Source organism: Chiloscyllium punctatum, chromosome 41, assembly GCF_047496795.1.
Source record: "Chiloscyllium punctatum isolate Juve2018m chromosome 41, sChiPun1.3, whole genome shotgun sequence".
In the NCBI taxonomy this organism is placed as follows: Eukaryota; Metazoa; Chordata; class Chondrichthyes; order Orectolobiformes; family Hemiscylliidae; genus Chiloscyllium; species Chiloscyllium punctatum.
In genome coordinates this window covers 39,511,074-39,655,252 of record NC_092779.1, presented here as the reverse complement: position 1 = coordinate 39,655,252, position 144,179 = coordinate 39,511,074, and the positions used below count along the sequence as shown (strand labels likewise).

General features: G+C 42.9%; 1 protein-coding gene across 11 annotated transcripts; it reads left to right on the top strand.

Annotated features, from left to right (window-relative positions):
- Nucleotides 1-57,342: 57,342 nt before the first annotated feature.
- On the top strand, nt 57,343-133,771 carry tbc1d7 (TBC1 domain family, member 7). 11 transcript variants are annotated; one of them, XM_072560749.1, is made up of 10 exons: nt 57,353-57,402; nt 68,872-68,994; nt 74,946-75,064; nt 85,540-85,620; nt 95,002-95,189; nt 96,087-96,224; nt 107,617-107,765; nt 122,890-123,019; nt 132,797-132,848; nt 133,613-133,771. In XM_072560749.1, the coding sequence occupies exons 3-9, from the start codon at nt 74,953-74,955 to the stop codon at nt 132,839-132,841; spliced, it is 843 nt and encodes a 280-aa protein (XP_072416850.1). In that variant the 5' UTR covers nt 57,353-57,402; nt 68,872-68,994; nt 74,946-74,952; the 3' UTR covers nt 132,842-132,848; nt 133,613-133,771. The 11 variants fall into 11 exon arrangements, with proteins under 11 accessions (XP_072416843.1, XP_072416850.1, XP_072416845.1 ...); XM_072560741.1 differs by lacking the exon at nt 132,797-132,848 and adding an exon at nt 68,756-68,821 and having other exon boundaries at nt 57,363-57,402; nt 68,935-68,994; XM_072560745.1 differs by lacking the exon at nt 132,797-132,848 and adding an exon at nt 68,756-68,821 and having other exon boundaries at nt 57,370-57,402; nt 68,935-68,994; nt 74,949-75,064.
- The last annotated feature ends 10,408 nt before the right edge of the window (nt 133,772-144,179 follow it).

Below are 144,179 nucleotides of genomic sequence, written 5' to 3'. Positions count from 1 at the left end.
CTATTTGATTCTTCCTGTGAAGTCTCAGCACTCTCTTCATCAGAGGTAATAGAAATGGCTTTTGTGGGAATAGATTGTTTCATCACAAAGGGGTAGATGAGCTGGTGATGCCTCAAGACACAAAGGAGAGAAGATGTTGTGACCAGTGATTGGGAGTGGTGTGTAGTAAGTGACACTGACAGCAAGGTTACTGTGTGAATTGCGGTGAAGTAAAGAGTGGTCCTTACTTGGTTGGATGGTCATGAAGTGTTCTGCAACTCCGCAGGAGTGATCACAGCCTTCTTCTAGCATGATTCTCTCCCAGTATGTGGCGAGGAGCCTAATACTTGGCACCCTTCCACTTCCAGACGATGGCTTTGCCCTGTTATAAGCTGCCTTTCTCTGTAATGGGAGGACAGTGAAAATGAGGTGCGATAGTAATGGGGCATAGTAATTTGGGGCTAGAATTGGAAATGTAGGATGATATGAGCTGGTCTAGGCCATTAATGGGGCAAGTTTTTTTAAGCTATGGTGAGAAACCTTGCTCAGCCTCATGTCGGTTAAAGCAGAGAAAAGGCCCCTTCACCCATCGAGTCGACACTGATCAAAAACACTCACCTATCTATTCTTATCCCATTTTCCCGCATTTGGTCCATAGTCTTGCAAGCCTTGGCATCACAAGTGCACATCTAGATACTGCTTAAATGTTATGAGGGTTTCTGTCTTGATCACTTATACAGGCAAGGAGTTCCAGATTTCCACAACCCTCTGGGTGAAAAGATTTTTCTTCGTATCTCCTCTAAACCTTCTGCTCTTTTCCTTAAATCTATGTCTCTGGTCTTTGATCCCTCTAACAAAGGGAAGCATTTATTCCGAATCTACATTATCTATCTAAAATTATTTCATAATTTTATATATCTCATTACTGTGACTCTGTCCGAACATACCCCCACCTTTTCCCTTTCTCCTCAGATTCTGCAGACCTGACCATGGCCTAACCCCTCTACTGACATTTTCAGACAGCCCCACACAAGCCATTCCAGGATACCACTGAGTATTGTTTGTAATTCTCTCTGAACAGCATTAGCCAACTCTGCATACTTGGCGCTATAGAACCAAATAACTGATGGTGCTCCACTCCCTGGACTGCAGTAGCACAGATCCCCAGACAAAGAACACCCACCTGGACTGTGATCAATCCCCTGGACTCATCTGGGAGACTGCCCTTGACTAATTGTGCTGGGACCCCCTGACTGACAGTTGCCCCAAAAGATTCCAGTTAGGACTATTCCCCACAGCAATGAATATATGGCTGTCTGTTTACTGTACATGTAGGGATGTGCCACATAAATTGCTGGCATATACTGGAAATAAAAGATGATGTAGCACAGTGATGTAAAGTAAGATGTATACCATCTTGTCTGAGGACTGCTGACTAGCAAACCATGCTGCCTGGTTGTGTGACTGTACCAATAAGCATGGAAAGGCAAGGCAACGATGCCTGGAACATGGAAGTCAGCACCAAGTGAGTGTACATGAGGAAAGAAAATGAGTTCATCTAAGATGCCTCAAATCCTGCTTCCCAGAAGTATTCCATTCTCTCCTCCTAGTTTCTCATTTACTGCCTCTGACATGACCTGCGTTTTCCTCAAATCGGCATTTATCTCTACCGGTTAGTTGACATGGTGCTTACATCTCCCACACTCCTGCCCTCCCATATTCCCCTCCCTCCCCAGGACAACAATAGAGTTCCACTTGTTCTCATTTTCCCTTCCTTAGTCTCCATATTTAAAGGCTCATCTTCCAAAATTTCTGCCAAATTAGACAAGGTACCACTACCAAATATATTTCCACTCCCCTCAGTGACTGTTCCATCTGCAACACACTGGATCACTCCTCCATTACTCCTAACACTTGCTCGTTCCCCATAGTGTGACACTTGCCCATTCACCACTTACTCTTCATCGACCAAGGTCCCAAATACATCTTTCAGCAAATTATTTGTACTTATTTTAATCTAGTTAAATCTAGTTTTGTTGGTCACACTGTGGTGTCCTATAAATTGACAAGACCAAATGCTGGATGACTGCTTTGTGAAACACCTCTACTCTGTCTGTAGGAATGACCTCAGCCTTCCATTTGCTACCCATTTCGATGAACTACTTTACTCTCATGCAAACATCCCTGAATGGGACTGCCACTTTTGGAATATTGCGTGCAATTCTGGTCTCCTTCCTATTGGAAGGATGATGTGAAAATTGAAAGGGTTCAGAAAAGATTTACAAGGATGTTGCCAGGGATAAAGGATTTGAACAATAGAGAGAGGTTGAATCGGCTAGGGCTGTTTTCCCTGGAGCATCAAAGGCTGAGGGGTGACCTTATAGAAGTTTATAAAATCATGAGGGGCATGGATAGGATAAACTTTTCCCGAGGGTGGGGAAGTCCAGAACTCAGGGCATAAGTTTAGGGTGAGAGGGGAAAGATATAAAAGAGACCGAGGGGGCAACTTTTACACGCAGAGGGTGGTGTGTGTATGGAATGAGCTGCCAGAGGAAGTGGTGGAGGCACTTGCAATATTGCAAATAATTGCAATATTTAAAAGGCATCTGGATGGGTATATGAATAGGAAGGGTTTGAAGGGATGGCAGGTGGGACTAGATTGGTCAGCATGGACAAGTTGAACCAAAAGGTCTGTTTCCATGGTGTATATCTCTGACTCTATGATTGTATGCGCCAGTAATCCAATCTTGATTTGGAAATTTATTACAATTTCGTCACTGTTGCTGGGTCAAAATCCTGGAATTCCCTGCTCATGAGTATTGTGGGTTTCCCTTCAGCACACAGACTGTAGCAGCTATTACTACATTCTCAAGGGTAACCAGGGACAGGCAATAAATGCTGGACAGCCATTCATACCCCACAAGTGATTTTTTTTAAAAGTATGATCACAAGCTCAAGGAACAACACCAGAAAACATGCTCCTCTTTGATGTTCTTCAGTGACTCCAGTTACTCAAGTGTGTAAATCCTGAAACCATGCTCAAGCAGCTGCAGACACTCCCTAAACACATATGTCAAATGTATGTTGAATCCTGAACTTCACAAATAGCCCAGAAATGGAAAGCACTAAGTCTCAGATATCAATCATGATCTTAAATGTTGGGCAATCTAGACCAAGAGGTCAGAATTTTAGGTTAAGTGATGGCAGATTTAAAACAGAGGAATTCCTTTTCTCAGTGTTGTGAATTTGTATAACTCACTACCCAGATTGTGGTGGATGCTGAGTCACTGAATAAATGTAAGGTGGAGACAGACTGAATTTCAGTTCGCATCAGGTTCAAGGTTGATGGGGTTTGGGTAAGAAAGTGGAGATGAGGCCGAGATGAAATCATGCATGTTTGTATTAAATTACAGAGGGGCTGAATTGCCTAGTTGTGCTCCTAAATATTTATGTTTTTATGAAACCCTTTTACAATACATTCTGCACCTTGTTTCAAGGATGATAAAGCCCTGGAAGGTATGCAAAAGAGATTTACTAGAACAATACCAGGAATGAGGGATTTTAGGTACAAGCAAAGATTAGAAAATTGGGGCTTAAGAGGTAACCTTACTGAGCTGATCAAAATTATGAATAATTTTGACAGGGTAAAAAAGGATATTTTGTTTGTACTAATTGATATGTCAGGAACTGTGGGGGGTGTGGGGGGTTCACAATTACAAAACAGTCAGTAAGAGACCTAGGAGTGAGGTGAGGCAAAACTTCTTTACAAAGAGAGTTGTTAGGGTTTGAATGTGCCGCCTGGGAGGGGCGGATTCCATAGGAGGTTTGAAAAGAGAGTTGGTGTATATTTGAATTTAGAGGGTTACAAACTTGAGTTGGAGAGTGGTGTGATGATGCTGCTCCTTCAACAAGGTTTCGTTGTCCTTGGTTTTTTCAGAGGAATCATAAAGTCATGGGTTTCAAGATATCTGGGTTTATCTACTTGAAGAAGCTGTTAAGTTTAAAAAAAACATGTACATGAAAGGGGAGCAGCCAATTGTCCCAGCTCAGCTTTTCTCTGGTTTGTTTTGGTTTAAGCAGTCTTGCCGTTTAGAGCTGCTAGTCAGTTTAAACTGGCCAAAGAAACAGTTACATGGAAGAAGGTGTTCCATGCTAAATCTCTCTCCTGTAAAAACCTGATTTTACCTTTTTGCGGGGGGATCTTTCTGGCCACAGTTGTAGACATTTCGAACATCATTCTTAATTTGGGATCATCTGTTAGGTTTTCGGATAGGTTACGTTATTCTGTATTCTGTTCTCTTTTGTTGGTGCTTCATTCAGCACACTAAATACATTCTGTTTTGTTTAAAACCAAGGGGATTTGACAGCTACATCACTCCTAGAATATCCACTGTACACCTGCTTTAAACAATTAGAAAAGTTAGGGTATGGGCTACCTTCTTGAAATGTTTTGAGGGGGTCTGGCCTGGTCCATAACAGTGGAACTAGATGGATAGCTCTTTTGGGAGCTGATGGGTCGAATGTCCTCCTTCTGTACTGTAAAATTCTATGATTGTTTAATTATGTGGGGAGTCAATTGTCGAGGGATTAGTGGAGGAGTGTAGGTGGATTAGGATTTCCAGGCCTCATGGCAGAAATTCCTCCAGAAAACTTGATGCAATTTGGAATTAACCAAACAATTGCGCATCAAAGGATGAGAAATTTCCATTTGGTTTCAGATAATCACTGATCGGCCTTTCATTTCTGATTGTAAGACTGGCTTGTTTTAAAACAAAACAATCTGACAGTGTTATTAACAACTGCTGCAAACAGTAACTGTTGCTTTTGACTGTCAGGCAATTTTCCTGTATTATTAATTGTTTTTTTAAAAAAAACAGAGTTGACAGGAATTGGGTGATATCAGGAAGTGTGGTCAGTAGAACCTACTGGTTGATACAACACTAAACATCATTAAGTTCAGAGAACCATTACATTCTTTAATGTACTTTATACACCACCAACTAGTGCCAAATATGGATAGGAACAAATTGGCAACTGAGAAATGCAACAGTTATGGTATGGTTAGAATAGGGGATTTAATGATTTTCGTAGAGACAGAAATAGTAATAATGTGAAGGGCAGAGAGGGGCAAGAATTCCTATGTGCACACAGGGAGTGTCTTCGACAGTATGTTCCTAGTCCAAAGGGAAAGAAGACATTACTAGATCCGCTTCTTGGGGAATGAGATGAGCAAAGTGGCTCAAGTGTCAAGTGGGAGAATATTTAAGAGACAATATATCATTGTAAGATGTAGGTTGGCTATGGAAAAGGACAAGAGGTAATTCAGAGTAAGACCTTTTTGTGGGAATACAACCTTCAGTGAGGTATCCAGCCCATATCAATTGAGATCAAGGATTGGCAGGCAAAGGTCACTGGAAAATTGACTGTCTTTAAAAAGGGAATTGTTTGGGTGCCATCATTGTATATTCCCATGAGAAGAAAAGGTAGGACAAACAAATCCAAAGCTCTGTGGATATCAAAAGGTTTAGAGAGTGAGACAAGATAGGAAAAGGGCTCATGTTGCAGATATCATGTAAATAATCAAATTAAGAATCAGGCTGGATATATAAAATTGACAGGGGAATTGAAAAATTCAAATAAAACATTGAAGGAGAAAGTATAAGAAACTGGCAGCAAAACAGGGAATCTACAAGACATTTACAGGTGCATAAATAACAAAGGGCTCATAAAAGTAGGAATGGGGTCAATTATAGACACAAAATGGGATTTCTGCCTGGAGACGGGGTATAGTTGAGTTACTAAATGAATGCTTTGCACTTATCATTACCAAAGAAGAAGATGCTGTCATTGTCAAAGAGGTAGTTCGGACAATTAATGTGTTTGCAATTCATTAGGAGGAGATATTAAATGACTGGATTGCACTTACAATTGACAAGCCATCACACCCAGATAATACGCATCCAAGGATACTAAAGAACATAAGGGTGGAATTTGCAGAGCACAGGTCAATGCTTTCCCATTCACCATAGAAATGGGGGTGCCATCAGAGGGTAGAAAATTAAATTGTTCTTGTTCAAACAAGAATACATGAATAAGCCCAACATCTAAAGGACAGCTAATTTAAAATTGATTATCAGAATACATCACCAAATCACCAAAATGTTGACTGTCAAAACGGAATTTCATGCTGTGAGGAGTTTAAGCAGTTGGAGAGAGACTTGCATCTCTTATTTGTGGTGAAGTCCCACAGCAGAGTTGCCAGCTGCGAGGAATACAGATAGACCCCAGATTCTTGGTCTGGTGCCAAGATAATGATTAAAGTGAAGGTCTTGCAGCAAAAGTGGGATAGGAGGGAAGATGAGGGTGTTTGACGTTTTGATGGAGATGCTAGACAGGGATTGAGGGAGCATCTAGGGTGGGAAGATCTTGGGGGAGAATTGAATGTGGGAAGTTGCATAATGGGGAGCCCCGGTCTTCTTACCCAAAACTCAAACATGATAACCTGACATCCTTCCTCAAAACCCCTGGTCTTATCGCCCTCAACCTCAACTAGGATGAGAGACAAAGACTGGGCGCCCTAAACCTCATACACCTTCTGCAAATCGAGTACATATCAGAGGTGAATATGATGCGAAGGCCACAGGAATTTCATACAACTCCACCCCCCAGCAAATCCACTGGTAGGCATCCATTAAACTGTGCTTCATAAGTAGGACAAAATTAAGAGTTGCTTGGGTAAATTAGGGTTAATTAAGAAAAGTTTTGTTAATCCAAATTATGTTTAATTACTGTGCTGGAGTAATTTGATAAGGTGGCAGAGAATGTTAATGAGAATAAAAATTGCTGGTGAAACTCAGCTAGGCTAGCAGCATCTGTGGGAAGAAAACAGAGTCAATGTTTCGAATCTCGTGACTCTTCATCAGTACTGACAGCAGCTCGGAAAAGCTATTATTTATACTGACGATGAGGTTTTGGGACAGGGAGGTGGAGAGGTGACTGGATGGTTGAGATGGAGTCCAGGGAAAGAGAAATATGAAAAGGGTACATAAATGAGGGGATTATGGATGGCAGATTAGGACAGAAAAGAAACCGAATGACCAATATTAAGAAGTGAGGGCAGCATAGAATGGGTAGCTGTGCTGAAAGCAAACCATGACAGCTAATTGGATTCAAAACTGGCTTGATGGTAGAAAGCAGAGGGTGATGGTTGAAGGTTGTTTCTTGGACTGGAGGCCTGTGAGTAGTGGTGTGCCACAGAAATTGGTGCTTTGGGACTTGCTATTTACATAAATGATCAGGATGTGAATGTGCAAGGCATGATTAGTAAATTCGCAGATGATACAAAATTAGGGAGTATCATTGATAGTGGGGAAGGTTTTCAAAAATTGCAGAGGGATCTTGATCAGATGGGAAAGTGGGCTAAGGGTTGGCAAATGCAATTCCACAGGGATAAATGTGAGGTGTTACACTTTGGAAGGTCAAACTAAGGTAGGAGTTATACAGGAAATATTAAGGTCCTGAGGAGTGTTATGGATCAGAGGGAGCGAGGAGTACAAGTACATATTTCTTTGAAAACGACGTCACAAGTAGACAAGATGTGAAGAAGGCATTTGGCCTTCATCGATTGAGGCATTGAGTATAGGAGTTGGGATGTTATGTTACAGTTGAATAAGTCATTAGTGAGGCTGCACTTGGAGTATTGTGTACAGTTTTGGTCAGCCTGTTATAGGAAAGAAATAGTTAAACTGGAAAGAGTGGACAGAAGATTTACGAGGATGTTGCCAGGACTAGTAGGCCTGAGTTACAGGGGGAGATTGGTAAGGGTAACTTTATCCCTTGGAATGTTTGAGAATTAGGGATGGCCTTATTGAGGTGTTTAAAATCATGAGGGGCATGGGTAGGATGAATGCATATGGTCTTTTTCCCAGGAATGGGGAATGGAAAACGAGAGAGCATAGGTTTTAGGTGAGAGGGGAAAGATTTAAGAAGGGCCTGAGGGGCAACTCCTTCACGCAGACAATGGTGCACATATGAAATGGGCTGCCAAAGAAAATGGTTGAAGCAGGAACAATAGCAACAGTTAAAAGAATATTTGGATAGGTACATGAATGGGAAGGGTTTAGAGGGATATGGACCAATTGTGGGCAATTGGAACTAGCTAAGTGGGCACCATGCACCAGTTTGGGCCAAAGGACCTGTTTTCATGCTGTATTATTCTATGAATCTTTGACATAGTAGGGTGGGTAAAAAAAAAGTGGAAAGATAGAATTAGGCCTGAAAGCTATTGAACTTGACGTTGAATCCCAGAGGCTGCAGGATTCACAAGCAGAAAACGAAATGCTGTTCTTCGAGTTTGCACGTAGCCAAGTTTATGAGAGAAATGTTGGCATGGGAATACGGTAGTCTGTTGAACTGGCAGGCGATGGGAAGCTCTGAGTCATTTTCATGGACAGACCTCACCTTCAGCATGAGAAACAGCTTTTCCTAGCTACTATTGGTCCTGACATAGAATCACCAGACTTGAAACTTTCTTCCCATAGATGCTGTTAGACTTGTTGAGTTTCGATTTTTGTTTCAGATCTCCAGTACCTGCAGTTCTTTGTTACATGTAGGTTAATGAGAATAATACGATTGATATGATGTACATGAAATTAAAAAAGAGTTTTGATAAAGTCTCACACAATGAGGAAAGTTAGAGCTTGTGATATAAACGTGTCTTCCTTCACAGATAAGAAATTGGCTGAGTGACAGGAAACAGATTCTAGTTGTGTATGGTTGTTTCTCAGTCTAGAAAAATGTTTGTCATGTGTTCCAGTGTCAGGACACCAGCTTTTGATAGGTCGGTGACCTAAATAAAGCAATTTCAAAATGTCCAGATGTCACAAAATCTTTAAGTATTGTAAACCATTAGAGGACGAGCATTAAATTTCAAAAGAACATGAACATCTTGGTAGAATGGGAGGATGATTGGCTTTTGATACTTAATGCACATTTGTTTTGGTGGAAAGAATAAAGGGATACAATTAAAAAAAGAAATTCTAAAGTGGTGTGGACAGAGAGACCTGGGGATTTATTCTCAAATTATTAAGGTAATGTAACGAGTTGAGAATGTATATGGGATCCTGTGCACTGTTAATTGAAGATACAGGATGAAAAAGCAAGGAAGTTATGATAAATTTCTATGAAATTCTGACTCAGCACCAACTGGAGTAATGCAACTAATTCTGGACATCACGCATTCGAAAGGATGTCAACATACCAAAAAGGATGCAGGCAAAATTTGCAAGATTGTTCTAGGGGTGAGGAATTTTAGTTATTTTAGAGATTGAAGAAGATGGGGCTATTCTCGTCGGAGAAGAGAACAATGAGAGAAGATTTAGACCTAAGAGTTTGAAACAACAGTAGGCCATTTGGCCTATCAAGTTTTCTCTGCTATTCAGTGAGATTGTGGTTGATCTAATGATCCTGAAAATCCACTTTCCTGCCATTTTCCCATAACCTTTTATTCCCTCCTTTACTGCTCTGTCTATCTCAGCCTTGAATATATAAAATGACCCAGCCACAACCGTACTCTACAGTAAAGGATTCCACAGATTTAATACCCTCTAAGGGAAGAAATTTCTCTTCATCTCGGTCTTAAATATGTGGCCCCTTATTCATTCTGGACTTTTATACGAAGGGGAAACAACCTTCCTGCACTGACCTTCTCAAGTCTCTAGGTTTCCACTTATTCTTCTTTATTCCAATGGGTACAGGCCCAATCTACTCAACTGCTCTTCATAAGGAAGGCCTGCTATGCATGGCATGAGCCTGCTTTGGAATGCCTCCAAAGCAAGTAAATCTTTCTTGCTAAGGGGGCTAAGACTATTCACAGTATTCCAGCTGTGATCTAATTAGTGCCTTGTATAGTTTAAGGTTCATCTTGGAGTGCAGTTACTAGCGGTGTTCCGCGAGGATCTGTTTTGGGACCATTGCTGCTTGTCATTTTTATAAATGACCTGGAGGAGGGGCTAGAAGGTTGGGTGAGCAAGTTTGCGGATGATACGAAAGTTGGTGGAGTTGTTGACAGTGAGGAAGGATGTGGCAGGTTACAGTGGGATATAGATAAGCTGCAGAGCTGGACAGAAAGGTGGCAAATGGATTCAATGTAGGTAAGTGTGAAGTGATTCACTTTGGTAAGAATAACAAGAAGATGGGGTACTGGGCTAATGGTCAGATACTTGGTTGAAGTAGGGTTGAAGGGGGATATAAAGCATTCGACACCTCGTGGTGCCCACCTCTTTCTAAAGACCTCAAGAGTGTTGGCAGACACGATGTGCTCCTTCTCCAGGGACCTGGACACAAATGTACTAATAGAAGAGAGGCAGGCAGTCAATAATAACCACTCCCTCCACGGCACATTGCCTGGACCTGTTAATGGACAACCTGGCCAGGCCCAGGAGCACACCCACAGGCAGACCTTCTGAATTGCCCTTCCCCCTCTGTACAGGGTGCCCAAAGATCAGGAGCATGGGGCTGAAGTGCAACCAAAAACATAAAAGAAGGCCTTTAAGAAAACTAAAAAGGAAGTGCAAACACCCACACCCTGTATATACATGGTCCACGGACTCCACAGTACCACAGAATAAACATTGGGCTGGGTGTCTGTGACCACTGCAATCTGCAGTTGCAGGGGACTACTGAGTGCAACACCGTCCACCCCAGATCTTTGAGAGAAAGAGGGAGGACTCCTGCAAAGAGAGCCCTCCACTGGGGATCCCCACCATCCAATGGCAGATGGGTACGCCAAGGTGTGTCCAGGTGATGGATAAAGGAGAAGAGGTGGATGGTGTGCAGCAGCTGTCTGTATAGGACTCACCATTTAACATCTTTTTAAAATCAAGTCCCCCTTTATTTACTACTGCACATTACCCTGGCCGTGGCCAGCCAGCTAAGAGAAAGTCCTCCATTGAGGAGATATTAATCTCCTGCTTTTTTGTCCCCTTCTTACACTATCACCAAACAACGGTAGCGCTTATTTTCCCCAGGACCCATGTCGTGTGTGTGCAGGTGTAGGACACAGTGAAAAACAACAAGTGTGTAAATCTTTATTTCTATTCCACCACTAGGAAGAAAGGAAACACCCGAGTGGCCAGTAACAAGCAGTGCCCTTTTTGGCCAAAAAAATCTGAAATTTTCCATAAATCCTATCCAAAACTTGACCTTAGTTCTTCAAAGATAACAGATCAACATTTTTGAGTCAGTGTGCTGGTCATTCCCCCTCTATTCCAGGTCTTCCAGTTCCCTGCCATTGCGCTCTGTTCTAGGTTTTCAGAATTACAATAATTTGTTGTGTTTTGTTTTGTTATGCGTTGAGAGATCAGTTGGCCTTCTGTGAATTAAAAGGTATGAATTTGAACTGGCATAAATTTCAGCCACTCAAAAGTTGGATACATATAATAGTCAACCCCGTAAAATTTAACATTAAAATGTAGTCAAAATATTAGACAATTACTCGAGTATATAGTCCTCCATCCAATAATATGGGCTCTTACTAAGTAGCCAATGCTGCTTGATCAAACTGTGCAGGGGAGGACAGGGATCAAATCAAAATAGAGTCAGAGGCAGAGACAAAACACTCCACACCGCACGGTACACACCTGTCTCTGAAAACCTTAAGGGTGTTGGTACTCAAGCACTGCTTGCTCTTTCTACAGAGACACCCGGCCTTGGACGTAGCTGTGGAAGTGGGGCAGGCAATCAGCCATAACAACCCATCCATGGCCCACTGCCTGGACCTGTTTATAGTCAGTTTGGCCAGGCCCAGGAGCAGACCCACAAGGAGGTCCTCTGACCTACCACCCACCCCCCCACCCCCACCGTCTGCACCGCGTGCCCAAAGAACAGGAGTGTGGGATTGAAATGCAACTAAAAACACAGCTGAAGGTTTTTGAGAAACTCAAGAAGGGGGTGCAAATGCCCACACTCAATATATACATGGCCCACAGACTCCACAGCACCACAGAACAAGCAGTTGGACTGGGAGTCTGTGAACCACCGCAATCTGCGGTTGTAGGGGTCATGCAACACCCTCCACCCCAGATCCACAAGAGAAAGGGGGAGGACTCCCGTTTAGAGAGCCCTCCACTGGGAATCCCCACTGCCTGGTGGCAGATGGGCATGTGTCCGGGCGGTGGATGAGGGAGATGAGGTGGATGGTGAGCAGCTGCAGTCAATACAGATCCCGCTGTGTTAGGTCAAATTGGCCTTTTTTCCTCGAATTCCAGGATACTGTTTTATATGCTGTTGCATTGTTTTGGAACTTTGGAGAAAAAAAGTCAAAACAACAGCAGTTGTAAAAGGGAGAAGAGCAGATAACGGAAGCACATGGGGAGGACATTGCAGGGGAGAGAAAGAGAGAGAGAGAGAGAGAGAACCTGCACAGTTACTGCCTTTGCTGTTTGAATTCCTGTATCGCTGGACATCGGAGTGCATCTGGGAAAATTAACAAACAGTGAAATTCACAACTGATCTTGGGGGAACTGTTGGGCGAAGTTCACAGCACGGAATCAGAGAAGTTAATTGTTGTTTTAAGTCTGTCCAAGAGAAAGGCTGTATTAATGAGTACAGTGGGTTCTTTCTTGATAATATGTTTTTGGAGATAGGCCTCTTGATTAAACTTAAAATATAAGCCATAACTATTAATTTAACCTGGGGCAGTGTTTGTAGAGGAATAAGAGGGTGTTATTTTCTGGCTCTGTAGATTGTGAAGGAGCAAAAATGGCCTTTGCAGTGATATGTACTTCTTGTCAGATGTGGGAGTTTAAAGAGAGTTTAAGAGTTACTGCGGATTATATCTGCCATATATGCTGTTGGATGCAAATCTTATCAGATCGAGTGGATCGGTTGGAGAGTCAGATAGAAGCGATGAGGAACTTGCAACAGCAACAGTATGTGATGGATGGCAGTTCTAGGAAAGGGGGAAAGTCTCAGATACAGTCACATAGATGGGTTAACTCCAGGAAGGGTAAGAGAGGTAGGCAGCTAGTGCAGGAATCTTTTGTAGATATACCCATTTCAAACAGGTATACTGTTTTGGAAAATGTAGGGGGTGATGGATTCTCAGGGGAATGTAGCATGAACAGCCAAGTCTCTGGTATTGAGACTGGCTCTAATGCAACGAGGGGTACATCAGCTTCCAAGAGATCAATTGTGTTAGGGGATTCTGTAGTCAGAGGTACAGACAGACGTTCCTGTGGCCAGCAATGAAAAACAGAATGGTGTGTTGTTTCCCCTGGTGCCAGGATCAAGGATGTCTCAGAGAGGGTGCAGAATGTTATCAGGGGGAGACGGGCCAGCAAGAGGTCATTGTCCACATTGGAACCAACGATATAGGAAGAGAAAAGGTTGAGACTCTGAAGGGAGATTACAGAGAGTTAGGCAGAAATTTAAAAAGGAGGTCCTCAAGGGTAGTAATATCTGGATTACTCCCAGTGCTACGAGCTAGTGAGGGCAGGAATAGGAGGATAGAGCAGGTGAATGCATGGCTGAGGAGCTGGTGTATGGGAGAAGGATTCACATTTTTGGATCATTGGAATCTCTTTTGGGGTAGAATTGACCTCTACAAGAAGGACGGATTGCACCTAAATTGGAAGGGGACTAATATACTGGCAGGTGGATTTGCTAGAGCTGCTTGGGAGGATTTAAACTAGTAAGGGGGGGGGTGGGACCCAGGGAGATAGTGAGGAAAGAGATTGATCTGAGACAGGTACAGCTGAGAACAGAAGTGAGTCAAACAGTCAGGGCAGGCAGGGACAAGGTGGGACTGATAAATTAAACTGCATTTATTTCAATGCAAGGGGCCTAACAGGGAAGGCAGATGAACTCAGGGCATGGTTAGGAACATGGGACTGGGATATCATAGCAATTATGGAAATATAGCTCAGGGATGGGCAGGACTGGCAGCATTTGTTCCAGGATACAAATGCTTCAGGAAGGATAGAAAGGGAGGCAAGAGAGGAGGGGGAGTGGCATTTTTGATCAGGGATAGCATTACAGCTGTGCTGAGGGAGGATATTCGCAGAAATACATCCAGGGAAGTTATTTGGGTGGAACTGAGAAATAAGAAAGGGATGATCACCTTACTGGGAATGTATTATAGACCCCCTAATAGTCAGAGGGAAATTGAGAAACAAACTTGCAAGGAGATCTCAGCTATCTGCAAGAATAATAGAGTAGTTATAGTAGGGGATTTTAACTTTCCAAACATCGACTGGGACTGCCATAGTGTTAAAGGTTTAGATGGAGAGGAATTTCTTCAGTGTGTACAAGACAATTTTCTGATTCAGTATGTGGATGTACCTACTGGAGAAGTTGCAAAACTAGACCTACTCTTGGAGAAAGTGAGGACTGCAGATGCTGGAGATCAGATGTGAAAATGTGTTGCTGGATAAGCGCAGCAGTCAGGCAGCATCCAAGGAGCAGCAGAATCGATGTTTCGGGCATGAGCCCTTCTTCAGAAATCTACCTTCTTCAGACCTACTCTTAGGAAATAAGACAGGGCAGGTGACTGAGGTGTCAGTGGGGGAGCACTTTGGGGCCAGCGACCATAATTCTATTTGTTTTAAAATAGTGATGGAAAAGGATAGACCAGATCTAAAAGTTGAAGTTCTAAATTGGAGAAAGGAAATTGGGAGGTCATGTTGCGGCTGCACAGGACATTGGTCAGGCCACTGTTGGAATATTGCGTGCAATTCTGCTCTCCTTCCTATCAGAGAGATGTTGTGAAACTTGAAAGGGTGCAGAAAAGATTTACAAGGATGTTGCAAGGGTTGGAGGATTTGAGCTACAGGGAGAGGCTGAACAGGCTGGGGCTGTTTTCCCTGGAGCGTCGGAGGCTGAGGGGTGACCTATAGAAGTTTACAAAATTATGAGGGGCATGGATAGGATAAATAGACAAAGTGTTTTCCCTGGGGTCAGGGAGTCCAGAACTAGAGGGCATAGATTTAGGGTGAGAGGGGAAAGATATAAAGGAGACCTAAGGGGCAACTTTTTCATGTAGAGGGAAGTACGTATATGGAATGAGCTGCCAGAGGTTGCGGTGGAGGCTGGTACAATTGCAACATTTAAGAGGCATTTGGTTGGGTATATGAATAGGAGGGATTTGGAGGGATATGGGATGGGTGCTGGCAGGTGGGACTAGATTGTGTTGGGACATCTGGTCGGCATGGACGGGTTGGACTGAAGGGTCTGTTTCCATGCTGTACATCTCTATGACCCTATGACTCTATGATCCTGAGGAGGACAAAACTAAAGTTCTGGGAGGTGGCTCAGGTTGTGGGACACAGGCTTCTGGGGGCGGTAAGGGATCCTGGGGCCAATGTGAAATTCCGTTGGGGCAGGGGTAAGCACAGACGGGGTCCCACCGCTCACCTGAGCATCCTACAACTGGTGCACGACATTGGGTCTGAGTACTGCCGTTTCAAGGTGTTGGATGGCAGTGCCCGTGAACTGGATGTCTCCTGCCACCCTGTGAGATAACTCCTGTCGCAGCATCCAGCCCAGGCCCCCACCACCCAGCACATCCTTGACCCTGATCACCCTTGTAGCCATGGCCTTCCCCTCCAACAACCACTTGAATGCAATTGTGGAGGTGTGGATTCCTGAGCAACAGCTCTTTGACAGTGGCAGCTACTCCTGACGAAGGGTAAATCCCCTCTTCACAGTTCTTTTCTTTGTCTTCCTGGTTTTGTATTTTTTTTTCTCTTTATTTGTTGTTCACCCAAAGATGGAAAATGAAGGGTTAAAATTAAGTTTGTACTGAGCCTTGATTTGCAAACAATATACTGCTAGATTTGCTGCAAATAGGGTGGATCATGTGGGCCAGCACAGAGGCCAGGTGAGAAGCCACCACCATGGTGAAAATTTTGTAATCCATGCCGAGGAAGGAGACCGGATGCCGGTTCTTCAGAGAACGAAGGTCCCCTTTCTTTGGCAGCAGGCGATGACTGTCCTGCGCTAAGAAAGGGGCAGCTTTCCAGCAGTAAGACACTGGCCCAAGACCTGCACATAGTTGCTCCCCAGGACGTCCCAGAACACCCTGAAGAACTCCACCATCAGCCCATCCAGCCCTGGGGATTTGCCCCTCGAGAACCGGTCATGAGTGCCAGTCAGCTCCTTTAAGATGACGGGAGCGTTGAGCCTTCTGGTGTCCTATGGGCTGAGCTGTGGCAGGTCCTCCCACAGAACTCTGCAAACTTCCTTGTTGGATGGATCCAGAGAGAACAGAGTGGTGTAAAAGGCGTGAATTTGGGCCCTGTTGCCCAACGGATCCGACATGAGGGACCCGTCATTTGCCAGCAGCACAAGGAGCTGCTGACAGGTGCCACACCGTTTTTTCAATGAAAAGGAGAAGCTGGGGTCCAGGTCCTGGAGAAGCCAGATCTGCGACCTCATGTATGCGCCCAGGGATCCAACGAGCTCCAGGTCTTGGAGCGCAGCCTTCTTCTCTTCATACATCCCCTGCAAGGCCAGGGTCGATGTCGGGCTGACCACATGCCAGGTCGAACACCTCCTTCTGGATGAGGGCATAGAAGGATCAGTTAGTAAATTTGCAGATGATACTAAGGTCGGAGCAGTTATGGATAGTAACAGGAAGACATTGTTGGTTACAGAGGGACAGATGAACTGCAGAGCTGGGCTTAGAGGTGGCAAATACAATTTAGTGTGGAAAAGTGTGAGGTGATTCACCTTGGAAGGAGCAACAGGAATAAGGTGTACTGGGCTAATGGTAAGATTCTGGGCAGTATAGATGAGCAGAGAGATCTTGGTGTCCATGTACATAGATCTCTGAAAGTTGCTCCTAGGGTTGATAGGGTTGTTAAGAAGGCTTTATGGCATGTTAGCTTTTATTGGTAGAGGGATTGCATTTCGGAGCCATGAGGTCATTTATGTCATTCAGCAGCTGTACTTGCTCACCGTATTATAGGAATGATGTGGAAGCTTTGGAAAGGGTTCACAGGAGATTTACTAGGATGGTACCCAGTATGGAGGAAAAGTCTTATGAGGAAAGGCTTGAGGTTGGACATGAGGCTGTTTTTGTTTGAGATAAGAAGGTTGAGAGGTGACTTAAGTGAGACATATAAGATAATTAGATGATCAGATAGAGTGGACAGTGAGAGCCTTTTTCCTCGCACAAGGGGACATAGCTTTAAATTGAGGAGTGATAGATATAGGACAGATGTCAGAGGTACTCAGAGAGTAGTAGGGGCATGGAACACACTGCCTGCAACAGTAGCAGACTCATCAACTTTAAGAGCGTATTAAGGTCATTAGATAGTCATATGGATGAAAATGGAATTGTGTAGGTTGAATGGGCTTCAGATTGGTTTCACAGGTCAGTGCTGAAGGGCCTGTACTGCGCTGTAATGTCCTATGTTCTCCAACTCCTTGATCCTGCATTTCCGCCTTTTCTTCAACCTTCTCATGAACTCCTGACAGAAAACACGGGCATGAGCTTTGCCCACTATACCCTGAAGGAGGGAAAGCCCTGAAAGCCCTCCCCCCACTTCCTTCTCCAGCCAGCCTGAACTAACGAAATGAGTCCCAGAACTGCTCGTCCTCCAGCAACGGATTGCTAAACTGCTGTACGTGGACCCGAGCTGGGCGGCCGCTGCATGGAAGGAGCTCCACCCACACCAGGTGACAATCTGTGCAGATCACCTGCCACATGTAGGCCACCCACGTGGAGGTGTACAGGTGGTCTGATTCTGGACGCTCTGACTCCAGGCCTCATGAAGGTGAAGGTGATGGTGATGGAGTCGGGATGGAGATTCTGCCAGACGTCCACCAGGTCGAAGGACTTGACCAAGTCCCCCAAACTCCTCCCCACACGAAACCAGACCAGGCACCGCCATGGTCCCTGTCCTCAAGGATGCAGTTAAAGCCCCCCCCCACCAAGGACAATCTACTGGCCTTTGTCAATGGAGGCAAGATGAGTGGACACTTCGCCATAGAAATGCCTTAGTCCGACCACGGGAGCGTAGATGTTCACTAAGTGAAGCACCACTGCCCCTCAGCCAAACCGTCAGGTGAAGCAAACGGCCTGGCACAGGCTCCCTGACCCCCAAGATCTCCGATTGAAAATGCAGGGCCAACAAGATAGCCACCCCGCCAGATCTGCAGGTGAGGTGGCTCATGTAGCCCCCCCTCCACCCTTGCTACTCCAAGAGCCAGGTGGTTTCATCTCCTGGGGTAGTGTGGGTTTCTTGCAGGAAGCACACTGCATACTTCCCGTCCCGAAGGACCGGGAAGGTTTAGAATCTGTGCTGTGGTTTCCTGCTGCCGTTGATGTTGAGGCTGGCTATAGTGGTCTTCATGTCAGCACTATTTTGCAACCACCACCAATAAAATTAAACTATATTCATTTGTTGGGAGGATGGAGGTTGGGGGGGGGGGGGGGGGGGGGGGGCGCAAAAATCCCTCGCCCTCAGCAGGAGAGCACTGAACAAGTTTCTGATCCATTTTCACTCTTTCACATCTAACCAGGTGCTCAGCGAGCAGCCTGGGCTGACGAGTAACACTAACTTAAAAGGAGCTCCAGCAATCAAGTGCCAGGCCAGCTTAATCTCGGCGACTGCGCATCTCCTCGACACAGTCCTGGAGTTACCCAAGCAGGATGAGGGGGAGCTCGGTGGGAGGAGCCTGGGAGTCAAAAACCTCACTAGAGATGGACTTTGCGTCATCCGCAGTGCCCACCACCAAGCCTGAACCCTCCTCTGGGCAGTCACCCTCAGTCACCAGCTCCTCCCCTGATATGAGAGTGGGGGCTGGTCTGGCACCGCCAGCTGGTCTCAAACCCCCAGCGACCTAAACCCCAGGGTCACCGGCAGGGACTTCCTAAGTGCACCCCTTCAAGGAGTGCCCCAAGGTCGGGTCATTGGGTGGCAGAGGCTTTAGGCCTCACTCCTCTCCCGAACCGGGTTGCCCAGCATCTCGGGGAAAAGATCCTCCCCCCGGGGAAGGCAAATGAAAAACTGTCTGGGAGGGAGAGGGGTGGATAAAACTAGTACAGACCGCACAACGGCCTATGTGGGGCTCTGGCTCATCCCTGGGGGCTGGTGGAAAGGTGGCAGCAGGAACCTTGCTGCACCCCTGAGGCTCCAGGAAAGTCAGGTCACGCCACAGTGCGGGAGAGACAGGAGGCACCATGGGCTCACCCCCTGGGGAGGGGCAACACAGCCGTGCTGTGGGGAAGTCCTCACCCTCCTACGGGTGGCGCTTCATCCAAGGAAAATGTAGCCTTTGTGGGCGTTTGCTCTCCCCCACCAGCCCTGGTGGCCATGGAGCCTGAGGCATCTCTCTTCATTTAACAGTGAAGCAAGTTACCTAGGTTTACAAGAGGATCTTGAGCAATAGGGCCAATGGTCCGAATAGTACTAGTTTAGATGAAATTAGATTCCCTACAGTGTGAAAACAGGCCCTTCGTGTACAGAATGAGCTGCCAGAAGATATGGTGGAGGCTGGTACAATTGCAACATTTAAGAGGCATTTGGAAGGGTATATGAATAGGAAGGGTTTGGAGGGATATGGGCCGGGTGCTTGCAGGTGGGACTAGATTGGGTTGGGATATCTGGTCGGCATGGACGGGTTGGACCAAAGGGTCTGTTTCCATGCTGTACATCTCTATGACTATGACTATGACTCTAAATGCTCTTAACGTCTACTATTGTTACAGGCAGGCCATTCTACACCTTTAGTACTCTTAGTAGAGAAACTACCCCTGATATCTGAGCTCAATCTATCACCCCTCAATTTAAAGCCACATCCCGTCGTGTTAACATTCACCATCTGAGGAAAAAGGCTCTCACTGCCCACCCTATCTAACCCTCTGATTATCTTATATGTCTCAATTAGGTCATCTCTCAACCTTCTCTCCAACAAAAACAGCCTCAGTGCCCTTAGCCTTTTCTCGTAAGACCTTCCTTCCATACCAGGCAACATCTGAGTAAATCTCCTCTGAACCCTTTCCAAAGCTTCCACATCCTTCCTATAATTTTTTTTATTAGATTTCCTACAGTGTGGAAACAGGCCCTTCGGCCAAACAAGTCCACACCGACCCTCTGAAGAGTAACCCACCTCGACCCATTTCCCTCTGACTAACGCACTAACCTATGGGTAATTTAGCATGGCCAATTCACCTGACCTGCACATCTTTGGACTGTGGGAGGAAACCGGAGCACCCGGAGGAAACTCACGCAGACACAGGGAGAATGTGCAAACTCCACACAGACAATATGGTGTCCAGAACTGTACACAGTACTCCAGGTGTGGCCTTGCCAATGTCTTGTACATCTGAAGCATGACATCGTGGCTCAGAAACTCAATCCCCCTACCAATAAACGCCAACCCACTATACGCCTTTTAACAATCTTATCAAGATGGCTGGCAGCTTTCAGGGATTTATATACCTAGACACAGAGATCTCTCTGTTCATCTACATTTCCAAGATTTTTACCATTAGCCCAGTACTCTGCATTCCTGTTACTGCTTCCAAAGTGAACTACCTCATACTTTTCCATATTAAACTTCATTTGCCACTTCTCAGCCCAGTTCTGTATCTTTATCTACAACATCCACAATGTAATCCACAACATCCTTTGGGAGTATCCACAACTCTGTCTACCTTAGTGTCATCAGCAAATTTACTAAGCCATCCTTCTATGCCCAACTCAAGATCATTTATAAAAATGATAAACAGCAGTGGCCCCAAAACAGATCCTTGCAGCACACCACTGGTAACTGAGCTCTAGTATGAACTTTTCCCATCAACCACCACCCTCTGTCTTTTCTGATCCAAACCACTAAATCACCTTCAATCCCGAAACTCCGTATTTTGTGCAATAGCCTACCATGTGGAACACTTTACTGAAGTTCATTTACACCACATCAACAGCTTTACCTTTATTCACCTGTTTTGTCACCTTCTCGAAGAACTCAATAAGGTTAGTGAGGCACAACCTCCCTTTCCCAAAACCGCGTTGACTATCCCTAATCAACTTATTCCTCTCTAGATGATTATAAACCCTATCTCTCATAACCTTTTCCAACACTTTACCCATAACCGAAGTAAGGCTCACTGGTCTATAATTACCAGGGTTGTCCCTGTTCCCCTTCTTGAACAAGGGATCAACATTTACTATCTTATAATCAACATGGTTTTGTTAAGGATAAGTCGTGCCTCACAAACCTTGTTGAGTTCTTTGAGAAGGTGGCCATTTGACTTCTGGTTCTCTTCTCTTTCGTTTTTGTGTTTTTTGATTTTCTTTTTTCCTTTGTTGATCTGTGTTCAGCTGCACAAGCAGCTACCACCACTACTGTTGCTGCTGTAGCCTTGGTCTACCTCCACTGCTGGTGTCAGGATCTTGACAAAATTTGAGTCGGCTTCCACTACTGCTGTCTGGGCCTCACTGTCACCCAGGACTGCTGCTGGTGGTGCCAAGGCCCCACCATTACCTGGGCCTGCCTTCACTGCTACTGCCTGGGCCTTATCAACACCAGGATCACCACTGTTGCCTGAAGCCCACACTGAAGAAGATTGAATGGGGTCTTCCAGCAGTCCACCATGGCAAGCCCAAGCCACGCTTATGCCAGGGTAGCTGCCTTAGGCTCAGCTGTTCCAGCCCCGGCTGCAAACCCATCCCCCCTTCATTCTAGGGATATGGAGGGAAGGATAGCAAAGTTGATTCTCAATAGGACCGAGATTAACAGGATAGTTGTTATGGGGGTCTTTAACTTCCCCAAAATTGACTGGGAAGTAGTTCAAGTAGTTTAGATGCATCAGTTTTTGTTCAATGTGTGCAGGAAGGTTTTCTGACACAGTATGTAGACAGGCCAACAAGGAGCGATGCCATATTGAAATTTGGTACTGGCGAATGAACCCGGCCAGGTGTTAGATTTGGAGGTAGGTGAGCACTTTGGCGATAGTGACCATAATTCGGTAATGCTTACAATAGAATAGGCAGGGATAGATATATACCGCAGGAAAAGAGGTGTAACTGGGGGGAAAGGCAATTATGATGCGATTAGGCAAGATTTAGGATGCACAGCACGAGGAAGGAAACTGCAGGGGTTAGACACACTGAAATGCGGAGTTTATCAAGGACCTGCAGTACCTGTTCCTTGAATAAGTATATTGGGTGGCACGGTGGCACAGTGGTTAGCACTGCTGCCTCACAGCGCCGGAGACCCGGGTTCAATTCCCGCCTCAGGCGACTGACTGTGTGGAGTTTGCATGTTCTCCCCGTGTCTGCGTGGGTTTCCTCCGGGTGCTCCGGTTTCCTCCCACAGTCACAGAGATGTGCAGGTCAGGTGAATTGGCCATGCTAAATTGCCCGTAGTGTTAGGTAAGGGGTAAATGTAGGGGTATGGGTGGGTTGCGCTTCGGCGGGTCGGTGTGGACTTGTTGGGCCGAAGGGCCTGTTTCCACACTGTAATGTAATGTAATCTAAAAACCTATCAGGCAGAGAGGAATTTTCATTTGAGAGAAGGTTGAGAGGTGACTTAATTGAGACAAAAGATAATCAGACAGTTAAATCGTGAGAGCCTTTTTTCCTTGGATGGTGAAGGATAGCACGAGGGAGCATGGCTTCAAATGAAGGGATGACAGATATAGGTCAAGTGTCAGAGGTTATTCTTTACTGAGAGGCAATGCGATCCACGCCCCAACTACTGCAACAGTTGTAGACTTGCCAACTCTATGGGCATTTAAATGGTCATTGGAAAGGCATTTGGACAAGATTAGAATAATGTTGGTTAGATGGGTGTCAGATTAGTTTCACAGGGCAGTGCAACATTGAGTGCTGAAGGGCTTGTATTGCTTTGTAATGTTCTATGTTCTATGTCTCCCTAGCAAAAGTAACTGTCTTCCTCCTCACAGTACACTGGCTGTGGCCAACCAGCTCTGAGTCAGCCCCCTGAACTGAGGAGATTCTAAATCCCATTATATTTCATTAAACCTTACAAAATACAAACAGTTGACAATAAAGTAGTGCACAAAAATCCACTATTAACTGGGGAGGGGCAGCGAGGCCAAACCCGAAACTCCATCGTTCACTCAGTTAACAGGGAAATGAGGGCAAACCTCAAATCCCACCTTCAGTCATCAAAAAGGAAACAGTAACAAACACAAACAAGATGGTCCACTCCGATGAAAAACAGTACATAGAACACAGACATCCCAGCTGTGCCTCCCACCTTCTGGCTACTCAAAGGCAACCTTGCCCTACACCCCTTCTGGTCCTTGGCCTGCTCCTAGGATCTCAGCAATCCTGACACACCTTCCAGCCACCTCTCGGACAGCTCGTTCCGCCCTTTCTTCGGGACAACAGCACTCAGGACAGCTACCCACCTTCCGTCTCTCAGGGTGACCGGCATCGGAATGGCCTACCCACCTTCCGGTTTACAGGACAGCCTAATCACCCTCCGGCTCTTGCGGTGACAGCTTTCAGGATGATGTGTGAGCCTCTCAACTCACAGTAAGGCCAGCCAGATCCAGGGACACACAATACAGTGCAGGTGATAAACCCAACAAGCAAAAATAGCAGAGTCAATTACCAGAAATGGTATACTGAATCCATTACCAGAAAGAGTCCACAACCAAAAGCAGAGTCCACTCCTGAAAGCAGAAAATGCACACCCCAGAGCATATACATAGGTGTCCATAGGAGGCCTGATTCATCCATAGAGGACCAGGCTGACTCTCAGGAATATAGTTCATTGTAAAGGAACACTTAACTCACAGGGACTTGGTCCACTCCCAAAGGCAGAGTCCACTCCAGAAGCAGCAAATGCTCACCTCCCAGCGCACACACAGAGGCCTACGCCACCTACAGAGGGCCAGACCTACCCAGAGAGGAACAGTTCATCTGGAAAGATGCAGTTGACTCACAACAGCTCAGTCCAAACACAAAAAAGTGAAAACACATGCAAAAAGGAAAGTGCAGACACTAAAAACCAGAATGCAAGGGCTAAGCCCTGCCACAAATTTGCATCGTCCTTTCTTAAAATAAACCAAAAAGAAGAGTAGCACAGAGGCTGTAACCAGCCAGTGAGACAACAGTTCCCTAATGAGAACTGAAATATACCTGGAACACACTGACTGTGAAGATCAGCCAGCTCAGGAATCAGTCCACAAACAAAAAAAAACACGATACCAGTAACAAATTGACTGTGTGGATCAGCCAGTTCAGGAATTCCCCAAAAAACTGAAACCTACAGCAGTACACACTGGCTGTGGCCAACCAGCTTGGAGTCAGCCCTCTGAACTGATGAGATTCTGAATCCCCTGTTCATATATTTTTTTAAAGTCAGTGAAATAACTGCACCAAGGCCGGTACCCAGTCACCCTTTATTTACTTGTGCACAATACCCTGGCTGTGGCCGGTTGGCTTGGAGTCAGTTCTCTGAACTGATGAGATCCTGAATCTCCTTCTTTTTTATTTTATGAAACAGTACAAAACACCAACAGTCAACAATATAAACAAAAAAAGCAGCAGTTCACAAAAACAATTATTTACAGGGGAAAGGGCAGCAAGGCCAAACCCCAAACCCCACCGTTCAGTTATCAGGGAGCTAAGAGTGAACCTCAAATCCCACCTTCCACCACAAAAAGGAAGCAGTAACACACACAGAAAGGACAGTCCAATCCAATGAAAAAATGCATTGAACACAGACCCCACCAGCAACCCACTCGTCCCTCCCACCTTCTGGCCACTCAAAAGCAGCCCACCCTGACGGCCCTTCGGCTCTCAGTCTGCCCCATGCCTCTTTGAGTTTCTCGGTTCACCCTGCCGCACCATCTGGCCTGTGGACTGCCCCGACACACCTTCTGGCCACCTTACGGACAGCCCGTCCCCTTCCCTGGGATAACGGTGGAGCCCAAAGATCTTCTGACCCTCGGCCACCCTGACAGTTCATCTGGAAAGTTGCAGTTGACTCAGAAGGGTAGAGCCCAAACACCAAACAAAAGTGAAAACACATGCAAAAAGGAAAGTGCAGACACTTAAAATCAGAGAGTGCAAGCAAGGGCTAAGCCCTGCCACAAATCTGCATAGCCCTTTCTTAAAACAAACCAAAAAAAGTAGCACACAGGCTGTAACCAGCCAGTGAAATGACAGTTCCCTAATGAGAACTGGAACACACTGACTGAACATCAGCCAGTTCAGAGATCAGTCGTCAAAAAACAAGGGATAACAGTAACAAACTGGCTGTGTGGATCAGTCAGTTTGGAAATCAGGTTCCCCCAAAAAAACTGAAACAATAGATGCAGGAGTCGCCATTCGGCCCTTCGAGCCACAGCAGCATTCATTATGATCATGGCTGATCATCCACAATCAGTATCCTGTTCCTACCTTATCCCCATAACCCTTGATTCCACTATCTTTAACATCTCTGTCAGTCTGTTTCTTGAAAGTACCCAGAGACTTGGCCTCCACTGCCTTCTGGGGCACAGCATATATCCACCACTCTGTGTCTGCGTGGGTTTCCTCCGGGTGCTCTGGTTTCCTCCCACAGTCCAAAAATGTGCGGGTTAGGTGGATTGGCCATGCTAAATTGCCCGCAGTGTAGGTGAAGGGATAAATGTAGGGGAATGGGTCTGGGTGGGTTGCGCTTCGGCAGGTTGGTGTGGACTTGTTGGGCCGAAGGGCCTGTTTCCACACTGTAAGTAATCTAATCTAATCTCTGGGTGAAGAAGTTTCTCCTCAATTCTGTTCTAAATGACCTACCCCTTATTTTTAATTTGTGTGCTCTGGTTCAGGACTCACCCATCAGCAGAAACATGCTTCCTGCCTCCAGAGTGTCCAATCCTTTTGTAATCTTATACGTCTCAATCAGATCCCCTCTCATCCTTCTAAACACAAGTGTATGCAAGCCCAGTCGCTCCAATCTTTCAACATATTCCCACCATTCCGGGAATTGACCTCATGAACCTAAGCTGCACTCCCTCAATAGCCAGAATATCCTTCCACAAATTTGGAGACTAAAACCGCACACAATACTCCAGGTGTGGTCTCACCAGGGCCCTGTATAGCTGCAGAAGACGTCTTTGCTCCTGTACTCAATTCATCTTGTTATGAAGGCCAGCATACCATTAGCTTTCTTCACTGTCTGCTGTACCTGCATGCTTGCTTTCATTGACTGATGTACAAGAACACCTAGACCTCGTTGTACTTCCCCTTTACCTAACTTGACTCCATTTAGATAGTAATCTGCCTTCCTGTTCTTGCCACCAAAGTGGACAACCACACATTTATCCACATTAAACTGCGTCTGCCATGCATCCGTCCACTCACCTAGCCTGTCCAAGTCACCCTGTATTCTCATAACATCCTCCTCACATTTCACCCTGCCACCCAGCTTTGTGTCATCAGCAAATTTGCTAATATTACGTTTAATACCTTCATCTATATCATTAATGTACATTGTAAACAGCTGCGGTCCCAGCACCAAACCTTGTGGTATTCCACTGGTCACCGCCTGCCATTCCGAAAGGGACCAGTTTATCACTACTCTTTGCTTCCTGTCAGGCAGCCAATTTTCAATCCAAGTCAGTATTTTGCCCCCAATACAATGGAACCTAATTTTGCTCACCAATCTCCTATGTGGGACTTTAAAGGCTTTCTGAAAGTCCAGGTACACTATATCCACTGGCTCTCCCTTGTCTATCTTCATAGTTATATCCTCAAAAAATTCCAGAAGATTAGTCAAGCATGATTTCCCCTTTGTAAATCCATGCTGACTCTGACCTATCCTGTTACTGTTATCCAAATGTTTTTTATTTCATCTTTTATAATTGACTCCAGCATCTTTCTCATCACTGACATCAGACTAACTGGTCTATAATTCCCAATTTTCTATCTTCCTCCTTTATTGAAAAGTTGGACAACATTAGCCCTCCTCCAATCCACAGGAACTGATCCTGAGCCTATAGAACATTCAAAAATGATTACCAATGCATCCACAATTTCTCGAGCCACTTCCTCAAGTACCCTGGGATGCAGACCATCAGGTCCCAGGGACTTATCAGCCTTCAGACCTAACAGTCTATCCAACACCATTTCCTGCCTAATATAAATGCCCTTCAGTTCATCCATTACCCTAGGTCCTTCAGCCACTATTAATCTGGGAGATTGCTTGCGTCTTCCCCAGTGAAGACAAATCCAAAGTTGCTATTCAACTCTTCTGCCATTTCCTTGTTCTCCATAATAAACTCACCCATTAATTCCCCATAAACTAACAGCAGTACACACTGGCTGTGACCAACCAAATTGGAGTCAATCTCCCAAACTGATGAAATTCTGAATCTCCTGTTTATTTTGTTTTAAAAACAAATCAGTGAAATAACTGCAGAGGCCAGTACACCATCACCAAGTCACCCTTTATTTACTTGTACACAATACACAAGTTTGTGGCTCGAAGTTAGTCCCCTGAACTGAGGAGATTCTGAATCGCCTGTTAAAATTGGATAGTCAGGTCTTCCTGATTCCACCAAGTTAAAAACCACAATCAAGGATCTTGTAGTTAGCAAGATCTATCTGGTTCTAATCACTTCAAATACTCATGACTAATGTACTTACTGCCTTTGTTACATGATTTGGAGATGCCGGTGTTGGACTGGGGTGTACAAAGTTAAAAATCACATAACACCAGTTTATAGTCCAACAGGTTTAATTGGGCCTTTGTTACATGCACTCATTTTGTCCTGATTTATTATCTGACCCACTGTAGCTGCTGTTAGGGTGCCTGAATCCTACTCCTACCAGTTTCTTCTTTCTGTTTTACTTGTTGCCTCCACCCATATGCATTGCATATCTTCTGATTAACTTCTTGCTATAGTATTTATTCCATCTCATACCAGCAGTACTACTCCACAAGCTAAAGTGATTGGTATTAGAAGAATTGTGATATTGGCAGAAAATGCAGAAATCAAAAGGACAAAATAATCTGTCAGTGAGTAAAACATTAGTGAATTGGGACAGAAAGTGTGCTAGGAAATGGGATGCAGTCAATGTCATCGGGGAACCCAACAAGGCAATATTACAGAGGAGCACAATTTCCAAGGAAAGACACTAGTAGAGAACTGGATTGTCAACACAGAAAAGAGACAATGGATCACTGCTGTCGGCAGGTGTCCAGGTATTGGAGGATGCTGAAAAGCAAGATACATTCTACTTGAGGGAGGTAACAGGCCAAATGGAGGCAAGCACCTTCCTGATTTTACAGACCCACAAAATTAATTCTGGCATTTAGGTATCATTTTTAAGTCCAAGAAAACTAATTTTGAGCAGATGAATATATTATTTCTAATGATACGCTAGGATTGAAATTAAAACTTCTTAAACCATCCTCTGTACAGTCTTGAGGACTGGAAGGTATTAAAAACAAAGTGAGAGAGCAGCTGCAGGCTACAGTTTGCTGCAGTGGTAGAGAGATCACAGAAACCCTGCACTTCCCCAATTATCATTACGCTGCTTTATTTAGTATAGCTACTTCTATCGGTTTGAATATTCTCCAGTTAGCAGATACCAAAGATAATGTAGTCCTACTAAATAAAGAAGCAGAATGCCAGGGATCACAGTTAATGACACTCCAGCCTTAGAACAAAGGAATAATGCAGAGCAATTCTTGATCTCAAGGGGAAGCTAAAAAAAAGGCACAAGAAAGACACTGAAGGCAATGTTAAAAATCACACAACACCAAGTTATAGTCCAACAGGTTTAATTGGAAGCACTAGCTTTCGGAGCGCCTCTCCTTCAGGTTGGCAACCACCTGATGAAGGAGCAGTGCTCCAAATGCTAGTGCTTTCAATTAAACCTGTTGGACTATAACCTGGTGTTGCGTGAATTTTTAACTTTGTGCACGCCAGTCCAACACCGGCATCTCCAAATCATGACTAAAGACAATGTCAACCAGCAGCACTCCAGATTCTAGTCTGCTCTTTCAGGACACAGAGAAGAAACTCACTTCTCATGTTGTTCAATAGAGACCTTAGATCATCCTGTACCTTTGGAATAAAATGGCACTTTTTGCAAAGTCTCTGGTGCACCTTTTTGGGCAAGCCATCCCTTTTGAAAATGACAACAAAGAGCTAAATGAAAACCAAAAGTGCTGGAGGTTTTTGTGTTCTGAAAGTGATTCATTGTAGTTTCAAAATATTAACTTGGCTTCTGTCTCCACAGTGCCAGCTCAGCTGACTTTCTACAGCACTTTGTTTTATTTCAGATCTCCAGCATCTACAGCACTTTGCTTTTAACAAACAGGTAATGGTGGACAACTTGTCCAATTCCAATACATTACAGCACCCACCGCAGTGAAAACCGTTGGATGAAGCAATTTCTTGTGATATAAAGCCTGGATCATTGCAGAGAAGCAGCAAACAGAGTTGATTAACTTAATCACAAATGCAAACATACAAGGCTTCAAAATTTCCCCAGCCAGTAAAGTTGTAACACTGTCTGAAATATCTGAAGGAAATAGAGTTAGAAAGGGATCTTCCATCGTCTATAAATGACTTTTCACAGTTCCAATTTTGATTCTAAGTTCTGGTGTTTTGGGCAGTATAGATGATTCACTATCTGCATTGATTTGCAATACATCTTTCTAATCACACTCAGAGAAAATCACTTTGAACTTGGCAGACAGAAAAAAAATTAAATCTTGAATGCAGCCCATTAAGTTCTCATTCAACAACACAAGCAGCTAATAAAAAGCTATCCAGAGGAATAACATAGATTTAGGCCTAAATTGGATTATGCCAAAATTTAGCATGCAGAAATTCTTAAGCTGCACAAATGAAAGCTGGAGTCTATAGTAGAGATTCATCAGAAAATTGTGGAAACCATGTGAGGGTTTGTGTTTTGCTTAACAATTACAGGACAAAACTATAGAATTTCTAAAGACACAATGCATCTTGATGAAATGCAAGGGCTCTTTTGGCAGAGGGTGACCCTAGTTCTGACCCAGGAGGCCCGGGTTAAAAGTCCTATTTATTCCAGAGGTATGGTGTAACATCTCAGGTTGACTAGGAAAATACCTATCTCAATGAAACTTTCATTTTAGTTAAAATTAAACCAACATGACCTCAAACTGATCACAGCTTAATAAGATTCGGGGCAATCTAGCAACATCAATGAGATTTGACATAAAAGCAGTTATTCATTAGTATTGTGTGACTACTATCAGGTTTTAGATGTTAATTTCTAAAAATCTTGTCCAAAAAACATGCCATCCCACTCATCTTCCGCTCATATCTTCAGACACAATTACAGATTCCATGTACCTTTAACGTTTGATGGAAGTGTATGCCTCAAGCAAAGGAGATGTGATAACAGATTAAAATATAAATTGTCATGATCAAGTAGTTAAAAAGGATTATGTAAATTAACTTGGGGGAATTGCTACTATAAGAGTGACTACTGAGCACATGTCTAAGGAGCTGCTTCATACTATCAAATCACATGAAGCTAGAGCCACAGTCTGTAGAGTTCTGCAGATAAGAATCATAAAACTGTACAGCATGGAAACAGACCCTTCGGGCCAACTCCGTGCTAACCAGATACCCTAAAGTAATTTAGTCCCATTTGCAGCATTTCAACCAAATGCCTCTAAACCCTTCCTAATGCCATACCCATCCAGAAGCCTTTTAAATGTTATAATTGTACCAGCCTCCACCACTTCCTCTGGCAGCTCATTCCATTCATGCACCATCCTTTGCATGAAAAGTTGCTCCTTAGCTCCCTTTTAAACCGTTCCCCTCATCGGAAACCTATGCTCTCTAGTTTTGGACTCTGCTACCCTGGGAAAAAACCCTTAGTGATTCACCCTGTTTATGTCCCTCTGATTTTATAAACTTCAGTAAGGTCATCTCTCAGCCTCCAACCCTCCAGGGAAAACAGCCCCAGCCTATTCAGCCTTTCCTTATAGCTCAACCGCTCCAACCCTGGTAACATCCTAGTAAAAAAATTGGAATAAATTATTGCAGATGCTGGAATCTGCACTGAAAACAACAAATGCTGCAGATCACAGTGGATCAGGCAGCATCCATGAAGAGACAGCTAGCTAACGTTGAATCTATGGCTCCAATGAGGAGTCATCTAGACTCAATGTTAACATCCTTGTAAATCTTTTGTAACCCCTTTCATGTTTCACAACATCCTTCCCACACTACAGACCAGATATTCTAAAACTGACCTACCCACTAACATGACATCCAAACTCCTATACTCAATGCATTGACCAACAAAGACAAACATACCAAACACCTTCTTCACTATCCTGTCTACCTGCAATTCTACTTTCAAGAAATTCTGAACCTGCACTCCAAGGTCTCTTTCTTTAGCAACACTACTCAGGACCTTACCATCCTGCCCTGATTTGCCTTTCCAAAATGCAGAACCTCACATTTATCTAAATTAAACTCCATCTGCCACTCCTCAGCCCATTGGCCCATCTGATCAAAATCCCATTGTATTCTGAGGTAACCTTCTTGGCTGTTCACAGGATCAATTTTGGTGTCATCTGCAAACTTACTAACCATACCTCTTACGTTCACAGCCAAATAATTTATATAAATGAAAAACAGTGGACATGGCACTAATCCTTGTGGCGCACAGCTGGTCACAGGTCTCCAGTCTGAAAAGCAACCCTCCACCAACGCTCTGCCATCTACTTTGAGCTAGTTCTGTATCCAATGGCTAGTTCTCTCTATATTCCACGTGATCTAACTTTACCAACAGTCTACCATGAGGAACCTTGTTGATCACCTAACTAAAGTCCATATCGATCTTATCCACTGCTCTGCCCTAATCAATCTCCTTTCTTACTTCTTCAAAAAACACAATAAGTTGGCGAGACGTGATTTCCCATGCATAAAGCCATGTTGACTATCCCTAATCAGTCTTGCCTTTCCAAATACACGTAAATCCTATCCCTCAGAATTCCCTCCAACTAACATGTCACGGTCACCAGTTCCTGGCTTTTCCTTACCACCGTTCTTAAATAATGGCACATTAGCCAACCTCCAGTCTTATGGCAACCTCACCTGTGGCTATCGATAATGCTCATATCTCAGCAAAAAGCCCAGCAATCACTTCCCTAGCTTTCCACAAAGTACTAGAGTTCACCTGATCAGGCCCCACAGATTAATCCATGTTTATGCATTTTAAGATGTCCAACACCACCTCCTCTGCAATATATGATCGTGTTTTCCGGGTGCTTAAGGGGGAGGGGGAGCAGCCCGAAGTCGTGGTCCACATTGGCACCAACGACATAGGTAGGAGGGGGGCTGAGGATGTCAGACAGGCTTTCAGGGAGCTAGGTTGGAAGTTCAGAGTTAGAACAAACAGAGTTGTTGTCTCTGGTTTGTTACCCGTGTCACGTGATAGAGAGTCGAGGAATAGGGAGAGAGAACAGTTAAATGCGTGGCTACAGGGATGGTGCAGGAGGGAGGGATTCCGGTATCTGGATAACTGGGGTTCTTTCTGGGGAAGGTGGGACCTCTATAAATAGGATGGTCTACATCTGAACCTGAGGGGCACCAGTATCCTTGGGGGGAAGTTTGCTAGTGCTCTTGGGGGGGGTTTAAACTAACTCTGCAGGGGCATGGGAACCTAGACTGTAGCTTTAGTGTGCAGGACCTGGAGTGTAGGGAGGTTAGGAACATGGCATCAATCTCAAAGGAGGGTGCCTGTAAACAGGAAAGTGGTTTGAAGTGTGTATACTTCAATGCAAGAAGTATACGAAATAAGGTAGGTGAACTTGCAGCGTGGGTTGGTACCTGGGATTTCGATGTTGTGGCTATTACGGAGACATGGGTAGAACAGGGACAGGATTGGCTGTTGCAGGTTCCAGGGTTTAAATGTTTTAGTAGGGTCAGAGGTGGGGGTAAAAGAGGGGGAGGTGTGGCATTGCTTGTCAAAGATAGTATTACAGCGATGGAAAGGACGATGGATGAAGACTCGCCATCTGAGGTAGTTTGGGCTGAGGTTAGGAATAGGAAAGGTGAGGACACCCTGTTAGGAGTTTTCTACAGGCCTCCTAATAGTCCGAGAGACATAGAAGAAAGGAGTGCAAGGATGATTCAGGAGAAGAGTGAAAGTAACAGGGTCGTTGTTATGGAGGACTTTAACTTTCCTGATATTGACTGGGAAAGCTATAGCTTGAGTTCATTAGATGGGTCGGTGTTTGTCGAATGTGTGCAGGAGGGTTTCCTGACACAATATGTAGACAGGCCAACAAGAGGTGAGGCCATACTGGATTTGGTTCTGGGTAACGAACCAGGCCAGGTGTTAGAATTGGAGGTAGGTAAGCACTTTGGGGACAGTGACCACAATTCGGTGACTTTTATTCTAGTGATGGAGAGGGATAAGTGTGCATTGCAAGAGTTATAGCTGGGGGCAGGGAAATTATGATGCGGTGAGGCACGACTTAGGATGCGTGGCTTGGAAAAGTAGGCTTCAAGGCAAGGACGCAATTGATAGACAATAGACAATAGACAATAGATGCAGGAGTAGGCCATTCTGCCCTTCGAGCCTGCACCGCCATTCAATATGATCATGGCTGATCATTCCTAATCAGTATCCTGTTCCAGCCTTATCTCCATACCCCTTGACTCCACTATCTTTAAGAGCTCTATCCAATTCTTTCTTAAATGAATCCAGAGACTGGGCCTCCACTGCCCTCTGGGGCAGAACATTCCACACAGCCACCACTCTCTGGGTGAAGTAGTTTCTCCTCATCTCTGTCCTAAATGGTCTACCCCGTATTTTTAAGTTGTGTCCTCTGGTTCGGCACTCCCCCATCAACGGAAATATGTTCCCTCCTGCCAGAGTGTCCAGTCCTTTCATAATCCTATACGTTTCAATCAGATCCCCTCTCAGTCTTCTAAACTCAAGGGTATACAAGCCCAGTCGCTTCAGTCTTTCCGTGTAAGGCAATCCTGCCATTCCAGGAATTGACCTCGTGAACCTACGCTGCACTCCCTCAATAGCCAGAATGTCTTTCCTCAAATTTGGAGACCAGAACTGTACACAGTACTCCAGGTGTGGTCTCACCAGGGCCCTGTACAGCTGCAGAAGCACCTCTTTGCTTCTATACTCAATCCCTCTTGTTATGAAGGCCAGCATGCTATTAGCCTTCTTCACGACCTGCTGTACCTGCATGCTTGCCTTCATTGACTGGTGGACAAGAACACCCAGATCTCTCTGAACAGCCCCTTTACCGAATTTGATACCATTGAGGTAGTAATCTGCCTTCCTGTTCTTGCCACCAAAGTGGATAACCAGACATTTATCCACATTAAACTGCATCTGCCATGCATCTGCCCACTTATCTAACTTGTCCAGGTCACCCTGTAATCCCCTAACATCCTCATCACATTTCACCCTACCACCTAGCTTTGTGTCATCAGCAAATTTGCTAATGTTATTGCTGATACCATCTTCGATATCATTTACATATATTGTAAAAAGCTGCGGTCCCAGCACGGATCCCTGCGGTACCCCACTGGTCACTGCCTGCCATGCCGAAATGGAGCCATTAATCACTACCCTTTGTTTCCTATTAGCCAACCAATTCTCTATCCAATCTAGTACTTTGCCCCCAATCCCGTGCGCCCTAATTTTACTCACTAACCTCTTGTGTGGGACTTTATCAAAAGCTTTCTGAAAGTCCAGGTACACGACATCCACTGGATCTCCCTCGTCCATCTTCCGAGTTACATCCTCAAAAAATTCAAGAAGATTAGTCAAGCATGATTTCCCCTTCATAAATCCATGCTGACTCTGTCCTATCCTGTTACTATTATCCAGATGTGCCGTAATTTCATCCTTTATAATAGACTCCAGCATCTTTCCCACCACTGAGGTCAGACTAACTGGTCTATAATTTCCTGCTTTCTCCCGCCCACCCTTCTTAAAAAGTGGCACTACATTAGCCGCTCTCCAATCCTCAGGAACCGACCCCGATTCTATTGAACTCTGGAAAATAATCACCAGCGCATCCACGATTTCCCGAGCCACCTCCTTCAGTACCCTGGGATGCAGGCCATCAGGTCCCGGAGACTTATCAACCTTCAGATCTAACAGTCTCTCCAACACCAAATCCTGGCAAATAGAAATTCCCTTAAGTTCAGGTCCTTCAGCCACTGTTACCTCAGGGAGATTGCTTGTGTCTTCCCCAGTGAACACAGATCTGAAGTACCCATTTAATTCCTCTGCCATTTCTTCGTTCCCAGTAATATATTCCCCTGCTTCTGTCTTCAAGGGCCCAATTTTTGTCCTAACCATTTTTTTGCCTTGGACATACCTAAAAAAGCTTTTACTATCCTCCTTTATATTCTTGGCCAGTTTACCTTCGTACCTCATTTTTTCTCTGCGTATTTCCTTCTTACTAATCCTCTGTTGTTCTTTAAAAGCTTCCCAGTCCTCCGTTTTCCCGCTTATCTTCGCTAAGTTATACTTTTTCTCTTTTAACTTTATATGTTTCTTTACTTCCCTCGATATGTGGAGCTTGTTCAAGGAGCAACTATTGAGTGTCCTTGATAAGTATGTACCTGTCAGATAGGGAGGAAAGGGTCATGTGAGGGAGCCGTGGTTTAATAAGGAGTTGGAATCCCTTGTTGAAGGGAAGAGGGCGACCTATGTAAAGATGAGGCGTGAAGGTTCAATTGGGGCGATTGAGAGTTATAAGGTAGCCAGGAAGGATCTGAAGAGAGAGATAAGAGCAGCAAGGAGGGGACATGAAAGTCCTTAGTTGGTAGGATTAGGGAAAACCCAAAGGCTTTCTATAGGTGTGTCAGGAATAAAAGAATGACTAGGGTAGGAATAGGTCCAGTCAAGGATAGTAGTGGGAAGTTGCGTGTGGAGGCTGAAGAGATTGGGGAGACACTGAATGAATACTTTTCGTCAGTATTCACTCAGGAACAGGACATTGTTGCCGATGTGAATACTGAGTCACAATTAATTAGAATGGATGGCTTTGAGGTATGTAGGGAAGAGGTGTTGGAAATTCTGGAAAGGGTGAAAATAGATAGCCCCCTGGGCCTGATGGCATTTATCCTAGGATTCTCTGGGAACATAGAACATAGAACATAGAACAATACAGCGCAGTACAGGCCCTTCGGCCCTCGATGTTGCGCCGATCAAAGCCCACCTAACCTACACTAACCCACTATCCTCCATATACCTATCCAATGCCCGCTTAAATACCCATAAAGAGGGAGAGTCCACTACTGCTACTGGCAGGGCATTCCATGATCTTACGACTCGCTGAGTGAAGAACCTACCCCTAACATCAGTCCTATATCTACCCCCCCTTAATTTAAAGCTATGCCCCCTTGTAATAGCTGACTCCATACGCGGAAAAAGGTTCTCACTGTCAACCCTATCTAACCCCCTAATCATCTTGTACACCTCTATCAAATCACCCCTAAACCTTCTTTTCTCCAAAGAAAACAACCCCAAGTGCCTCAGCCTTTCCTCATACGATCTTCCTACCATACCAGGCAACATCCTGGTAAACTTCCTCTGCACCCGTTCCAGTGCCTCCACATCCTTCCTATAGTATGGCGACCAAAACTGCACACAATATTCCAGAAGCGGCCGCACCAGAGTCTTATACAAGGAAGCAAGGGAGGAGATTGCAGAGCCATTGGCCTTGATTTTTATGTCCTCGTTGTCTACAGGAATAGTGCCAGAAGACTGGAGGATAGCAAACGTGGTTCCCTTGTTCAAGAAGGGGAGTAGGGATAACCCTAGTAATGATAGGCCGGTGAGCCTCACTTCTGTTGTGGGCAAAGTCTTATAGAGAATTGTAAGGGATAGGATTTATGAACATCTGGATAGGAATAATGTGATCAAGGATAGTCAGCATGGTTTTGTGAAGGGCAGATCGTGCCTCACAAACCTTATTGAATCCTTTGAGAAGGTGACTAAGCAGGTGGACGAGGGTAAAGCGGTAGATGTGGTGTATATAGATTTTAGTAAGGTGTTTGATAAGGTTCCCCATGGTAGGCTACTGCAAAAAATATGGAAGTATGGCATTGAGGGTGAGTTGGAGGTTTGGATTAGGAATTGGCTGGCTGGAAGAAGACAGAGGGTAGTAGTTGATGGTAAAGGTTCATCTTGGAGTGCAGTTACTAGCGGTGTTCCGCAACGATCTGTTTTGGGACCATTGCTGTTTGTCATTTTTATAAATGACCTGGAGGAGGGGCTAGAAGGTTGGGTGAGCAAGTTTGCAGATGATACGAAAGTCGGTGGAGTTGTTGACAGTGAGGAAGGATGTGTCAGGTTACAGCAGGATATAGATAAGCTGCAGAGCTGGGCAGAAAGGTGGCAAATGGAGTTCAATGTGGGAAAGTGTGAGGTGATTCACTTTGGTATGAGAAACAAAAAGATGGGGTACTGGGCTAATGGTCGGATACTTGGTAGTGTGGATGAGCAGAGGGATCTTGGTGTCCATTACACAGATCTCTGAAAGTTGCCACCCAGGTAAATAGTGCTGTGAAGAAGGCATATGGTGTACTGGTTTTTATTGGTAGAGGAATTGAGTTCCGGAGTCCTGAGGTCATGTTGCAGTTGTATAAGATTCTGGTGCGGCCACATCTGGAGTATTGTGTGCAGTTTTGGTCGCCATACTATAGGAAGGATGAGGAGGCACAGGAACGGGTGCAGAAGAGGTTTACCAGGATGTTGCCTGGTATGGTAGGAAGATCGTATGAGGAAAGGCTGAGGCACTTGGGCTGTTTTCATTGGAGAAAAGAAGGTTTAGGGGTGACTTGATAGAAGTGTACAAGATGATTAGGGGTTTAGATAGGGTTGACCATGAGAACCTTTTTCCATGTATGGAGTCAGTTATTACGAGGCGGCATAGCTTTAAATTAAGGGGTGGTAGGTATAGGACAGATGTTAGGGGTAGATTCTTTACTCAGCGAGTCGTGAGTTCATGGAATGCTCTGCCAGTAGCAGTGGTGGACTCTCCCTCTTTATGGGCATTTAAACGGGCATTGGATAGGCATATGGAGGATAGTGGGCTAGTGTAGGTTAGGTGGGCTTGGATCGGCACAACATCGAGGGCCAAAGGGCCTGTACTGCGCTGTATTTTTCTATGTTCTATAGATGTTTTTCAAGACGTTTTGGCCCCTTACCATCCTGTGTACGTGGTTATGTTTAATAAAGTCTGTTAATGTTTACTTCCAAGAATGTAGAACTAATATTACTTTATCGGACCATAGAACTGATGGATTAATCGATAGTAACGTGATTTGATTTTTGCTGAAAAATTATTCTTAATGCATTATTACCATTACATTCTTTGCCACAGTAAATGGTCACCATGTCATATTTTTAATCCTTTCTTCATTCTGTGCCTTAGATTCGATTTAAAAAAGCCTTTACATGTCAAATACAGTAAAGACCTCTCAATGCCTCTACTTTGATATGGGAAACTTAGATCCTTGAATGCCAGTTTTAGCTAAGATGCTTTTTGAATGCTTAAAATGAGCTCTGATCTCATCAATTAGGCATTGTGAGAAACAATTTGATCGCAATGGTTTGAAATGTTTAAGATTATAAAAATCCCTTGTTGTTTACTAATTAGCTTTCCAAATTTCTATATCAACGATGTAGCATAAATTCATAACTTACGGTCGACATTGAGTCAAAATGCAACAGACCTCTTTACCTTTTGAATTCACAAAAATTTCTGTTAAGATTCCATCAAAAGGTAGTTAGTTATCAAGAGTTTGCATCGTATTAAACCTGTAGGTGGCAGTGTTATGCATCTTACCCTTTTGAAATTCATGCAGGTTTCTTGTGAACCTTCCAGCCCAGTTTTATAATGAAGCCTGTATCATCAAATGCACAAGTCCATTAATATCGAAGAAAGTAACAAACATTTGAGGGCTGTTTTATTGGCTTTAAACATTTAAATATTATTAAAACTACATAGACGTGCCCCAAAATCCATAGGTGAATCTCAGAATCCAATGTGTCTAGCATGAATTTGCTGCTTCAGATGATTCCTTTGATAAAACCTTCTAAAACCATGAACTCTGGGACAAAACACATCACAATACCACCAGTAAGTTCCCCTTCTAGTTGCACAACATCTTGACATGGAACTATATTGCAATCCCTGTTGCTAGGTCAAAATCATTTAAAACATAGAAAATAGGTACTGGAGTAGGCTATTCAGCCCTTCAAGTCTGCACCACCATTCAAAATAATCATACAATTCCAGTATCCTCCTCCCGCTTTCACTCCATTACCTCTGATCCCTTTAGCCACGAGGGCCATGTTCAGTTCCCCTTGAATATATCTAACAAACTGGCCCAAACAGCTTTCCATAGTGGAGAATTCCACAGGTTCTCAACTGAGTGAAGAGATTCCTCATCTCAGTCCTAAATGGTTTACTTTTTGTTCTTACACTGTGACCCCTAGTTCTGGGTTTGCCCAACATCAGGAATTTGCCTCCCACATCTAACCTGTGCAGTGCCATCAGAATTTTATATGTTTCTTTGAGATCCCCCCCTCATTCTTCTAAATTTCTAATCAATCTGTCTGGTGAACCTTTGCTGGACTCCCTCAAAAGCAAGAACATTCTTCCTCAGACTAGGGGACCAAAGCTGCACACAATACTCAAGGTATGGCCTCACTAAGGCCCTGTACAATTGCAACGAGACATCCCTACTCCTAAAGTCAGATCCTCTCACTATGGAAAGCCAGTAAGCCATTATTTGTCCTGACTGCCTCCTGCACCTGCATGCCAACATTCAGCGACTATACCACCATGACAGCCAGGTCTCGTTACACCGTACCTTTTCCTAAACTGCCACCATTCCTGTTTTTTCTGGATCGCCTCACATTTATCCACAATATATTGCATTTGCCAAGTATTTGGGCAGCACGGTGGCTCAGTGGTTAGCATTGCTGCCTCACAGAGCCAAGGACCTGGGTTCGATTCCCGGCTTGGGCAACTGCCTGTGTCTGCATGGGTTTCCTCCAGGTGCTCCGGTTTCCTCCCACAATCCAAAGATGTGCAGGCCAGGGAAATTGGCCATGTTAAATTGCCCATAGGGTTAGGTGAATTAGTCAGGGGAATGGGTGGGTTGCTCTGCAGAGGGTCGGTGTGGACTTGTTGGACCAAAGGGCCTGCTTCCACACTGTAGGGAATCTAATCTAAGTCTTAATATAAATTGCAAATAGTTAGGGCCCGCCACTCTCCTTCCTGAAGTCAACAACCAGTTCCTTCATTTTACTGATGTGCATGGAGAGATTATTGTCTTTATACTATGCCATTAAGCACTCAATTTTTTTCCTGTACTCTGTCTTGCTTATCAAGGTAGCAATAATAGAACTCCTGGAAAGTAAAAATGCAATCCTTCAGAAACAGCATGCTTTTATGAAGGATAAACCATGTTTGACTAATTTAGTGGAGTTCTTTAAAAATGTAATTATCAAAGTGGATAATAGGGATCGAATAGACATTACAGTATATATCTCAAATTCCAGAAGGCATTTGATAAGGTGCAACACAAAAGATTCATCCACTCTCTCTGCCTTGTTTGTGTGTTACCAAAGGCTCATACACAGCATTAGATGACATGATATTAGGGTAGTGCATCAGCATCTTGGCAATTAAAAAATCCATTTATCGTGACTCACTGCTTTCTGTTGGTTTGCCAATCATCTATCCAAGCTAATGCACTACCCTAATACCATTTGATCTAATATTGTGCACAAACCTTTTGTAATGGACAGCCTTGTCCGATTCCAGATCTGATTCCCACCCATTGATTGTAACTGCAAATAATGTTGGTGTACAGCACGCAGATCTAATTGCAGATTCCCTCCACAAAGCTCATTTTGGAGTTGTACGATATCTTTTCAAAAATCTTCCTCCTGGTCCAGGCTGATGAGGCAGGTATCCACCCACCTCTCCTGTACGTAGGCAACTGCATCCTGAGGAGCAGGAGAATCAGAGATTGTCCTGCCCAGTAAGGCACAGGTTTGGTCAGAGTGAATCACTGATCCCACAGCAGACCTGATTCGGTTGGCAATGATCTTTGACAGGATTTTGTAATCTGTACTCAGCAGAGAAATCGGTTGCCAATTTCTAATTTCTTTGCTCACCCTCTTCTGCTTGTGGAGGAGGGCGATGGTACCTTCCCTCATGAATTCGCACAAGCCACCTGCCAGATGCTGGTTGTACACCTCCAGCAGGCCCTGGCCAATTAAGTCCCATAGAACTAAACACAACTTGGCGGGCCAGCCATAGCTTCCAGGAACTTTATTCTTATTTAAGGACTTGAGGGGCTTGGTCAACTCATCGAGAAATAATGGTTGATTCAGCCTTCCTCGTATGCTGTTATCTAAACCTCCCGATAGAGGCTGAGAAACCGAGCTATCTAACTGCCCTCTCCCTGATGTGTCGCAACATCTAAAGCTCAGACTCCAGCACATTAACTCCGAGTCAAAGTCCCTCAAGCAACTAACATTTACTACCGATGTCATGACAAGAGCCACAATGGGATCTACCAACTTGCACATCAGATGCAACACATTACCTGGCCTTATATTTATGTTTTATTTACTTAGTTCTTGTAAATTTTCTAAAATTTCCTACCAGCCTTTAGTTTTTAAGTTGTAAACAATTTCTCCTATTTATCTTTAATCTGAAAGCAAATTATAATAGATAATCAAATTTGCAACTACTACCAACCAAAAAATTATCATTTTCCTATGATGTCACTCTTTTTTGCTGGATTATCAATCTTGGGCCTCAATTTATCCTGTTAAAAAGACATGCTACACGAAGAACTTAAAGTAATAGCTCTTCCCCTCTACACCAAACTCCCCCAATACTCTTAATTTCCAGAACATATTCACTTGGGTCACAATGTACTCACTCCCAATTGCTCATGCAAAGCTTACTGATAGTGCACTTCCAGCAGAACCACTTGTAAATACAGTATAGCATTGGTGATCTGAGGTGATTCACACTCATTAAGCTTCAGCAGTAATCAACATCTTCTTTAGGCTTCAGCTTTATGACTGGTCACAGTTCCTCAATCAGCTGCATCAGCTACCTTATTCACCTTTTATCTGGACAACAAACATTTAAATTTTGAGAAAAAAGAAAAGACTTAGCAGTTCAATTTCTCCAAATTCCTGGAAGCGCACTCACTAAGGGCTTGTCTCAGTTCCAATATGCTCTCTCCCAGCTGCTCATACAAAGTTGACTGATCGTGGCTGACTTGTTTCTGTTCTGAACTTTATATTCCATCTACCCCCAATATTCTTCAATTTCTTCACCTAACAAGAATCTAGCATCATAAAAAATATTCAATGAACTCTGAGGTAGAGAGTTGCAAAGTCATGCAAATCAAAACATCCCAGACTACCTAAGGAGGTGGCTGTAGAAATAGCAGATGCATTTGTGGTCTTCATACTCTGAAACAGATTGAAGGGTGGCTAACATAAACCCCCTATTTTCTCAATCTCCCTTTCTTAAAAAAAAACTTCTCTTCTCTGTCCTATGATGATTTTAAAACTGTGCCCCTTGTTCTGGATTCACCCACAATAGTAACCTTTCTACATCTTTATCAATGCCACTCACAATCTTATATACTAGGAGAAAGTGAAGACTGCAGGTGCTGGTGATCAAAGTCGAAAAGTATGGCGCTGGAAAGGCATAGCAAGGCAGGCAGCATCTGAGGAGCAGGAGAATCGACATTTTGGGCATAAGCCCTTCACCCAAAATATTAATTCTCCTGTTCTTCCGATGCTGTCTGACCTGCTGTGCTTTTCCAGTGCCATAACCTTACATACTTCAATCAAATCACCCCTTGCTCTTCTAGACACTAGTGAAAACAAACCCAGTCTGTCCAAATCATTATTCATAAAACAATCTCATCAGAGGTTAATAAAGACAAAATGATTGGTGAAAACTAATGTTACAGTTAGAAATGGGGAATTTATGTCGGGAAACAAAAGTAGCTAATGAACTGAATTCATACTTGACATCTGTCTTCACAAAAGGAGACAATGAAAAATATACCAGAAATCATGGTGAACACAGGTTTTAGAGGGAGAAATTAAACAAATTGGTATTAATAGAGAAGTAGTATTAGAGAAATTGAAGGCTGATAAACATCCAGAGTCTGATATTCTACATCCCAGGATACCTAAGGAAGAGGCCCTAGAAATAATGGATGGTGGTCATATTCCAAGGTTATTTAAACTCTCATTAGTGAATACTGAAGCAAAGTATTCATTAAGGACCTCCCCTGCCTCCTCTGACTACAGACACAAGTTCCCTCCACTATCCCTGATCAGCCCTACCCTCACTCTGGCCTTCCTCTTGTTCCTCACATAAGTGTAATACACCTTAATGTTTTCCTTAATCCGACCCACCAAGGCTTTTTCATGCCCCTTTTCAGCTCTAAGGCCATTCTCAAGTTCCTTTTTGGCTTTCTTGTAACCCCCTAGAGCCCTGTCTGATTCTTGCTTCCTCAACCTTAAGTAAGCTTCCTTCTTCCTTGTGATTAGATGTACCATATCTCTTGTCATCCAAGGTCCCTTCACCCTACCACCCCTTCCTTGTTTCAGTGGGACAAAGCCATTCAGCACTCGCAGCAATTGCTTCCTAAACAAGCTCCACATTTCTGTGGTGCATTTTCCTGAGAATACACGATCCCAATTTATGCGTCACAGTTCCTGCCTAATAGCATTGTAATTCCGCCTCCCCAAATTAAATACTTTCCCATACAATCTGCTCATATCCCTCTGCATGACTATAGTAAAGAGTTGTGATCACTGTCACTGAAATGCTTTCCCACCGAGATCTGACACCTGACCTGGTTTGTTGCCAGGCAACAAATCCAATATGGTCTCCCCTCTAGTCAGCTGGTTTACATATTTGTCAGGAATCCTTCCGGGACACACCTGACAAAGTCTGCTCCATCCAAACCATTTGCACTAAGGAGGGTCCAATCAATATTAGGGAACTTGAAGTCATTCATGACAACAACCCTGCTATTTCTGCACCTTTGTAAAATCTGCCTCTCAATCTGCTCCTGTGTTTCTGTTGCTACTGGGGAACCGGTAGAACACTCCCAATAAAGTGACTGCTCCTTTCCTGTTTCTAACTTCCGTTCGTACTGACTCTGTAGACTAACCCTCCCTCCTCGATGACCTCCCTTTCTGCAGCTGTTATAGTATTCCTGATTAGCAATGGCACTCCTTCACCTCTTTTACCTCCCTCCCTATTCCTTTTGAAACATTTAAACCCTGGAACATCCAACAACCATTCAAGCCCTTGTGATATCCAAGTCTCCGTAATGGCCACAACATCAAAGCTCCAAGTATTGATCCATGATCTAATTTCATCACCTTATCCCTGACACTTCTTGCATTAAAATAGACACACTTCAACCTCTCACAGTGACTGCATCTTTGTCCTATCAACTGTCTCTGCTTCCTCAGACTCTCTGCATGTTGTATCTGCCTGCTTACTAGCTATCCCATCCTCTGATCTGTAGCTCTGGTTCCCATTCCCCTGTCAAACTGGTTTAAACCCTCCCTAAGAGTTCTACAAACCTCCCACCCAGGATATTGGTGCCCCTCCAGTTCAGGTGCAACCCATCCTCCTTGTACAGGTCCCACTTTCCCCAGAAGTATCCCAATGATCCACATATCTGAAGCCCTCCCTCCTACACCAGCTCTGCAGCCAGCTGCACTCGCTCTCTGTATGTATGTGGCATCGGTAGCAATCCTGAGACTACTCAGCTTGTCCTGTCTTCTAGCTTCCAACCTAATTCCCTATATTCACCTTTCAGAACCTCATCCCTTTTCCTACTTATGTCATTGTTACAGATGTATACTATGACTTCTGGCTGCTAATCCTCCTCCTTAAGAATCCTGTAGACTTGATTAGAGGCACCCCTTACCCTGGCACCCAGGAGGCAACATATCTTCAGGGAGTCTCGTTTGTGACCTAGGAATCTCCTGTCTGTTCCTTTAACCATTTAATCTCCAATACTATCACTCTCCCACTCACTCCCCTTCCCTTCTGAGCCACAGAGCCAGATTCAGGTGTCTGAGACCTTGCCACTGGCAATGCCCTGGTAGGTCACCCCACTCCCCAAACAGTATCCAAAACAGTATACTTATTATTGAGGGGAATGGCCACAGGGGATCCTTGCACTGGCTGCCTATTCCCTTTCCCTCTGACCTTTATCCTGTAATGTAGGTATGACTATCTCCCTACAACCCCTGTCATGCCCTCCGCCTCTGCTGAAGTTCGTCCAGCTCCAGTTCCCTAATGTAGTCTGTGAAGAGCTGGAGTTGGGTGCACTTCTTGCAGGTGGTGAAGTCAGCAGGGACACTAGTGGCTACCCTTGTCTTCCACATCCCACAATGGTGACCAAACAGGTGGATGAGGGTAAAGCGCTAATTGGTGTATATGGATTTCAGTAAGGCATTTGATAAAATTCCCCACAGTAGGCTATTGCACACAATATGGAGGTGTGGGATTGAGGTTGATTTAGTGGTTTGGATCAGAAATTGGCTAGCTGAGAGAAGACAGGTGGTTGATGGGAAAATATTCATCCTGGAGTTCAGTTATTCATGGGGTACTGGAAGGATCTGTTTTGGGTCCACTGTTATTATAAATGACCTGGATGAGGGCATAGGAGGATGGGTTAGTAAATTTGCGGATGATACTAAGGTCAGTAGAGTTTTAAATAGTGACAAAGCATGTTGTAGGTTACAGAAAGACATAGATAAGCTGCAGAGGTGGCAAATGGAGTTTAATGTGAAAAGGTGATTCACTTTGGGAGTAACATGAATGCAGAGTACAGGGCTAAACACAAGATTCTTGGTTGTGCAGATGAGCAGAGAGAGATCTGTGTCCAGGTGCATAGATCCCTGAAAATTGCCGCCCAGGCTGATAGGATTGTTAAGGCACACGGTGAGTTCGCTTTTATTAGTAGAGGGATTGAGTTTCAGAACCACGAGATCATGCTGCAGTGGTGTGGCCACATTTGGAGTATTGCATACAGATCTGGTCGCTGCATTATAGGAAAGATGTGGAAGCTTTGGAAAGGGTTCAGAGGACAGTTACTAGGATGTTGCCTAATATGGAAGGAAGGTCTAATGAGGAAAGCTGAGGGACTTGAGGCTGTTTTCATTCGGGAGAAGGTTTAGACTTAATTCAGACAAAAGATAGCCAGAGGGTTAGATAGTTTGGGCAGTAAGAACCTTTTTCCTCGATGGAGATGACTAGCATAACGAGACATAGCTTTAAATTGAGGGGTGATAAATATAGGTTAGATGTCAGAGGTAGTTTCTTTACTCAGTAGTAGGGGCATGGAACACATTGCCTGCAACGGTAGTAGACCTCCAACGTTAAGGGCATTGGATAGGCATTTGGACGAGAATGGATTAGGTTAGAAAGGCTTCAGACTGGTTCCACAGGTTGTCGCAACATAGAGGGCTGAAGAGCCTGTACTGCGCCATAGTGGTCTATGTTCTAAGCTCTATCCTGTAAGCGGAGCCTAGCTTCCATCCTTTCTGCTCTAAGTTGCCAAGAGATAAAAGAAAATACAACTTTACCAACCCTCCAGATAGAATCTTCTATTTTGGTTAGAGGAGGAGGATGGGTGGGAGACACTACAAGTATAATGCTTTGGGTTTAGCCACTGCCAGAATATATTGGTTCACTTACACAGCAGTCCCAGTGTCCGGTTCTGCTCCTGTTCTGCTTCACTCCGCGGATTCATGAGGTATAAGTATTTTATTTTCAAACCTACATTCCTGGCTGGCTCGTGCTCTATTGACTCTCACTGCTGAAGTGAAGGTTGCTGATTCACGAGGTAAGTATTTTACACTCACACTTACCTTTCTGGCAGGCTCCTCGCTCATGCTCTCATGACTCTCGCTGCTGAAATGTGAGGTTATCCATTTTAGCAGCAAAAGTAGGAAGATAAATTATTATTTTGTTGCCTGTAAGTTGAGAGAGTGGAATGTTCAATAAGACCCATGCCATCATGCTGAAAGTAAGCAGCAGATAGTAAAGAACGCAAACTGTATAGTGAGAGGATTTGACTACATGGATAAAGATGTTTTGGTGCAACTATACAGAGCATTGGTGAGGCCACCCCTGGAATATTGTGTGTAGTTTCAGACTCCTTACCTGAGCAATGATGCCTTTACTCTGCGCATGGCGGATCAGTGATTAACATGCTGCCTCATTGCACCAAGGACCCAGGTTCGATTCCACCTGTGAATGACTGTCTGTGTGAAGTTTGCATATTCTCCATTTGTCTGCACGGGTTTCCTCCGGGTACTTTAGTTTCCTGCACAGACCAAATCATTGGAATCTCTTTTAGGGTAGACGTGACCTATACAAGAAGGACGGATTGCACCTAAATTGGAAGGGGACGAAGATACTGGCAGAGAAATTTGCTAGAACTGCTTGGGAGGATTTAAACTAGTAAGGTGTGGGGTGAGACCCAGGGAGAAAGTGAGGAAAGAGATCGATCTGAGATGTGTACAGCTGAGAACAGAAGTGAGTCAAACAGTCAGGGCAGGCAGGGACAAGGTGGGACTGATAAATTAAACGGCATTTATTTCAATGCAAGGGGGCTAACAGGGAAGGCAGATGAACTCAGGGCATGGTTAGGAACATGGGACTGAGATATCATAGCAATTATGGAAACATGGCTCAGGGATGGACAGGACTGGCAGCTTAATGTTCCAGGATACAAATGCTACAGGAAGGATAGAAAGGGAGGCAAGAGAGGAGGGGGAGTGGTATTTTTGATAAGGGATAGTATTACAGCTGTGCTGAGGGAAGATATTCGCAGAAATACATCCAGGGAAGTTATTTGGGTGGAACTGAGAAATAAGAAAGGGATGATCACCTTATTGGGATTGTATTATAGACCCCCCCCCAATAGTCAGAGGGAAATTGAGAAACAAACTTGCAAGGAGATCTCAGCTATCTGTAAGAATAATAGGGTAGTTATAGTAGGGGATTTTAACTTTCCAAACATCGACTGGGACTGCCATAGTGTTAAAGGTTTAGATGGAGAGGAATTTCTTACGTATACAAGACAATTTTCTGATTCAGTATGTGGATCTACCTACTAGAGAAGTTGCAAAGCTAGACCTACTCTTGGGAAATAAGGCAGGGCAGGTGACGAAGGTGTCAGTGGGGGAGCACTTTGGGGCCAGTGACCATATTCTATTTGTTTTAAAATCGTGATGGAAAAGTTGAAGTTCTAAATTGGAGAAAGGCCAATTTTGACGGTATTAGGCAAGAACTTTCAAAAGCTGACTTCAAAAGATGTTCGCAGGTAAAGGGATGGCTGGAAAATGGGAAGCCTTCAGAAATGAGATTAAAAGAATCCAGAGAAAGTATATTCCTGTCAGGGTGAAAGAGAAGTCTGGTAGGTATAGGGAATGCTGGTTGACTAAAGAAATTGAAGGTTTGGTGAAGAAAAAGAAGGAAGCATATGTCAGGTTAGATCGAGTGAATCCTTAGAAGTGTATAAAGGAGGTAGGAGTATACTTAAGAGGGAAATCAGGAGGGCAAAACGGGGAAATGAGATAGCTTTGGCAAATAGAATTAAGGAGAATCCAAAGGGTTTTTACAAATATATTAAGGACAAAAGGGTAACTAGGGAGAGAATAGGGCCCCTCAAAGATCAGCAAGGCGGCCTTTGTGTGGAGCCACAGAAAATTGGGGAGATACTAAATGAATATTTTGCATCAGTATTTACTGTGGAAAAGGATATGGAAGATATAGACTGTATGGAAATAGATGGTGACATCTTGCAAAATGTCCAGATTACAGAGGAGGAAGTGCTGGATGTCTTGAAAAGGTTAAAAGTGGATAAATCCCCAGGACCTGATCAGGTGTACCCGAGAACTCTGTGGGAAGCTAGAGAAGTAATTGCTGAGCCTCTTGCTGAGATATTTGTATCATCGATAGTCACAGGTGAGGTGCCGGAAGACTGGAGATTGGCAAACATGGTGCCACTGTTTAAGAAGGACGGTAAAGACAAGCCAGGGAACTATAGACTGGTGAGCCTGACCTCAGTGGTGGGCAAGTTGTTGGTGGGAGCCCTGAGGGACAGGATGTACATGTATTCGGAAAGGCAAGGACTGATTAGGGATAGTCAACATGACTTTGTGCGTGGGAAATCATGTCTCACAAACATGATTGAGTTTTTTGAAGAAGTAACAAAGAAGATTGATGAGGGCAGAGCAGTAGATGTGATCTATATGGACTTCAGTAAAGTGTTCAACAAGGTTCCTCATGGGAGACTGATTAACAAGGTTAGATCTCATGGAATACAGGGAGAACTAGCTATTTGGATACAGAACTGGCTCAAAGTTAGAAGATAGAGGGTGGTGGTGGAGGGTTGTTTTTCAGACTGGAGGCCTGTGACCAGTGGAGTGCCACAAGGATCGGTGCTGAGCCCTCTACTTTTTGTCATTTACGTAAATGATTTGGATGCGAGCATAAGAGGTACAGTTATTAAGTTTGCAGATGACACCAAAATTGGAGGTGTAGTGGACAGCGAAGAGGGTAACCTCAGATTAAACAGGATCTGGACCAGATGGGCCAATGGGCTGAGAAGTGGCAGATGGAGTTTAGTTCAGATAAATGCGAGGTGCTGCATTTTTGGAAAGCAAATCTTAGCAGGATTTATACACTTAATGGTAAGGTCCAAGGGAGTGTTGCTGAACAAAGACCTTGGAGTGCAGGTTCATAGCTCCTTGAAAGTGGAGTCGCAGGTAGATAGGATAATGAAGAAGGCATTTACATAGAACATAGAACATAGAAGAATACAGCGCAGTACAGGCCCTTCAGCCCTCGATGTTGCGCCGATCAAAGCCCACCTAACCTACACTAACCCACTATCCTCCATATACCTATCCAATGCCCGCTTAAATACCCATAAAGAGGGAGAGTCCACTACTGCTACTGGCAGGGCATTCCATGAACTTACGACTCGCTGAGTGAAGAACCTACCCCTAACATCAGTCCTATATCTACCCCCCCTTAATTTAAAGCTATGCCCCCTTGTAATAGCTGACTCCATACGTGGAAAAAGGTTCTCACTGTCAACCCTATCTGGTCTGCTTTCCTTTATTGGTCAGAGTATTGAGTACAGGAGTTGGGAGGTCATGTTGCGGCTGTACAGGACATTGGTTAGGCCACTGTTGGAATATTGCGTGCAATTCTGGTCTCCTTCCTATCGGAAAGATATTGCGAAACTTGAAAGGGTTCAGAAAAGATTTACAAGGATGTTGCCAGGGTTGGAGGATCTGAGCTACAGGGAGAGGCTGAACAGGCTGGGGCTGTTTTCCCTGGAGCGTCGGAGGCTGAGGGGTGACCTTATAGAAGTTTACAAAATTATGAGGGGCATGGATAGGATAAATAGACAAAATCTTTTCCTTGGGGTTGGGGAGTCCAGAACTAGAGGGCATAGGTTTAGGGTGAGAGGGGAAAGATATAAAGGAGACCTAAGGGGTAACTTTTTCACACGGAGGGAAGTACGTGTATGGAATGAGCTGCCAGAGGATGTGGTGGAGGCTGGTACAATTGCAACATTTAAGAGGCATTTGGATGGGTATATGAATAGGAAGGGTTTGGAGGGATATGGGATGGGTGCTGGCAAGTGGGACTAGATTGGGTTGGGATATCTGGTCGGCATGGACAGGTTGGACCAAAGGGTCTGTTTCCATGCTGTACTATGACTCTATGTGCAAGGTAGGTAGATTAGTCAAGGGAAACTGCAGGACTACAGGGATAGGGTAGGGGAGTGAGTGTGGGGTGGGATGCTTTTTGGAGGGTCAGTGTGGACTTATTGGGCTGAATGGCCTGTTTCCTCACTGTATGGATTTCATAGAGGAACTGCAGCAAAGGTTTACAAAATTAACTAATGGAGTGGCAGAATATGGCATGGAGAGAAACTGAGCTGATTAGCATTATATTCACTGGAGTATAGAAGAATGAGGGAGGAATGTCGTAGAAACCTATAAAAGTCTAACAGGGCTAGACAGGCTACTTGTGGAAGCATATTCCAGATGATGAGGGAGTCTGGAAGCAATTCTCATAGTCTAAAGGATAAGGGGTAAACCTTTTAGGACTGAGATAAGGAGAAACTTCTTCACCAGAGAATGGCTAGCTAGTGGAATTCACTACCATAGAAAGTGGTTGAAGCCAAACAATTGTTTATGAGAGAACAAGGGATATGGGGAGGGGGTTGATATGTTATTGAGCTTGATGATCAGAATAGACGACAGAGCAGGTTTGAGGGGTCAAGTAGCCTACTCCTACCTTCAATGTTTAAATATCTTCCAAACTGCCTCAAAAGTCTTTAAGAAGACAAAACTGTACACAAATATCAAGATCAGGGCGGCACAGAGGTTAGCACGACTGCCTCATGGTGCTAGGGACCTGGTTCGATTCCAGCTTTGGGTGACTATGTGTGGTGTTTGCACATTCTCCCTGTGTCTGTGCAAGTTGTCTCTGGCTACACCAGTTTCCTCACACAGTCCAAAGACATGCAGGTTAGCTAACTTGCCACGCTAAAACTTGTGCTGGCTAGCTGGCTTAAAATAAAACCTCTGTGATGTTAATGGGGATGGTTGGGGGGGGGGGGGTGGTGGAAGGTCTGGGTGGAATGCTCCTTGAAGGGTCAGTGCAGACTTGATAGGCCAAATTGCCTCTTCTCATACTGTAGGGATTCTCAGATGTGGTCTTATACCTGAAGCACATCATCCTTACCTTTGTTTTCAATTCCTCTCATAATAAAAAGGAAAATGTTCCATCAGCCTTGTTAAGTTCTCAATCATTCTGGATGTCGGTTTGCTCGCTGAGCTGGAAGGTTCATTTTCAGACATTTTGTCACCATACTAGGTAACAGTGAGCGTCTGGATGAAGCACTTTCTATTTATATGTTTACGTTTCCTTGACTTGGCGATGTCATTTTTGTTCTTTTTCACAGGATGTGGTAAATGGGATCCAAATTAATGTGTTTGTTGATAAAGTTCTGGTTGGAATGCCATGCTTCTAGGAATTCTTGTGCGTGCTGATTGGCTTGTCCTCGGATAGATGTGTTGTCCCAGTCGAAGTGGTGTCCTTCCTCGTCTGTATGTAAGGATACTAGGTAGAGTGGGTCATGCCTTTTTGTGGTTAGTAGATGTTCATGTTACATTAACAAACACATTGACTTGGATCCCCATTTACCAGCCCCTGAGAAAAAGAACACGATGTGATGTCACCGCAGGAAATGACATCACCAACCCAAGGAAACCTAAACAAATAGGGAGCGGGCCATACCACCAGTGCTTCACCCGGAAGCTCACTTATGATGTTACCTAGTATGGTGACAAAACGTCTGAAAATGAACTTCCAGCTCATCAAGCAAACCGACATCCCCCAGACACAGCCGGTCACTGACATCCCTCAACACACACCAGATTCCCCAGATATGGCTGGTCACTGACTCTCCACAACACACACCAGATCCCCAAACACGGTCGGTCACTGACTCTCCACAACACACACCAGATCCCCAGACACAGCCGGTCACTGACACCCCTCAACTCACACCAGATTCCCCAGACACGGCCGGTCACTGACTCTCCACAACACACACCAGATCCCCAAACACGGTCGATCACTGACTCTCCACAACACACACCAGATCCCCAGGCACAGCCGGTCACTGACTCTCCACAACACACACCAGATCCCCCGGTCACTGACTCTCCACAACACTTACCAGATCCCCAGACACAGCCGGTCACTGACTCTCCACAACACACACCAGATCCCCAGACACAGCCGGTCACTGACTCTCCACGACACACACCAGATCCCCCAGAATATCAACTTGAGCTATAAATCTTCTCAAAATTCTCAAATCATTATCAGTATGCATAAATCCCACCTCCTACGTTTCTTTTGTAAAATCTCTAGTCCTTATACCAATTAATATAAACACCTGTTCCCTTAACTAAACTTGTCATAAACTTGTATACCTCTATTAAAATCTCTGCTCAATTCCCTCTGCCCAAAGAGAATAAACCTAACTTCTTCAATCTAACTTTGAGATTAAAATACCCCAACTCTGGAACCATTTGGTACATTTCCTAGCTGCCTTCATCTCCTTATTAAAGTATGGTGACCATAACTCAGTGTTATACTTTTGTTGCTGCCTAACCAGGGCTTTATGCAGGTGCAGCATAATTTGAGATAGTGAGGACTGCAGAAAGTAAGTCCTGATGAAGGGCCTGCCAAAATGTTGACTCTCTTGCTCTTTTGATGTTAATTGACCTGCTGTGTGTTTTCTAGCTCCATTTTATTGCACCATAATTTTGCTGCTTTTGTACTCAATGTATTTGGAAATGAAGCTCAAGAGCTGATATGTTCACTAGTACACTCAATCTGAATAGTCACCTTCAATCCATGCACATGAACTCCAAGCTCTATATGTACTTATTTAGCCATAGCAGCATGTCTCTTATGAGCCTATATCTGTCTATGTGTCTTTATAGGTGAATTAGTCCATAATCTGTTTCAGTATCAATCTATACCTGTGTATCAGCAGTTATACAGTACACTATCTGTGGGAATCCATATCTGGGAATTAATGTGTACCAAAGCATCTGCTGGGCTGCATATCAGACTATAAGTAAATGCTGCACTAAAAGCAGGCTATTTAGCCCACGACAGTGTTATATTTCACTGAAACCTCTTATCTTTTATCTAAACCTATCATTGTAAACATTCAAATCCTTGTCTTATAACTCCTTAAATACATCTAGACCATTAGTGGCGAGTTCTAAACTTTCTATTGGACTCCTCGGTGACTACCTTATATTGCTGGCTTTGATTCATACCCTTCCCCACAATATGAAACAGTCTCTCTGTACCCACTCTATCAAAACCTCTCAATTTATAGATCCCTATCAAATCACCCTTCAATCTTCTAGTTTTAATTGGAAAAAATCCTTTCCTGTTAAGTATCGTCAAACATTTCCGGTCTCACCCTTGCAAAATTTATCTACACCTTCTCTAGTGCCTCTATATCCTTCTTATAATATTGTAACCAGAACTACGCACAGCGGTTTTACTGTAAGAGTAATGTTGGAAGGTTTCCAATTCTACTTTCCTGAGAAGTGAAATCGGATTAATTCCAAGTATGCAAGTCAGAGTAATTGTCTTGCATTGACAGCTCACTGTTTGCTTCTTTAAGCTTTCACTGACCTCTACCATCATTATTATTTTCTTGCAAGCTTGTAGACACTGTCCTCTGCTACACTTCAACCACACAAGGGGCTGTCTCCTATGACGTCTAGTTTGGGATACCCCTGCTCCAGGGGACAAACCCTTTTCTATTTACCCTATCCATGCCCCTCATGATTTTATAAACCTCTAAGGTCACCCTCAACTTTCAACCCTCCAGGGAAAAAAACACCTCAGTCTATTCAGCCTCTCCCTATAGCTCAAACCCTCCAATCCTGGTAACATCCATGTATATCTTTTCTGAACCCTTTCATACCATCCTTCCCACAGCACGGAGAACCGAATTGCATGTAATATTCCAATGGTGACCTAACCAATGTCCTGTACAGCCACAATATGATCTCCCAACGCCAATACCTAATTTACCATCTAATAGAGGCAAGCATATCAAATGCCTTCTTCACTAGCCCTTCTACCTGAGACTTCACTTTCAAGGAACAATGAATCTGCACTCCAAGGTCTCTTTCTTTGTCAAGCTGGTTATTGGTTGCTGTGTAGACCCAAACAACATTGTTTGATTATCGGGCATTGACTTCATGGCAACAGATTATGCTCCATAGTAGGTAGCTTGTCTCACAGCCTGCTGCATCCTTTGGAAGTGAAAGAACAAGACCTATGTTTAACATTAGTTTATACTGACATCTTTGGCCCTCCTTGTACAACAGCCCCTTTCTTTTGAATCGGTGTCCAAAAACTGCACTGTCAATGAGTTGTTCAGTAATGTTTCTAGAAAACAATTACAACCTCTGGCATACGAGGTTACCATTCCTAGTGTGGTCATTCACTGTCCCAACTCCAGCTTGAGGGCAGGGTGCTCCTGACTATGGATGAAGCCCTATATCTACCATACCCCTCCCCCCTGCAAAAACTATTGGCTTCTATCACAAGTGTCATTCCCTCACCAAATACCAATTCCCCCAAGTCCTTAACCATACAGTCCATTAAATCTAATTCGTTGGGTTACAGTCCTTAGCCAACAGCCCTCTTTTAACTCTGCCCTGGTCCACCTCCTCAACACCTTTGTCTTAGGTTAGGCAGACAGAGCCGATGTACTGAATGCAACCTATTGCCTTGATCAATTTAGCTGGATAAGAAGTTGTCAAACTGCTGACTATACATTGTCCTACACTTCTCCCCCAGACTGGCCACGTACAGGTACTGCACTGAGCACTTCCTCAATTGCCAGAAGCACAGACTCCATGAAAAAGAACAGCCTGACTAAGTGCCACACTCTGGTAAATCCCTTGGAGTGATACATTGGCCAACTTTGCTGGGATCCTGTTTTGCTACTCCCCTGACTTTGGGATAGCTGCTTTGCTTGCTGTAAATGCAAAGTATTTTCACATACACGTGTGGAGCCATTGGGAAATTAATATAGTGCACTGGTAGTGCAAGATCTCCAATCTCTTGATGGAGGCCTGCTGACTAACAAGGCTGCTGCATGCTTGTGTAACTATGCTAATTGACAAGGTAGGGCTGAACGAGCAAGCGCTAAGACAGCTTTGCCTGGTTCAATCATGAGCTGGGTGATTATCCATAAATATAAAGTATTTCTGTTGCCCTTGGCTTATATGGCTTACTCAAAAAACTGAAGGCTGGCTGCGACTGTGAATCTCTGCAGCAGTCAGAAGCCTGTGAAGACGCTGTGTAACCCACGCAGGAGGCGGTCACGTTACGTTCCGTTTCGTGCTCGGAAGAGTGCGAGGCGGTCACGTGACATTCTGTTTCGCGCCCAAAAGAGTGCGAGGCGGTCACGTGACGTTCCGTTTCGCTCCCCGGAAGCGGGCCAAGGAGGTCACGTGATGCTCCGTTTTGCGGGCAAAAGCAGCTCACGTGGGGGTCGGACGTCCGGGAATGCGAGGAGGCGGAGAATGGAGTCAGACCAACAGTCAATGAGAAGATAATTCTACCTCAGTGTGTGTATGACGTTTTTTATTGTATAAAAGACTGGGGCAGGGACAGAACGAGGTCTTACTTTTTGAACTGGCACACATGGTAGTTGGTCAGGGAAAAAGGGTTAGACCCAGAGCTCTGAATGCTTTGTCCACTTACTGTTTAAAATAAATCAAGAGTGTGAGACTGAATATCTTCTTCTAGTGCTTCATTTAAAAGAACACGCAGGACTAGGCTCACACATAGAAGAAAGTAAATTGGTAGACTGAGCCAAGGTCCTACACCCTCCACCTCTCACCGTCTCCTGGGTTGCGTGCCCCATCCATCCTGAACCTCCTTCTGTCTCTTGCTTCCTACTCCAGTGTCTTCCTCTCTGACCAATGCTTTTTCCTTCCCGTCCCTCACCTCTACCATTTGCCCTCACTCTGACAGCTTGTTTCCTTCTCCTCCACTTAGTGTCTCATCTCCTCTCTCACCACCAACACCCCCCCCCCCCGCCTCTCCACCCCCAACCTCACGTTTCCTTCTCCTCTCACCATGATCCCTGTCGCCTTCTCCGCACCAGCCCCACAAAACCTCTCTTGTCTTGGGCCGCAGCTCCCCAAAAACGTTTAATCTCAAACGTTAGCAAACTGAAAATGTGCTAGTATTAGCAAATACAGCCTTTAAACTCTTGACTAATCTGTTATCACTGATAACATCTTGGTGAACACTGTGTGAGCTATTCAATAACAGTCTGTTCACGTTCTTCTGTGTATAATCTCAGTCCATATTCGCATATGACCATCAGCTATCCTATACTTGTTTGTTGATCAGTCTTCAGCATCTATCTTTTGTAGAATCCCTACAGTGGGGAAACAGGCCATTCGGCCCAACAAGTCCATACCGACCCCCGCAGAGGAACCCACCCAGACCCAGACCCATTCCCCTACCGCTCTCCCTTTACCTGATCTACTCTATCAGTTTACACTCACTCCATCCGCATCAGAGTGTCTCTCTACTCTGTACCAGTCAATAATTCAATCTAAATCCAAAATTACCGCTCACACGCTCTTTCCGTCACTCATAACCTTTAACATGTACTTCCGGCGGGGATTGCTGACGTCAGTTCCGGTGGAGGTGGGGTGTTTGTTGGTGTTGTTCCCGGATGTGGAGCGGTTTTTGGTGAGTGTCATCCACAGGCCGCCCCTGAGGGGCAGGGGGGGGGGGGAGAATGGGACAGGGACACCGGACACCCCGGCTCCCCGTCAGCACTCCGTACCCCTCCCCCTCCCCTCCCCACCCCCCCACCGTCAGCGCCCCCGCCCCCTCCCGTCAGCACCCCATTTCCCCCTCCCCCCCCCCCCGTCAGCACCCCCTCTCCCCCTCCCCCCCCCCCCCGTCAGCACCCCCTCTCCCCCTCCCCCCCCAGCACCCCCTCTCCCCCCCCCCCGTCAGCACCTCCTCTCCCCTCTCCCCCCCCCCCCCCGTCAGCACCTCCTCTCCCCTCCCCCTCCCCCCCCCGTCAGCACCCCCTCTCCCCCTCCCCCCCCCGTCAGCACCTCCTCTCCCCTTCCCCCCCCCCGTCAGCACCCCCTCTCGCCCTCCCCCCCCCGTCAGCACCCCCTCTCCCCCTCCCCTCCCCCCCCCCGTCAGCACCTCCTCTCCCCTTCCCCCCCCCCCCCCCCCCCCCGTCAGCACTCCCTTTCCCCCCACCGTCAGCACCCCCACCCACTCCGTCAGCACCCCATCCCCCTCCAGGCCCCCTCCCCTTCCCCCCCCCCGTCAGCGACCCCTCTTCCCCCCCCCCCCCATCAGCGACCCCTCTTCCCCCCCCCCCCCATCAGCGACCCCTCTTCTCCCCCCCCCCCATCAGCGACCCCTCTTCCCCCCCCCCCCCCATCAGCACTCCCTCCCTTACACCAACCCTGTCCTTCACCCTACCCCTAGTCTTTCCCAAGTATAAGCTGGTCACTGGTCCTCTTCAACAACCTCGCCGACTATGGCCTGTCACTGACACCCATCAGTTCGCATTCTAACCCCCTCCTCATGACAGAGCTGACCACGAGTCCCCATTAAACCTTTCACCCAGAAATAGCAGTTTCTCACCTCACCTCCGCAGCCACCACCAGTTATGGCTGATCATTGACTCACTTCAACTCCCCACCCACTGCCCCAGACATGGCTGGCCCCCATTAACTTGTCCTTCCCAGCATACAGTTGCTCACTAACCATAGTTTACTTTGTTGGTGTAACAGGGAAGGCTGATATTGTTAGTGCCATGGGGTGGGAATGGCCTTACAAAAGGCATTTGATAAAGTGTCACATGACAGACTTGTGAGAAAGATTAATGCTCATAGAATTTAAGAAATAGTACACCCAACGTGAGAAACTCCAGTGATGTTCTTGTACAGAGTTAATTGGTTTCCAGCAACCAATTACCATCTTTCTTTGTCTTCTGTATGGTTCCAGCCAGTGGAGATTGTTCCTGATTCTATTGACTACAGTTTTGCTAGGGCTCCTTACTGCTATAGTTGATGAAATGCTGCCTTAATGTCAAGAGCAGTTGTTGTCACTGCCTCTGGGGTTCAGCTTATTTGTCCATGTTAGAACCAAGGTTACAATGAGGTCAGGAGCAATGTTTCCTCTTAAGTTTGGTATCTATGTTGTTCATAGTATCAACTTCTACTTCAAGAATTCGCTGCCGCACAAGGACCTTAGAGGCCCATATGCAAGTAAAAATGTTGGTAAGGAGCTTGGGTAGCCCTGACAAAACTCAAAATGAATGTCACAGGGCAGCCTGTTGCTGAGTAAGGGCCCTCGATAGCATTGTTGACAACCCATTCAATCGCTCTGCTGGTCACCAAGAAAATGATAGTGCCTAGTTAGAATTTATCCTGCTTCTTGTGCACAAAAGAAATATCCTAGCAATTTTCTACAGTGCTACATCAACGCTAGTGTTGTAACTGTGCTGGAACAGCTTTTGCTAGGAATGCAGTATCTACATTCAATTTGTATACTAATTCTGAGCTCTTTAAATGAAGCTGCAGTCATCTAGGAAAGCGAATTGTCAAAGACAGAAGTGGGAAGTTGAGTGTGGACCCTGTGGAGATTGAAGAAGTACTAAACGAATATTTCTCATCAGTTTAAACTCCGGAAAAGGAGAATATGGTAGAGGAGAAGAATGAGATACGAGATATTAGACTAGAAAGGATCGAGGTTAGTCATGAACAGGAGTTATCAATTCTAGAAGGAATGAAAGTAGACAAGTCCCCTGGGCTGGATGAGATTTATTCGAGGATTCTCTGGGAAGCTAGGGAGGAGATAGTGGAGCATTTCGCTTTGATATTTGAGTCATCGTCTACAGGTTTAGTACCACAGGATTGGAGGATTACAAATGTTGTGCCCTTGTTCAAGAAGAGCAGTAGAGATGACCCAGGTAATTACAGACCAGTCAGCCTTACTTCTGTTGTAGGTAAGGTTTTGGAAAGGATTATAAGAGATAGGATTTATAATCATCTAGCAAGCAACAATTTGATTTCAGATAGTCAACATGGTTTTGTCAAGGGTAGGTCATGTCTCACAAACCTCATTGAGGTTTTTGAGAAGGTGATCAAGCATGTAGGTGAGGGTAGGGCAGTTGACGTGGTATACATGGACTTCAGTCAAGCCTTTGATAAGGTTCCACATGGTAAACTGTTGGAGAAAATGCAGAGGCATGGGATTGAGGGTGATTTAGCAGTTTGGATTAGAAACTGGCTTTCTGAAAGAAGTCAGCGAGTGGTGGTTGATGGAAATATTCAGCCTGAAGTCCAGTTACTAGTGGTGTGCCACAAGGATCTGTTTTGGGACCACTGCTGTTTGTCATTTTCATAAATGACTTAGACGCAGGCATAGGTGGATGGGTTAGTAAATTTGCAGATGACACTAAAGTCGGTGGAGTAGTGGACAGAGTGGTAGAATGTTACAGGTTGCAGGGGGACTTGGATAAACTGCAGAATTGGGCTGAGTGGTGACAAATGGAGTTCAATGCAGCTAAATATGAAGTGATGCACTTTGGGAAGAATAACAGGATGGCAGAGTACTGGGTCAGTGGAAAGATTCTTGGTAGTGGTGATGTGCAGAGGGATCTTGAAGTCCATGTACATAGGTTCCTGAAAGTTGCCATCCAGGTGGATAGTGCTGTTAGGAAGGCATACGGTGTGTTAGGGATTGAGTTCCAGAGTCACAGTATCATGCTGTAAGTATACAAAACGCTGGTGCGGCCACACTTGGAATATTGTGTACAGTTCTGGGTGCCCTGTTATAGGAAGGATGTGGAAGCATTGGAAAAGGTGCAGAGGAAATTTACCAGGATGTTGCCTGGTCTGGAGGGAAGCTTTTATGAGGAAAGGCTGAGAGACTTGGGTCTATTCTCATTGGAAAGAAGAAGAGTAAGAGGGGATTTGATAGAGCCATACAAGATGATCATAGGATTAGACAGGGTAGACAGTGAAAGTCTTTTTCCTAGGATGATGATGTCAGCTTGTACGAGGGGGCATAACTACAAATTGAGGGGTGATAGATTTAAGACAGATGTCAGATGCAGGTTTTTCACTCAGAGAGTGGTAAGGGTATGGAATGCCCTACCTGCCAATGTAGTTAACTCAGCCACATGAGGGAGATTTCAACAATCCTTGTATAAACAAATGGATGATGATGGGATAATGTAGGCGGATGAGCTGAGAATAGTTCACAGGTCGGCTCAACATCGAGGGCCGCAGGGTCTGTTCTGCGCTGTATTGTTCTATGTTCTGTGAATTCTGTCCCACTCATACAGACTCTTTGTGATTATGATCAAATACTGACTGGGTAACTACTTTGCAGAAGTTGTCCATTCAGTTCCTGAACATGACCTTGAGCTTCTAGTTGCTTCTAAATTCAATTCTCCACCTTGCTTCCATACTTTCGTTGTTTTTTTCTTTGGCCTCCAGCAGTAGTAATGAAGCAAAATGCACCTTATTTTTTGACAGCAGATTGTGTAGTCTTTTGGACTCATCATTTCAGGTTCTAATATCTGCCATTGTACTGGTCATCATCCTAACTGGTTTGGTTTATGTCTCTATTTTCTTTTCTTTCAATTTGGATCTCAGCTTTCATGATCCTATCACTCTCACATTTAGATTCAATTTGTTGTTTCTTTACTTGATCTATGATTAAATATTTTTGCTTTGTAACGTGTAACATTCTGTGATTTAATCTTTCTTGTCCTCTATCCTATTCCTTGGTCAGAATCTACTTAAATTTTCCTCTTCCTGATACAAGGTCCCAAACCTGAAACATTGCTTCAGTTTCTAAGAAAATATTTGTGTTGTACACCGCTACAACCTGTTCCCTGCTTTGTGCACAGCCTGCTGAATTGTGGGCCCTTTACTGTTTGGACTTCTGTCTTTTCAGCATTCTGAAATCTATTAATAAATGGAGAAGGAAATGGAAGCTGGAGAACTTGGGAAAATAAATAGTAATATGTTGAAAAGCCTCTATATTATAGAGGAGGAGTTGCTGGATGTCTTAATATGCATAAAGGTGGATTAATCCCCTGGACATGTCTAGGTATAACCATAAGACCATCATAAGACATAGGAATGGAAGTAAGGCCATTTGGCCCATCAAGTTCACTCTGCCATTTAATCATGACTGATGGGCATTTCAACTCCACTTACCCACACTCTCCCCGTACCCCTTAATTCTTTGTGAGATCAAGAATTTATCAATCTCTGTCTTGAAGATATTTAACATCCTGGCTTCTACTGCGCTCTGTGGCAATGAATTCCACAGGCCCACCACCCTCTGGCTGAAGAATTATCTCTTCATTTCCATTTTAAGTTGGCCCCCTCTAATTCTAAAGCTGTGCCCATGGGTCCTAGTATTTCTACCTAATGGAAACAAGTTCCCAGTGTCCACCCTTTCAAAGCCATGCATTGTCTTGTAAGCTTCTATTAGATCTCTCTTCAACCTTCTAAACACTAATGAATACAATCCCAGGATCCTCAGCTGTTCATCATATGTTAGGCACATCATTCCAGGGATCCTCCATGTGAATTTCCGCTCGACACGCTCGAGTGCCAGTATGTCCTTCCTGAGGTGTCGTGCCTAAAATTGGACACAGTATTCTAAATGGGGCCTAACCGGAGCTTTATAAAGTCTCAGAAGCACGTCGCTGCTTTTACATTCCAACCTTCTTGAGATAAATGACAACATTACATTCGCTTTCTTAATCACGGATTCAACCTACAAGTTGACCTTTAGAGAATCCTGGACAAGCACTCCCAGATCCATCTGTACTTCAGCCTTCTGAATTTTGTGAGAATCTAGGGAAGGAATTGTTGGGCCCCTTGCTGAGAGATTTGTGTCATTGATAGCCACGAGTGAGGTGTTAAGACATATTAAGACATCCAGCAAGGCATATTAAGACATCCAGCAACTCCTGTATAATATGAGCAGGTAAGGAAAGAATTAAGTTTTAAGTTTTGTGAAACAAGAGGTTCAGCTGAGCGTGACTTAGTTCAGATAAGAACTTGCAGTTAACAAGGACTGCTTAGGGATAGTCAGCATAGCAACGTGGGAAATTGTGCCTCACTAACTTGATTGAATTTTTTGAAGAAATAACAAAGAGGATTGATGAAGGCAGAGTAGGTTGCTTTTTGGACTGCAGGCCTGTCACAGTGGTGTGCTGGATCGGTGCCTGGTCCACTGCTTTTTGTCATTTATATAAGTGATTTGAATGTTGATGTAGTTGACAGTGATAAAGAGTCCAACATGACCTTGATCAGATGGGTTGAGGGGTGGCAGATGAATTTAATTTCGATAAATGTGAGATGCTGCACTTTGGAAAGGCAAATCAGGGTAGGACTTATGTATTTAATGGTAAGGTCCTGGGGAGTGTTGCCAAACAAAGAGACTTTGGAGTGCAGGTTAATAGTTCCTTGAACATGGAGTCACAGGTAGACAGGATACTGAAGAAAGGGTTTAGTATTAGATTAGATTACTTACAGTGTGGAAACAGGCCCTTCGGCCCAACAAGTCCACACCGCCCCGCCGAAGTGCAACCCACCCATACCCCTACATTTACCACTTACCTAACACTACGGGCAATTTAGCATGGCCAATTCACCTGACCTGCACATCTTTGAACTGTGGAAGGAAACCGGAGCACCCGGAGGAAACCCACGCCGACACGGGGAGAACGTGCAAACTCCACACAGTCAGTCACCTGAGGCGGGAATTGAACCCGGGTCTCTGGCGCTGTGAGGCAGCAGTGCTAACCACTGTGCCACCGTGCCGCCCATGCATGCATGCCTTTAGTGGTCAATGCATTGAGTTTAGGAGTTGGGAGGTCATGTTCCATCTGTACAAGACATATTTTAGGTCACTTTTGGGTTACTGCATTCAATTCTAGTCTCCCTGCTATGGGTAAGATGTTGTGAAACCTGAAAAGGTTTACAAGGATGTTGCCAGGGTTGGAGGATTTGAGCTGTAGGAAGAGGCTGAATAGGCTGGGGCTGATTTCCCTGGAGTTTCGGAGGCTGAGGGGTGACCTTATAGAAGTTTATAAAATCATGAGGGCCATCAATAGGGTGAATAGTCAAAGTCTTTTCCCAGGTTTGGAACAGTCCAGAACTAGAGTGTATAGATTTAAGGTGAGGGGAAAGATTTAAAAGGGAGCTAAAGGCCAACCTTTTCATGCAGAGGGTGATGTGTGTATCAAATGAACTGCCAGTAGAAGTGGTGGAAGCTGGTACAATTATAACATTTTAAAGGCATCTGGATGGATAAGTGAATAGGAAGGGTAGGGATACAGGCCAAATGCTGGGAAATGGGATCAGATTAATTTAGGATACCTTGTTTGCACGGACAAGTTGGGCCAGAGGGTCGGTTTCCATGATGTACCTCTCTGTGTCTCTGTTCATTTGCAGGGAAAAGGAATTTCTCTAGGCTTTGCACCTTCTAAATTAAACAAAAGCTTGGGAGATGCTGTTTCTTGATGCGTTCATGTGACATTTCTCAACCAATCAGAATTGATTTGCCATTTTTAATAGTTTAAACAAAGTCTTCAGGGTAATTGTAAATGAATCTGCACCCTGTTTGTCATGCAGTAAAATTTGTGCTATTTTACAAGATAAAAAACTTCAACATCATTCTCGTTCTCTTAACGATATGAACATAAATAACCATAAGTGGTGATATTTTTGAAGTGTTACACTCAACAACTGTCCAGATTTTCACGAGTACAAAATTGACCCATTTTATTCCATCCATGTGCAAACAATCTATCGTCACCCTCCCATAACCGATTTAATGTTTTCACAGGTCGGTCTGTGTTTTCACCTCAGCTATGTTCATTCCATTTACTATAGTGATTGCTGTTAGTGTCAAAGAGAACTTCCTGATATTATGATGTGGAGGAGCTGGTGCAGGACTGGGGTGGACATGGTTAAAAAAAATCTCACAACACAAGGTTATAGTTCAACAGGTTTATTTGGAGGCGCTCCAAATTCCTGATATTAATTAGTTCTTTTACCTCCTTTAACTTTACTCACCCTGTCCTTGTGTAGTTTGAAAGGAATAATTTTAAATGTGTAACTTTTCATTATTTTTTACCATCTTTAGAATTAGAATCCCTACAGTGTGGAAACAGGCCCTTCAATCCAAGTCCATACTGACCCTCCGAAGAGTAACCCACCCAGACCCATTCCCCTACCCCATATTTGCCCGACTAATGCACCTATCCTACAACAATATAGGCAATTTACAATAACCAATTCACCTAATCTGCACATCTTTGGATTGTGGGAGGAAACCCATGCAGACACAAAGAAAATGTGCAAACTTCACATACAGTCGCCCAAAGGCTGGAATCAAACCCGTGTCCCTGGCACTGAGGCAGCACTGCTAACCACTGAGCCACCGTGCTGCTTATGTTCTTTTTCTTGTAAGTTCATTCTGTTCAAGAGTCTGTGTTTTTCTGGTGTATCCCCATAATACAAATATATAACATTATGATCATGACTCCATCTTTGATTGTCTCCAGAGCTAACATATTAGTGAACAGAACCAAACAGAATCTTGTGAGCGTTGATGGGAGCACTCAACTTAAAGCATGCTTCTCTGCAACTACCGTTTCATTTTTGGTTGGTTCTTTTGGATGAGCTGAATTTGCTGATGTAAGATACTATATGCATTCTTCAAAAAATTGCAAAGTTATGTTTAGTCATTGTATGATATAAATCTTGAATTTATTGTGCCTTTGGTGTTCATAGACAAGGTGCTGGAATTATACACCTAATGTTTAGGTCCTGGGGAGTGTTACTAGATAAAGAGACCTTGGAGTGCAGGTTCACGGTTCCTTGAAAGTAGAGTTGCAGTAGATAGGACAGTGAAGAAGGCATTTGGTATGCTTTCCTTCATTGCTTAGAGCATTGAGCATAGGAGTTGGGAGATCATATTGCGGCTGTACAGGACATTGGTTAGGCCGCTTTTGGAATATTGTGTGCAATTCTGGTCTCCCTGCTATTGGAAGGATGTTCTGAAGCTTGAAAGGGTTCAGAAAAAATTTGCAAGGATATTGCTAGAGTTGGAGGATTTGAGCTATAGGGAGAGGCTGAATAGGCTGGGGTTGTTTTCCCTGGAGTGTCAAAGGCTGAGGGGTGACCTTATAGAGGTTTATAAAATTATGAGGGGCATGGGTAGGATAAATAGACATGGTATTTTCCCTGGGGTGGGGGAGCCCAGAACTAGAGGCTATAGGTTTAGGATGAGAGGAGAAAGACATAAAAGGGACCGAAAGGGCAATTTTTTCTCGCAGAGAGTGGTGTGTGTATGGAATGAGCTGCCAGAGGAAGTGGTGGATGCTGGTACAATTACAGCATTTAAAAGACATCTGGATGGATCTATGAGTGGGAAGGGTTTAGAGTGATATGGGTCAAATGGTGGCATATGGGACTAGATTAGGTTAGGACATTCAGTTGGCATGGACGGGTTGGACCGAAGGGTCTGCTTCTATTTTGTATATCCCTATGACTCTATGTCCTATTCCAAAAACTTGAGTGGACACTACAATTGCTGCATTATTGGATGTGCCATCTTTCAGATAGTGTTTTCTCAGATGGCTCTAAGATTCACCATTAGCCCTCAGACTCATTTAAAATATTTCACTGCATTATTTAAAGATCAGAGGAGAAAACTCCAACGCCCTGACCCTCACAACAGTGTTAGGCAAACTATTGGAGAAAACAGTGAAGCAGGAAATCAATCTCCATTTTGAAAGGCAAGCCTTGATCAGGGATAGTAAGCATACTTGTGACAGCTACCTGATGAAGGAGCAGTGCTCTAAAAGCTAGTGTTTCCAAATAAACCAGTTGGACTATAACCTGGTTTTGTGTGATTTTTAACTTTGTGATAGGAGACAGGGGTTAGAGATAAAAGACCTTGTGTGTGACTGGAGCCCTGTGTGCAGTCGTGTACCACAGGCATCAGTGCTGGGGTCCTTCATGCTGGTGGTATTCATTAATGATGTCAATGAGAATGTTGGGGTGATGGTGTTTTTAGGGGAGTGGCATGTGGCAGTGTGAGGGAGAAGAGGTGAGGAGGTGATAACTTTGCAGATGATACAAAGAGCGAGCAAGTGGTTGACAGTAAGGAGTCTCAGTGTGACGATGCTGCTCCTTTAACAAGGTTAGATTGTCCTTTTTTTCAGAAGGATTGTAAAGCCAAAGGTTCTACTTCATCTGTGTTTATCTACTCGAAGAAGCTTTTGAGTTTTAAAAAAACACACTTATACAATGAAAGGAGAATGGCCAGTTGTTAAGGCTGTAGTCAAAGAAACAGCTACATGGAAGAAGGTGTTCCATGCTGAATCTCTCTGACATCTCTCTCTCCTGGAAACCCTGTGTTTGATTTAACCTTTTTTGCCAAGGGGTGTTTATGGGGATTGTTGCAAGAATTTGGAACAGCAGCATTAAGTACTGATAGAAACAGTTGGGTTTTCAGATAGGTTAAGTTATTCTGTGTTCTGTTCTCTTTTGTTTGTGTTTCATTCAGTACTTTTAAATAAATTCTGTTTTGTTGCAAACTGAGGGGTTTTGGCCAGCTGCATCACTTCTGGAATGTTTACTATACACCTCCTTAAAACAACTAGGAAAATTAGGGTCTGGGCTACTTTCTTGAAATGTTTTGAGGGGGTCTGGCCTGGTCCATAACATTTAGTTTATTGGAGGATTTAAATAGAGTGGTCACATGAGCAGAACAATGGCAAATGGAATTTAATCATGTTAAATGTGAGGTGATGCACTTTGGAAGAAATAACAAGACAAGGAAGTGCTCATTGAATAGCAAAACACTAGAAAGCTCATGAATGGGAGATCTTGTGAGGTAATCTTTAGATCCCTGAAGGTGGCAGGGTAAATGAGGTAGTTAAGAAGGCATATGAGATGCTTGCCTTTTTCTGTTGAGGCCTTGATTATAAGAACAGAAGGGTTACGTTGAGCTGTACAAAAGTTTGGTTAGGCCACAGCCTAGTCAATAATTATAGGAAGGATGTGATTTCTGTGGGATGGCAGTAGAGGAGATTTACAGGGGTGTTGCATTTCAGCTATGAGATGCTGGATATGCTCAGGCTCTTTACTTTGAAGTGGCGAAGATTGAGGGGGTATCTGACAGAGTTGTATAGGGTCGAGGGGCGTGGATAGGTAAGGAAGAAAGCAATTGATCTCAGTTGAAAGGATCAAGGAAAGGGATAGGGGAGGGCAGGGGCAAGGAAGGAATGAAACAAAGTGAACAGCCACAAGTTTAGAGGGGATTTATGAACAGATTTTTCATCCAGAAGATGGTGTGGATCTGGACGCTAGTTGAGGTGGATAATCTCTCAACCTTTTTAAAAGTAATTGAATGAACACTTAGTCTCGCAACATTACAGGCTGTTGGCCTTGTGTGGGGAAAGTGGGACTAGTGTAGGTAATAGACCTGAACGGTCTCTTCGATAATGTATGATGCTGTATAACCAATATTTATCTCTCCGGCACCATAAATAGAACAGATTCTTAACTCTTAACCCTGAAATTACAGATTCTGTCAGTCATTTAGATTACATTACATTACAGATTACATTACACTGTGGAAACAGACCCTTCGGCCCAACAAGTCCACACCAACCCGCCAAAGCGCAACCCACCCTACCCCTACATTTACCCCTTACCTAATACTATGGGCAATTTAGTATGGCCAATTCACCTGACCTGCACATTTTTGGACTGTGGGAGGAAACCGGAGCACCCGGAGGAAACCCACGCAGACACGGGGAGAATGTGCAAACTCCACACAGTCAGTCGCCTGAGGCGGGAATTGAACCCGGGTCTCTGGCGCTGTGAGGCAGCAGTGCTAACCACTGTGCCACCGTGCCGCCCACAATTTAGTTTTAGTTATTGGAAAAGAGCATTGTGAATTAATTTTTCTTCATGACCAATGAATACTGGATAATCTGCACCTTACCTGTGTGATGCAGGGTTTGTACATTATCATAATTGCTGCCTCCTTCAAAAGTTTTGCATGGCCGCGTCTACTTGAAACAGTGAGTGAAATTCAATCATTCATTTCTTGCTTTTCTATTTCTTTTTGCAGTTACTGAGTTGATAGTGATCTTATTTCAGAATTTACTCTCAGATAATCTTCTCCCACCCCTAGGATGGTGATGATGCACAGGATCACTCTGATAGAGGAATAAGGGAAGACTGCTTGGTTCAGGTAAGCCTGCTATTTTGATTGATTTCTTCTTGGATTTTCACCGTACCCTCAGTTCTCACTTCACAAATGTAATATCGTGAATGTACTTGCACAAATTCAGTTGATGTTATTTTCTTGTGGCTTTTTTCATAAATCCATTATGAGCAAAACTGCTAGTCTTCCCCCTCTTATTACTAATTCCTACTTTAATCTTTCCCTACTCGAATTAAATACGATTAGTTTAGTCCAAGGTACGTCCATGGCATTCTACAACCAAGCTTTTGTGCATGGTCTGTGGTAACCACAGATCAATAACATTGTCAGACATGCATGTATTGTTGAGTCAGAGCATATCATATCATTGAGGAAGTGATGGATGTGGATACAATTACAACGTTTAAAAGACATTTGGAGAAGTACATGAATAGGGAGGGTTAGGAGGGATATGGGCCAGGAGCAGGCAGGTGGGGCTAGTTTAGTTTGGGATTATGTTTGGCATGGACTGTTTGGATCGAAGGTCCTGTGTCCGTGCTGTATGGCTCTATGAATGGCACTTGGTTTACCCTCAACTGAAGTATTTCGTCTACTTCTTGGTATTACAATTTGGAAAGGTTGTGAAGGCATTAGACAGCATATGCTAAGGATCTGTGAGAACATTTTCAGCGATGAGAAACTTTTAGTTGTGTAGGAAGATGAGAGAAAATATGACTTCTTCTTGGAGGTGAGAAAATTGGGAGGAAATATTTAAAACCATGAAGGATCTGGACAGTGTAGATGGGAAAAACTCTTCCCATTGGTGGCAGGGTTGAGGAGCAAAGGACAAATTTATAGTCATTGACAAATAGTCCAATTTTGACATATTTATGCAGTGAATGGAATACATGGCCTGTGAATGTGGTGGAAAGCTGAGTCCATTCAACTTTCAAAATAGATTTGGTTCATTATCTGATCTTTACCCATTGGGCAAAAAGCAGGACTGTGACACAAGGTGAATTTCTCCTTCAGAATGCCAGGATGGACTGAATGACCTGTCGTGTAATGTTTCTGTCCTTCTACGATTTGACACTTTTTCGCTCCTCATTCAGCCTCCTTTATTCTCGTACATAATCTGTGGAATACAAGTCATGAAGCTAAACTTTGTTTGACTTCTTTGCAGTCTTTGTTTTTGCAATCACTGAATTTTATGCAACATTTCAGCAGCTGCTCCAAGGACTTAAATTGCCTGTGTTAACTAGAAAATAGCAATCTTTGGCAGCTATGTTTGGGATAACCTTTCAATTTCCATTATTTAAATTCATCCTGTAAATTGGCTATTCTGGCAGGACTGTTAGTGGATATTAGTAAGAGATGCCTAAACTCAGGATTACGTATCTGGTTTTCTGGGGAGACAATGGGCTTATTGCTAGACTATTAATCCAGAGACTCAGACAATGTGTAGAGGACCCAAGTTTGAACCCCACCATAACAGTGCAATTTGAATTCAGTAAAAATGTGAAAATAAGTGTTTAATGATGACAATGAAGCCATTGTCAATTGTTGGAAAAGCCCATCTGGATCACAAATGTCCTTTAGGGAAAGAAACAGCCATCTGGATCCAGACCAAGTGACTCCAGACCCACAACAATGTGATTGGCTCTTAACTGCCCCTGAGTAATTAAGATTAGGCAATAATTGCTGGACTAGCCAGTGATATCCACTTCCCAGAAAAGAATAAAAAGAAAATTGATGTTGTTCTCTATACTTGCTTTAAATTTACCAATTGAAGCAGTTTTCTGGCCATTTAATTGCAGTAGACTGATGGCATTTCAAGGCTTCTGCAGTTCTAGTTAGGAAAAATAACAATATTATCACCTGTTGTGAGGAAAATTGAATACAAAAACAAGGTTATGTTCCAGTTATGCAGAACACTGGTAAAGCATGTCTGAGGAACGATGCATTGTATTGGTCACCTATCAAAGGCAGGATGTATGTGCATTGAAAACAATTCAGAGAAGGTTTACCAGAGTACTAGTTAGAATGAATGGATTGTCTCAAAAGGAAAATTTGAACTGGCTAGGTTTACAGCTGCTTGAATTTAGAAGTGTAAGCAATGACTTGGTTGAAGCATAAGATTCTAAGCAGCCTTGACCGGGTAAATGCAGGGTGGATGTTTCTAATGGCAGAATCAAGAACTAGGGATCATTGTATAAAAATATATGGGGTTGTTCATTTAACAGAGATTAGGTGATTTTTTTTCTCTCAATTGGTTGAGTCTTTGGAACACTTCTGGAAAAATGTGGTAGAAGCAGAGTCATGGAGTCCTAAAGCACAGAGACAGCCGAGGCGACCAAAATATCCATCAATGCTAACCCAATTTCCCTGCACATGGCCCATATCCTTCTAAACCTTTCCTATCCATGTATTTGTCCAAATGCCTTTTAAATGTTATTAATGTACCGGCCTCAATCACTTCAGCCGGCAGCTCATTCTGTTTGTGTACTACCCTCTGTGTAAAAAAAGTTGCCCTTAAACTGATGTCCTCTCAGTCCATGATTCCCTAACCCTAACAAAAAGACTGAGTGCATTCACCCTGACCATGCTTCTCAGGATCTTCCAACCTCTCCCTATAACTCGGACCGTTGAGTCCAGGCAACATCCTTGTACTTTTTGTATTCTTTCCAGTTTAATAACGTCCTTCCTATAACAAGGTGACCAAAACTGAACACACCATTCCATGTGCAGCCTCACCAATGTCCTGTACAACAGCAACACGACTTCCATGCTCAGTGCACTGACTGATGAAGGCCAGTGTTCCAAAAGCCTCCTTCATTGTCCTGTCTACCTTGACTCTACTTTCAGAGACTGTGAACCTGAACTCCAAGGTCCCTCTGTTCCACAACGTTCCTTAAGGCCCGACCATTTGCAATGAAACTCCTACCTTGATTTAACTTTTCAAAATATAAGACCTCACACTTATCTGTATTAAACTCCACTTGCTATTTCTCGGCCCATGTTCCCATCTGAACAAGGTCCTGCTGCAATTTCTGATAACCTTCCTCACTGTCCACAATACTTCCTATTTTAGTGTTATCTGCAAACTTAATAATCATTCCTTGTACATTCTCAACAAAATCAGTGATAGTTGGCGCAGCACCAACCCTGTAGTCACAGGTCTCCAGTCGGACAATCATCTTTCCATTATTACCTGCTGCTTCCTACCATCAAACCAACTGTGTATCCAATTTGCCTGCTCGCCGTGGATTCCAGACCAGCCTACCATATCAAACCTTATCAAAGGCCTGATTGAAATCCATATCGACCACATCTGTCGCCCTGCCCTCGTCACCCTTCCTGATCACTTCATCAAAGAACTCTAACAACTTTGTGAGGCATGGTGACCCACTCACAAAGTCATGCTGACTACTCCTAATCAAGCCCCATCTTTCCAAAAGCACATATGTCTTAGAATCTTCTCTAGTACCACCCACCACTGTTCTACAGTTTCCAGGTTTTCTTTCCAGTCCTCCTTGAATAATGACACATTTGCTACCCTCCTGTCCTCCAGGACCTCATCCATAGCTAATGATGATGCAAAAATATCAACCAGGGCCCCCACAATTTCTTCTCTAGCCTCTTACTGTGTTCTTGGATATATCTGGTCAGGACATCTTCAAAAATTCTAATATATTTGACACCTCCTCTAGTGTGATATGGATTGTCCCCAAGTTATGACCACTAACTTCCACTAACTTTCCACGGTAAACATAGAGGAGAAATATTCATTTGAGGACTTCACCCATCTCCTGCTGGTTCTACACATACATGTCCACTTTGGTCCTCGAGAGCTCCTATTCTCTCTCTGGTTATTCTTTTTCCTTTAATATACTTAAAGAACCTCTTTGGATTCACCCTAATCTTCTCAGCCTAGGCTATCTCATGCCCCCTTTTTTCCCTCCTGATTTCCTCCTTCAGTCAACACCTATATTCCCTATATACCTCCAGGGATTCCCTTGATCCCAGCTGTCTGTATCTAAGCCATGCCTCCTTTTTTCTGGTCAAAGCCTTAACATCTCTAGTCATCCAGGGTTCCCTATTCCTGCCAACCATGCCCTTCACGCTCACAGGAACATATTGACATTGAACTCTAACTGTCTCACTTAATGGCCTCCCTCTTGCCGGAGGTCCCTTTGCCTGTAAACAAACTACTCCAGTTAACCCCTGCAAGCTCCTGCCTAATTCCATCAAAATTTACCTTGCCTGAATTTAGAATTTGAACCTGTGGATCATTGTTGTCCCACTCCATAACTGTTTTAAAATTAATAGAACTATGGTCACTGGTCCCAAGTGCTCTCCCTCTGTCACCTGTCCTGCCCTATTTCCCAAGAATGTGTCAGGTTTTGCTCCTTCCCGAGTATACTGCTTGAGGAAACTTTCCTAAACACACTTAACAAATTCCATCCTATGTCAGGCCTTAATGCTCTGGCAGTCCCAGATTATGTCAGGCCAATTAAAATCTCTTACTATGACAATGCTCTGGCTCCTGCAAGTCTCCCCGGTTTCCCTGCGTATTTGTTCCTGTAATTCCCGTTGCCTATAGTACAACCCCAATAACATCAACATCCCCTTCTTTTTCCTAACTCCACCCACAAATGTCTCAGTGGATGATCCTTCAGTTATTTCATCTCTGATTGCTGCTGTGATACTTGCCTTAATCAAAATTACAACTCCATCTCCCCTCTTTTCACCACCTCTGTCCCACCTAAAGCACCTATACTGTGGCGCACTAAACTGCCAGTCCTGCCCCTCCCTTAGCCATGTTTCTGTAGTGGCTGTAATATCCCAGTCCCATGTACCTATCCACACCCTGAGTTCATTGGCCCTACCTGTCAGTCCTCTTGCATTGAAGTAGGTGCAGTTTAATCCTACAGGAATTCCTTGCTCCCTTTCGTGTTTCATCCTGACCTGTCTCTTCAACTTTCTGATTACTGTATCTCATTTCGCACTTGCCTCCCTGCTGTTGAGGATCCCACCCTTCTGCCAATTTAGTTTAAACCCTCCCTTGCAGCACTAGCAAACCGGGCCATCACGATATTGGTCATCCTGCAGTTCAGGTGCAACTTGTTCTTCTTGAACAGGTCATCTCTGCCCCAGAAAAAATATCCCAATGATCTAAAAATCTGAATCCTTGCCCCCTGCACCAATTCTTTAGCCATGCATTCATCTGCCATATCCTACAGTTCTTACCCTCACTCGCACTGGAAGTAATCTGGAGATTATCACTAACATGGTCCTGGTTTTTAGCTTTTATTTTTCCAGCTCTCTATAATCACTCTGCAGGACCTCCTCCCTATTTCTACCTATGTCATTTGTGCTAACATGCACAATGACTCCTGGCTACTCATCCTCCCTCTTAAGATTCTGCAGCTGTTCTGAGACATCCTGGTCCCTGGCTCCTGAGAGGCAAAACATCTTTGTGGATTTCCGTTTGTGACCCCAGAATCTCCTAAATGTCCGCCTAACTATGGAGTCTCCTATCACTGTGTTTATCTTTACCCTTTCCCGCTATGCCCCAAAGCTAGTTGGAGAAAGTAATGCTGCTTTCCCCTGAATGGTTATCCAAGCTTCCTGCACCCCCTGCCCAGTAGTATCCAAAATTACATACTTGTTTTTGAGGGGAATGGCCACAGCGGATTCCTACACTCTCTGCCTACTCCATTTGCCTTTCCTGGTGATCACCCAGTTATCTGCTGCCTGCATCTTAGGTGTGACCACTTCTCTAAAACTCTTATCTATGAAGCACTCAGCATCTCAGGTCATCCTAAGTGCATCCAGCCCCAGCTCCTGCTCCCTAACACTATCTCCCAAGAGCTGCAGCTGAGTGCACCTCCCCACACATGTAGTTTTATTGAATGGCAGAAAGACTCCGAGTTGAATGACCAACTCCTTCTCCTTGTACATTTTAAGAAGCATTTGTCACTATGAGTTATATTTAGTAGGAAGATGGCTGAAGACCCACAGAGAAACTTCCGTTCCCACTATTATGAAAAAGTTGGGTTTCGTGGTGTTGAAGAAAAGAAGTCCCTTGAGATTCTGCTAAAGGATGATCCATTAGGTAAGCTTTGAGCATTTACGTGATTCACTAGAATACTGTTAACTCAGGTAATAATCTGAAGTTGCTGGCTCTAAGATGGTGGTGCTCCTAAATCTGACCCAAGTGATCAAATATAGATCTCACTTCTGAAGATTGGAGGAAGAAATTTTTTAAAATTCTTTGTGTAAATTTGAACTTGCTAACCTGCATAAAATTTGTAATAACCATTTTGCATCATTGCCCTGACATATGAGAATTTTTTTGAAGGAAATGTACATTTGGTAAATTATTACAAGGAGTTGAGACTACATGGCTCCCCCTTAGGATTTAAGCGATCTGATTTTAACTTTGCTGATGGATCATAAGATGGACAGAAGCTGTTCTAATATATTATTAAAACTGCACATCATGGCCAGTTTGAAGACACATCTGTTAGTGATACTGTTGAATAGTTGGGTTTCTGGTGGGTGGCATTAGCTAGATCTCTATTGTCCTTGTTATACAGAGTGGCTGCTGGGCATCTGCTTCTAGGTCCAGTGAATTAAAAGTAACTATCTTTGATTGGCAACTAGCCAGTTTGTAGTGATTCCTTCCATCTAGATAGTACCAGCCTGGCCTGCAAAGCTGAACGCCTGCTCATTCTGATTGACGTTGGTCGCAAAATTCACGTTACTGTCAGCCTTAGCAAACAACCAATCAACTAACTACCTTGTACATTTGTGGGGTGACATTGGAGATCCTATACAAGTCTGCAGTGGAAAAATCCAATCATGAAAAGGTTTATGGTAGTGGGACTTAGAGAAGATTTTCTTTAAGGAACCTGCAGAAATCATCTTCCACCCAATTTCACGTCCTGAGACACTGTTTGTCTGCTAGGTCGACTGCTAGGGCCTGCAATTGCACAGGAGAGAGGGAACCTTAGGAATAGCCCTATCCAAGAAACATTTCTGATCATCAGTGTCTCAGGACATGAAGATGTGATGAGGACATGCCACAATCTAACACACTAGCCACTCTATCTTGTATAAAGAAGTCTCGGAACTAGCAGCCAAACTTCTCCAACCACTTGGATTCATAACAGCCCATAAACCGACAGCCACACTCAGATAACTCACCAGAACAAAAGACCCTATACCTATCATGTGTAAGACAAGTGTAGTTTACAAGATTCTATGCAAAGACTGCAAGGGTCACTATCTAAGGCAAGCAGGCAGACAACTAGCAATCCGCATCTATGAACACCAACTAGCCACTAATCGCCATGACCAGCTGTCTCTGATAACCATACAGACAGGCGACAAGAACCACAAGTTTCGCTTGGACAACACAGCAATTATAGGACAAGCTAAACAGAGGACAGCCAGAGAATTTCTCGAGGCATGGCACTCAGCCATGGACACCATCAATAAAAACATTAACCTAAACCCAGTATACCAACCACTGTAACAAACAAGTGTAACTGGCAACCAGAAGCAGCAGGAATGAAACCAAATAAATTCCACAAGGCACAGTACAGCAGCGTTTCACAGGAGGCTCCAAAGCACTGAGGATATCTCCTAGAAAGGGAACAAAACGTCTGCAACTCAACTTCCCAGCTCGGTGAACAATCCCACAACTATGGCATACTACTTCTGCATCTGCTGTTCCTATTGCTCTCGCAGGTGTTCATCTAGCTCCAACTGAGGTCCAGTCTAAGATAGCAAAGCAAAACCCATTGTGATGACCTAGCAGATATGAAACCCACCGAGCGTTTCACAGAATCCCAGAAGTGTTAGGGCACAGAAGGAGTCCATTTAGCCCAATGTACCTGCACCGGCTCATTAAATTAGCCTCATTACATAGTGCCTATCTGTTTTCTCGCCATACCCTTGCACTTTATTTTTATTTAAGTAATCATCAGTGCCCTCATGAATGTTTCAGATGATAATCACTAGGGCCCTCTTGAACCTGACTCGATCATACTTCCAGGCTGTGTATTCCGTGCCTTAACTAAGCTAAGCGAAATTTTTTTTCTTTATTTTGCCCTTCTTGTACAGATCACTTTAAATCTATGCCCTCTTGTTCTGTTATGAGCAATAACAGTTTCTCCCTGTCTAACCAGCCTACTCAAGAACACCTCTGTCATACTTCCAAGGAGAATAGTCCCGATTTCTTAAATCTATCCGTAAAACTAAAGTTTCATGTCCCTGGAACCATTCTTGTATAAACCTTCTGCGCTCTCTCCATTTTCCTATGGTTAATCCATTCTGTAATCCCACATTTCCTATGGTTAATCCACTGAGCTAGTGCATCCATGGACACCAAGGGTAATTTAACATGGCCAATCCACCTGACCTGAAAATCTTTAGACTGTTGGAGGAAACTGGAGTACCTGGAGGAAACCCCCATGCAGATACTGGGAGAATGTGCAAACTCCACACAGACTGTTGCCCAAGGGTGGAATCGAGCTTGGCTCCCTGGTGCTGTGAGGCAGCAGCGCTACCTATTGAGCCATTGTGTTGCCCTACAAATGTGTATAAAAAGCATCACCTCACACTTCACTGCACTGAAACTCATCTCTCCACTCCACCTACTTATCTATATCCTTCTACATTGTCCTCCTTACTGTTTGCAATCCTTCCAAGTTTGTCATCTGCAGATTTTGAAATTGTACCCTGTGCATCAAGATCAAAACATTAATATATGTCAGGAAAATATCTACCATGGGAAATGTCCCAATATCAAACATTCAGGAACTCGGCTACAAATCTTCCTCTATCCTGAAAAATATGTATTACCTTCTGTTACAATCACTCAGCCAGTGTTTTTTATTCATGTTTCTACTAACTCTTTAATCCCATGACCTATAACTGAGAGTCATAGAGTCCTACAGCCTGCAGACAGTCCTTTGGCCCAAACTGGTCCATGCTGACCAACATGTCCATCCCTGCTAACCCTGTTTCCTGTGTTTAGCTCATATCCTTCTGAAATTTCCTATCCATGTATTTGTCCAAATACCTTTTAAATGTTATTGTGTGACTTGCCTCAAGTCTGTGTGGCTTTTGAAAGTTCAATACACCACATCAATAACATTGTCCTCATTAAGTCTTTCTGTTACCTCTTGCAAAAACTCTATGAAGTTAATTAAATTTTTCCTAATCATTCCACCATTTTCTCCATGTAACTACTAATTCTCCAAAAAGTGTCACTAGAAGCTTTCCCACCACGGAAGCTAAATTGGTCAATAATTGCTGGACTTATCCTTACAACCTTCATTGAACAAGGCCTTAATATCTGCAATTTTCCACTTTTTTTGCATCTACCCTGAGTTAAGGGAAGGCTGAAATGTTGTGGTCAGTGCCCCTGTAATTTCCACTCAAAATTCTTGGTTGTATCTCGTTTGGACCGGTGTCATGTCAACTTTACGTACCAAAACTCTGTCCAACATTTCAATCCTATCAATTTTGAATCTTTCTAGGGACTGAGTTCCCTCCCCTGTCGTTCGTACCTCAGCGATTGCCCCATTTGAAGTCTGCTCTCTGCTAATTGATTTTTTTTCATTCTGGATTAGAGGTCTACAACACAGAAAAAGGTCCTTCAGTTCATCCAGTCTACACCAGTTCAAAACAAGTACTAAACTTGGTCCATATGCATAAACATATGCCTTAGCTTGCAAGTACCTTTCTAAATACTTCTTAAATGTTATGAGGGTTCCTGTCTTCTACCAGCTACAGGCAGTGACTTCCAGATTCCCACCATCCTCTGAATGAAAAGATATTTTCTCTCATCCCCTTGGAACTTCCTGCTCCTTACCTTAAATCTATGCCCTGGTCATTGATCCCTCCAGCAAGAGGAAAAGGTCCTTCCTGTCTGTGCCCCTCAGTTTCATACATCTCAACCTGCCTCCTCAGTCCTCTCTGCTCCAAGGAAGGCAATCCAGTTTGTCTAACCTTTCTTCATAATTACAATTCGGTAGTGTAGGTACTATTCTAGTAAATCTCCTTCATACCTTTTCCATTGCAATTACATCTCTCCTAATGTGGTTTCCAGATTGCACACAGAACTCTAGCTGTGGTTGAACCAACATCTTGTACAATTCCAGCAAAACCTCCCAGCTTTGAAGCTCTATGTCTCGGCTAATAAACGCAATCATTTCATTTTTTAAAAAAAATTACTCCAGTGAAGTGGGTTTTGCTGGTTGAGTCAGTACCTTTTGGCCATTTCTAGTTGCCCTGAAGAAGTTGGTGGTGAGCTACCTTCAACCACTGCAGTCCATGTTGCTGTAGGTAGATCTCACGATATGTTAACATATTCCAGGATTTTGACCCAAAGACAGTGAAAGGATGGTAATGTATTTCCAAGTCAGGATGGTGAGTGGCTTGACGGGAAACCTGCAGGTGATAGTGTTCCCATGTATCTGCTGCCTTTGACTTTCTAGATGGAATGAGCAACGGTTTGTAAGATGCTCTTTAAGGAGCCTCCGTGATTTTCTGCAGTGCATCATGTGGGTACATTCAGCCTCCGATCTTTAGGTAAGTGTCCTCCAAGGCGACCTTTGAGGTATACAACAACGCAGGATCAGCCGGCAGAAACTGATAGCCAAGTTCCGTACCCATGAAGATTGTCTTAACTGTGTTCTTGGGTTCGTGTTGTGATACGTGTAACTACGCCATATCTGTAAAATCTTCCTTACTGTCCTGTTTTGACACCATCACCTTGATAACTTATGATTTCTCTACCTTAATTAGTTTGTACAGTTTTGGATTTCTTGTTTGTTTGCTTAGATCCTCAGCATGCAACTCACACCTGTCATGTTATTCCAGCCATTTGGTTTGTCTTCAGCACCATTTTATTTTTTAATTTTTCCTAATTATATTTCTGCCTCAATTAATCATGGGTGGCATGGTGACTCAGTGATTAGCGCTGCTGCCTCACAGCAGCAGGGTCCCAGGTTCGATTCCAGCCTCTGGTGACTGTTTGTGTGGAGTTTGCACATTCTCCCCTTGTCTGCATGGGTTTCCTCTGGGTGCTCCGGCTTCCTCCCACAATTCAAGATGTGCAGTCAGGTGAATTGCCCATGCCAAATTGCCCATAGTGTTAGGTCATTAGTCAGAGGGAAATGGGTCTGGATTGGTTACACTTTGAAGGGTTGGTGTGGACTGGTTCGGCCAAAGGGCCTGTTTCCACATTAGGGAATCTAATCAGGTCATAGAACATAGAACAGTAGAGCACAGAACAGGCCCTTCAGCCTACGATGTTGTGCCGACCATTGATCCTCACGGAAGGTAAACCTAATGTACGAACCCTCAGATTTCTGTGACCATATGCATGTCCAGCAGTCTCTTAAATATCCCCAGTGACCTTGCTTCCACAACTGCTGCTGGCAATGCATTCCATGCTCTCTCAACTCTCTGCGTAAAGAACCCACCTCTGACATCCCCTCTATACCTTTCACTAAACAGCTTAAAACTATGACCCCTCATGTTAACAATTTCTGCCCTGGGAAAAAGACTCTAGCTATCAACTCTATCTATGCCTTTCATTATCTTGTATACCTCAATTAGGTCCCCTCTCTTTCTTCTTTTTTCCAATGAAAAAAGTCCGAGCTCAGTCAACTTCTCTTCGTAAGATAAGCCCTCCATTTCAGGCAGCATCCTGGTAAACCTCCTCTGAACCCTCTCCAAAGCATCCACATCTTTCCTATAATAGGGCGACCAGAATTGGACACAGTATTCCAAGTGCGGTCTAACCAAAGTTTTATAGAGCTGCAACAAGATCTCACGGCTCTTAAACTCACTCCCCCTGTTAATGAAAGCCAAAACGCCATATGCTTTCTTAACAACCCTGTCCATTTGGGTGGCAATTTTAAGGGATCACCAAGATCCTGGTGTTCCTCCACACTGCCAAGAATCCTATCGTTAATCCTGTACTCAACTTTCAAGTTTGACCTTCCAAAATGCATCACTTCGCATTTATCCAGGTTGAACTCCATCTGCCACATCTTAGCCCATCTCTGCATCCTGTCAATGTCACACTGCAGCCTACAACAGCCCTCTATACTGTCAACGACACCTCCAACCTTTGTGTCGTCTGCAAGCTTGCTAACCCATCTTTCAATCCCCTCATCCAAGTCACTAATAAAAATTACAAAGAGTAAAGGCCCAAGAACAGAGCCCTGTGGAACACCACTCACCACTGACTTCCAGGCAGAATACTTTCCTTATGCCCGAAACGTCGATTCTCCTGCTCCTTGGATGCTGCCTGACCTGCTGTGCTTTTCCAGCAACACATTTTTCAGCTCTGATTTCCAGCATCTGCAGTCCTCACTTTCTCCTAGAATACTTTCCTTCCACTACCACTCGCTGTCTTCAGTCGACCAGCCAATTCTGTATCCAGACAGCTAAATCTCCCTGTATCCCATTCCTCCTGACCTTCTGAACGAGCCTACCATGGAGAACCTTATCAAATGCCTTGCTGAAGTCCATATACACCCCATCCACTGCTCGAACCTCATCAACTTGTTTAGTAACATCCTCAAAAAACTCGATAAGGTTTGTGAGGCATGACCTACCCCTCACAAAGCCGTGCTGACTGCATTTAATCAAGCCATGCTCTTCCAGATGGTCATAAATCCTATCCTTCAGAATCCTTTCTAACACCTTGCAGATAACAGACGTTAGACTGACTGGTCTGTAATTGCCGGGGATTTCCCTATTTCCTTTCTTGAAGAGAGGAATTACATTTGCCTCCCTCTGGTCCTCAGGACGACTCCAGTGGAGAGCGAGGATGCAAAGATCTTCGCAAGTGGCGAGGCAATCACATTTCTTGCTTCCCAAAGCAGCCTAGGACAAATCTGGTCTGGCCCTGGTGACTTGTGTTTGTCAAAATTTTCAGCACATCAGCTTCCTCAATCTCTATCTGTTCCAGCATGCACACCTGCTCCTCAATGGTTTCATTCACTACGAGGTCCTTTTCTTTAGTAAAGACAGAAGCAAAAAACTCATTTAGGGCTTCCCCTACCACCTCAGACTCTATACGCAAGTCCCCTATGCTATCTCTGATTGGCCCTACTCTTTCTATGATCATTCTCTTATTCCTCACATGCGTATAAAATGCCTTTGGATTCTCCCTAATCCTTCCTGCCAAGCCTTTTTCGTGCCCCCTGCTGGCTCTCCTCAGACCATTTTTGAGCTCTTTCCTCACCTGCCTGTAATCCTCCAGAGCTGAGCAAGACCCTGTCTTCCTCCACCTTACGTAAGCTGCCTTCTTCCTTTTGGTGAGAAGCTCATCCACTCTCGTCATCCAAGGTTCCTTTATCTTGCCCCTTCTTGCCTGTTTCAGTGGAACACATGTATCACTCGCAAGAACTGTTCCTTAAACAGTCTCCACATGTGCCCTCCATGGAACAATTGCTCCCAGTCCATGCTTCCCAACTCACGTCTGATAGCATCATAGTTTCCTTTTCCCCAATTAACTATCCTCCCATTGTGCCTGCTTCTCTCATTCTCCATAGCTATATAGAATGTGAGGCAGTTGTGGTCACTATCACCAAAATGCTCTCCCACTGCAAGATCTGACACCTGCCCGGCTCCTTACCGAGCACCAAATCCAAAATGGCCTCTCCCCTCGTCAGCCTGTCAACGTACTGAGTTAGGAAACCCTCCTAAACACACCTTACAAAAACAGCTTCTTCCAAACCATCTGCTCGAAGGCGGTTACAATCAATATTGGGAAAGTTAAAGTCACCCGTTACAACAACCCTGCCGACCTATCAATCTCCCTGCTGCTACTGGGCGGCCTGTAGTCAACCCCTAATGAGGTGACTGCTCCCTTACTGTTCCTAATTTCCCACCCATACTGACTCAGTAGGCAGACCCTCCTCGACAATGGTAACTTCTGTCGCTGTGATACCCTCTCTGATTAGCAGTGCTACACCCCCTCCTCTTTTCCCCCCTCCCTATTCTTTTTAAATGTTCTAAACCCTGGAACATCCAGCAACCATTCCTGCCCCTGAGAAACCCACGTCATCCCTTCACTTGCTATTCAGCTGTTGACTCTTTACTCTCACCATCTGACACTTTTGGTCACCTGCTGAGACTTATTATTTAGCCTGTTGATACCCACGCCATTTGTAAGATCTTTTGACCTGTCTATAAATTCTGTTCCTATAGTGCTTCCCTTTACTTTGCCTTATAAAGAAGCAGCGCTCCAAAAGCTTGTGATTTCAGATAACCCTATACCCTGGTATCGGGTAATTTCTGACCTTGCCCATCTCAGTCCAACCCCAGCACCTCCACATCATCACGTGGATAGGCATTCTTAACTATATTTTCTACTTGTAACGCTACTTTAAGAGACCGCTTGACATGCACACCAAGGTCTCTCCGATCTTTAGTCCTTCCCAGGATTCTGTCATTCATCATATGTTCCCATACCTTGTTTGTCCTCCTGCCCAAGTGGTCCACTGACTTATCTGGATTGAATTCCATTTGCCAGTGATCAGACCATCTGACCAATCTGTTTTTATCTTGTTACGTAAGGCTATCCTCCTCATTATTTACCACCCCACCAATTCTTGTCACATCTGTGAAGTTAACTGATCAATTCTTCAACACTCAAATCTCAATCACATATAAATACTACAACAACAAGGGCCCCAACGCTGATATCCGTGGCACCCCATTGTACCAGGTTTCCAGTCACAAAAACACTACTTGACCATCACTGTTTGCTTCCTGGTCCAATTAGCCAAATTTCCTTATATTCTGGGGTTCCTACTATCATCTTATCAAAAGTTTTGCAGAAGACCATGCAGACTATGTCAAATGCATTGTCCTTATCTACACAGTTGATCATCTCCTTGAAAAATTCAATGAAGTACCTCCCTTAACAAAACCCTGCTGACTGTTTTAGACTGTTTTACCTCTCCAGTTGCAGATTAATTCTGTCCCTCAGAATTGCTTCCAGTAGTTTGCCCACCACAGAGGTGAGACAGACTGACCTGTAGTTTCCTTACTTATCCCTTACTCTCTTCTTAAATTGCAGTGCCAGTCCTTTGCACCTCTCCTGTGGCCAGAGAGGTGTTAAAAATCTATTGCCAGTGCCCCTGTTATTTCTTCCCTTGCCTCATTCAGTAGCCTAGGATACTTTTCATCCAGACCTGGAGATTTATTTTCTTTTAAGCCTGCCAGATCACTCACTACCTCCTCCCTTCCTGTGCTGATTTTGTTAATTTATCTCTCAGTTCTTCTCCCTGCTTTTTATACCTATATCAACCCTCTCACTATTGAATTGATGCAATGTATTCATTTAGAAATCTACCTATGTCCTCTGGCTCCACGCACTGAATATCAACATAGTCCTTAATGGCCCTACTGTTGCCCTAGTTATCCTTTTATCCTTAATGTACATGTTAAAAAACTGACAATTTTCCACCAGTAGCCTTTCATGGCCTTTTCTGATCTCCTAATTTCCTTTTCAATTTCCTTTCCTTGCACATTATGTATTGCATTAAACTTCTGATGTTTTAAGCCCTGTTTCTGCATTAAGCCCCTCGTTGTCAGTATCCCTCGTGTACATCTGGGGTTCTCTGAATTTAGGTCTCATTCTTCATCATCCGGAATATTCTGATACAATGATCACAGTCTTTTAAATGGTTGGCAACCAGTTTAAATTAATTGACTTCTTCCTTGTATTCTTTCAACAGTTAGTTTCAGAAAGGTCTTTTTCTTTAATTTAATCTATTTTTTTGAATCAACCTATTCAGAGATGGTGCTACACACCTCTGTAGCAGGTGGGAGTTGAACACAGGCTTCCTGGTTCAGTGGTAGGGAACCTGTCACTGCACCACAAAAGGATCCCAAGAGCTAGTTATTATAGACTCAGTGTTTAAGCACTATCAGCTGTGGTTGTGGGAATTTATTCACAGTATTCTCCAGTCAACTGTGGATGTCAGGGTAATGGGGCTGTCTCATCACTACCACCACCAAACCCCTGCCGCCCCAGGAGGAAAAACACCATACTCTTCTGGAATACAGTTCCACACTAAGTCAGCCGCATTGTGTGCAACAGGACTTGTATGTGGACCAGTCTGGAGAGCCGTGGTAGGTTTTCTTCCCTGAAAGAGTTTACTTAATCGATAAGACTTTTTACTACAGGCTAACAGCTGATTTACTCAATATTTCTCATTCTTGCCATGTTTTGGCTGATTTGATTGAGTTCCACAATCTATCATGGTGAGATTTAAGCTCTTGAACTGTCAGTTTTTAGTCTAGTGATATGACTGCTATTATGTTCTCTAAAATTGAATCTAATGGTAAAATGGTCTGTTGTCTTATACCCCTTGTCTGGCATGCACTTAATTGTGGAACCTGTAGCACTCTGAGATTCTAATCTTGTTCTTGGAGTGAAAAATAAAATATTTTCTTATTATTCAGGTGATATGCTGTCTTTTGTGTAAATTAGTGGCGTTAACAAATTAAGCTTTGCAAACTTCATGTCAATTCTGTATTTTGCAGATGTTGAGAAGCTCTGCACTTTTGCTCAACGTTATCCTCTTCCCTCCATGTATCGCGTCCTTGTATGGAAAGTATTGCTTGGTATGTCTAAATGATATTATAGTTTGCATTGACAGCCTTAGTATGTGTATTGTGGCTAAAGCTTATAAATATTTCAGGTTTTGTTACATAGAGAATGCATAAATACATCTTTCTCAGATTGGCAGGATATGATGAGTGGGCTTCTGCAGGAGTTTATGCTAGGCCCAACTTAAAATTTATATCAGTACTTAGATGAGGGGATCCAAGGCAAGGTGGATAAATTTGCAAATAACATAAAGTAGTATATGTTATGAAAATGCCAACCAATCTATAACAGTCTACAACCCTGTTAAGTGAGTGGGTAAGAATAACGTGGATGGAGTTGTTCACTTTGCTAGGAAGATTGAGAAAGCAAAGTATTATTTAAATGGAAATTGATTGAAGCAATCCAACTAGGATGGATCTAGGTATTGTAATGCACGAATCACAACACATTGGTATGCAGGTGATTATGAAGGCTCATGAAGTACTATCCTTAATTACAAGGGGGAATTAGTATAGTGTAAAGAGGTTGTGCTTCAGCTATACAGCGCATTGGTGAGATGGTCTCAAATACTGTGTACAGTTTTGTTTCCTTATTTAGGATGGATGGAAATGTGGTATAAGTGGTTCAGACTGATACATTGAATGAGTGGATGTCTTGTAGGGAAAATTTGGACAGGCCAAGCTTACTTTCATGAGGTAAGAACTAAAAGAACTGCATATGCTGGAAATCAGAAACAAAAACAGAAATTGGTGGAAAAACTCAGCAGAATTGGCAGCATCGGTAGAGAGAAAACAGAGTTAACGTTTCAGGTTTTTGTTTTCTTTCATCGTTCCTGGGATGACGACGTGGCTGGCTACACCAGCATTTATTGCTGTGGGTCTGGAGTCATATGTAGGCCAGACCAGGTAAGGATGGCAGCTTACCTGAAGAACCATTAGTGAACCAGATGGGTTTTTCCAACAATGGATTCATGGTCATCATTAAACTCTTAATTCCAGATTTCTGTTGAATTCAAATTCCACCATTTGCTCAGAACAGTATCTGAGTCTCTGGGTTAACAGTCCAGTGATAATATCACGAGCCCATCACCTGCCCTTTCTGGTCCAGTGACCCTTCCTCCAAACTGATGGTAGCTAGGGAAAAGTTGGTTTTCATGCAGAAGAAAGGGTAGGGAGGGGTGGTAATAAGTAAATGATAGGTGGCGATAGAGCCCAAAGAGCGTGAAGAAAGCTGGGGACTTAACAATCAGCCTAGGAGAACTAATAGCTACTAATGGGGGCTATTTGTGACTAACAATGGGTTGTGTGTAATAGTAGACCATGTGATAACAAAGCCTGGTTTGGGGTAAGGGTATGGGAGAAGGTGCCTCAAGCCCTAAAATTGTTGAACTTGACATTAAGTCCAGAGGCTGAAAATTCCCAAATGAAAAACGAGGTGCTGTTCTTCCAGCTTGCGCTGACCTGTGCTGGAGCACTGCAGCAAGCCTGAGACAGAGACGTTGGCCAGGAAACCGGAAGCTTCTGGGTCTTTTTTGCAGACAGAACATGGGTGTTCTGCGCAGCGGTCACCCAGTCTATGCTTTGTTTTCCTCATGTAGAGGAGACCACATTGTGAGCAGCGTATGCAGTAGACTAGAGTGAGTGAAGTGCAAGTAAGTGTCCAGTGCAATCACTAACCTCATTTAATCTGGTGAACTCCCCTGACTGCATAGCTCACTTCTACCTCCTTCCCAAAATCCACAAACAGGACTGCTGGTGACAGCCATTCATAAATTAATTAAGGAGATCATTTTAAAAAACACTGATTTGGGCACAGCATCTGGCAATCTATGATCAAAAGCTCATCTCAGGATCAAATGCAGCACTCAATCTGGTTTAGCCTTAAACCAGTAGCTAGTAAGATGCAAGATAAGTATGTAAGTTAGCTCGCTGAGCTGGAAGGTTTGTTTTCAGATGTTTCATCATCATGATGAGATAACATCATCAGTGAGAGTCTCCGGTGAAGTGCTGGTGGTGTCCCGCCTCTCTGTTTATAGATCTTGCTTTCTTAAGGTGGGTGATGCAATTTCCAGTTCTTTTTTTCAAGGGAAGGTAGATGGAATCTAAGTCGATGTGTTTATTGATGGAGTTCTGGTTAAAATGCCATGCCTCTAAGAATTGGGGTGTGTGTGGTTGTTTCGCCTGTCCTGTGTGTTATTCCAGTCAAAGTGGTGTCCTTCTTTGTCTGTATGTGTGGAGACTAGTGATAGTGGTTCATGTCTTCTGGTGGCTAGTTGGTGTTCATGTATCCTAGTGACAAGTTTTCTACAGGGACTTGTAGACCTGTAACAAAACCTCGCGGCTCTTAAATTCGATCCCCCTGTTAATGAAAGCTAAAACACCACAAGCTTTCTTAACAACCCTATCCACTTGGGTGGTAACTTTGAGAGATCTATGTACTTGCACACCCAGATCCCTCTGTTCCTCCACACTGCCAAGAATCCTGTCTTTAATCCTATATTCAGCATTCGAGTTATACCTTCCAAAATGCATCACTTCACATTTACCCAGGTTGAATTCCATCTGCCATTTCTCAGCCCAGCTCTGCATCCTGTCTATGTTACGCTGCAGCCTACAGTAGCCCTGTATACTATCGATGACACCTCCAACCTTTGTGTCATCTGCAAATTTACTAACCCACCCCTCAACCTCCTCATCCAAGTCATTTATAAAAACTACAAAGAGCAGAGGCCCAAGAACAGTGCCGTGTGGGACTGACCTCCAGGCAGAATACTTTCCATCTACAACCACTCTCTGCCTTCTGTCAGCTAGCCAACTCGGAATCCAGATAGCCAAATCTCCCTGTATCCCATACTTCCTGACTTTATGAATGAGCCTACCATGGGAGCCTTATCAAATGCCTTCCTGAAGTCCATATACACCACATCCACCTTCGTCGACCTGTCTTGTCACCTCCTCAAAGAACTCCATTTGTGAGGCGTGACCTGCCCTTCACAAAGCCATGCTGACCGTCTTTAATCCCACTATGCTTTGCCAAATAGTCATGAGTCCTATCCCTCAGAATTCTTTCCACAACTTTGCTGACCACAGACCTATGCCAGGGATTTCCCTGTTACCCTCCTTGAAAAGAGGAATAACATTCGCCTCCTTCCAATCCTCCGGTATGACTCCTGTGGAGAGTGAGGAGGCAAATATCCTCGCCAGCGGATTAGCAACCTCCTTTCTCACTTCCCGGAGCAGCCTCGGATAAATCTGGTCTGGCCCTGGGGACTTATCAATCTTAATATTTTCCAAAATTTCCCGGAACATCAACTTCATCAGGTCCAGACTGCATCCCAGCTCCTCAAAGTTTCCATTTACAACAAGTTCCCTTTCCTTGGTGAAAACCGAAGCAAAAAACTCATTTAGGGCTTCCCCTATCTGCTCAAACACCACGCACAAATTACCTCCGCTATCCCTGATCTTCTCCCTGACCATTCTCTTATTCCTCACGTATGAGTAAAATGCCTTTGGGTTCTCCCTAATCCTTCTTGCCAAGCCTTTATCATGCCCCTCCTGGCTCTCCTCAGTCCATTTCTGAGCTCCTTTCTAGCAAGCCTGTAATCCTCTAATGCTGTGCTAGATCCTTGTTTCCTCCACCTTACGTAAGCTGTCTTCTTCCTTTTGCCGGGAGGTTCCTCTGTTCTCGTCATCCAAGGTTCCTTAATCTTACCCCTTCTTACCTGACTGAGAGGAACAAATTTGTGCATCACTCACAGCAACTGCTCCTTAAATAGTCTCCACATGTCTGCTGTGCCCTTTGTGTGGACAATTGCTCCCAGTCTGTACTTCCCAACTCCTGTCTTATAGCGTCATAATTTCCTTTTCCCCAATTAAATATCTTCCCTCGGTAACTGCTCCTTTCACTCTTTAAGGCTATGCTTAATGTGAGGCAGTTATGATCACTTTCACCAAAGTGCTCTCCACCACGAGATCTGACACCTGTCCTGGCTCGTTGCCAAGCATCAAATCCAAACTGGCCTCTCCCCTCGTCACTCTATCTACATACTGAGTAAGGAAACCCTCCTGAACACACCTGACAAAAATGGCTCCATCCAAACCATCTACACTTGCTAAGTTCAAGTTGATATTGGGAAAGTTGAAATCACCCATAAAAACAACCCTGCTACTTCTGCATTTTTCCAAAATCTGCCTGTCTGAGTTCTTCAGGTGGTCTGTAGAAAACCCCCAGTGCGGTGACTGATCCCTTGCTGTTCCTAGCTTCCACCTATCCTGACTCAGTCCACAAACCTTCCTCAACAACCTTTGTTTCTGTAGGTTGCTCTCTGATCAGCAATGCTATACCCCCTCCTCTTTTTTTCCACCCTCCCTGTTCTTTTTAAATGTTCTCAACCCTGGAACATCAAGCAACCATTCCTGCCCCTGTGAAACGCGCGTCTCTGTTATGACCACAACATCGTAGCCCCAAGTACTGATCCATGCTCTAAGATCGTCACTCTTATTTCAGACACTCCTTGCATTAAAACAGACACTCTTTAACCGACCCCTTTGTTTCATCGCGTAAGAAACCTTCCTGATAGATTCAATACATCCTGTCACTGCCCCATCTGCAACTGACCCCCCTCTCAGACATGTGGCTTTGATTCCCATCCCCTAAGTAGTGTCCATAGTGTTCTTACTATTTAGTCATAGGAAGTTTCTTCTTCAAAAATAGTTGTGTGTGGTGGTGCTGAGGTGGAGCCAGGTGCTGTCAATGAATGTGTGGAAAAGCATGCAGTGTTTTGGGTGATGTTGAGAGGTAGCATATAGATGAGAAATAGTAAGATCTTTGGGTCACGTGCACACTGTCTGAAGCAGCCTTGAATAGCCTCATCCCAGATGCATGAAGATGGAGGAGTGGGAGAGAAAGATAATGGAGTTAACCACAGCTGTAAGGAACAGTTGACCTGAGACACAGTCACATACTATTTGTAATTTTGATGAAAGTCAAATTAATACTGTGGTAGAGTGGAAACCTGATTGGAGGATTTAAACAGAAACATGCATGGATTTGAGAGGTAATGACAGGCTCAAAGACTTTGTGGAAGAAAAGGGTATTGGAATTAAAATTTGTAAGGATGAAGAGATCAAAGCTTGGGTTTGTGAGAAGAGGTGAACATTGTAGATTTGAAAGTGAAGGGGTAAAAGGTGAGGACCAAGAACCATCAACTATGTCCATAAATGTGCAAGCCAGAAGAAATTAAGTAGTGTATACTCTAGTGGGAGTGGGATCAAACGAGCAAATGCTTTGTCTGATATACAATATGATCTCTGAGGGGGTGTGAGAAATCAAAGACAATTGCATGTTCAGGGGTTACAATGTATCTTTTTATTATGCATTTTTGATTTTGGATCAAAGTGGGCAAAGAACTTTATATTAAAAAAAAAGATTTCTGGAAAAGATTATTGCACTTTTAGTCATAATGTAGAGGTGCCAACATTGGACTGGAGCGAACAGTCAAAAATCATAGGACATCAGGTTTTAGTCCAAAAGGTTTATTTGAAACCACAAGCTTTCGGAGCCCCACTCCTTTAGGTGCTAGTGACAGAGAATACATTGGTCACAGAATTCATAAGTAAAAGATCAAAGAGTCATATAACTGATGCGAATGTATTGAACAAACCTAGATGGCTGGTAAGTCTTTAATCAGAGTGGACATGCAGACTTTGATTGATTTAATATGTAAATCTCAGAATTTCTTTTGAGTCCCTGCCCTGAGCTAACTTCAGATTTGATCAATATAAAAAAGGTGACAGCTCAGGTCAGACAATGCATTTTAGGTGTGAAGCCTTGTTTTAAATCTGTCTGTGTCTTAACCTGGAGTCCGACTGGTTTTATTTTTAAAGTAGGAATTTATAAAATGCCACATTGACTGACTGTCTACAAGGACTCACACCTGAAATACTTAATTTGACCGGAGATGTCACCTCTTTTACATTGATTTAAACCTGAAGTTAGCTCAGGGCAGTGACTTGAAAGAAATTCTGGGATTTACATGTTAATCAATCAAAACCTACATCTCCATTCTGATCAAAGATTTAACAGCCTTCTAGGTTTGTTCAGTACATTTGCATCAGTTGTATGACCGTTTGTCCTTTTACTTATAAATTCTGTGTCCAATGTATTCTCTCACTAGTACCTGAAGAAGGAGCAGAGCTCCAAAAGCCTGTGGTTTCAAATAAACCTCTTTGATTATAACCCGGTGTCATGTGATTTTTGACTTTGCACATTTTAGTAGCAAGTTCATTATAGCAATGTACTACTGGAATGTTGTTGTTTGTTCAAGTAATAGCGGACAGTTACTAAAGACAGGCAGTGTATATAAAGGAAGATATGGCTGGCAACAAATAGCTGATTGCTATCGAATGGTAATCAGTTGTTAATGATAAAGTCCTTCTGCCTGTCAACATCTATCACTGGTTCCCAGATAGTTGAAAAGACTGTAGTATGAAATTTTGGTCAGAAACCATCTGACCTCCGAAAAGGAAGGTGTTGTGTCTGTCTCTGTAGTTTAAAAAAAACCCTCAAGCCTGGTTGCTGTAACTATGCCTTTTAACTAGTAACTCAGATGCTTGGTAATGGTGAACCAGTCACTTTGTGGCTCCTGCAAGCCAGTGAAATTACCCAGCGAAAGAATATTGAGGAGTAACACATCCTGATAAGCCATAGAGGTCATCGCAACGAATCCTGTGGACAGGGCCTAATGAACTGGCTTCTTTTGTTCCCTCTGCCCATTTTGTATTTGCACTGTCCATATCTGTAGAGTGAGACAAGAGGGGTTCAAGTTTTAACTAGTAAAGTTATATGAGAATGGTTCATGATTTTGTAATGAATAGCAGTTAATTTTTAAGGTCCATTCTTTTTGTCAAGTTGGGTCTAAAAGAAAGGAGAATTTGGGAAAATTGGGGAATTTTTGCATACTTTCATAAAAGCTTCATATTTTATGATGACAATGGAAATAGTGGGGCTTGATTGCCAACACATGACCCTAGTAAGTTTGACCCAGCGGTTTAGGAAGAGAGTTTGAAGCAGCTGGTTATAATAATGGAAAAATGTCCATTGTTGTTGTTGTTCAAGGTGAGAGTGTAGGCATATAGAAGATTAAGAAAATAGTTTGCTTTGGAGGCTTTGATGTTAACTTTGCATTCTGGGATGATCTGGGAATAGTGGCAGAGAAGGACCAAATGGTTCTTTGTGTTGTCCAGCCAGATCTGCAGCAAAATGTATGTCATAAAGAATTAAATACCAACTTGGCGGTGCATACTTTCTTGCCATGTTACTATGAGTCTAAAATTGCTGGGATACTACTGGAGTTTTGATAAATTGCGGAGAGATCTCTTATATTTACCTCCTTTAGCACCTAGGGATACTTTTATGTTATAAAACAAACAGATACCAAGCAACAGAAGTAGATATTCAGTCAGGTGACCAAACATGAGCTTGAAGAATTAGGTTTGAAAGATCATTGTGAAGAATGAAAGTGAGGTAGTGAAGCTGAGATAATTATAGTGATATGGTCATGGAGGGATTGTGAATGAGAATGAGAGTTGCAAAATCAAGGTATCGATGGAGAGCCAAAATGTTTGATTGAATGGGCCTTCAATGAATTAAGACAAGAATAGCAATGTTTTGGTTAACCTCAAGTTCACAGAGGGTGGAATGTAGGAGGTTGACCAGGAATGTGTTGGTATAGTTAAATTGGATAGTAACAAAGGCATGATCAGGTTTGAGATGAGCTGAGACGAATTAAATCCAACTGGTAATAGACCATCTTTGTGATGATGTGAATGGGTGTCTGTTATGAATCAATGGTTACAAGCAGACTAGCCCAATCACAGATGTTAGCCAGGGAGAGGAGTGAAGTCTGTAACTAGGGGAATAGAGCTTGGTGTGAGGACCAAAAACAACCGCTTCAGTCTTCCAAGTATCTAATTGGAGGAAATTTCTGCTCATTTATCTGATGCTGTATGTTGTACAGACTGTCTGATAATTTAGCAACTGTGGAGAAAAATGGTAGACCAAGAAGAACTAAGACAATTAGGACAAATATCCCTCTGGAAAAGCCATGCTGACTATCCCTGATCAAATCTTGCTTGTCTAAATGGTGGTACATTTTCTCCGACACTATTTTCTATAATCATTTCTGTATCACTGAAATTAGTCTGTAGCTGCATGGTCTATCGCTGCCACTCTTCCTCTGGCACCTCTGCTCTTGCCAGATAAGAGTTAAAGATTTGGATCAGGACTCCTGTAATTTCCTTCCTGATCTTCTACAGCAATCTGCAATATACTTATCCCAGTCCTGGACTTTTATTCACTTTTAAATGCAGTTGCCCCCTTGGTCTTTTATTGTCTTTAATATTGTTGAATTTCTTGCGATTCTCTATTTTACCTTCCAGCATTTCTCATGCATTTCTTTGCTGTCTTAATTGTGTTCTTAACTTGCCCCCACACTTCCTAGACTTCTTTAGGGCCGCTGTTATTTTGTTCCCTATTGTATCACTTGCTATGTTTGTGAGTGATACGAATGTGTTGTGAATGAGACTTTTTCCAAAATTCAGAAAATGGTCACAAACCTAGTAGTGAGAAACATTATTACATCATCTGCATTCTCTGGAGCTGAATTTGAACTGACGCATGTTGGTGCCTCTGAAAGAAGGCTGAAAAATAACATTGTACGTGATTCTTGACTAGCTAGCGTCACAATGCTGGTCTTTTTTACAAGGTTACTATGCCCTCAATTTTTTTTTCCCAGGGAGGGGGTAATTGGCCAGGCTGCAAGTAGGCTGGGTTTGAAAGGTTTATTGGGGCTGTTATTTACCCCTAACAGATAATGCCTCCAGCCTAATGCTTTCATGTCTTTAAAAAAAAGGTGTCATCAAAGGGGAGTGGGTAGCCTTCGTTTTGATTAGAGTTTTTGATTCAGTAAAGAAAGGCTGCTGAAGCAAGTCCAGTCGGGTTTTCTCTCTTAGGATAAGTTATCCGGTATTCTATTTTCTGTTCTTTGCGTTTCGTTCCGTGACTCTGTTTAAAACCTGGCAGTCAGACCAGCTCATTCACTCTGGGAATATCCACTGTACACTTACCTTAAACAAATAGCAAAGTTACGGTCCGGGCTACCTGGACTTACACATGTTTTGAGGGCTCAGATGAGGTCCATGATACACACAAAATCCCATTGTGATGCTGTGCAATACAATATGTGCATTTATCATATGATGATCTTCAGTCTTAAATATGAAGTAGAACATATCATTAAATTAATATTTTGTAAGGTCATTGGGGAAAAATGTTTGGATTCAATAACTTCAGGTTTTTTTTAAGTCTAACAATGTCATTCCCGAATTTTGTTAAAGGTATTCTTCCTCCTCACTATGAATCTCACTCTGCTGTATTGACGTTTCGGAAAGAACAGTATCAGGATTTGTTGCAAGCATTACAAGTTATTCGGTTTGTTCAAGATTCCACCCCACAAGTTTGGGTTTACCTCAGAATGTACCAACTAGAGTCTGGAACACTGCCACGTCGTCCATCTCAGTCACTGGTCAGTTGTGTTTAGTATGTGCTGCTTTTGTTGGATACTTGCATTTGATTTGTCAAACCTTGTTATTATGGATCATATTCACTTTGTTTCACGTTGTTACAGTTAATTCATTAGTGAAGTGTGCTTAAGTGTGATGATTAATGATACTTCACCAGCAACCCAGGGGTCATCAGTCGATATATTACCTTTGTACGTTGTAAATTTGAATTGAGTACATCAGCGAACTTATCAGTCAACATTAGAAAAATGGTACAAAACCTGCCTGTAGAATTTTTTAAAATCTCCAACTTACTCACTAACGTTCTGCAGTAAAGGAAACTTGTCATCATTGTCTGGTCAAAGACACGCTGATTATCGTGTTTTTTGGTGCTCAGTGAAGTGACCTGAAAAGCTTCATAAGATTTGCTGCAAAGTGGAGTCCATTTCCTTCTCAGGCTAACTAGGGAAGAGTAATACAAATTGCCAGCTTCACTGATGTAGAATCCCTACAGTTTGGAAGCATGCCATTTGGCCCATTGATTCCACACCAAACCTCCAAAGAGCATCCCACCCAGACCCACCTCCACCCCCATCCGTCTAACCCTTCAGTTTTCCCATGGCCAATCCACCTAGCCTGCATATTCCTGGATGCTATGGGCGATTTAGCATGGCTAATCCACTTAACCGGTACACATTTGGATTGTGGGAGGAAGCTGGAGTACCCAGAGGTGCTCACGCAGACACAAAGAGAATGCACAAAGAGAACGCACAAAGTAGTTGCCCGAGGATAGAATCAAACCTGGGTGCCTATAACTTTGTTGCCTATAACAACTTGAGGTCAAATAACTAAAAGAAAAATTGCTAATATTATGATATGCTGACTGTAAAAACTAATGCTATCATTAAATTTCATTTCAGGAACCAGAAGATGTAGTTTTTATTGCAATAGCAGAAGCAATGGAAGAGATGGTGGAAAATGACGTTGATGCCTACTGGCTAGTCAAATATTTTGTGAACCAGTTCAATAATAAATACAGCGATTCAGTAGCTCACTTGGTAAGTGCCATGCTAAACATAAATTGTCCGTGTGTCCAGCAGGAATGGAGTTAGTGAATTAACACAGGTAGCATTTGTCATGAATGGGAATTGTCATGTTCATACCTTTCCATATACATTTTGTCTATTTTGGTTTAATTGCTAAAAGCAGGAGGAGAATTTGTCATGGTGTTGTCTGCATGCAAACAATTCTTTATTTGCTGAGTAAACCATACCTTGTTAAACTATAGTGCCTCACTTACTTTGCTTCAATTGTGAAAATGATAAATTTGTGTAACTTGTAGATTTACCTGTGCTAGTGTTCTTTTTGTACCACTGGACATGTGACTTGCCCAGTACATAAAAGCAACATACTGCGAATGCTGTTATGGCTAACACTCTGACAGCTACTCCTCTCTCCCTGAGACTGTGACTTATCTGCCTGACTCTTCCCTTCATTTTCTCTGTCTATTTGCAATGCTAGTTTTTCCAACCAATGTTTACGATATGTCCTGTGAATCCTACAACTACCATGACAAAATTTTCTCTCAACCAATTTCATTCTTCACTTTCTCCATTGCTATCATATCTGTTCTGATGAAACAGTTTTCCATATTGGTACTTGTGGTATGTCTCCCTTTAACCAAGCTTTCTGTCCTATATTCCATTGTGTTGTCAGAACCCTTGATGGTGTTCTTTCTATTTCAAGGTCTTCTGCCCTAACATTACCCTCTCTTCCAAAGCAGCGATAGGCTTCACAGAATCACATTGTACAGAAGAGACCCTCCGACCCATCAAGTCTGAATTGTCAAAAAAGTACAACTACCTACACTAATCCCGATTTCCCACAGTAGGCCCATTGTCATGAATGTTATGACACTTAAGGTGCTCCTCCAAGTACTTTTTAACAGTTGTAAGGTTTCTTGCTTTAACTATCCTTCCAGTGCATTTCAGAACCCACCCATCTCTGAAAACTTTCTTCTTACATCCCTTCTAAACCGCTTTAAAATTGTGTCCTTCTCAAATCTTCTCAAAACTCATTATGCCCTCTTGTTATTGACTCTTCAGCTAACCCTATCAAATTGTATAAGCTGATTATGCCCATCATCGTTTTCTACACCTCCATCAGGTCCCCACCCCCCCCCCCCCCACCCTCCCCCACCCCCAAGGAAAACAATCCAAACTTATTCGCGTCTATCTATAATTAAAACATAGAAGTTGCTTTGGAAGGGTAGATTGCAGATGACACAAAGACTGGGGAAGCTGCAAGTTGTGAGGAGGATTGCCAGAGGATACAGCAAGATAGATAGGCCAGAAACTTGGGCAGAGAAAAGGCAGATGGAATTTAATCTAGACAAATGCAAGGTGATGCACTTTGGAAGGTCGAATGCAGCCAGGAAGTATACAGTAAGTAGCAGGACTCTTAAAAGCATTAGCATTCAGAGGGATCTAGATCCATGTTGCTCTGAAATGGCAGCACAAATGGATAAGGTGGTCAAGAGGGCATTTGGAATGCTTTTCTTCATTAGTTAGGGCATAGCATATGAAAATTGGCAAGTATTCTTGCCTTTGTTTAGAACTTTAGCTTGGAATATTGCATACAATTCTTGTCACCAGTCTACCAGAAGGATGTGGAGGCTTTGGAGAAGGCACAGAAAAGTTTACCAAAATGTTACCTGAGGGTATTAGCTATAAGGAGACATTAGACAAAATCAGCTTATTTTCACTTGAATGTTGGAGGTGGATTTACATGATCAAAGTTTACCTGATCGAAATTATGAGAGGCAAGGATAGCTGGAGGCTTTTCCCTCAGCTTAGATATATCAATTACTATGTTTAAGGTAGAAAGGGAATGTTTAAAGGAGATGTGAGAGGTAAGCTTTTCACAAAGGGTGATAAGTGCCTGGAATGCACTGCCAGAGGAGTTAGGAACAGACTCAATAGCAATGTTTCAGAGCATTTTGACAGATACATGAAGAGGCAGAAAATAGAGGGATATTGATGATCTGGAGGCAAAAGATTTTAGTTTAGAAAGGCATCATGTGTTGGCTCATGTTTAGTGGGCTGAAGGGCCTGTTCCTGTGCTGTTCTGTTCTTTGCTATTCAAAATTATCCCTCCCAGGCAACATTCTGGTGAATCATTTTTATACCCCCTCTAATCCAATCACATTCTTCCTTTTAGTGTGTTGACAGGAAGTGCATACAGTACTCTAGCTGTAGCCTAACTAAAGTCTATATGCCTCCAGCACGACCTGCCTGCTGTTATAATCTATGCCTTGACTGAAAAAGGCAAGCATTTTGTATGCTGCTTTAATTACCCTATTAACCTGTACTGCTACTTGACAGGATCTGTGGACAAGAACCCTAAGATCCCTCTGTCCTCCTGCTTCCAATCCGATAGACTCTGTACTTTCAGCCTCTGAAAAAACAGTTTTATATTCCAATATTTTCTCTATTTCCATTGCAGTATCAGGTCTTCTAACTGAACAGTTCTTCTAATTCCTTTATCAAAATTTCAAAGGCATTGCTTCCTGTGTCATGCCCCGACAATCTTGGCATTTTTGTGTATAAGATGCAGCATCTACTTGTCCACCTCTTTCTCACTGCCCAAAGCTCCAAATGCTGCTTCGGGATGAAATATTGATTACTTGTACCCTATTTGATTATGCAAAATATTTTTCACAGCCTAGATATGTCTTCTTTGAATTGGAGTACACTAAACAAAGTCTAGGTGACTGCTTTGCAGAACACCACTGTTCAGTTGCAATCCTTGAGAATATGTCTAGGGTATAAGCAGTTAAGTTCAGAATTTGGTGAAACAAGAGGTTCAGCTGAGCATGACTCAGTTCAGATAAGAACTTACAGTTAACAATGGGATGCTGGAGGCAAGAGTATTGGGTTATCAGGTGGAAAAGCATTCATTATGTAGAGCCATTTAACAATATTGGAAGCATTCAGTATGTAAGGTCAGTTTAACAAGAGGAAAAGTATCCATTGTATGAATCCCGTTAACAAGGTTATGAACATGCATTGTATAACAGTAAAGGTCTTGGTCTGTGCTATTGATACTCATTGATTGTAACGGTCAGCAGGTCAGGCAGCATCCAAGGAGCAGGAGAATCGATGTTTCGGGCCAGACCCCTCGTTGACTCTCCTCCTCTGATGCTGCCTGACCTGCTGTACTTTTCCAGCAACACACTTTCTCCTCCCAATTGTGATGGTCCCCCAATCAATATGTATGTTGCCTTATCTGGATGCTCCTCACTGTTAGATGACTATATAGTTCATTGAGAAACTGCTGTTCCAGAGAAGACAGTGAACTCATGTCCCTGTGCACATGGGCAATCGTTCTCTCTCCTTCCAGTACCCAGAATAAGGATGAAGGAGGTAAGACTATACTGTGTCTCTGAGTGTTTTGCTTTGATTGAGGGGGGAAAGTGGGACAATATCTTGACTCCATCTGTCTGTGGCCTGCCTTTTTAATTCTCTATTCTGACTCTTTTCTATCCTAGCTCTTTTGTTTTCCAGAGGGGCTTGACAATAGCTCAAGAACAGCTGGCTATTTTATAACTTTGCAGATTCGATTGGATTCACAATTTTAGATTGTCAGCTCCACCTATTTAATGCTCTTTTTGCCTAATTTGCTTTTCTGCCATTATTTCCTTTCGTTTTGGATGGTAGCTGTTATCATTCTGGCACTTACACCTTCATGAAACACATCTTTTAGAGTCATAGAGGTTTGCAAGATGGAAACAGGCCCTTTGGCTCAACTTGACCATGCAGCCTAGCATTCACACTTAAACTAGTCCCGTTTGCTTGCATTTGATCCATATCCCTCCATGCCTATCCCATTCATGTACCTACCCAAATGTTTTTCAAATGACAAAATATTGTTCATCTCTCCTACTATCTCTGGCAGCTCATTCTTGACACTCACTACCCTGTTGGGGTGCAGGGTGGAGGGGAGGTGGACATTGCCTCTCTGGACCGTTTTTTAAATCTCTCCCCTCTCACGTTAAACTCGTGCCGTCTAATTTTGCACTCCTCGACCCGGGGAGAAAAGCTGTTGGCTATCTACCTTAGCTATGCCTCTCATAATTTTTTTTAGATATCTATAAGGTCACCCCTCAGTTTCCTACATTCCAGGGAAAAAAGCCCCAACCTATCCTGCCTCTCCTTTTGACTCACACCTTCCAGTTCAGGTAGCATCCTGGTAAATATTTTCTGCACGCTGTCTAGTTTAATAATATCCTTTCTGTAGTAGGGCAATCAGAACTGCTCACAGTACTTCAAATGTTGCTTTACCAATGCCTTGTTCAGCTGCACCAAGACATCCCAACTCCTTTACTCAATGCTCTTACTCATCCTATCATCTCCAGGTCTGCTGAAACAATGTCAACTTAAAATCATGGAAATACTCAGCAGGTCCTGTTAAAACTTTAGTGACAGTTAATATTTTGTGTTTTAGATCTGTCTTGTCTGGTATGCTGATGTAGCAATCAGTCAGTGACGTTACCTCCTTATTTTGCCAAAACTGAAATAATCAGTTATGACATTGATCCATTCTGCCATTATACATTATACAGATGTGCACACAGATATGGACCCTTTGGGCAAACCCATTCATGCTGACCTAATATTCTAAATTAATCTAGTCCCATTTGCCAACATCTGGCCCATATCCCTCTAAATCCTTCATATTCATATACCCATCCAACACCTCTGGCAGCTCATTCCGTGCACTTACCATCCTCTGTGTGTAAAGGTTGTCCATTCGGTCCCTTTTAAATTTTTCTACTCTCACATTAGATCTATTGGACACCCTATCCTGGGAAAAGACCTTGATTATTCATTTTATCAATGCCCCTCATGATTTTATAAACTCCTACAAGGTCAGCCTTTTTTCTGAACCCTTTCAAGTTTGATAACATCTTTCCTGTAGAAGGGCGATCAGAATTGCACACAATATTGCAAAAGTGGCCTGTTCAATGTCCTGTACAGCCACAACTATACCTCCCAACTCCAATACTTCATACACTGATCATTAAAGGCAGGTGTACTAAATGTGTTCTTCACTACCCTGTCGACATGCAAGTCCACTTTCAAGGAATTGAGTCTGTGCCCAAAGTCCCTTTGTTCAGCAACACTCCCCTGGACCTTGCCATTAGGTTTACACCAAAATGCAGCATCCCACACTTAATAAAACTCCACCTGCAACTCCTGACCCATTGGCCCATCTGATCAAGGTCCCAGTGTACTCTGAGGTAGCCTTCTTCATAGTCCTCTGCACCACCAATTTGGTGTCATCGACAAAGTTCCTAACTGTATGTCCTATACTCACACCCAGAACCAATTTTGTATAAATTACAAAAAACAGTGGACCCAGCATTGATTCTTGCAACACATTGCTGGTCACAGGCCACCAGTCCTAAAAGCAACCCTGCAAAATTTACCTCTGACTCCTACCTTTGAGCCAATTTTATATCCAAATGGCTAGTGTTCCATATGATCTAACCTTGCTAACCAGTCTACCATATTGAACCTTGTCAAATACTTTACTACATTAAACTTGGTGACCAGTGAAATCCTCCTTGTGGATCAGCAAACAACATTCTGTTAGTTCTTTGCACTCAATACCTGTCATAGATCTTTCTTTCCAAACTGTGCATAGATGTACACATATACAGCAAATTACATCATTGGAACAAGGCTTAAGTGAAGGTTCGGGAAGCTGCTGCACCATTCAGTAAGGTTATGGCTGAATGTCTACTTATACTCATTAATATAGACCTCTCAGGTAGGGAAATCAAAAGATTCACCACCTTGTGAGTGAAAAGGTTTCTCCTCATCTTAGTCCTAAAAGTTTGATCCTCTATGCTGACTAACTGTAGTTCTAAGGTCCCCGGCCAGTGGAGATAAACTCCTGGTATCCAGTCCTCCTAGGAATATTTGTGTTTCTCATTTTGAAACCTACAGAAATTATAGGCTTATTCCAATAAATCTTCCTTTGTCAGATAGCCCTTTCATTGCAGGAAGCGCAATTAGCAGTTGTGGTTTGTGGCAAGCATATTTTTTTCCTGGTGGAAGTGCTGTACATTAGGTACACTGCATCACACTGAGTGTAGGAGCATTGGATTTAGCTCCTTGAGTTTGTTCTGCCATTTGATGAGATCATATCTGATTTGAAAACTAGTTCCATGTACCTTGAAAGTTTTGCCCAACAAAAGTTGTCAACTCACATCAATTGCCATTTACAAATGAAGTTCAAAGTTTGTATCACCCTTTGGGCAAAGAGGTGTTTTCTAATATTTACTTTTGAAAGATCTGTCTCTAGTTTTTTGACAGTTCCCCCTAGTCCTGGTCTCTGACTAATGAAATGCTTTCTCCAAAGCTCCCCTGTCTGTTTTCCTTAATAAGCTGAAAACCTTTATCAAACTCCTTTTTAATCTTTTATATACCAGTATCTGCAATCTCAATTTGCACATCTAAAATAGAAAATGCCAGGAATACCCAGCAGGTGATGCAGCGTCTGCAAAGAGAGAACCAGCATTAGCATTTCAGGTTGACAAATTTCCATTGGAACCTGTATTTATAGTATTTCTCACCTGATCTTTCCTCTAGCATGACTTCTACCACCTTTCCCTTATGTCCAAGGGATACAGATCTTCTAGGATATGATAAATACCTTGTTTAACCATTTGCTGGCAGACTTGGTAGAACTGCAAGCACTCCTGGCCTTGTTTACTAAAACTGCTCTCACTTCCAGTATTGTCCCAGAATGAATAGATAGCCCTGGTTTCTTTTCTATCCTTCAGGGTCATGTTATACCACTGCATGTTCCTTCCATGATTTGGAGATGCCAGTGTTGGACTGGGGTGTACAAAGTTAAAAATCACACAACACCAGGTTATAGTCCAACAGGTTTAATTGGAAGCACTAGTTTTCGGAGTGCTGCTTCTTCAGATTAAGGAGCGATGCTCCGAAAGCTAGTGCTTCCAATTAAACCTGTTGGACTATAACCTGATGTTGTGAGATTTTTAACTGTTTCTTTCATGCTCATCTGTATCAATAGGTATGGTAGGATTGAAACCATTCTGTCAGCTGCCTTTGTATCCCTTCCTTCCACCAGCCCAAACTTGCTCCACTGTATCCCCTACCTTGGTCTGAGCTTGTCTTTCTCTAATTCCTCTCCCAGTTCTCTTCATAATTTATCTAAGCTCATCTTGTCCATGAGATTCACCTCCTCCGCTCTGAACCTTTTTTCATAAACTGCTGCCCACCCTACTACCTCTCCCTGAGCCCATGTTAACCAATATTGTTAGTGTTTCTTTCACAAGGTATTATTCCTCTTTCAGACAAATCTGCCTTCATTACTATTCTCCTGTAAATTCTTTGACACCACGGTCTTTCCAAACTGCCAACCTATCCCTGCTGTAGTATTGAAACAATTCTTCTCAAAATCAGAAAAGATTTTCATTGGATGCAATAATCCCTCCCTGGAGGAAATTAAGAAGGTGGCAAGAATAATTAGGCTGCATGAATGCACTTTCAACACCACAACTTCAACAGTTAAGTGTTGGGCGAAAAGTTTCACCCTTCCTGAATTGCTATCATTTTGGACCTCAACTGCACTGTTCTCCCTAAGGCAAGATGAGGTTTAATCCAGACAAATGTGAAGTGATGTATTTTGGAGAATCAAATTTAAGTGTGAGTTATACTGTAAATAGCAGAACCCTTAGGAGCACTAACATGTGGACAGAACTGGGCAGCAGGTCCACGCTTCCCTAAAAGTGGCAACACAGGTGGTCAAGGTGATTGAGAAGGCATATGACATGCTTGCCTTCATTGGCTACAAGAGTTGACAAACCATGTTGCTGCTGTATGAAACCCTTGTTAGGCCGCATTTAGAATATTGTGTGCAGTTTTAGTTGCCACCCAACCAGAAGGACATGGAGAGAGTGCAGAGAAGGTTCCCCTGGTCTCGAGGCTTTTGCTATGAGGAAAGGTTAAAAATATTAGGATTGTTTTCACCGGAAAGACCGCAGCTGAGAGAAGACCTGATAGAAGCCTACAAAATTATGGGAGGCTTTTTCCCAGGGTTGAAGTTTCCATGACAAGGGGGCACAGGTTCAAGGTGAGAGAGGGAAGGTTTAAGGGAGATTTGCAAGGGAAGTCTTTCATGCTGAGTGTGTTAGGAGCCTGGAACACACTGGTAGAAGAGGTGGTGGAAGCATGTATGTAGGTGACATTTAAGAGGCATCCGGAAAGTTACATGAATCAGGAGGGAACAGAGGGATATGGATTGAATAAGGGCAGAAGGTTTGTTTTTTAGTTCAGTTTGGGCATGATGATCGGCACAGGCTTGGAGGGCCAAATGGCCTGTTCCTGTCTGAATTTCTCTTTTTTGTTCATCTGTTCTAAGAGTGGTGATTTTCCAGCTGTGAAACCAGGGAGACCTGCCTGCCAGATTGATCAAGAGAGTTGTGGGAGAGGGGGCTACTTAATTTGCCCCAATTTGGGGAAATGAGAAAGTTGGGAGAATGGGATGAGAATAGCTGCTCAAGGTCACTCCACTGCCCTTGTCTCTGACCCTCCCTTTCCCTCTTTGTGAATATCATCCTGCAGGACCCAAGAGAAAAGCACTTATCTTTTCACTATGTAAACTCCTAAAACCTGTCCCTGCAGTGATGAAATCTAGGATGCATCTTACTAGTCAGCACTTAAATGACTAATTGGATATTGATTGGCATAATTCCTTAATGCTGGGGAATCTGTCACCCCAGAAGACACCTGCGCCTATCCCATTTGAATCACTAAATCTCAGTCAGTGTGATTGTGATGGAAGTAAACTATATCTTTCCTTAGCTACCTCCAGTTTTTGTGACTTCAGTTGCAATTGACCACTCCATTCTACTCCAATGGCTCCCCACTGCCATCCAGCTTAGTGAGTCTGCTGTCACATGGTCCCATTCTTGTGCTCTCAGACAGAATGCCTCTCCTAAGTAGTAACCTGTAGTGTTCTCAAAAGAGAAACTTGGTCCCCTCATCTAGGCATGGTTAACTTTTCAATGTATGCTGACAACACTGAGATATTAAGTCAACACTTCTCTCAACAACTCCCCTGTTGTAAAATATCAGCCTGTTTATTCAACATCCAATAGTGGATGAGCAATAAATTCCACTCTTAATATGCAATAGATTTGAAATTTGGTTTCTTAGCCATCACTGTCTCTTTGCTCCCTTGATGTCATATTTAATTTCAATCAGAATAAAAATGCATTTGCACCACCATTGTCTATTTGTACCTTCATACCATTGTTCAACCTCATCTGTCTATGCTTACTGGCCAAAACTGTCAATTCATATTTTTGTAACTTCTCTGTTTGACTACTCTAATGCATTCTGACTAGTTCCCCTGTGTCCTATCCTGTGTAAACTTAAGGTCCTCCAAAACTTCCTGCCTTTGTTTCAAGTCAAGCCAAGCTCAGGTAACTTAGCTACATTGGCTCCCACCCCAGTAACATGTTGATTAAAATTCCATCCTTGTTTTCAAATCTGTCCAAAATTTTGCTCCTCTCCTTCTCTGTTGTCTTCTCTACCCATACAATCCTGAGATATTTATACTCAATGTTCAGCCTATCAACCTATATGAGGAATGGTTGAGGACCCTGTGTCTGTAATCCATAGAATTTAGAAGGATGAGGGTGGGAATCTCAATGAAACTTACAGAATATTGAGAAGCCTGGATAGAGTGGACGTGAAGATGATCTTTCCACCAGTAGGTGAAACTGGGACCCAAAGGCACAGCCTCCAAGTGAAAGGATGACCATTTGGAACTGAGATGAGGAAGAACTTCTTCAGAGGGTGGACAATTTGTGGAAGTTGTTTCCTCAGAAGACTGTAGAAGCAAAGTCATTGCATGTATTTAAGACAGAGGTTCTTGATTAGAAAGGGGATCAAAGGTCATGGGGAGAGGGCAGGAGAATGGGATTGAGAAACATATCAACTTAGTAAACCTTTGCTCCACTCCTTCTATTGTAAGTATAGCCTTTCTGAGGTAGGGTGACCAAACCTGAGTAGAGTATTTCAGGTGCACTTTTACCAAGGCCCTGCATAACTGCAGTAAGACGTCCCTACATCAGAATTCAAATCCTCTTGCTGTGAAGGCAAATGTATAATTTCACATTGGTCCATATTATATTGCATTTGCCATACGTTTGTCCACACACTCAATTTGTCTGGATCACCCTGAACCCTCTTTTCATGCTCCTCTCAACTGTCAATCCCACCTAGTTCTGTGTTGTCAACAAAATCTGATCTATTAATTTGTTTTCTGCATTTAACATGTATAGTTGGAATTCATGTGAAGTGCCACTAATCACTGCTTAAAATCCAAAAAAAAAGACCCATTTATACTCACCTTGTTTCCTAATTCTCAGTTCATTCAGGCCCAGTATACGTCCTACAATCCTGTGTGATTTGTTATGCCGATTAGCCTCTTACATGGGACCTTATCAAAAGCCACCTTGAAATCTAAATAGACCACATTCACTGGTTCTCCCTCATCTATTCTGCTAAGTACATCCTCAGAAAAACTCCAGAAAATTTGTTAAGCACATTTTTCTTTTCATAAATGAATGCTAACTAATATTATGCCTGTGTTTAAGAAGGGAAGGAGGTGGAAGACAGGAAAATTATAAACCAGTTAGCCTGACCTCAGTTGTGGGCAAAATTTTAGAGTTCATTATTAAGGCTGAGATTGCAGAGTACTTGGAGGTGCATGGTAAAATAGGGCTAAGTCAGCATGGCTTTGTCAAGAGGAAGTCATGCTTGACCAATCTGTTAGAATTCTTTGAGGAGGCAATGAGCAAGTTGGATAAAGGAGAGCCAGTGACCATGATCTATTTATATTTCCAGAAGCTTTTGACAGGGTGCCGCTTAGGAGGCTGTGAAATAAGGCAAAAAATCCATGGTATTAGGAAAAAGTCATGAGCCATCTATCACCCCCTGAGAAAAAGAACAGGAAATGACATCACCACAGGAAATGACATTACTAACCCAAAGAAACCCAAACATAGAAAGCAGGAATTATCAGCGGTGTTTCACTCGGAGGCCCACTGAAGATGTTACTTAGGGTGACAAAATGTCTGGAAATGAACCTTCCAGCTCAGTGAGCAAACCTACATCCAAAACCTCAACCTGAGCTGCAAATCTTCTCTTTTGGGATTTCTTTGAACTGTAATTTTCTCATATCACTGTTTTTACAACATGTTCCCAAGAGAGGAAACTCTTAATTACCATTTTAAATTATATTTGAAGAGATGTAGAAATTTAATCAATATTCCTTAGTTTTCTCTCCTTTAATCTTACCATCTAATGATTGAAAATATTTATTTGTCTTTGACCAATGGAGCAGCCAAAGAGCCTTGAACATTACCTGAATCTGGAAGACAGCAAACTTCTCACCCATCTTAAGACATGCTTGGCTATGAATAAACTCCCATATGACTTGTGGTTCATGCATTGTTTTGCAGGCTGTTTGCCTGAATCCAGCCTTCAAAGGTAGGTGCTCGATTGGATTAATGATTATAATATATCATTTTTAAAATAAAATAAAAATGAATGTATGCATTGCATTAGCAATAAATAGGTAGCTTGCGGGATGATGTGGTGATATGTAGTAATACAGCATGGAAACAGACTCTTTAGCCTATCTTATCCATGTCAATCAGTTTCCCTAAATGGAACTAGTCCCATTTGCATGCATTTGGCCCATATCTCTCAACACCTTTCCCATTCATGCACTTGTCCAATTTTCTAAATGTAATTATACTCACCTCCACCATTTCCCCTGGCAGCTCATTCCATATATGCACCACACTCTGCGTGAAAAGTTGCCCCACGCGTCCCTTTTAAATCCTTCCCCTCTCGCCTTAAACCTCTAATGTTGGACTCCCCTACCCTAGGAAAAAACTTTGGCTATTCATCCTATCTAAGACCCTTATGATATTATAAATCTCTATCAGGTCACCCCTTCAGCATCCTACACTCCTGAGGAGAGGTCCCAGCCTACCCTTATAATCAAACCCTCCAATCTTGATAACATCCTTATAAATTGTTTTTGCACTCTTTCCAGTTGAATAACATCCTTCATGTACCAGGGTGACGAGAATTGTACATATGCCAATGATGCTACAATCATTTTGTATGTTGGTATATATCATGTGTATTTTTTAAAAAGTATGCCCTACTGTCAGAAACAAAGGCAGAAATTGCTGGAAAAGTTCAGCAGATCAAGCAGCATTTGTGGAGAGAAATCAGAGTTAACATTTCTGATTGAGTGAGTGGAAACATTAACTCTGATTTCTCTCCACAGGTGCTGCCAGATCTGCTGAGCTTTGCCAGCAATTTCTGTCTGTGTTTCTGATTTATAGCATCTGCAATTCTTTTGGCTTTTATGCTCCATTGTCATCCTGTTCATGAAAGATGGCTGTGCGTTGATAAACAATAAATTATTGTTTGAAGTGGAGTAATTGTTGTCAAGACTATCAACCACTTTCTACATAGCAAGATCCCATAAATAGACATGATATAAATGATGAATGTTACTACCAAGTCTGAAGGAATGAATAAATTCCTCTCTCTGTTCCTAAGATTGAAATGAAAGAGTTAGCCAGGTGTAACCAATAAAGAAGCAAGACAACCAGATCTTTTTAAGCAAGATTTTGTTTAATTCATATAGTTAAAAGTATCAACATTATTAAAAGGTAACGCTTGCCTGTAACCCCCCCCCCCCCCCTTTCTTTCTCTCTTTCTCTCCTTTCTTTCTTTCTTTCTCTCTTTCTCTTTTTTTTCTCTCTCTCTCTCACTCACACCCATCCATTAGCATGCAAAAATAGGGAAAAAATTTAAGTTCAGTAATTAAGAAAGAATTATAAGTTTGTATGTTCTGGTGCTCCTTTAGTTGTGTAGGAGTTCTGGTGGATATTATGGCCAGTGTATAGTGGTTGTTCTGATGACAATATCTTTTAAATTGCAATTGGTTCTTTTGATTGACTCTGTGCCACTTAACATTCCTGTTCTTTTTTAAAATTTCTATCGCTATGATATATTCCAACTTGGAACAAGTATTGAATCCAAGCTTGGAAAAACTACTGTATAGAGAGCTGTTATCTGTTTCATATTGATGTTATTGCCCTTCTGGAGCAAATGAGAACAACTGTTTTCTCACCCACTTCAGATGGCAGATGAAGTTCAGTGTAGATAAGTAAAAGGTCATATACTCTGGTACATGGCAGGAAAGATAGAGACAGCTGTTAATAAAGCACATAGTTTCCTATACAGTAGTCCCCCTACATTCGCGGGGGATACATTCAAAGACCTAATGTGCATGCCCAAAACTGCGGATAGTAATGAACCCATTCATTTATATGGGAAATTTACCTCCCAGCAGCCCCCAGTTCCTGATTCTGGAATGTTCCATGTGATATTTTCAGGCTGCGGCAAATCGCTGGTAACTGAAACCACAGAACCGGATTTCTCCATTATGGCTGTTGCCCTGTACTTCATTAATAGGTCATAAATTACATGAGTCAAGAGTGTGGTGCTGGAAGAGCACAGCAGGTCAGGCAGTATCCGAAGAGCAGGAGAGTCGACATTTCAGGCAAAAGCCCTTCACCATGCCTGGAACCAATCACCTGCACTGAAGAGTGGATGGTTGTGGGCCTGGTATCAAGGAGTACCTAAGGACCAAACACTGCATCACTGTGGTATTTCCCTCCTCTCCTCCTCCTCTAACCAAAAAAAAGAGTGGGGGTAGATAAATGTATTATTGGAAAAAGGGATGGCACAGTGGTTTACACTGCTGCCTCACAGCACCAGCGACCTGGGTTCGATTCCAGCCTTGGGTGACTGTGGAGTTTGCACATTCTCCCTGTGTCTGGGTGGGTTTCCTCCAGGTTCTCCAGTTTCCTCCGACAATCCAAAGATGTGCAGGTTAGATGAATTGGACATGCTAAATTGCCCGTAGGTAAGGTGCATGAGTCAGGGGGAAATGTAGGGGTGGGATACTCTTCGGAGGGTCGGTGTGGACTTGTTGGGTCAAAGGGTCTGTTTCCACACTAGGGATTCTATGATTCTGTCTATCTCGTCTTATGTCAATAACTTGTCTCTAAATAGGTTCATAAGAAAATATCTAAACGTTGAGAAGATGTTTCCCCACAACCATGACAAAGCAGGCTTGTGGGATTGAATTTCCTACTCCTGTTCCTATTCCATACCATGAGGAAAGATTGGAAAAGTAAAGATTATTTACCTGTAAGAGGAGAAAGCTAATAAAAAATATAAAAACTTTAGTCAGCTAGATGTCAGTTGGCAGAATAAAAAGATTGAAGTTTTCTAAATCGTGAGGGGTCTGAACAGAGGAGTTTGAGAGAAACTATTCCTCCTTGTAAAGTGTTTGAAAAGCAGAGGGCACAGTTTTAAAATGTTTTGGAAAAGAAGTAAATGTGAGGTAAGAAAATAAAATTTCACACTGCCAGTAGTTAAAGTTGGCCTGAAGAGCAGTCAGACCAGATTCAAAACTTTAAGTCTGATTGTCTCCACAGATGCTGCCAGACCTGCTGAATTTCTCCAGCACCTTTTGTGTTTGTTCCAGAGGATACCATAAGACTGAGAGTAATAAGATGTAGAAGCAGAATTAGGCCATTTGGCTCATTGAATCTGCTCCATCAATCGATCATGGCTCATATGTTTCTCAACCCTATTCTCCTGCCTTTCCACATAATCCTCGGTCCCTTACTAATCAAGAACCTTGGTTATGTGCATTAGTCAGCGGTAAATGTAGAGTAATAGGGTAGAGAAATAGAACTGGGTGGGTTATTCTTCGGAGGGTCATTGTGGACTTGTTGGGTCGAAGGGTCTGTTTCCACACTGTCGGGATTCTATAATTCTGTCTATCTCGTCTTATGTCAATAACTTGTCCTTCAGAATTCCACAGAGTCATTATCCTCTGAAAAAGAAATTCCTCCTTATTTCAGTTCTAACCAGTTGTCCCTTCTCTCTGTGCTCTCGGGTCCTAGTCTCTCTTACTCTTCTTCACATACACTCCATCCAAGGCTTCTCAGTATTAGAGTCATAGAGCAATACAGCCCGGCAACAGACTTTTTGGTTCAATTTGTCCATGCCGCCCAGATATCTTAAGTTAATCTAGTCTCATTTGCCAGCTATTGGCCCATATCCCTTTGAACCCTTCCTAATCATATACCCGTCCAGATGCCTTTTAAATGTTGTAATTGTACCTCTGGCAGCTCATTCCATACATGTACTACTCTCTGTGTAAAAAGGTTGCCGCTTAGGTCTCTTTTGTATCTTTTCCCCCTCACCCTAAACCTGTGCCCTCTAGTTCTGGACTCCCCGACCCCAGGGTAAAGACTTTGTCTATTCATCCTATCCATGCCCCTCATAATTTTGTAAATCTCTATAAGGTCACCCCTCAGCCTCCGACAGTCCAGGAAAACAGCCCGAGCCTGTGCAGCCTCTCTCTAACTCAAATCCTCCAACCCTGGCAACAACCTTGTAAATCTTTTCTGAACCCTTTCAAGTTTTACAACAGCTTTCCGATAGGAAGGAGACCAGAACTGCACGCAGTATTCCAACAGTGGCCTAACCAATGTCCTGTACAGCTGCAACATGACCTCCCAACTCCTGTACTCAATACTCTGACCAATAAAGGAAAGCATACTAAACGCTGCCTTCACTATTCTATCTACCTGCGATTCCACTTTCAAGGAACTATGAACCTGCACTCCAAGGTCTCTTTGTTCAGAAACACTCCCTAGGACCTTACCATTAAGTGTATAAGTCCTGCTAAGATTTGCTTTCCCAAAATGCAGCACCTCTCATTTATCTGAATTAAACTCCATCTGCCACTTCTCAGCCCATTGGCCCATCTGGTCCAGATCCTGTTGTAATCTGAGGTAACCCTCTTTGCTGTCCACTACACCTCCAATTTTGGTGTCATCTGCAAACTTACTAACTGTACCTCTTATGATCGCATCCAAATCATTTATGTAAATGACAAAAAGTAGAGGGCCCAGCACCGATCCTTGTGGCACTCCACTGGTCACAGGCCTCCAGTCTGAAAAACAACCCTCCACCACCATCCTCTGTCTTCTACCTTTGAGCCAGTTCTGTATCCAAATGGCTAGTTTTCCCTGTATTCCATGAGATCTAACCTTGCTAATCAGTCTTCCATGGGGAACCTTGTCAAACGCCTTACTGAAGTCCATATAGATCACATCTACTGCTCTGCCCTCATCAATCTTCTTTGTTACTTCTTCAGAAAATCAATCAAGTTTGTGAGACATGATTTCCCATGCACAAAGCCATGTTGACTATCCCTAATCAGTCCTTGCCTTTCCGAATACATGTACATCCTGTCCCTCAGGATTCCCTCCAACAGCTTGCCCACCACTGAGGTCAGGCTCACCGGTCTATAGCTCCCTGGCTTGTCTTTACCACCCTTCTTAAACAGTGGCACCACGTTTGCCAACCTCCAGTCTTCCGGCACCTCACCTGTGACTATCGCTGATACAAATATCTCAGCAAGAGGCCCAGCAATCACTTCTCTAGCTTTCCACAGAGTTCTCGGGTACACCTGATCAGGTCCTTGGGATTTATCCACCTTTAACCATTTCAAGACATCCAGCACTTCCTCCTCTGTAATCTGGACATTTTGCAAGATGTCACCATCTATTTCCCTTCAGTCGATATCTTCCATATCCTTTTCCACAGTAAATACTGATGCAAAATATTCATTTAGTATCTCCCCCATTTTCTGTGGCTCCACACAAAGGCTGCCTTGCTGATCTTTGAGGGGCCCTATTCTCTCCCTAGTTACCCTTTCGTCCTTAATATATTTGTAAAAACCCTTTGGATTCTCCTTAATTCTATTTGCCAACGTTATCTCATGTCCCCTTTTTGCCCTCCTGATTTCTCACTTAAGTATACTCCTACCTCCTTTATACTCTTCTAAGGATTCACTCGATCTATCCTGTCTATACCTGACATATGCTTCCTTCTTTTTCTGAACCAAACCCTCAATTTCTTTAGTCATCCAGCATTCCCTATACCTACCAGCCTTCCCTTTCATCCTGACAGGAATATACTTTCTCTGGATTCTTGTCACCTCGTTTCTGAAGGCTTCCCATTTTCCAGCCGTCCCTTTACCTACGAACATCTGCCTCCAGTCAGCTTTCGAAAGTTCTTGACTAATACCGTCAAAACTGGCCTTTCTCCAGTTTAGAACTTCAACGTTTAGATCCGGTCTATCCTTTTCCATCACAATTTTAAAACGAATAGAATTATGGTCGCTGGCCCAAAAGTGCTCCCCCACTGACACCCAGTCACCTGCCCTGCCTTATTTCCCAAGTGTAGGTCAAGTCTTGCACCTTCTCTAGTAGGTATATCCACATACTGAATCAGAAAATTGTCTTGTACGCACTTAACAAATTCCTCTCCATCTAAACCTTTAACACTGTGGCAGTCCCAGTCGATGTTTGGAAAGTTAAAATCCCCAACCATAACTACTCTATTATTCTTACAGATAGCTGAGATCTCCTTCCAAGTTTACTTCTCAATTTCCCTCTGACTATTAGGGGGTCTATAATACATTCCCAATAAGGTGATCATCCCTTTCTTATTTCTCAGTTCCACCTAAATAACTTCCCTGAATGTATTTCCAGGATATCCTCCCTCAGCACAGCTGGAATGCTATCCCTTATCAAAAATGCCACTCCCCCTCCTCTCTTGCCTCCCTTTCTATCCTTCTAATAGCATTTGTATCCTGGAACATTAAGCTGCCAGTCCTGCCCATCCCTGAGCCATGTTTCTGTAATTGCTATGATATCCCAGACCCATGTTCCTAACCATGCCCTGAGTTCATCTGCCTTCCCTGTTAGGCCCCTTGCATTGAAATAAATGCAGTTTAATTTATTAGTCCTACCTTGTCCCTGCCTGCCATGACTCTTTTTCTCACTTCTGTTCTCAGCTGTACCCATCTCAGATCGATCTGTTTCCTCACTATCTCCCTGGGTCCCACTCCCCACCTTACTAGTTTAACTCCTCCCGAGCAGTTCAACAAATTTCCCTGCCAGTATATTAGTCCCCTTCCAATTTAGGTGTAATCCGTCCTCCTTGTACAGGTCACTTCTACCCCAAAAGAGATTCCAATGATCCAAAAATGTGAATCCTTCTCCCATACACCAGCTCCTCATCCATGCATTCATCTGCTCTACCCTCCTATTCCTGCCCTCACTAGCTCGTAACACTGGGAGTAATCCAGATATTACTACCCTTGAGGACCTCCTTTTTAAATTTCTGCCTAACTCTCTGTAATCTCCCTTCAGAATCTCAACCTTTTCCCTTCCTATATCGTTGGTTCCAATGTGGACAATGACCTCTTGCTGGCCCGTCTCCCCCGTGAGAACATTCTGCATCCTCTCTGAGACATCCTTGATCCTGGCACCAGGGAAACAACACACCATTCTGCTTTTTCTCTGCTGGCCACAGAAATTTCTGTCTGTATCTCAGACTACAGAATCCCCTAACACAATTGATCTCTTGGAAGCTGACGTACCCCTCGTTGCATTAGAGCCAGTCTCAATACCAGAAACTTGGCTGATCGTGCTATGTTCCCCTGAGAATCCATCACTCCCTACATCTTCCAAAGCAGCATACCTGTTTGAAATGGGTATATCACAAAAGACTGCTGCCCTAGGTGCCGACCTCTCTTACCCTTCCTGGAGTTAACTCACCTATGTGACTTTATCTGAGACTTTCCCCCTTTCCTAGAACTGCTATCCAGCACATAATACTGCTGTTGCAAATTCCTCATCGCTTCTATCTGTCTCTCCAACCGATCCACTCGATCTGATAAGATTTGCATCCAACAGCATTTATGGCAGATATAATCCGCAGTAACCCTTCAACTCTCTTTAAACTCCCACATCTGACAAGAAGTACATATCACTGCAAAGGCCATTTTTGCTCCTTCACAATCTACAGAGCCAGAAAATAACACACTCTTATTCCTCTACAAACACTGCCCCAGGTTAAATTAATAGTTATGGCTTATATTTTAAGTTTAATCAAGAGACTTATCTCCAAAAACATATTATCAAGAAAGAACCCACTGTACTCATTAATACAGCCTTTCTCTTGGACAGACTTAAAACAACAGTTAACTTCTCTGATTCTGTGTTGAGAACTTTGCCCAAACCGAATCCTCCAAGATTAGTTGTGAAATTCACTGTTTGTTAATTTTCCCAGATGCACTCCGATGTCCAGCGACACATGAATTCAAAAACAGCAACGGCAGTAACTGTGCAGGTTCTTTCTCTCCTGCTCTGTCCTCACCATGTGCTTCCTTTGTCTGCTCTTCTCCCTTTTAAAACTGCTGTTGTTTTGACTTTTTTTTCCAAAGTTCCAAAACAATGCAACAGCATATAAAACAGTAATTACTGCTCCTGGAACTCAAGGAAATCACCTCCAGTACCTAAAATACCTCAAAAAAAGGAGCAGCTCTTACAACCAGAAATTTTTTCCGGTTCTCCATCTTGGATTACCCAGAATCCTCATATTTGCAACAGAGTTAAGCTATCCCTCCTAATCCTTTTTGATCTGTCTGTAGGTTGGACACAAGTGGCCACTCCATGTCAAACTTCTCTCACTTATTCACCCACTATGAGAGAACTTCTCTCTCAATTACCAGATTGTTCACTCAGCATTCAGTGCTAGATGAGCAGAAATTTTCTCCAAATCATTGTTTTCAATATCCATTCCAAACATTATTCCCTAGCTAATAAAAGAAAGAACTGCGGATGTTGGAAATTTGAAACAAAAACAAATTGCTGAGGAAATCCAGCAGGCCAGAGAGCAGTGTCCACATTTCAAGTCCAGTGACTTCTTCAGTTCTGAAGCCATCAGAGCTAGAAGATTTAACTGTTTCAGCCCCATTAGATTGTGTAATGCTACTTCTCTGGCGATGGTATTTAATTCCTCCCTGAACTGTTTTTTAGTATTAATGAGATGTTTGAAATATCTTCCACTATAAAGACCGTTGCAAAATATCTGTTTAACACCTCTACTATATTCTTGTCTCCCCGATTCGTTTTTGAAGTGATCTTTGTTCATTTTGACCTTATATTGTTAAGAAAAGCTCTTATTGCCAGTTTTTGTATTCCTTGTTAGTTTGGCCGCATTTATTATCGTTTTAATTCTTCTATGCTAGATTCTGAATTTATCCCAGTCTTTGGGGCTGTCACTGACTTTTGCCACCTTGTATGCTTTTTTTTAAACTTCCTTGGTTAACCATGATTTATCCCTCTTAGAATCTTTCCTCCTTACTGGAATGTATTTGTGCTGAGAGTCATGGATAATCTTAAACGTTGACTGAAATTTGTTTTACTGTCTTTTCCTGCTAATGTATCTGCCCACTTTAGAAAGCACATCTGTCATGTAGGTATAAGCTATCCTGCCAAAGGCCTTCCCCTGGTCCAGGCTGATGTGGCAGGTGTCAACCATCCAGTGAAGCCACTAGTTGCCTTCCATACCTTCCCTAAATGACAACGGAGTCCAGAGAGTGTATGTAAAAGATTATTTGATTATGGAAGCAATTACAGTTCAAAGCTGACCCTGTTTATATTTTAATCATGTACATGTACCTATTTGCTTGCTAAAGTCATAGGATTGAATTTGAGAGCTTCAATTTTTGGTAATTTTGAGTTTTTAATTTCAAACTCATTTGTGACTGTTGATGTCTCAGCTGTTGGAGTTAACTCAAAATGGACTGAAAATAAAATTAGATGTCTATATGATTTAGTGAAACATCAGGTAGTGTTTTGTCTCTGCTCGTTGAGAGGCGAACAGTATCATTTCGTGTAGCAGCCCTTAGATGAAACAAAGTTTTAGTAAGGAAGGTGAATGCAGTTGAGGAACAGACTTTTAAATTTTTTTGAAGCTTGACAGAGATAGCAAATGAAATAGTTTTAAAACAGAATTTTAAGGCAGAAACACAAATATTAAAGCATCAGTCTTCCATAGTGAAGCAGAGAAATGAACAATATTCTCATGAATTCTGAAATGTGAATTCTGCAGACTGACACTTAGACCTGTAGGAGTCTCTCCAAATAGGGTCAGTAAGGCCAACATCTAATCCTTTATGAATTCAACAAAGTAAAGAACTTCAGCTTGGATTGATCCACAGGTTAAATGTGAAGATTTGCTTGTACAAAGTAGAGATGAATTTTGTAATACTCCAAAGACGTGGGCTCAGTGGTTAGCACTGCTGCCTCTCAGCACCAGAGACCCGGGTTCGATCCTAGCCTCGGGTGACTGAATGTATCGAGTTTGTACATTCTCCCCATGTCTGCGTGGGTTTCCTCCCACAGTCCAAAAATGTGTAGGTTAGGTGAATTGGCCATGCTAAATTGCTCATAGTGTTAGGTGAAGGGGTAAGTGTAGGGTCTGGATGGATTGCTCTTTGGAGGGTCGGTGTGGACTTGTTGAGCCAAAGGACGTGTTTCCACAATGTAAGTAATCTAATCTAATCTAATGTCCAGACAACATCTATAGATTCAGGACATGGTCAAAAAAAATTTGCGTGTTCTGAACTTCCAGGGTACTGCAAAAAAGTGAATACTTCCAAGTCAACAGCAATTGCCTGGTCCTGAGTGAAGGATATTTTAAAGTATTTATTTCATCAGAGCAGTCATGTTGTAATTGTATATTTGTGAGGTTAAAGGTCACCTAGGTGATGATATAAGGCAACAGGGATGAACAAGAAAAACAACCTCTGTGAAGGATATCTAATAAAGAAAAGATTCTCTAATGGAGAAGTGATCCGCAGAAAATCCTAATCAAGGTCAGACATTCTAAAGCCAGTCGTCTAGATCAAATGGAAATGTGGTCTGGAAGAATTCCATAACGGCTAGACTGACGACATTTGTGAAGTTGGTGTCTTAGAGGGGGAAGGGAAGATAGAGGAGTTGTAAATGTAAAGTACTTGCATGCAGTAATCACATGGTAGGACAAAGCATCAGGGAAGACACTATGAGAGTTTGTCAAAAGCAATGATCATGGGGATTTTTAGTCTACAGATATAAACTAAAAAAAAAACAGATGGGGAATAAATAGTCTAGATTAGGAATTAATTGAATTTTTTGGAACAATTTCTTAAACCAGTATGCTATGGCATCAACCAGAGACCAAACTGTACTAGACCTGGTTTTGACAAACAAGCCAGAATTAATTATTGAGTGCATACTGAAAGCACCTCTGGATAGCAGCAACCATAATATGATTAAACTTTGCATACAGTTTAAGGGAAGAGTACTGTGAAATCCAAGGATGTGTCATATTTAACTTTCCAGAAGGTATTTGATTAAGTGCCATATTTATGGTAATTGCAAAAAATGAAAGCTTCTGCTGGTGAAGGCAGCTATTGATATGAGTAGAGTATTGGCTTCTTAATAGGAATTTGTGTGCCCTTTTTAGGCTGGCAGAATGCCACAAATGATGTGTCAGAGGGCTGAGTGGAAGGGCTACAATTGTTTCCATAAATGATTTGGATGAAGCACAGTGGCTCAGTGGTTAACACTGCTCCCTCACAGCACCAGGCACCCTGGTTCAATTTCACACTCCAAACTGTGCAAACTCCACACAGGCATTCTCCCTGTGTCTGCGGGGGTTTCCTCTGGGTGCTCTGGTTTCCTTCCACAGTCCAAAGATGTGCAGGTTAGGTGAATTTGCTATGTTAAATTGCTTATAATGTCTAGGGTTGTGCAGCATGGGTTGATTAGCCATGGGAAATGCAGGGTTACAAGGATAGGATAGGCAGCATGCTCTTTGGAAGGTCGGTGTGGACTGGATGGGCTGAATGGCCTGCTTCCACACAGTAGAGATTCTATGATTTTATGAAGAGATCAAAGGTACAGTAGCCAAGTTTGCTGATAAAACAAAGATTTGAAGAGAAGTCTATTGTCAAGAGGACATAAGGTGTCTACAAAGAGATATAGATAGGTTGTGAGTGGTCAGAGATCTGAGAAGTGGAGTATATGTGTGAACATGTCCATTTTGGCATAAAGAATAAAGCAAGCATATTATTTAAATAGTGAGAGGATGCAGAGAAATTCAGGTGTTATTGGGCATGAATCTTAGGAGTTAAATGTGAGTACAGCAAGTAATCAGGAAAGCTAATAAAATGATATGCTTTATTGCAAAGGGAATTGAAAACGAGAGTAGGGAGATTATGTTTCAGGGTTCTACAGGGCCTTGATGAGATTGTATCTGGAGTATTGTGCCATTGTACTTGTGAGAAGATATGAATGTGTTGGAAGAAGTTCAGATAAGGTTTACTAGATCACATTGGATAGAGCACATTGTCTTATGAGGAAAGGCAGACTGTAGGCTAGGACTGTATCCTCTGTAGTTAGAGGAGTCAGAGGTGATTAAATTGAAATTTATAAGACTGAGGGAATTTGACCAGGTGGATGTTGAAAGCATATTTCTCCTTGTGAGAAAATCTAGGACTGTGTCATAGTTTAAGAATATGGAATCACTCATTGAAAACAGATGAGGAAACATTTTTTCTGAGAGTTGGGTGTCTTTTAGAATCTCCATAATCAGAAGTCATTGGATATAGAATCTTTAAATATTTTCAAGGCAGAGGTAGATAGATTCTTGATTATTAAGGGGATGGATGATTATCAGAGATGTGCAGGAATGCAGAGTTGAAGTTAAAATCCAGATATATGATTGTTAACTATGATGAGAAAAGCTGAGTGGACGCATAGAAGGTAATGGTTCTAAAAGGATTACTGTTGAAGTTGTGTTAGCTTCACTAAACCTTGTTTCATACAGCCTTTGGATGAAACAACAGTTAGCTGTGCATGAGATCTTGTTCGAGACAGAGGTAACAGACCAGGCTCCTGATAGTTGTAATTATGTCTGTATAACTTTTAACTGTACCTTCTGCTATCATGCAGTGAGCTATCCCATCTTATGTCGGACAATTGCCTTTTGTAGAAGATGGACATAATACTTGGACAGAATCTTAGTTGTGGTATGGAAAGGGAAATTGCTGAAACCATGCCACCCCAAACACAAGTCACTGGCAGTTGATAGCCAGTGCCCAATGTGCCTCAGCCAAGTGCCCGAACTTAGATAATGTTAATTGATTTGTAGTGGTATTAGTACCTTGGCCAGTGACCAATCCTAAGAAATGATCCCTGTGTACATCAAAAGGGCATTGAATAGTGACTTGGTGAGGGAACCTCAGCAGTGACTTTCCCCTTCTTAATCTGAGAAGCTCTGGCCAATTATACCACCTCCAAAGATACCCAGGTTAGATCTGTATAAGAATTTAACCTGGGATTTGCTATAAAGGCATTATTTCAACATAGAAGATAGACATTTGGCCGATTTGAAGTCGGAGCCAACTCTCTGTAGTGCAACCCAGTCAGTCCCCTTTCTCTGTAAGTCTCACTTCCCTCAAGTACTATCCAATTTCTTTTGAAATTACTGATTGGACCATCTGGAGCCATTGTACAGACAGCAAGTTCCATGGCTTTTCTCGATGCTCTTGGCATTGAACCAATCTCTCTGCGATCTTAGATAATTTTCACTGTCCACTAAACTATCAATTTTGATGTCATCCACAAATTTGCTAACCATGCCTCCTATCTTCTCATCCAAATCATATATGTAGATGACAAACAAAAGTTGTACAGACTTTCAAAATAGTAACTGTTAGCTCTGTCAATCTAATTGTGAAATATTTAGTATTTAGTCTTGTGCAACTTGTGGATATAGAGCCATATAAAAGCTGTCTGAGATGAAGAAAATGTGACAGGATGTTATGTAACTTGTTGAACTCCACAAATAACATACATCCTAATCTAGGCTAATGTTGAGGTCCAGATCTGCTGAAAACTGCATACTTTTATTAATATATAAGTGGCAGCAGTGTACAGCAAGGAAGTGGTCATTTATAATTTTGAGGTGCTACAATTTACAGGCCAATCGTACCTCCCCACTGTTTGATGAAAACTGTATCGCCCTTTAAACATACCCATACTTTTCATGTAGTTGCTGTATTTGCACATTAATTGCCCATAAAATACACCACAAATAGTTAAGTAATGAACAATGAAAGTAAATATCCTTGTAATCATGGTGTGGAGGTGCTGGTGTTGAACTTGGGTGGACAAAATTAAAAATCACTCAACACCAGGTTATAGTACAGCAAGTCTATTTGGAAACACTAACTTTGAGTGCTGCCTCTGCATCAGGTGGTTGAATCTGATGAAGGAGCAACGCTCCAAAAACTAGTGCTTACAAATAAACCTGTTGAACTGTAGTGTTGTGATTTTTAACTTTATCCTTATAATGTGATTTTTGATTGACAGTTATTCATATTACTCCGTATCCAGAAAATGAAGAATTAAGGATGGTGCTTCATTCCTTCAGCTGCAATACTGAATGTAAAAGCAGAGATGTACTTCTGAGACTGGATAAGAGTCTGGTCAGACCATATTTGGAGCATTGTTCATAGTTTTGGGCCCCATATCTCAGGAAGGATGTACTGGCCCTGGAGTGGGTCCAGAGGAGAGTCAGGAGAACGGTCCCAGGAATGAAAAGCTTAACATATGAGGAAAGTTTGATGACTTCAGGTCTATACTCTCTGGAGTTTAGAAGGATGAGACAGGGTCTAATTGAAACGCATAGAATACAGAATAGCCTCAACAGAGTGGATGTTAGAAAGATGTTTCCATTGGCAGGAGAGACAAGGACCCGAGGGCACAGAGTAAAGGGAAGACCTTTTAGAATGGAGATAAAGAGTGTGGTGAATCTATGGAATACACTGCCACAGAAGGCTGTGGAGGCCAGGTCATTGAGTATATTTGAGATGGAGATAGATAGTTTCTTGATTGTCAAGGGGATAGAACATTATGGGGGGAAAGTGGGAGAACGGAGTTTGAATATTTATCAGCCATGATTGATTGGCAAAGCAGACTTTAATGGGCTGAATGGCCAACTTTCTACTTCTATGATTTATGGTGTTATGAATTGTTGCAGATAATAAAAATGCCAAATTTTAAATTTTGCAAGAAAAAATGTATCTAATATTCTGTTTCCGTTTTCTCCCTCAATCTTCAATCCAGTTTTTCCATCTCTGGCGTTAAACTGACTGTCCTGAATTCATCTTTCTTCCTCTGTTTAGTCTTAATCCTTTAATCTCATTGGTTGCAATGAGGCCCATCATTATCAAATCTCACTTTTAGCAATTTACAGGACAAGACGTGTGAGCTGAAGGATATATAAACGAGTCTAATCCAGCAAACTCAGTGTCAATGTTAGGAGTGCCATCCTTTTATGTCAGAGCCTAAACAATCTGTTTTACTTCAGAATCGATGTTACAAATTATTTCTCACTATCTGAGGATGAACATATAACTTTCTTCATGACCTAGCCTATATTCTGCCACAAGCAGCAATATCCAAAAATCAATTGATTGTGTGTCCTATCTTATCTCATGAACTTCAAATATTGTATGAATGTTTTGATGCATTTCATTTATTTAGTCTGTGAAACCATAACAACAGCACTTCTGATTTTTAATTTTCAGGGTTTGGGACAAAATCATAAGTGGATCTTGCAAAATTTTGGTTTTTGTAGCCATGGAGATTTTATTAACTTTTAAAATTAAGCTAATGGCCATGAATAAAGCAGAGAATATTGCACAGTTCTTGCAGAATGTAAGTATCTCTGAATCTTTAATTCTTCATAATACTACATTATATGCTATAAGTAACATGACAATGTACATTGCCTCCCAGATAATGAGAATTGGAAAGTAAAGCTCAATATCTTATCTGGAGTTTGCGTTGCAAAGTGCTTCACATAATGCATCTTTTGGCTAGTGTGAATTTTGCTTGATGGCAGTTAAGGCAATTTAACTTATCAAAACTAAGTTTTTTCTATCAATTACAGTCTCTGATTTTTCAAACAAATAACTTTGTATAATTATCATATAAATGACACAATAGGTGTAGTTGAGAATATGTGAGAACCATGAGACTGGGGATGAGCAGACACATTCACTCGCATCTCATGCATGCTGCATGGGTGTGCACAGCACATGCATTCCACATGCTTGTGCGCTTGACCCCCAAATGTCCTGCAGTTTGTGCACTCTCCACAGCCCCACCCCACCCCCATCCCCCAACACCCCAAGACCATGAACATGCAACATATCAAGGAAGACCTCCCTTGTAATAAAAGCAAAATAATGCATATATTGGAAATCTGCAGAATATCTGCATTTGCAGAAAATTCTGGAGAAACCTTGCATATCTGGCAGCATCTGTGGAGAAAGAAATAGAGTTAATATCTGATATGACTTCTGAATAATTCTTCCACAACAGTTTTGAAGAAGAGTTGTATTGGACTTGAAATGTCAATTCTATTTCTCTCTCCACAGATGCTATCAAGATGGCTGTGTTTGTTGCATTTCCACCATCTCAGCCCCAGAATATCACTGCAGTTCCTCAAGGCAGTATTGTAGGTCCAATCATCTTGGGGAAAATAGGAGTAGGACTAGGCCAGTAGACCAGAAGTCTGCTCTGCCATTCAACTACTTTGTGGCTAAGCTTCTATTTCAACACCTTTTCCTGCACAATTATCATTTTGATAACTTTAATATCTTGAAATCTGTTGATCTCTGTCTTGAGCATATTCACTGACTGAGCTTTCAAAGCTCTCTGCTGTATAAGTTCACAAAAATTCCTTTGAGTGATGAAGTTCCTCCTCATCTCAGTCCTCAGTCACAATCTTTATTCTATGACTGGCCTTTGGTGTCAGATTTCTAGCCAGAGGAAACATCATCTTGATCGACCTTGGTGAGCCTTGGAAGGATTTGATTTTTTTGTTACCTAATCAATCACATTCCCTGCGTCCAAAGGTCAGAAGTGGGCATGTTCACTGATAATTACACAATGTTCACTACCATTTGCAGCTGCTCAGATATTGAGACATCATTTAGTCAGATCTAGACAACAGATAGGCTTGAGCTGATGAGCAGATAAAATGCATACCAGGAGTGACCATATCTATCAAAAGAGAGAAACTAAGCATTTCCTTATGCCATTGCTGAATCTCCCACTATATATCAATGTCTACAAGAGCAGAGTCTGTGAATTATACAGAAGTAACTCATTTCCGAACTCCCAAAAATCTGTCCTCCGTCTACATGAAATAATTTAGGAGTGTAATGAATTCTCTCCAATTGGCTGGATGAGCTCCATTCCAACAACACTCAAAGGTAAAATCAGCCCAATTTATTGACCATAAAACCACAAGAAATAGCAGGAGTAAGCCATTCAGCCCTTCAAGCTTGCTCTGTCATTCGGTGGTTGATCCAACATTCCACACAATCACTTTCCTACTCTCTCCCCATAACCTTGATTGTCTGCTGATCAACAGACAGGAATTGTGAAGCCATCAACTGCCATTTAATTCTCTCCCCTAACATGCACAGTTGAAGCACTGTGTGCTGTCTACACGGCGCACTGCAGTAACTTGTTAAGGCTCCTTTGATAGAAGCTTTTAAACCCCAGGGTGGCACAGTGGCACAGTGGTTAGCACTGCTGCCTCACAGCGCCAGAGATCCGGGTTCAATTCCCACCTCAGGCAACTGACTGTGTGGAGTTTGCACATTCTCCCTGTGTCTGCGTGGGTTTCCTCCGGGTGCTCCGGTTTCCTCCCACAGTCCAAAGATGTGCAGGGCAGGTGAATTGGCCATGCTAAATTGTCCGTAGTGTTAGGTAAGGGGTAGATGTAGGGGTATGGGTGGGTTGCGCTTCGGCGGGGCAGTGTGGACTTGTTGGGCTGAAGGGCCTGTTTCCACACTGTAAGTAATCTAATCTAATCTAATCTAATCTATTTCACTTTGAAAGACAAGAGCAGCAGGTGGAGAGGAACACCCAAATCTTCATGTTCCCCTCCAAGTTATGTACCATCCTGACTTGGAAATGTTGCAGTTTGTTTTTTTTTTTGTCACTATTTTATAAATTATAAATTCTCTTCCTAACTTCACTGTTGGAGTCTACCCACATGGACTGCGGCAATACAAGAATAGATGTTGGAGTCGGTAGTGAAGAGCCAGGTACAGTATGCCAAGAGTCTGAGAGGAGGGATAGGCACTTGATAGGGAAAAGGTGCAGTGAGATTGATGGGTTGAAGTGTGTCAATTTTAATGCAAGAAGTATCAGGAATAAGAGTGATGAACTCAGAGCATGGATCAGTACTTGAAACTACACTATTGTGGCCCTTGTGGAGGCTTGGATATCATAGAGGCAAGAATGATTGATGGATGTTCCAGGGTTTAGATGTTTCAAAAGGAGTAGGGGGTAAGGTAAAAGAGGTGGAGAAGTGGCATTGCCAATCAGCGTTCGTATTATAGCTGCAAGATATCATCCAGGAGGGTTTGTCTATGGCGTCAGTATGGGTGGAAGTCAGAAACAGGAAAGGCGCAGTCACTTTATTGGGAGTTTTCTACAGACCTCTCCCCGATAGCAACAGAGACATGGAGGAGCAGTCTGGGAGGCAGATTTTGGAAATGTGTAGAAGTAACAGGTTTGTTGTCGTGGGTGACTTTAACTTCCCTAATATTGATTGGAACCTATTTAGTTCAAATAGTTTTGATGAAGCAGTTTTTGTCAGGGGTGTTCAGGAAGGTTCCTGACGCAATATGTAAATAGGCCTACTAGAGGGGAGGCCATATTGAATTTGGTGCTTGGCAGCGAACTGTACCAGGTGTCAGTTGTCTTGGTGGGAGAGCTTTTTGGTGATTGTGATCACAACTCCGTGACCTTTACTATACTCATGTAGAAGGATAGGAGCAGACAGTATGGGAAAGTATTTAATTGGGGAAGGGAGAATAACAGTGCTATTAGATAGGAAGTGGGGCTCCTAAATTGGGAACAGATGTTATCAGGGAAATGATCAGCAGAAATTTGAAAGTTGTTTAGGGAGCACCTGCTGATAGTGATGGACAGGTTTGTCCCACTGAGGCAAGGAAGGGATGGTAGGGTGAAAGAACCTTGGATGATAAGAGATGTGGAACATGGAGTCAAGAGGAAGAAGGAAGCTTACTTAAGGATTAGGAGGATCAGACAGGGCTCTAGAGGGTTGCAAGCTGGCTAGGAAGGAACTGAAGAATGGACTTAGGAGAGCTAGTAGGGGGCATGAAAATGCTTTAGTGGGTAGGATTAAGGTAAACCCTAAGGTGTTCTTCACTTACGTGAGGAACAACAGAATGGCCAGAGTGAGGGTAGCGCTATTCAGGGATGGTGGAGGGATCTTGTGCCTAGAGTCGGAGGAAGTGAGGAGGTCCTTAATGGAAACTTTGCTTCACTGTTCATTATTGAGAGGGGCCTTGATGTTTCTGAGGACGGTGCGAAACAGATAGGCTACAACAGGTTGATGTTAGGAAGGAGAATGTGCTGGAAATTTTGAAAAACATACAGATAGATAGATGACCTGGGCCAGGTGGGATATACGAAGCGAGGGAAGAGATGATCCGTCAAGTCTTTGGCGATGACCTTTGCATCGTCACTACCAAGAGTAGTACCAGATGATTGAAGGTTGGCAAATGTTACTCCCTTGTTCAAAAAAGGAATTAGGGATAATCCTGGGAATTACAGACCATTTAGTCTTACGTTTGTGGTGTGCAAAGTATTGGAGAAGATTCTGAGAGACAGGATTTAAGATTAATTGGAAAACCATAGTGGCTTTGTGAGTGATAGGTCATGCCTCTCAAACCTTGTTGAATTCTTTGAGGATGTGATAAAACACGTTGACGAAGGTAGATCAGTGGATGTCTTTTAGCAAGTCTTTGATAAGGTTCCCTATGTTAGGCTCATTCAGGAAGTAAGGAGACATGGGATACAGAATTGGCTGGCCCATAGAAGAGAGAGGGTGGTGCTAGATGGAAAGTATTTAGCCTGGAGCTCGGTGACCAGTGGTGTTCCTCAGGAATCAGTTCTGGGACTCTGCTCTTTGTGATTTTTATGAATGAGTTTGATAACAAAGTGGAAAGGTAGGTTTGTAAGTTTGCTGATGGCATGAAAGTCGGTGGAGTTGTGGATAGTGTGGAAGGCTGTTGTCGGATGCAACGAGACACTAGAACACAGAACATTACAGCACAGTACAGGCCCTTTCGCCGTCCACGTTGTGCCGACCTGTGAAACCAATCTGAAGCCCAGCTAACCTACACTATTCCATTATCATCCATATGTTGATCTAATAACCATTTAAATGCCCTTAAAGTTGGCGAGTCTACTTCTATTGCAGGCAGGACATTCCACGTCTCTTATACTTGCTGAGTAAAGAAACTACCTCTGACATCTGTCCTATATCTATCACTCCTCAATTTGAAGCCATGTTTCCTCATGCTAGCCATTACATCCCGAGGAAAAAGGCTCTCACTGTCTACCCTGTCTAATCCTCTGATTATATTATATGTCTCAATTAAGTCACCTCTCAACCTTTTCTCTAACGAAAAAAGTCTTTCAGCCTTTCCTCATAAGACCTTCCCTCCATACCAGACAACATCCTAGTAAATCTGCTTTAAATCCTTTCCAAAACTTCTACATCCTTCCTATAATGCGATGACCAGAACTGTACACAATACTCCAAGTGCAGCTGCACCAGAGTTTTGTACAGCTACAACATTACCACATGGTTCCAAAACTCAATCCCTCTACCAATAAAAACTAACACACCGTATGCCGCCTTAACAACTCTATCATCCTGGGTGGCAATTTTCAGGGATCTACGTGTATGGACACAGAGATCTCTCTGCTCATCTACACTACCAAGAATCTTACCTTTAGCCCAGTACTCAGTATTCCAGTTGCTCCTTCCAAAGTGAAGCACCTCACACTTTTCCACATTAAACTCCATTTGCCCAGCTCTGCAACTTATCTATGTCCCTCTACAACAACCTTCGTCATTACCTACAACTCCACCAACCTTAGGGTCATCTGCAAATTTACTACATCATCCTTCTACGTCCTCATCCAGGTCATTTATAAAAATGACAAACAGTAGTTACCTGAAAACAGATCTTTGCACTACCCCATGAGTAGTTGAACTCCAGGATGAACAATTCCCATCAACCACCACCCTCTGTCGTCTTTTAGTTAGCCAATTTCTGATCCAAACTGTCAAATTGCCCTCAATCCCATGCCTTCATATTTTCTGCAATAACGTACTGTGGGGAACCTTATCAAATCCCTCACTAAAATCGATGTACACCACATCCATTGCCCTCATCCACCTGTTTGGTCACCTCAGAGAACTCAGTAAGGTTTGTGAGGCATAACCTACCCTTCACAAAACAGTGTTGACAATCCCTACTGAAATTATTTCTTTCTGGACAGTAATAAATCCTATCTCTTATAACCTATTCCAACACTTTACCCACAACCGAAGTAAGGCTCACTCATCTACAATTACCAAGATTGTCTCTATTCCCCTTCTTGAACAAAGGGGCAACATTTATTATCCTCCAATCTTCTGGCACTATTTCTGTAGACAATGACGACATAAAGATCACAGCCAAAGACTCTGCAATCTCCTCCCTGGTTTCCCAGATAATCCTTGGATAAATCCCATCTGGCCCAGGTGACTTATCTATTTTTACACTTTCCAGAATTGCTAACACCTCCTTGTAAACCTCAATCCCATCTAGTAGGCTGTATCTCCATATTCCCCTCAATAACATGGTCGTTTTCGAATGTGAATACTGAAGAAAAATATTCATTTAGCACTTCTCCTATTTCCTCGGACTCCACGCACAACTTCCGACTACTGTCCTTGATTGGCCCTAGCCTTTCTCCAGTCGCTCTTTTATTCCTGACATACCTATAAAAGCTTTAAGGTTTTCCTTGATCCTACCTGCCAATGACTTCTCATGTCCCATCCTGGCTCTCTTAGCTCTCTCGTTAGGTCTTTCCTAGCTAACTTGTAACTCTCATGCACCCTATGTGAGCCTTCACATATCAGCCTTACATAAGCCGTCTTTTCCTCTTGACAAGAGATTAATGTCTTTAGTAAACCTCGGCTCCCTCACTCGGCCACTTCCTCCTTGCTTGACAGGTACATACTTATCAAGAACACGCAGTAGCTGTTTCTTGAATAAGCTCCACATTTCAATTGTGCCTATCCCTTGCAGTTTCCTTCCCCATCCTATGCATCTTAAATCCTGCCTAATTGCATCATATTTGCCTTTCTCCCAGCTCTAACTCTTGCCTGCAGTATATACCTATCCCTTTCCATCAGTAAAGTAAACATAACCGAATTGTGGTCACTATCACCAAAGTGCTCACCTACCTCCAATTCTAACACCTGGCCGGGTTCATTGCCCATTACCAAATCCAATGCGACCTCGCTTGTTATTGGCCTATCGACATACTGTGTCAGAAAACCCTTTTTCACACGTTGGACAAGAACTGGCTCATCTAAAGTATTTGAATTGTAGTATTTCCAGTCAATATTTGGGAAGTTAAAGTCTCCCATAACAACTACCCTGTTACTCTCACTCCTATCCTTTCCTCTACACCTCTGGAACTATTTGGAGGCCTATAGGAAACTCCCAACAGGGTGAACTCTCCTTTCCTATTTCTACTCAGCCCATACTACTTCAGTAGACAAATCCTCAAACATCCTTTCTGCAACTGTAATATTGTCCTTGACTAACAATGCCACACCTACTTCTCTTTTATCAACTTTCCTGTTCTTACTGAAACATCTAAATCCCAGAACCTGCAACAGCCATTCCTGTCCCTGCTCTATCCGTGTCTCCAAAATGGCCACGACATCAAAGTCCCAACGCTTGCTGCAAGTTCGCTCACCTTATTCCGGATGCTCCTGGCATTGAAGTAGCCACACTTCAAACCACCTTCCTGCTTGCTGGTGCATTCTTGCGACCTTGAAACTTTATTTCTTACCTCACTACCATCCTGCTTGTAGGTTGTAGACCATCCTACTTGTAGAGGTCCCACCTACCCCAGAATGAGCTCCAATTATTCAGGTATCTGAATCCTTCCCTCCTGCACCATCCCTGAGCCACGTGTTCAACTCCTCTCTCTCCCTATTCCTCGCCTTGCTAACATATGGCACAGGTAACAAACCAGAGATTACAACGCTGTTCTAGCTCTAAGCTTCCACCCTAGCTCCCTGAATGTCTGCCTTAAATTCCCATCTCTCTCCTTACCTATGTCGTTAGTGCCTATGTTGACCATGACTTCGGGCTGCTCCCCCTCAAGGATCCCGAAAACACAATCCGAGACATCACGAGCCCTGGCACCTGGGAGGCAACACACCTTCTGTGAGTCTGTCTCTTTCCCACAGAACCTTCTATATGTCTCCATAACTATGGAGTCCCCAATGACTAATGCTCTGTTCGTCTTCCCCCGCCCTTCCCTCCAGAGCAACAGGGACAGACTCTGTGCAGAGACCTGTACCCTATGGCTTACCCCGATCATTCCCCCCTATTACCAGTATCCAAAACGGTATACTTGTTATTGAGGGGAACGGCCACAAGGCATTCTTACACTGTCTGCCGGTTCCCTTTTCATCCCTTGACTGTAACCCATCTGCCTTTTTCTTGTGCCTGAGGCATGACTACCTCCCTGTAACTCCTCTCAATAACCCCCTCTGCCTCCCGAATGATCCCAAGTTCATCCACCTCCAGCTCCAGTTCTCAAACACAGTTCTGGAGGAGCTGGAGTTAGGTACACTTCCAGCAGGTCAAGTTAGCAGGGACACTACTGGACACCCTTACTCCGCCCATTCTACAGGAGGAATATTCAACTGCCCTAACCTCCCACTATTCTAAATTCCCAAAGAGACTATTGAAAAATAAAAAATATTTTTTAAAACTTGTTATCTTACCAATCCAGCGCACAGCTGTCGCTTGTCCCACTGCTGCTGCTATGGGGAAAATGGACAGGATGGAAAACTGGGCTGATAAGTGGCAGAGGTACTTCAACCTGGAAAAGTCATTCACTTTGGAATGTCAAATTTGAATGCAGAATACGGGGTGAAAGGCAGGATTTGTGGCATTGTGGAGGTACAGAAGGATCTTGGGGTCTGTGTCCATAGGTCCCTCAAAGTTGCCACCCAGGTTGATTGCATTATTTAGAAGGCGTATGGTGTGTTGCCTTTCATTAGCAGGGGGATTTGGGTTTAAGAGCTTCGAGGTTATGCTGCAGCTCTATCAAGCCCTGGTTAGATCACACTTGAAATATTGTGTTCAGTTCTTGTCGCCTCATTTTTGGAAGGATAGGGAAGCTATAGGGAAGGGTGCAGTGGAGATTTACCAAGATGCTGCCTGGACTGGAGGTCATGCCTTATGAAGAAAGGTTGAGGGAGCTCGGACTTTTCTCATTGGAGCAAAGATGGATGAGAGGTGATTTCATAAAGGTGTACAAGATGTTGAGAGGCATAGAATGGATAGCCAGAGACTTTTTCCGATGGCAGAAATGTCTACCACGAGGAGACATAATTCCTCAATAATTGGAGGAAGGCTTAGGGGAGATGTCAGAGGTCAGTTCTATACTCAGTGGTGGGTGCGTGGGATACACTGCCAGCAGCAGTGGTAGACTCAGATACATTAGGGATATTCAAGCGACTCTTGGGTAGGCACATGGAAGTTAGTACAATGAAGGGTAAGTAGGTTAGTTTGATCTTAGGTAGGAGAGGAGAGGAGAGGAGGCAGGTATAACATCGAGGGCTGAAGGGCCTGTACTGTGCTTTCATGTTCTATGTTCTTAAGAAGACAGCTCACTACTACCTACCTCAAGGACAGTTAGAGGTGGGAATAAATGCTGAACTTAAAGATAGAAAGTGCTAGAGCAAGTCTGTAGGTCTGGCTCCATTTGTTAAGAGGGAAATAAAGTTAATGTTTCGAGTCTGAGATGACACTTCTTCATATCTCACAGATCCCGCCTCAGGCGACTGACTGTGTGGAGTTTGCACGTTCTCCCCGTGTCTGCGTGGGTTTCCTCCGGGTGCTCTGGTTTCCTCCCACCGTCCAAAGATGTGCAGGTTAGGTGAATTGGCCATGTTAAATTGCCTGTAGTGTTAGGTAAGGGGTAAACGTAGGGGTATGGGTGGGTTGCGCTTTGGCGGGTCGGTGTGGACTTGTTGGGCCAATGGGCCTGTTTCCACACTGTAATCTAATCTAATCAAAAAAAACATCTAATCTAATCTGTTGAGGTAATCCAGCATTCTCTATTTCAGAATTCTAGCATCTGCAGTATTTTACTTTAATTTAAATGCTGACCTTGCCAGTTGTCCCCAGCTGTAATTTTACGTTTCATTTTTGCATCTTTAAAAATTGTTTTGTATTGTAACATTTAAGAAATAATTGGAAATTATGATTGTGTCAATATGATGTTGACAATGTTAATTTCATTTTGCTGAAAAATGATTTTTTAGCAGACCTTTTTGTCTTGCAATTGCAGGTAAAGGATAAACAACATTCACACTGTATGATGGTAGAGTGCTGATTGGTTGGTAAGTGAATTTGATTGCTAAGAGTATTTCCCTGGAGAATGCACCTGTTAATGATGACTGACAGTTAATTGCAAAGCTTTGTTCATAATGAAAATGGAGCAGGTTAACTCTGACCATAGCTTTCCCATGAAGGATGAAACCTGAGAGTGACTGTCATTGACTTTGAGTTGAAACAGGTTCAGTGTTTTTTCTTACTGTCTGTAATAATCGGAGCCCCGTGTATTAACATACGTAGCTACCAGTATAAACAGTGTATCACACTGGAAGCTCAACTGACAATCCTAACTTGGTTTCAGGCATAAGCCCTTCATCAGGAATTAGCCTCATTCCTGATGCAGGGCTTATATTCGAAACATTGATTCTCCTGCACCTCGGATGCTGCCTGACTGCCTGTGCTTTTCCAGCACCATACTCTTCGACTCTGGTCTCCAATATCTGCAGTCCTCACCTTCTCCAATCCTAAATTTGCTGTCAATATTATTCTGCACATACTTAGAATTATGTGTCAAATCACAAATGGGTGCAGTCTCCATGCCAATGCCTCTACCAGTCAGAATCCACTCGTTAACCAACCAACAAGTCCCCTCATACAGTATAAATGTTGTTTGCCCTTTACTTTAGTACTCTTGAGAAATGTCGTGATGAGTGCAAAACGAAAAGCTTTGACAAAATGTCTTTTCAACAGTTTTCAAGTTCTGAACCACCAAACAAACATTACTGTATTTACTCCATTGTGACAGTATGCTAATTCTGTGTTCATTTAGATTCCACAGGAGAATACAGATGCCATCATCAGCAAGGCCATTGACCTATGGCACAAGTATGTTGGAACTCCTGTGCACTCTGTGTAATTAAAACTGAATGAAATTAATGTAATAATAAATCTTCTATTTAATAATTTATTAAAATAATTTTGCACAAAACTGAGTAATAGATTTTAAGTGACAAAGACAATGATGTAGCAAAAGCAAAACACTGAACATTAGACTTCAGAAATAAAAGCAGAAACTGCTATAACTGTTCAGGTCTGGCAACAAATGTAGACAGAGTAATTGGAGGAGCAAGACAACCCCCGACCCCAAAGGCCAAAGGATCTTCCCCGAATCTGGCTTCAATGTGAAAATACAATCATTTTCTTAATCTTAAACTCAGATCAGAAGAGAGATCAGTGACACTCTGATTTTCTGCAAAATGTTGTATTTTTATATATTTTATGTTACAATGATCATACACAACATGGTTACTGTACTCTCCCCTTCCCTTCTGTGGGGCCAATCTTGTCAAACCCCTGATCAATGGTGGGCATTCCTATAGATAACCCTATGTTTTTAGTTGTTTATGATACTCAACAATTATTGTAACCTCTAGGTCTTGGGATCTTGCTGTGTTGCATTCCAAAGTTACTGGCTGTCTATTAGTCATGCTTTTCTCTAAGGGTTGATTGAATTCTATTGTCATTGTACTTGCTATCTCTTACCAAATTCCATTATCTGTTTTTATATTAAAAAATGTTGAATATAAGAAAACTCGTAATATTAATAATTGTTTTTATAATTATTTCTGTTAACATTTTTTAGCTCATCAGACAAGATATGCTAGACATCTCTTTAATGTCTTATAATTAGGTTGGAATCCAACTCTGATTTAAAGAATCTTTAAGTAGAACATATTAATTTGTAAATAATTTCAAAGAGACAGATAATTTCCGCAAGATAACTTTAGCTGCTGTTTTTATGGCTGAACGTATCCTTAATGAGACTAGAATTAATAATTTGCCGTTTTTTGAGTTACAATTTCATTTTGTTACAAATCTTCCAAAAGTTTTTTTTTAAACCATCACCTTCGCTGTCTTTGCGTTCTTTGGTATTGTTACGACACGGTGGTGACCCCTTCTGCTAATTAAACAAACACACAGAAAAGCTTACCTCACCATTAGAGAACTACCTAAATTCCACTATTTAAAGAAAAAATAACAATTTTACTCTTTCACTCCACAAGTGACCATTAAGCAACAACATTTACAGCTCTAAGTCTTCTTTTGTCTTAATGATATGTTATCTAACTCCCACTTTATAGCAATACACTGGTCCGATAAAGCCCCTATTAAATTTACAACAAATCAATTTTCAAAACCAGGCAGCGGCTGTCATCTTTGGATATCGATTCTCCTCTATAGCTCTCCCTGGATCATCTTTGGTCTTCTGCACAGATTTTTCTTATGAAAATGGTACCTTTTAGTGAGAGGGTTTTCGGGCAGCCAGTCTGACAATGCCAGGTGGTGCTCTTTCTCTGGCTAACTGTCCAATATGCCTGCTTTTTATACCCCAAATTATCGGATCGTCTCATTGGTTCGATGTTGTCAAACAGTTAAACTCAAATTTAACTGGGTTTTAGTAGCTTAGGGCATAATTTAAACTGGTTGAATTCAAACTGCTGTGAAAGCAATGAGGTATCTAGGTTACCACAGTATGTTGCATTTTTCAATTTTCCAGCACAGTCTGTGACTGCTGTCAGTAACATGGCAGGTACCTGCATTGACTCTTTCTTAAAGGCACAGTACATGCTTTCAACTTCTTAACAGAATCTTGCCAGTCAGATAATGCTTTATTTTAGGATTCCTGAAGAAGGGCTCATGCCCGAAACGTCGATTCTCCTACTCCTTGGATGTAGCCTGACCTGCTGTACTTTTCTAGCAACACATTTTCAGCAATGCTTTATTTTACTTTGGAATAATCCCCTTGAGAAGATTCTGAGGGGTAAGATATGCATGCATTTGGAAAGGCAGGGTATGATTAGAAGTAGTCAGCATGGCTTTGAAAGTGGGAAATCATGCCTTACAAATTTGTTAGAGTTCTTTGGTCAAGTGACCAGGAAGTTTGATGAGGGCAGAGCGGTAAACGTAGTCTGTATGGATTTCAGTAAGGCCTTTGATAAGTTCCACATGATAGGCTACTCTGGAAGGTTAGATCACATCAAATCTAACCTGGCAAATCGGATACACAATTGGAGGTCTGTGACTAGTGGAGTGCTAAGCCCATTACACATTGTTATCAATATCAAGGATATGACACAATTGGTGGCGTAGCAGAAAACATAGGGGACTGTCAAAGAATACAGAGAATATAAATAGAGTGGAGAGTTGGGCGGAGAAGTGGCAGATGGAGTTCAATCCAGGCAAATTTGAGGTGATGCATTTTGTGAAGTCTAATTCTAGAGCAAATTATATAGTAAATGGAAGAGCCTTGGGAAAAGTTCATGAGCAGAAAGATCTGGGAGTTCAGGTTCATTGTACCCTGAAGGTGGCTGCACAGGTGTGTAGAGTGGTCAAGAAGGCATATGGTATGCTTGCCTTCATTGGACGGGGTACTGAGTATAAGAACTTGGACGGTCATGTTAAAATTGTACTCGATGTTGGTTCGGCCGCATTTAGAAAACCGTGTACAGTTCTGGTCGCCACATTACCAAAAGGATGTGGACGCTTTGGAGAGGGTGCAAAGAAGGTTTATAAGGATGTTAGGAGAAAGTGAGGACTGCAGATGCCTGGTGTGGAAGCTGCCAGCTATGAAGAGAAGTTGAGTAGGTTAGGGTTGTTTTCATTAGAAAAAAGGAGATGGAGAGGGGACCTGATTGAGGTCTACAAAATCATGAAGGGTATAGACTGGGTATATAGAGATAAGCTCGTTTCCAGGGTGAAGGATTCAATAATGAGAGATCAACACTTTCAAGGTGAGAGATGAAAAGTTTAAGGGGGACACACACGCAGCAAGTACTTTACACAGAGGGTGGTTGGTGCCTGGAATGCGTTGCCAGCAGAGGTAGTAGAAGCAAGCACAGTAGATTCATTTAAGGTGTGTCCAGACAGATGCACAAGTAGGTGGGGAGCAGAGGGATACAGATGCTTAGGAATTGGGTGACAGGTTTAGACAGTGGATTTGGATTGGCTCAGGCTTGGAGGGCCTAAAGGCCTGTTCCTGGGCTGTAAATTTTCTGTTCTTTGGTATCAGGAATTACAGCAGGAGCTTGATCAGCTGGGGAAGTGGGCCGAGAATTGCAATGAATTTAATATTGATGAGTGTGAGGTATTGAATTTTGGAAAGTAAAATCAATGTAGGATTTTCATGGTGAATAGTAGGGCAGTAAGGAGTGTAGTGGGACAGAGGGACCTTGGAGTTCAGATGCACAGTTCTCTAAAACTTGAGTCACAGGTACTTAGGGCAGTGAAGAGGACTTTTGGCACACCGGCCTTCATCAGTCAGGGTATTGAGTATAGAAGGTGCGAAGTTATATTGCAGGATATTGGTGAAGCCGCATATGGAGTATTGTGTTTAGTTTTGGTCACCTTGCTTATAGGTAGGATGTGAAGAAACTAGAAAGAGTGCAGAAGAAATTTACAAACCTTTTGCCAGGATTCAAGGAACTGAGTTGTAGGAAGAGGTTGGACGAGCGGAGGAAACCAAGGGGAGGGATTCATATATACCTCTGTAAGCTCATGAGAGGCATGGATAGGGTCAATCTCTTTCTCAAGGTTGGGGTATCAAGGACTAGAGGGCATCAGTTTAAGGTAAGAGGGGAAAGAATAAATGGGAATCTGAGGGACAACTTTTTTACACAGAGGGTGGTACGCATATGGAGTGAGTTGTTAGTAGAAGTGATGGAGGCGGGTACATTAACAACACAAATACATGGATAGGAAATGGATTAGAAGGATATGGGCCAAGTGGAAGGAAATGGTGTTAGTGTGGATGAACATTTTGGTCAGCATGGACCAGTTTGGGCGGAAGAGCCGTGCTATAGGACTCTTTGACTGTCATGTCTCAAAGGCACTGTTTTTTTTGGCTGACATAGGCTTTTTAAATTTTGGTCATCTTGCATTTCTTAAAAATAGGGAACTCCAATTAAGAAATTAAATTTAAGAAGTTACATTTTCCTGACTTTGTGGAAGCAATGTAGGAGATGTCCGGGTGCTTGATGGTGTGGGAAGGTATAATGTGTGTCTGGACTGGTCCTCAAATCATTCCCATCTCTGGAGGGGGACGGTTAGGAAGAGAGGGTTGGCTACTCACTTATGGACGATTTTGTAATTGCATCAGTAGTTTCCAGCTGTTAGCATAGCCTCTGTCTGATGCAAAGCCTGGTGGTTAATTGATGGCAGGCTGAGGTACCATTGGAGCCAGTGGTTCCTATTATAAAGCCACATGGATGAAAGATATCAAACCTGTCTGAGACCAATCGAAGAGAAAGATTTCACCTCAAAACCAGGAGACTATTGGCTTCAGACTTTATTAGTTTCTGACTTCTTTGAAGGCTACAAGGGAAGTCTCTGTTTTGAGGTGTCCTCATGGTTGTCTTTATATTTAATAATAACACCTTTCCTGGAAGGGTTTCTAGCCATCTTGTACTGTGGTCCTCTCGGCTTTCAGGGTCAAGAACCTATGCACCATTCTCAGTTAGATGTGAAGGTGACCAGTAGAGTCTGCTTTGTGGAATGTTGAACTGCTCGTGATGGGAACAGGCTGCAATTGCACATATGGCTTAATGTCAGGATCTCACTGCCCACACAATGTTTCAGATCAATGAGACATTACACTTGACTATTCACATAAGACTCTGGAGACTAGCTCCAACACAGTTTTGAGCGAATACTGCACTGTCAGTTGCGTTGTACTTCCAATGCAACTTTCAATTAAGACCCTATTTGCCATATATGATAAAGGTTAAAGCACCTTGATATTATCTCAAAGAAAAGTGAGTTCCCAGCATCATGATCAATATATATTCTTTGACCATTACTAAAAACAGATTATCTGGTCATTATTTCACTGCCATTTGCTAGATCTTTGGGGTGGCATGGTGGCTCAGTGGTTAACACTGCTGCCTCACAGCACCAGAGACCCGGGTTCGATTCCCGCCTCGGGCAACTGTCTGTGTGGAGTTTGTACATTCTCCCGATGTCTGCGTGGGTTTCCTCCGGGTGCTCCGTTTTCTTCCCACAATCTGAAAGATGTGCAGGTCAGGTGAATCGGCCATGCTAAATTGCCCATAGTGTTAGCTGCATTTGTAAATGTAGGTTAGGGGAATGGGTGGGTTACTCTTCGGATGGTTGGTGTGGACTTGTTGGGCACTGTAGGAAATCTAATCTAATCTTGCTATGCGTAAATTAGTTGCCGTGTTTTCAGTCATGAAGCAGTGACGATAGAACATTTTACAATAATGACTACGTTTAAAAATGCTTTATTACGTGAAGAGCACTTTTGAAACGTCCTAGGGTCATGAATGGCACTATATAAATGCAAGATATTTTGATCCAAGCAATTTTTACAGTAGGCATGTTATTCAGAATAGTCGTGTTTCAATTCTCTCATTCTGATGCACATCATGTGTAGTCAAACATGAACAGTAGTGCAGGGGAGCTGTTGAGAATTTGCAGGAATCCGATTGGTCAGTCTTTAAATGTTGGTTTCTGTAGGTGTTGGTTAGCTCAGTTGACTGACTGGTTTGTGTGATACCGACATTGCAGGTTTAACTCCTACATTGGCTGAGGTTATCATGAAAGGTCCACCTTCTCAACCTTACTGCTTACCTAAGATGTGGTGATCCTCAAGTCAAACTACCACCAGTCATGTGTCTCTAATGAGAGATTAGTCCTATCGTCCTCTGGGACTTTGGAGACTTTGCCTTTTATTTTATTCCAGACTGACTTAAACATTCTCATCACATATCTGAAGATTCTGCTACTTCGATTGAATGTGTGATGTTTAATTCACCAGTCGATGTGTTGACAATTTCCACTGTGACTATACCAACTCATCAGGAAGAGAGAACTGGGGACAACAGACAGTTTGTGATTCAAAAATATTCTACGATCACAATATAAAAGGATAAATCTTAACTAACAAGGCAGCACCTATCAGCTGATTAGAATATTTGCGTTTTGCTCTGTATGCTACAGGGTTACTTATTGTGCTCTAGGCTAGAAAGTAAAGCCTGTTGAACAGAGGATTCTCGGATTTGTCATAAAGCCAGAAGAAAATGGAAAGCAGAATATTCAATAAGACAAGTGAATTAATTCCTTAGTTTGTACTTATAAGTCATTTATTCTTTCGTAAACACTTAGAGTCATAGAGATGTACAGCGTAGAAAAAGACCCTTCGGTCCAATTCGTCCACGCCAACCAGTATCCTAAATTAATCTCGTCTCATTTGCCATCACTTGGCCCATATCCATCTAAACCCTTCCTATTCATATACCCATCCAGATGCCTTTTAAATGCTGTAATTGTAATTCCTGTGGCAGCTCATTCCATACACACACCACCCTTTATGTGAAAAAGTTGCTCCTTGTGTCCCTTTTAAATTTGCCACCGCCCCACCTTAAACCTATCGCTGCTAGTTCTTGACTCCCCCACCCCAGAGAAAAGATCTTGTTTATCTACCCTTTCCACACTCTTCATGATTTTATAAGGTCACTCCTCAGCCTCCGACACTCCAGGGAAAACAGTGCCAACCTATTCTCACACACACACACACAGATACACACACACCTACAGACCCATACACATGCTGTCTCTCATATGCTCACACATACATTCCCACACTTACACAAGCACTCTCTCTCAGTAACATTTGACCTCCGACCTTCAGGTGACCATCCTCCAAGGTGGACTTTGGGGCAGGCAGCAGCGAAAAGTAGCCGAGCAGAGGCTGATAGCTAAGTTCGGTACCCATAGGGAGGGCCTCAACCGGGACCTTGGGTTCATGTCACATTACAGGAGACCACCATTGCACTACACACACACACACACACACACACACACACACACACACACACACAGAGATACTCCTACACACACAGAGATACTCCTACACACAGATACACACACTCTCTCTCACACACACACAGGCACTCCTATACACATAGACACACATATACACAGACGCGCACGCAGACACCCACACACACCTTACAGACACACACACTCCCACACTCTCACATGCACCCCCTCACAGACTTAAGACACTCTGCACTCACTACACACACACATACACTTTCTCACACTCACAACCCAGACAGACCCACACACACAGACAGACAAAGACCCACATGCACACATATATTTTGTGGGGTGAATTTGTACTTTAAATTGTACTTTGCTCAAAACTGCATGAGTTTATGTAAAACTCCGTTATCTCACTTTTTAGATTAGAATCAATCTAAACATCATGGCATAGACAGAGAACACAGGGGGCTAACACCTTCAACTTATTGTCTAGCTATTAACAGCTAACCCAAGAATGCAGCATTTTAAAAGAAAGGTTTTGTGATTTACACACGAAAGAAGTGAAACTATCACTGTATTCTAACAGATGAAAGGCTTAACAGAAAATCAATTTTTCAATGTATAATTTCAGTTACATCACACTAAATTTTTGCGAAAAATTCTGTGTGTTAGGATTAGGCCCTCCACTACCACCTGATGAAGGAGTGACGCTCCGAAAGCTAGTGTGCTTCCAATTAAACCTGTTGGACTATAACCTGGTGTTGTGTGATTTTTAACTTTGTACACCCCAGTCCAACAGCGGCATCTCCAAATCATCTCTCAGACTTATACCCCTTTACACTCACACCCACATCCACACACATACAGACACTCATCCCCACCCCCTCCCCCACCCTAGCAAACACACACCCAAATGCAGACTCACAAGTTTGTGGGGTGAATTTGTATTTGCAGAATTACATTTTATTTTGCTTAAATCCGTGTAAAATTCTGTAAATCTCTTTAGAATCAGTCTGAACGTTGGGGCACACTTCCTTGTTAAAGTTCACTTAAGAATGTAACTTTAAGAAAGTTCTGGGATTTACTTATGGAAGAACTGAAACTAACATGCCCATTCTAAAAGATGAGAGATTTAGCAAACAATCCAGGTCTTTTTCAATATATAATTTCAACTATATCACATTGTAAACTTTTCCTATAAATTCTCTGTCCTACCATCTTTATTCTCCACAACCACCTGATGAAGAAGCAGCGCTGCAAAAACTAGTGCTTCCAAATAAACCTATTGGACTATAACATGGTGTTGTGTGATTTTTAACTTCTTAAGTGTAATCCTACTGCCTTTATAATCTTCTAAGCATTCACTCGAACTCTGCTGTCTATATCTGATACATGCTTCCTTTTTCTTCACCAAAACCTCAAATTCTCAAGTCATCCAGCATTCCCTACACCTACCAGCCTTGCTTTTCACCCTAAAGGAACACATGTCTCTGGACTCTTATCATCTCATTTTTGAAGTGTTCCCATCTTTCAGCTGTTCCTTAACCTGCAAACATCTGACCCCAATCAACTTTTGAAAGTTCTTGCCTAATACCTCCAATTTTGAACTTCAATTTTTAGATCTGGTCTATCCTTTTCCATCACTGTTTTAAAACTAATAGAATTATGGTCACTAACCCCAAAGTGCTCCCCCACTGACACCTTAGACACTTCCTTTGCCTTATTTCCCAAGTATAGGTCAAGTTTTACACCTTTTCTAGTAGGTACATCCACATATCCTTTCACACAAACCCTATAGCAGTCCCATTCTATGTTTGGAACGTTAAAATCCCCATTACCAACTTATTATTACTGATAACTGAGATCTCCTTACGAATTTGTTTCTCAATTTCCCGGTGATTATTTGCGGTTGCGAGGGGAATGGGGGGAGGTAGATGTTATACCACAATCCCAGTAAGGTAATCATCCCTTTCTTATTTTTCAGTTTCACCCAAATAATGTCTCTGGACGTATTCCCAAGAATGACCTCTCTTTAAGTACAGTTAAAATTTTTATCCCTCATCAAAAACACCACTGCTCCTCCTCTCTTGCTCCCCTGCCCTTTCTTTAACACACTGCAGGTGAATGCAAAGGAAATATATTAAGAAGGGCCATTTTCATGTGATAATGTTTTGTAATGAACCCTTTCACAACTTTAATTAAACAGATTACAGTCGCTTCCTTAGCAACTCAAAATGTATACAAAACATGCTGACCTCTAAGTTTATCTGAGTATCAATAAAAAACAGTTCATCTAAAATAGCCTCACTAAAAAATGTAAATGTAATTGAAGTTCAGTTTCTCTAGTATAGAATGTAAAAGCCACGAGGGAATTATTCCTGTATAAAAAGTTGAAAGACCTCGGTGCTGTGATCTTTTGGTGAATGTGATCTTTTGGATATGGCACATTGCAAAATCACTAGAATGTGTCTGGTCTAAGGAAATATAGGCATGCAGATAAACTTAAAAGAAAATATTTATTTTTCATAGATCAACACTATTTAGGAGCAAATAATTGAAGCGGTTAAATTATTGAAGGATGTGATGGCAGAATCAAAAGGTGAGTGAGAGAAATCAGGGAATTGAGTAATGAAGGTAGAATTCAAACAACAATGACCCAAAACAATGCTACTGATCTTTAATTGCCTTCTGAAATGCGCAACCTGTCAAGATACTTGATGACTTAAATGATAACTTGATTTTCCATCCAGTTTTATAGTTTTGACTCAGGCAACAAACACAACAATGGCACACTGCAATCAGTTAGTCTGGAAAATACTCACTATGTCTGGTGTCTGTGCTAAAGTTAAGAATGTAGTTTCAGAAAATTGTGACTCAAAGAACCTGACATCACCATACTGAAAGAATCATCCAGTTCAGTCCAAATCCACTTGTCACCAGAGATAGCACAGTAGATCCAGAGAGTTTTTCATGTGAAAGCATGTGAAGTCAAGTCACATGTGGGAATCTGATTATCAACTGCTCCTAGAAATCAATGTGATGGCAGGTGAAGAGTGGGAAGACAGATAAATGTATAATGGGAAACAGTGGCAGCAGCAATGAAAAGGATCACAGAAATGTCAAAGTGAAAGTGTGGGAACACAATATTCTTATTCATAGTTGCTTACAAGATGATAAATTCAAGGTTCCTATGGACAAATGGTGGAATAGACACCACATCTACTACGGATTCCTCCCCTAGCCTCCTTCAAAAGCCTCCCACTTCATAGTCCCATAAGCCCACTCTGTGTTTCATTTCCCTAACATAAGAATCCACACTGAGCTTCAAATATAATCGACTAGATTAACTGAAATGCACATAAAGCTCTGCTTCACCAGGTGGGTCTGGGGCCTTGGATAGTGAGAAGGGAAGAGGTAAACTTCTATTTCTTCCCAAAATCTAGCAGTAAGGCTGTCCAGGCAGACCTATTATTTCTGCCTGTTCCTGCCCGGTGGAACTTGTGTCTTCTGTCTTTTTTTCTCCTTTTTGTCCAGTCCCTCCCCATGTACATCTG

Excerpts from the sequence above, each read along its gene's own strand:
- tbc1d7 (XM_072560742.1), top strand. The coding sequence starts at position 74,953 with ATGGCTGAAGACCCACAGAGAAACTTCCGTTCCCACTATTATGAAAAA. Across the intron at positions 75,065-85,539 it reads GCTAAAGGATGATCCATTAG|ATGTTGAGAAGCTCTGCACT; the intron begins GTAAGCTTTGAG and ends TGTATTTTGCAG. Across the intron at positions 123,020-133,612 it reads TTGCACAGTTCTTGCAGAAT|ATTCCACAGGAGAATACAGA; the intron begins GTAAGTATCTCT and ends GTGTTCATTTAG.